The following is a 144,179-nucleotide window of genomic DNA, read 5'->3' on the forward strand; positions in this document are numbered from 1 at the left end:
AACGAATTGTCACACGCTAAGATTCAATGTAAATCGGCTACATTATGGCCTTTCTACTAAAAAAGGGTCGAAAACGAGTAATGTCCCAATTTAACGAGGAGATTTTCTTAACCTCCATTTTGGCCAAATTTTTAGAGAATGCAGAAATATCCCATGGAAGTCGTAGTTATGTTGTTTACCTTTCCAACGAATTGTCACATGCTAAGATTCAATGCAAATCGGCCACATTATGGCCTTCCTAGTAAAAAAGGGTCGAAAACGAGTAATGTCCTAAACTAACGAGGGGATTTTCTTAGCCTCCATTTTGGCCGAATTTTTAGAGAATGCAAAAATATCCCATGGATATCGTAGGTATGTTGTTTACCTATCCAACGAATTGTCACATGCTAAGATTCAATACAAATCGGCCACTTTATGGCCTTCCTAGTAAAAATGGGTCGAAAACGAGTAATGTCCTAAATTAACGAGAGATTTTCTTAACCTGCATTTTCGCCGAATTTTTAGAGAATGCAAAAATATCCCATGGAAGTCGTAGTTATGTTGTTTACCTATCCAACGAATTGTCACACGCTAAGATTCAATGCAAATCGGCCACATTATGGCCTTCCTAGTAAAAATGGGTCGAAAACGAGTAATGTCCTAAATTAACGAGGAGATTTTCTTAACCTCCATTTTGGCCGAATTTTTAGAGAATGCAAAAATATCCCATGGAAGTCGTAGTTATGTTGTTTACCTATCCAACGAATTGTCACACGCTAAAATTAAATGCTAATCGGCCACATTATGGCCTTCCTAGTAAAAAAGGGTCGAAAACGAGTAATGTCCCAAATTAACGCAAGGATTTTCTTAACCTCCATTTTGGCTGAATTTTTAAAAATGCAAAAATATCCCATGGAAGTCGTAGCTATGTTGTTTACCTATCCAACAAATTGTCCCATGCTAAGATTCAATACAAACCGGCCACTTTATGGCCTTCCTTATAAAAAAGGGTCGAAAACGAGTAATGTCCTAAATTAACGAGGGGATTTTCTTAACCTCCATTTTGGCTGAATTTTTAGAGAATGCAAAAATATCCCATGGAAGTCGTAGTTATGTTGTTTACCTATCCAACGAATTGTCACACGCTAAGATTCAATGCAAATCGGCTACATTATAGCCTTCCTACTAAAAAAGGGTCGAAAACGAGTAATGTCCCAAATTAACGAGGAGATTTTCTTAACCTCCATTTTGGCCAAATTTTTAGAGAATGCAAAAATATCCCATGGAAGTCGTAGTTATGTTGTTTACCTTTCCAACGAATTGTCACATGCTAAGATTCAATGCAAATCGGCCACATTATGGCCTTCCTGTAAAAAAGGGTCGAAAACGAGTAATGTCCTAAACTAACGAGGGGATTTTCTTAGCCTCCATTTTGGCCGAATTTTTAGAGAATGCAAAAATATCCCATGGATATCGTAGGTATGTTGTTTACCTATCCAACGAATTGTCACATGCTAAGATTCAATACAAATCGGCCACTTTATGGCCTTCCTAGTAAAAATGGGTCGAAAACGAGTAATGTCCTAAATTAACGAGGAGATTTTCTTAACCTCCATTTTGGCCGAATTTTTAGAGAATGCAAAAATATCCCATGGAAGTCGTAGTTATGTTGTTTACCTATCCAACGAATTGTCACACGCTAAGATTCAATGCAAATCGGCCACATTATGGCCTTCCTAGTAAAAATGGGTCGAAAACGAGTAATGTCCTAAATTAACGAGGAGATTTTCTTAACCTCCATTTTGGCCGAATTTTTAGAGAATGCAAAAATATCCCATGGAAGTCGTAGTTATGTTGTTTACCTATCCAACGAATTGTCACACGCTAAAATTCAATGCTAATCGGCCACATTATGGCCTTCCTAGTAAAAAAGGGTCGAAAACGAGTAATGTCCCAAATTAACGCAAGGATTTTCTTAACCTCCATTTTGGCTGAATTTTTAAAAAATGCAAAAATATCCCATGGAAGTCGTAGCTATGTTGTTTACCTATCCAACAAATTGTCCCATGCTAAGATTCAATACAAACCGGCCACTTTATGGCCTTCCTTATAAAAAAGGGTCGAAAACGAGTAATGTCCTAAATTAACGAGGGGATTTTCTTAACCTCCATTTTGGCTGAATTTTTAGAGAATGCAAAAATATCCCATGGAAGTCGTAGTTATGTTGTTTACCTATCCAACGAATTGTCACACGCTAAGATTCAATGTAAATCGGCTACATTATGGCCTTTCTACTAAAAAAGGGTCGAAAACGAGTAATGTCCCAATTTAACGAGGAGATTTTCTTAACCTCCATTTTGGCCAAATTTTTAGAGAATGCAGAAATATCCCATGGAAGTCGTAGTTATGTTGTTTACCTTTCCAACGAATTGTCACATGCTAAGATTCAATGCAAATCGGCCACATTATGGCCTTCCTAGTAAAAAAGGGTCGAAAACGAGTAATGTCCTAAACTAACGAGGGGATTTTCTTAGCCTCCATTTTGGCCGAATTTTTAGAGAATGCAAAAATATCCCATGGATATCGTAGGTATGTTGTTTACCTATCCAACGAATTGTCACATGCTAAGATTCAATACAAATCGGCCACTTTATGGCCTTCCTAGTAAAAATGGGTCGAAAACGAGTAATGTCCTAAATTAACGAGAGATTTTCTTAACCTCCATTTTCGCCGAATTTTTAGAGAATGCAAAAATATCCCATGGAAGTCGTAGTTATGTTGTTTACCTATCCAACGAATTGTCACACGCTAAGATTCAATGCAAATCGGCCACATTATGGCCTTCCTAGTAAAAATGGGTCGAAAACGAGTAATGTCCTAAATTAACGAGGAGATTTTCTTAACCTCCATTTTGGCCGAATTTTTAGAGAATGCAAAAATATCCCATGGAAGTCGTAGTTATGTTGTTTACCTATCCAACGAATTGTCACACGCTAAGATTCAATGCAAATCGGCTACATTATGGCCTTCCTACTAAAAAAGGGTCGAAAACGAGTAATGTCCCAAATTAACGAGGAGATTTTCTTAACCTCCATTTTGGCCAAATTTTTAGAGAATGCAAAAATATCCCATGGAAGTCGTAGTTATGTTGTTTACCTTTCCAACGAATTGTCACATGCTAAGATTCAATGCAAATCGGCCACATTATGGCCTTCCTAGTAAAAAAGGGTCGAAAACGAGTAATGTCCTAAACTAACGAGGGGATTTTCTTAGCCTCCATTTTGGCCGAATTTTTAGAGAATGCAAAAATATCCCATGGATATCGTAGGTATGTTGTTTACCTATCCAACGAATTGTCACATGCTAAGATTCAATACAAATCGGCCACTTTATGGCCTTCCTAGTAAAAATGGGTCGAAAACGAGTAATGTCCTAAATTAACGAGGAGATTTTCTTAACCTCCATTTTGGCCGAATTTTTAGAGAATGCAAAAATATCCCATGGAAGTCGTAGTTATGTTGTTTACCTATCCAACGAATTGTCACACGCTAAAATTCAATGCAAATCGGCCACATTATGGCCTTCCTAGTAAAAAAGGGTCGAAAACGAGTAATGTCCCAAATTAACGCAAGGATTTTCTTAACCTCCATTTTGGCTGAATTTTTAAAAAATGCAAAAATATCCCATGGAAGTCGTAGCTATGTTGTTTACCTATCCAACAAATTGTCCCATGCTAAGATTCAATACAAACCGGCCACTTTATGGCCTTCCTTATAAAAAAGGGTCGAAAACGAGTAATGTCCTAAATTAACGAGGGGATTTTCTTAACCTCCATTTTGGCTGAATTTTTAGAGAATGCAAAAATATCCCATGGAAGTCGTAGTTATGTTGTTTACCTATCCAACGAATTGTCACACGCTAAGATTCAATGTAAATCGGCTACATTATGGCCTTTCTACTAAAAAAGGGTCGAAAACGAGTAATGTCCCAATTTAACGAGGAGATTTTCTTAACCTCCATTTTGGCCAAATTTTTAGAGAATGCAGAAATATCCCATGGAAGTCGTAGTTATGTTGTTTACCTTTCCAACGAATTGTCACATGCTAAGATTCAATGCAAATCGGCCACATTATGGCCTTCCTAGTAAAAAAGGGTCGAAAACGAGTAATGTCCTAAACTAACGAGGGGATTTTCTTAGCCTCCATTTTGGCCGAATTTTTAGAGAATGCAAAAATATCCCATGGATATCGTAGGTATGTTGTTTACCTATCCAACGAATTGTCACATGCTAAGATTCAATACAAATCGGCCACTTTATGGCCTTCCTAGTAAAAATGGGTCGAAAACGAGTAATGTCCTAAATTAACGAGAGATTTTCTTAACCTCCATTTTCGCCGAATTTTTAGAGAATGCAAAAATATCCCATGGAAGTCGTAGTTATGTTGTTTACCTATCCAACGAATTGTCACACGCTAAGATTCAATGCAAATCGGCCACATTATGGCCTTCCTAGTAAAAATGGGTCGAAAACGAGTAATGTCCTAAATTAACGAGGAGATTTTCTTAACCTCCATTTTGGCCGAATTTTTAGAGAATGCAAAAATATCCCATGGAAGTCGTAGTTATGTTGTTTACCTATCCAACGAATTGTCACACGCTAAAATTCAATGCTAATCGGCCACATTATGGCCTTCCTAGTAAAAAAGGGTCGAAAACGAGTAATGTCCCAAATTAACGCAAGGATTTTCTTAACCTCCATTTTGGCTGAATTTTTAAAAAATGCAAAAATATCCCATGGAAGTCGTAGCTATGTTGTTTACCTATCCAACAAATTGTCCCATGCTAAGATTCAATACAAACCGGCCACTTTATGGCCTTCCTTATAAAAAAGGGTCGAAAACGAGTAATGTCCTAAATTAACGAGGGGATTTTCTTAACCTCCATTTTGGCTGAATTTTTAGAGAATGCAAAAATATCCCATGGAAGTCGTAGTTATGTTGTTTACCTATCCAACGAATTGTCACACGCTAAGATTCAATGCAAATCGGCTACATTATAGCCTTCCTACTAAAAAAGGGTCGAAAACGAGTAATGTCCCAAATTAACGAGGAGATTTTCTTAACCTCCATTTTGGCCAAATTTTTAGAGAATGCAAAAATATCCCATGGAAGTCGTAGTTATGTTGTTTACCTTTCCAACGAATTGTCACATGCTAAGATTCAATGCAAATCGGCCACATTATGGCCTTCCTAGTAAAAAAGGGTCGAAAACGAGTAATGTCCTAAACTAACGAGGGGATTTTCTTAGCCTCCATTTTGGCCGAATTTTTAGAGAATGCAAAAAAATCCCATGGATATCGTAGGTATGTTGTTTACCTATCCAACGAATTGTCACATGCTAAGATTCAATACAAATCGGCCACTTTATGGCCTTCCTAGTAAAAATGGGTCGAAAACGAGTAATGTCCTAAATTAACGAGGAGATTTTCTTAACCTCCATTTTGGCCGAATTTTTAGAGAATGCAAAAATATCCCATGGAAGTCGTAGTTATGTTGTTTACCTATCCAACGAATTGTCACACGCTAAGATTCAATGCAAATCGGCCACATTATGGCCTTCCTAGTAAAAATGGGTCGAAAACGAGTAATGTCCTAAATTAACGAGGAGATTTTCTTAACCTCCATTTTGGCCGAATTTTTAGAGAATGCAAAAATATCCCATGGAAGTCGTAGTTATATTGTTTACCTATCCAACGAATTGTCACACGCTAAAATTCAATGCTAATCGGCCACATTATGGCCTTCCTAGTAAAAAAGGGTCGAAAACGAGTAATGTCCCAAATTAACGCAAGGATTTTCTTAACCTCCATTTTGGCTGAATTTTTAAAAAATGCAAAAATATCCCATGGAAGTCGTAGCTATGTTGTTTACCTATCCAACAAATTGTCCCAGGCTAAGATTCAATACAAACCGGCCACTTTATGGCCTTCCTTATAAAAAAGGGTCGAAAACGAGTAATGTCCTAAATTAACGAGGGGATTTTCTTAACCTCCATTTTGGCTGAATTTTTAGAGAATGCAAAAATATCCCATGGAAGTGGTAGTTATGTTGTTTACCTATCCAACGAATTGTCACACGCTAAGATTCAATGGAAATCGGCTACATTATGGCCTTTCTACTAAAAAAGGGTCGAAAACGAGTAATGTCCCAATTTAACGAGGAGATTTTCTTAACCTCCATTTTGGCCAAATTTTTAGAGAATGCAGAAATATCCCATGGAAGTCGTAGTTATGTTGTTTACCTTTCCAACGAATTGTCACATGCTAAGATTCAATGCAAATCGGCCACATTATGGCCTTCCTAGTAAAAAAGGGTCGAAAACGAGTAATGTCCTAAACTAACGAGGGGATTTTCTTAGCCTCCATTTTGGCCGAATTTTTAGAGAATGCAAAAATATCCCATGGATATCGTAGGTATGTTGTTTACCTATCCAACGAATTGTCACATGCTAAGATTCAATACAAATCGGCCACTTTATGGCCTTCCTAGTAAAAATGGGTCGAAAACGAGTAATGTCCTAAATTAACGAGGAGATTTTCTTAACCTCCATTTTGGCCGAATTTTTAGAGAATGCAAAAATATCCCATGGAAGTCGTAGTTATGTTGTTTACCTATCCAACGAATTGTCACACGCTAAGATTCAATGCAAATCGGCCACATTATGGCCTTCCTAGTAAAAATGGGTCGAAAACGAGTAATGTCCTAAATTAACGAGGAGATTTTCTTAACCTCCATTTTGGCCGAATTTTTAGAGAATGCAAAAATATCCCATGGAAGTCGTAGTTATGTTGTTTACCTATCCAACGAATTGTCACACGCTAAAATTCAATGCTAATCGGCCACATTATGGCCTTCCTAGTAAAAAAGGGTCGAAAACGAGTAATGTCCCAAATTAACGCAAGGATTTTCTTAACCTCCATTTTGGCTGAATTTTTAAAAAATGCAAAAATATCCCATGGAAGTCGTAGCTATGTTGTTTACCTATCCAACGAATTGTCACACGCTAAGATTCAATGGAAATCGGCTACATTATGGCCTTTCTACTAAAAAAGGGTCGAAAACGAGTAATGTCCCAATTTAACGAGGAGATTTTCTTAACCTCCATTTTGGCCAAATTTTTAGAGAATGCAGAAATATCCCATGGAAGTCGTAGTTATGTTGTTTACCTATCCAACGAATTGTCACACGCTAAGATTCAATGCAAATCGGCCACATTATGGCCTTCCTAGTAAAAATGGGTCGAAAACGAGTAATGTCCTAAATTAACGAGGGGATTTTCTTAACCTCCATTTTGGCTGAATTTTTAGAGAATGCAAAAATATCCCATGGAAGTCGTAGTTATGTTGTTTACCTATCCAACGAATTGTCACACGCTAAGATTCAATGGAAATCGGCTACATTATGGCCTTTCTACTAAAAAAGGGTCGAAAACGAGTAATGTCCCAATTTAACGAGGAGATTTTCTTAACCTCCATTTTGGCCAAATTTTTAGAGAATGCAGAAATATCCCATGGAAGTCGTAGTTATGTTGTTTACCTTTCCAACGAATTGTCACATGCTAAGATTCAATGCAAATCGGCCACATTATGGCCTTCCTAGTAAAAAAGGGTCGAAAACGAGTAATGTCCTAAACTAACGAGGGGATTTTCTTAGCCTCCATTTTGGCCGAATTTTTAGAGAATGCAAAAATATCCCATGGATATCGTAGGTATGTTGTTTACCTATCCAACGAATTGTCACATGCTAAGATTCAATACAAATCGGCCACTTTATGGCCTTCCTAGTAAAAATGGGTCGAAAACGAGTAATGTCCTAAATTAACGAGGAGATTTTCTTAACCTCCATTTTGGCCGAATTTTTAGAGAATGCAAAAATATCCCATGGAAGTCGTAGTTATGTTGTTTACCTATCCAACGAATTGTCACACGCTAAAATTCAATGCTAATCGGCCACATTATGGCCTTCCTAGTAAAAAAGGGTCGAAAACGAGTAATGTCCCAAATTAACGCAAGGATTTTCTTAACCTCCATTTTGGCTGAATTTTTAAAAAATGCAAAAATATCCCATGGAAGTCGTAGCTATGTTGTTTACCTATCCAACAAATTGTCCCATGCTAAGATTCAATACAAACCGGCCACTTTATGGCCTTCCTTATAAAAAAGGGTCGAAAACGAGTAATGTCCTAAATTAACGAGGGGATTTTCTTAACCTCCATTTTGGCTGAATTTTTAGAGAATGCAAAAATATCCCATGGAAGTCGTAGTTATGTTGTTTACCTATCCAACGAATTGTCACACGCTAAGATTCAATGTAAATCGGCTACATTATGGCCTTTCTACTAAAAATGGGTCGAAAACGAGTAATGTCCCAATTTAACGAGGAGATTTTCTTAACCTCCATTTTGGCCGAATTTTTAGAGAATGCAAAAATATCCCATGGAAGTCGTAGTTATGTTGTTTACCTATCCAACGAATTGTCACACGCTAAAATTCAATGCTAATCGGCCACATTATGGCCTTCCTAGTAAAAAAGGGTCGAAAACGAGTAATGTCCCAAATTAACGCAAGGATTTTCTTAACCTCCATTTTGGCTGAATTTTTAAAAAATGCAAAAATATCCCATGGAAGTCGTAGCTATGTTGTTTACCTATCCAACAAATTGTCCCATGCTAAGATTCAATACAAACCGGCCACTTTATGGCCTTCCTTATAAAAAAGGGTCGAAAACGAGTAATGTCCTAAATTAACGAGGGGATTTTCTTAACCTCCATTTTGGCTGAATTTTTAGAGAATGCAAAAATATCCCATGGAAGTCGTAGTTATGTTGTTTACCTATCCAACGAATTGTCACACGCTAAGATTCAATGTAAATCGGCTACATTATGGCCTTTCTACTAAAAAAGGGTCGAAAACGAGTAATGTCCCAATTTAACGAGGAGATTTTCTTAACCTCCATTTTGGCCAAATTTTTAGAGAATGCAGAAATATCCCATGGAAGTCGTAGTTATGTTGTTTACCTTTCCAACGAATTGTCACATGCTAAGATTCAATGCAAATCGGCCACATTATGGCCTTCCTAGTAAAAAAGGTTCGAAAACGAGTAATGTCCTAAACTAACGAGGGGATTTTCTTAGCCTCCATTTTGGCCGAATTTTTAGAGAATGCAAAAATATCCCATGGATATCGTAGGTATGTTGTTTACCTATCCAACGAATTGTCACATGCTAAGATTCAATACAAATCGGCCACTTTATGGCCTTCCTAGTAAAAATGGGTCGAAAACGAGTAATGTCCTAAATTAACGAGAGATTTTCTTAACCTCCATTTTCGCCGAATTTTTAGAGAATGCAAAAATATCCCATGGAAGTCGTAGTTATGTTATTTACCTATCCAACGAATTGTCACACGCTAAGATTCAATGCAAATCGGCCACATTATGGCCTTCCTAGTAAAAATGGGTCGAAAACGAGTAATGTCCTAAATTAACGAGGGGATTTTCTTAACCTCCATTTTGGCTGAATTTTTAGAGAATGCAAAAATATCCCATGGAAGTCGTAGTTATGTTGTTTACCTATCCAACGAATTGTCACACGCTAAGATTCAATGGAAATCGGCTACATTATGGCCTTTCTACTAAAAAAGGGTCGAAAACGAGTAATGTCCCAATTTAACGAGGAGATTTTCTTAACCTCCATTTTGGCCAAATTTTTAGAGAATGCAGAAATATCCCATGGAAGTCGTAGTTATGTTGTTTACCTTTCCAACGAATTGTCACATGCTAAGATTCAATGCAAATCGGCCACATTATGGCCTTCCTAGTAAAAAAGGGTCGAAAACGAGTAATGTCCTAAACTAACGAGGGGATTTTCTTAGCCTCCATTTTGGCCGAATTTTTAGAGAATGCAAAAATATCCCATGGATATCGTAGGTATGTTGTTTACCTATCCAACGAATTGTCACATGCTAAGATTCAATACAAATCGGCCACTTTATGGCCTTCCTAGTAAAAATGGGTCGAAAACGAGTAATGTCCTAAATTAACGAGGAGATTTTCTTAACCTCCATTTTGGCCGAATTTTTAGAGAATGCAAAAATATCCCATGGAAGTCGTAGTTATGTTGTTTACCTATCCAACGAATTGTCACACGCTAAAATTCAATGCTAATCGGCCACATTATGGCCTTCCTAGTAAAAAAGGGTCGAAAACGAGTAATGTCCCAAATTAACGCAAGGATTTTCTTAACCTCCATTTTGGCTGAATTTTTAAAAAATGCAAAAATATCCCATGGAAGTCGTAGCTATGTTGTTTACCTATCCAACAAATTGTCCCATGCTAAGATTCAATACAAACCGGCCACTTTATGGCCTTCCTTATAAAAAAGGGTCGAAAACGAGTAATGTCCTAAATTAACGAGGGGATTTTCTTAACCTCCATTTTGGCTGAATTTTTAGAGAATGCAAAAATATCCCATGGAAGTCGTAGTTATGTTGTTTACCTATCCAACGAATTGTCACACGCTAAGATTCAATGTAAATCGGCTACATTATGGCCTTTCTACTAAAAAAGGGTCGAAAACGAGTAATGTCCCAATTTAACGAGGAGATTTTCTTAACCTCCATTTTGGCCAAATTTTTAGAGAATGCAGAAATATCCCATGGAAGTCGTAGTTATGTTGTTTACCTTTCCAACGAATTGTCACATGCTAAGATTCAATGCAAATCGGCCACATTATGGCCTTCCTAGTAAAAAAGGTTCGAAAACGAGTAATGTCCTAAACTAACGAGGGGATTTTCTTAGCCTCCATTTTGGCCGAATTTTTAGAGAATGCAAAAATATCCCATGGATATCGTAGGTATGTTGTTTACCTATCCAACGAATTGTCACATGCTAAGATTCAATACAAATCGGCCACTTTATGGCCTTCCTAGTAAAAATGGGTCGAAAACGAGTAATGTCCTAAATTAACGAGAGATTTTCTTAACCTCCATTTTCGCCGAATTTTTAGAGAATGCAAAAATATCCCATGGAAGTCGTAGTTATGTTATTTACCTATCCAACGAATTGTCACACGCTAAGATTCAATGCAAATCGGCCACATTATGGCCTTCCTAGTAAAAATGGGTCGAAAACGAGTAATGTCCTAAATTAACGAGGAGATTTTCTTAACCTCCATTTTGGCCGAATTTTTAGAGAATGCAAAAATATCCCATGGAAGTCGTAGTTATGTTGTTTACCTATCCAACGAATTGTCACACGCTAAAATTCAATGCTAATCGGCCACATTATGGCCTTCCTAGTAAAAAAGGGTCGAAAACGAGTAATGTCCCAAATTAACGCAAGGATTTTCTTAACCTCCATTTTGGCTGAATTTTTAAAAAATGCAAAAATATCCCATGGAAGTCGTAGCTATGTTGTTTACCTATCCAACAAATTGTCCCATGCTAAGATTCAATACAAACCGGCCACTTTATGGCCTTCCTTATAAAAAAGGGTCGAAAACGAGTAATGTCCTAAATTAACGAGGGGATTTTCTTAACCTCCATTTTGGCTGAATTTTTAGAGAATGCAAAAATATCCCATGGAAGTCGTAGTTATGTTGTTTACCTATCCAACGAATTGTCACACGCTAAGATTCAATGTAAATCGGCTACATTATGGCCTTTCTACTAAAAAAGGGTCGAAAACGAGTAATGTCCCAATTTAACGAGGAGATTTTCTTAACCTCCATTTTGGCCAAATTTTTAGAGAATGCAGAAATATCCCATGGAAGTCGTAGTTATGTTGTTTACCTTTCCAACGAATTGTCACATGCTAAGATTCAATGCAAATCGGCCACATTATGGCCTTCCTAGTAAAAAAGGTTCGAAAACGAGTAATGTCCTAAACTAACGAGGGGATTTTCTTAGCCTCCATTTTGGCCGAATTTTTAGAGAATGCAAAAATATCCCATGGATATCGTAGGTATGTTGTTTACCTATCCAACGAATTGTCACATGCTAAGATTCAATACAAATCGGCCACTTTATGGCCTTCCTAGTAAAAATGGGTCGAAAACGAGTAATGTCCTAAATTAACGAGAGATTTTCTTAACCTCCATTTTCGCCGAATTTTTAGAGAATGCAAAAATATCCCATGGAAGTCGTAGTTATGTTATTTACCTATCCAACGAATTGTCACACGCTAAGATTCAATGCAAATCGGCCACATTATGGCCTTCCTAGTAAAAATGGGTCGAAAACGAGTAATGTCCTAAATTAACGAGGGGATTTTCTTAACCTCCATTTTGGCTGAATTTTTAGAGAATGCAAAAATATCCCATGGAAGTCGTAGTTATGTTGTTTACCTATCCAACGAATTGTCACACGCTAAGATTCAATGGAAATCGGCTACATTATGGCCTTTCTACTAAAAAAGGGTCGAAAACGAGTAATGTCCCAATTTAACGAGGAGATTTTCTTAACCTCCATTTTGGCCAAATTTTTAGAGAATGCAGAAATATCCCATGGAAGTCGTAGTTATGTTGTTTACCTTTCCAACGAATTGTCACATGCTAAGATTCAATGCAAATCGGCCACATTATGGCCTTCCTAGTAAAAAAGGGTCGAAAACGAGTAATGTCCTAAACTAACGAGGGGATTTTCTTAGCCTCCATTTTGGCCGAATTTTTAGAGAATGCAAAAATATCCCATGGAAGTCGTAGTTATGTTGTTTACCTATCCAACGAATTGTCACACGCTAAAATTCAATGCTAATCGGCCACATTATGGCCTTCCTAGTAAAAAAGGGTCGAAAACGAGTAATGTCCCAAATTAACGCAAGGATTTTCTTAACCTCCATTTTGGCTGAATTTTTAAAAAATGCAAAAATATCCCATGGAAGTCGTAGCTATGTTGTTTACCTATCCAACAAATTGTCCCATGCTAAGATTCAATACAAACCGGCCACTTTATGGCCTTCCTTATAAAAAAGGGTCGAAAACGAGTAATGTCCTAAATTAACGAGGGGATTTTCTTAACCTCCATTTTGGCTGAATTTTTAGAGAATGCAAAAATATCCCATGGAAGTCGTAGTTATGTTGTTTACCTATCCAACGAATTGTCACACGCTAAGATTCAATGTAAATCGGCTACATTATGGCCTTTCTACTAAAAAAGGGTCGAAAACGAGTAATGTCCCAATTTAACGAGGAGATTTTCTTAACCTCCATTTTGGCCAAATTTTTAGAGAATGCAGAAATATCCCATGGAAGTCGTAGTTATGTTGTTTACCTTTCCAACGAATTGTCACATGCTAAGATTCAATGCAAATCGGCCACATTATGGCCTTCCTAGTAAAAAAGGTTCGAAAACGAGTAATGTCCTAAACTAACGAGGGGATTTTCTTAGCCTCCATTTTGGCCGAATTTTTAGAGAATGCAAAAATATCCCATGGATATCGTAGGTATGTTGTTTACCTATCCAACGAATTGTCACATGCTAAGATTCAATACAAATCGGCCACTTTATGGCCTTCCTAGTAAAAATGGGTCGAAAACGAGTAATGTCCTAAATTAACGAGAGATTTTCTTAACCTCCATTTTCGCCGAATTTTTAGAGAATGCAAAAATATCCCATGGAAGTCGTAGTTATGTTATTTACCTATCCAACGAATTGTCACACGCTAAGATTCAATGCAAATCGGCCACATTATGGCCTTCCTAGTAAAAATGGGTCGAAAACGAGTAATGTCCTAAATTAACGAGGAGATTTTCTTAACCTCCATTTTGGCCGAATTTTTAGAGAATGCAAAAATATCCCATGGAAGTCGTAGTTATGTTGTTTACCTATCCAACGAATTGTCACACGCTAAAATTCAATGCTAATCGGCCACATTATGGCCTTCCTAGTAAAAAAGGGTCGAAAACGAGTAATGTCCCAAATTAACGCAAGGATTTTCTTAACCTCCATTTTGGCTGAATTTTTAAAAAATGCAAAAATATCCCATGGAAGTCGTAGCTATGTTGTTTACCTATCCAACAAATTGTCCCATGCTAAGATTCAATACAAACCGGCCACTTTATGGCCTTCCTTATAAAAAAGGGTCGAAAACGAGTAATGTCCTAAATTAACGAGGGGATTTTCTTAACCTCCATTTTGGCTGAATTTTTAGAGAATGCAAAAATATCCCATGGAAGTCGTAGTTATGTTGTTTACCTATCCAACGAATTGTCACACGCTAAGATTCAATGTAAATCGGCTACATTATGGCCTTTCTACTAAAAAAGGGTCGAAAACGAGTAATGTCCCAATTTAACGAGGAGATTTTCTTAACCTCCATTTTGGCCAAATTTTTAGAGAATGCAGAAATATCCCATGGAAGTCGTAGTTATGTTGTTTACCTTTCCAACGAATTGTCACATGCTAAGATTCAATGCAAATCGGCCACATTATGGCCTTCCTAGTAAAAAAGGTTCGAAAACGAGTAATGTCCTAAACTAACGAGGGGATTTTCTTAGCCTCCATTTTGGCCGAATTTTTAGAGAATGCAAAAATATCCCATGGATATCGTAGGTATGTTGTTTACCTATCCAACGAATTGTCACATGCTAAGATTCAATACAAATCGGCCACTTTATGGCCTTCCTAGTAAAAATGGGTCGAAAACGAGTAATGTCCTAAATTAACGAGAGATTTTCTTAACCTCCATTTTCGCCGAATTTTTAGAGAATGCAAAAATATCCCATGGAAGTCGTAGTTATGTTATTTACCTATCCAACGAATTGTCACACGCTAAGATTCAATGCAAATCGGCCACATTATGGCCTTCCTAGTAAAAATGGGTCGAAAACGAGTAATGTCCTAAATTAACGAGGGGATTTTCTTAACCTCCATTTTGGCTGAATTTTTAGAGAATGCAAAAATATCCCATGGAAGTCGTAGTTATGTTGTTTACCTATCCAACGAATTGTCACACGCTAAGATTCAATGGAAATCGGCTACATTATGGCCTTTCTACTAAAAAAGGGTCGAAAACGAGTAATGTCCCAATTTAACGAGGAGATTTTCTTAACCTCCATTTTGGCCAAATTTTTAGAGAATGCAGAAATATCCCATGGAAGTCGTAGTTATGTTGTTTACCTTTCCAACGAATTGTCACATGCTAAGATTCAATGCAAATCGGCCACATTATGGCCTTCCTAGTAAAAAAGGGTCGAAAACGAGTAATGTCCTAAACTAACGAGGGGATTTTCTTAGCCTCCATTTTGGCCGAATTTTTAGAGAATGCAAAAATATCCCATGGAAGTCGTAGTTATGTTGTTTACCTATCCAACGAATTGTCACACGCTAAAATTCAATGCTAATCGGCCACATTATGGCCTTCCTAGTAAAAAAGGGTCGAAAACGAGTAATGTCCCAAATTAACGCAAGGATTTTCTTAACCTCCATTTTGGCTGAATTTTTAAAAAATGCAAAAATATCCCATGGAAGTCGTAGCTATGTTGTTTACCTATCCAACAAATTGTCCCATGCTAAGATTCAATACAAACCGGCCACTTTATGGCCTTCCTTATAAAAAAGGGTCGAAAACGAGTAATGTCCTAAATTAACGAGGGGATTTTCTTAACCTCCATTTTGGCTGAATTTTTAGAGAATGCAAAAATATCCCATGGAAGTCGTAGTTATGTTGTTTACCTATCCAACGAATTGTCACACGCTAAGATTCAATGTAAATCGGCTACATTATGGCCTTTCTACTAAAAAAGGGTCGAAAACGAGTAATGTCCCAATTTAACGAGGAGATTTTCTTAACCTCCATTTTGGCCAAATTTTTAGAGAATGCAGAAATATCCCATGGAAGTCGTAGTTATGTTGTTTACCTTTCCAACGAATTGTCACATGCTAAGATTCAATGCAAATCGGCCACATTATGGCCTTCCTAGTAAAAAAGGTTCGAAAACGAGTAATGTCCTAAACTAACGAGGGGATTTTCTTAGCCTCCATTTTGGCCGAATTTTTAGAGAATGCAAAAATATCCCATGGATATCGTAGGTATGTTGTTTACCTATCCAACGAATTGTCACATGCTAAGATTCAATACAAATCGGCCACTTTATGGCCTTCCTAGTAAAAATGGGTCGAAAACGAGTAATGTCCTAAATTAACGAGAGATTTTCTTAACCTCCATTTTCGCCGAATTTTTAGAGAATGCAAAAATATCCCATGGAAGTCGTAGTTATGTTATTTACCTATCCAACGAATTGTCACACGCTAAGATTCAATGCAAATCGGCCACATTATGGCCTTCCTAGTAAAAATGGGTCGAAAACGAGTAATGTCCTAAATTAACGAGGTGATTTTCTTAACCTCCATTTTGGCCGAATTTTTAGAGAATGCAAAAATATCCCATGGAAGTCGTAGTTATGTTGTTTACCTATCCAACGAATTGTCACACGCTAAAATTCAATGCTAATCGGCCACATTATGGCCTTCCTAGTAAAAAAGGGTCGAAAACGAGTAATGTCCCAAATTAACGCAAGGATTTTCTTAACCTCCATTTTGGCTGAATTTTTAAAAAATGCAAAAATATCCCATGGAAGTCGTAGCTATGTTGTTTACCTATCCAACAAATTGTCCCATGCTAAGATTCAATACAAACCGGCCACTTTATGGCCTTCCTTATAAAAAAGGGTCGAAAACGAGTAATGTCCTAAATTAACGAGGGGATTTTCTTAACCTCCATTTTGGCTGAATTTTTAGAGAATGCAAAAATATCCCATGGAAGTCGTAGTTATGTTGTTTACCTATCCAACGAATTGTCACACGCTAAGATTCAATGTAAATCGGCTACATTATGGCCTTTCTACTAAAAAAGGGTCGAAAACGAGTAATGTCCCAATTTAACGAGGAGATTTTCTTAACCTCCATTTTGGCCAAATTTTTAGAGAATGCAGAAATATCCCATGGAAGTCGTAGTTATGTTGTTTACCTTTCCAACGAATTGTCACATGCTAAGATTCAATGCAAATCGGCCACATTATGGCCTTCCTAGTAAAAAAGGTTCGAAAACGAGTAATGTCCTAAACTAACGAGGGGATTTTCTTAGCCTCCATTTTGGCCGAATTTTTAGAGAATGCAAAAATATCCCATGGATATCGTAGGTATGTTGTTTACCTATCCAACGAATTGTCACATGCTAAGATTCAATACAAATCGGCCACTTTATGGCCTTCCTAGTAAAAATGGGTCGAAAACGAGTAATGTCCTAAATTAACGAGAGATTTTCTTAACCTCCATTTTCGCCGAATTTTTAGAGAATGCAAAAATATCCCATGGAAGTCGTAGTTATGTTATTTACCTATCCAACGAATTGTCACACGCTAAGATTCAATGCAAATCGGCCACATTATGGGCTTCCTAGTAAAAATGGGTCGAAAACGAGTAATGTCCTAAATTAACGAGGGGATTTTCTTAACCTCCATTTTGGCTGAATTTTTAGAGAATGCAAAAATATCCCATGGAAGTCGTAGTTATGTTGTTTACCTATCCAACGAATTGTCACACGCTAAGATTCAATGGAAATCGGCTACATTATGGCCTTTCTACTAAAAAAGGGTCGAAAACGAGTAATGTCCCAATTTAACGAGGAGATTTTCTTAACCTCCATTTTGGCCAAATTTTTAGAGAATGCAGAAATATCCCATGGAAGTCGTAGTTATGTTGTTTACCTTTCCAACGAATTGTCACATGCTAAGATTCAATGCAAATCGGCCACATTATGGCCTTCCTAGTAAAAAAGGGTCGAAAACGAGTAATGTCCTAAACTAACGAGGGGATTTTCTTAGCCTCCATTTTGGCCGAATTTTTAGAGAATGCAAAAATATCCCATGGATATCGTAGGTATGTTGTTTACCTATCCAACGAATTGTCACATGCTAAGATTCAATACAAATCGGCCACTTTATGGCCTTCCTAGTAAAAATGGGTCGAAAACGAGTAATGTCCTAAATTAACGAGGAGATTTTCTTAACCTCCATTTTGGCCGAATTTTTAGAGAATGCAAAAATATCCCATGGAAGTCGTAGTTATGTTGTTTACCTATCCAACGAATTGTCACACGCTAAGATTCAATGCAAATCGGCCACATTATGGCCTTCCTAGTAAAAATGGGTCGAAAACGAGTAATGTCCTAAATTAACGAGGAGATTTTCTTAACCTCCATTTTGGCCGAATTTTTAGAGAATGCAAAAATATCCCATGGAAGTCGTAGTTATGTTGTTTACCTATCCAACGAATTGTCACACGCTAAAATTCAATGCTAATCGGCCACATTATGGCCTTCCTAGTAAAAAAGGGTCGAAAACGAGTAATGTCCCAAATTAACGCAAGGATTTTCTTAACCTCCATTTTGGCTGAATTTTTAAAAAATGCAAAAATATCCCATGGAAGTCGTAGCTATGTTGTTTACCTATCCAACAAATTGTCCCATGCTAAGATTCAATACAAACCGGCCACTTTATGGCCTTCCTTATAAAAAAGGGTCGAAAACGAGTAATGTCCTAAATTAACGAGGGGATTTTCTTAACCTCCATTTTGGCTGAATTTTTAGAGAATGCAAAAATATCCCATGGAAGTCGTAGTTATGTTGTTTACCTATCCAACGAATTGTCACACGCTAAGATTCAATGTAAATCGGCTACATTATGGCCTTTCTACTAAAAAAGGGTCGAAAACGAGTAATGTCCCAATTTAACGAGGAGATTTTCTTAACCTCCATTTTGGCCAAATTTTTAGAGAATGCAGAAATATCCCATGGAAGTCGTAGTTATGTTGTTTACCTTTCCAACGAATTGTCACATGCTAAGATTCAATGCAAATCGGCCACATTATGGCCTTCCTAGTAAAAAAGGTTCGAAAACGAGTAATGTCCTAAACTAACGAGGGGATTTTCTTAGCCTCCATTTTGGCCGAATTTTTAGAGAATGCAAAAATATCCCATGGATATCGTAGGTATGTTGTTTACCTATCCAACGAATTGTCACATGCTAAGATTCAATACAAATCGGCCACTTTATGGCCTTCCTAGTAAAAATGGGTCGAAAACGAGTAATGTCCTAAATTAACGAGAGATTTTCTTAACCTCCATTTTCGCCGAATTTTTAGAGAATGCAAAAATATCCCATGGAAGTCGTAGTTATGTTATTTACCTATCCAACGAATTGTCACACGCTAAGATTCAATGCAAATCGGCCACATTATGGCCTTCCTAGTAAAAATGGGTCGAAAACGAGTAATGTCCTAAATTAACGAGGAGATTTTCTTAACCTCCATTTTGGCCAAATTTTTAGAGAATGCAAAAATATCCCATGGAAGTCGTAGTTATGTTGTTTACCTATCCAACGAATTGTCACACGCTAAAATTCAATGCTAATCGGCCACATTATGGCCTTCCTAGTAAAAAAGGGTCGAAAACGAGTAATGTCCCAAATTAACGCAAGGATTTTCTTAACCTCCATTTTGGCTGAATTTTTAAAAAATGCAAAAATATCCCATGGAAGTCGTAGCTATGTTGTTTACCTATCCAACAAATTGTCCCATGCTAAGATTCAATACAAACCGGCCACTTTATGGCCTTCCTTATAAAAAAGGGTCGAAAACGAGTAATGTCCTAAATTAACGAGGGGATTTTCTTAACCTCCATTTTGGCTGAATTTTTAGAGAATGCAAAAATATCCCATGGAAGTCGTAGTTATGTTGTTTACCTATCCAACGAATTGTCACACGCTAAGATTCAATGTAAATCGGCTACATTATGGCCTTTCTACTAAAAAAGGGTCGAAAACGAGTAATGTCCCAATTTAACGAGGAGATTTTCTTAACCTCCATTTTGGCCAAATTTTTAGAGAATGCAGAAATATCCCATGGAAGTCGTAGTTATGTTGTTTACCTTTCCAACGAATTGTCACATGCTAAGATTCAATGCAAATCGGCCACATTATGGCCTTCCTAGTAAAAAAGGTTCGAAAACGAGTAATGTCCTAACTAACGAGGGGATTTTCTTAGCCTCCATTTTGGCCGAATTTTTAGAGAATGCAAAAATATCCCATGGATATCGTAGGTATGTTGTTTACCTATCCAACGAATTGTCACATGCTAAGATTCAATACAAATCGGCCACTTTATGGCCTTCCAAGTAAAAATGGGTCGAAAACGAGTAATGTCCTAAATTAACGAGAGATTTTCTTAACCTCCATTTTCGCCGAATTTTTAGAGAATGCAAAAATATCCCATGGAAGTCGTAGTTATGTTGTTTACCTATCCAACGAATTGTCACACGCTAAGATTCAATGCAAATCGGCCACATTATGGCCTTCCTAGTAAAAATGGGTCGAAAACGAGTAATGTCCTAAATTAACGAGGAGATTTTCTTAACCTCCATTTTGGCCGAATTTTTAGAGAATGCAAAAATATCCCATGGAAGTCGTAGTTATGTTGTTTACCTATCCAACGAATTGTCACACGCTAAAATTCAATGCTAATCGGCCACATTATGGCCTTCCTAGTAAAAAAGGGTCGAAAACGAGTAATGTCCCAAATTAACGCAAGGATTTTCTTAACCTCCATTTTGGCTGAATTTTTAAAAAATGCAAAAATATCCCATGGAAGTCGTAGCTATGTTGTTTACCTATCCAACAAATTGTCCCATGCTAAGATTCAATACAAACCGGCCACTTTATGGCCTTCCTTATAAAAAAGGGTCGAAAACGAGTAATGTCCTAAATTAACGAGGGGATTTTCTTAACCTCCATTTTGGCTGAATTTTTAGAGAATGCAAAAATATCCCATAGAAGTCGTAGTTATGTTGTTTACCTATCCAACGAATTGTCACACGCTAAGATTCAATGCAAATCGGCTACATTATAGCCTTCCTACTAAAAAAGGGTCGAAAACGAGTAATGTCCCAAATTAACGAGGAGATTTTCTTAACCTCCATTTTGGCCAAATTTTTAGAGAATGCAAAAATATCCCATGGAAGTCGTAGTTATGTTGTTTACCTTTCCAACGAATTGTCACATGCTAAGATTCAATGCAAATCGGCCACATTATGGCCTTCCTAGTAAAAAAGGGTCGAAAACGAGTAATGTCCTAAACTAACGAGGGGATTTTCTTAGCCTCCATTTTGGCCGAATTTTTAGAGAATGCAAAAATATCCCATGGATATCGTAGGTATGTTGTTTACCTATCCAACGAATTGTCACATGCTAAGATTCAATACAAATCGGCCACTTTATGGCCTTCCTAGTAAAAATGGGTCGAAAACGAGTAATGTCCTAAATTAACGAGGAGATTTTCTTAACCTCCATTTTGGCCGAATTTTTAGAGAATGCAAAAATATCCCATGGAAGTCGTAGTTATGTTGTTTACCTATCCAACGAATTGTCACACGCTAAAATTCAATGCAAATCGGCCACATTATGGCCTTCCTAGTAAAAAAGGGTCGAAAACGAGTAATGTCCCAAATTAACGCAAGGATTTTCTTAACCTCCATTTTGGCTGAATTTTTAAAAAATGCAAAAATATCCCATGGAAGTCGTAGCTATGTTGTTTACCTATCCAACAAATTGTCCCATGCTAAGATTCAATACAAACCGGCCACTTTATGGCCTTCCTTATAAAAAAGGGTCGAAAACGAGTAATGTCCTAAATTAACGAGGGGATTTTCTTAACCTCCATTTTGGCTGAATTTTTAGAGAATGCAAAAATATCCCATGGAAGTCGTAGTTATGTTGTTTACCTATCCAACGAATTGTCACACGCTAAGATTCAATGCAAATCGGCTACATTATGGCCTTTCTACTAAAAAAGGGTCGAAAACGAGTAATGTCCCAAATTAACGAGGAGATTTTCTTAACCTCCATTTTGGCCAAATTTTTAGAGAATGCAAAAATATCCCATGGAAGTCGTAGTTATGTTGTTTACCTTTCCAACGAATTGTCACATGCTAAGATTCAATGCAAATCGGCCACATTATGGCCTTCCTAGCAAAAAAGGGTCGAAAACGAGTAATGTCCTAAACTAACGAGGGGATTTTCTTAGCCTCCATTTTGGCCGAATTTTTAGAGAATGCAAAAATATCCCATGGATATCGTAGGTATGTTGTTTACCTATCCAACGAATTGTCACATGCTAAGATTCAATACAAATCGGCCACTTTATGGCCTTCCTAGTAAAAATGGGTCGAAAACGAGTAATGTCCTAAATTAACGAGGAGATTTTCTTAACCTCCATTTTGGCCGAATTTTTAGAGAATGCAAAAATATCCCATGGAAGTCGTAGTTATGTTGTTTACCTATCCAACGAATTGTCACACGCTAAGATTCAATGCAAATCGGCCACATTATGGCCTTCCTAGTAAAAATGGGTCGAAAACGAGTAATGTCCTAAATTAACGAGGAGATTTTCTTAACCTCCATTTTGGCCGAATTTTTAGAGAATGCAAAAATATCCCATGGAAGTCGTAGTTATGTTGTTTACCTATCCAACGAATTGTCACACGCTAAAATTCAATGCTAATCGGCCACATTATGGCCTTCCTAGTAAAAAAGGGTCGAAAACGAGTAATGTCCCAAATTAACGCAAGGATTTTCTTAACCTCCATTTTGGCTGAATTTTTAAAAAATGCAAAAATATCCCATGGAAGTCGTAGCTATGTTGTTTACCTATCCAACAAATTGTCCCATGCTAAGATTCAATACAAACCGGCCACTTTATGGCCTTCCTTATAAAAAAGGGTCGAAAACGAGTAATGTCCTAAATTAACGAGGGGATTTTCTTAACCTCCATTTTGGCTGAATTTTTAGAGAATGCAAAAATATCCCATGGAAGTCGTAGTTATGTTGTTTACCTATCCAACGAATTGTCACACGCTAAGATTCAATGCAAATCGGCTACATTATGGCCTTTCTACTAAAAAAGGGTCGAAAACGAATAATGTCCCAAATTAACGAGGAGATTTTCTTAACCTCCATTTTGGCCAAATTTTTAGAGAATGCAAAAATATCCCATGGAAGTCGTAGTTATGTTGTTTACCTTTCCAACGAATTGTCACATGCTAAGATTCAATGCAAATCGGCCACATTATGGCCTTCCTAGTAAAAAAGGGTCGAAAACGAGTAATGTCCTAAACTAACGAGGGGATTTTCTTAGCCTCCATTTTGGCCGAATTTTTAGAGAATGCAAAAATATCCAATGGATATCGTAGGTATGTTGTTTTCCTATCCAACGAATTGTCACATGCTAAGATTCAATACAAATCGGCCACTTTATGGCCTTCCTAGTAAAAATGGGTCGAAAACGAGTAATGTCCTAAATTAACGAGGAGATTTTCTTAACCTCCATTTTGGCCGAATTTTTAGAGAATGCAAAAATATCCCATGGAAGTCGTAGTTATGTTGTTTACCTATCCAACGAATTGTCACACGCTAAGATTCAATGCAAATCGGCCACATTATGGTCTTCCTAGTAAAAATGGGTCGAAAACGAGTAATGTCCTAAATTAACGAGGAGATTTTCTTAACCTCCATTTTGGCCGAATTTTTAGAGAATGCAAAAATATCCCATGGAAGTCGTAGTTATGTTGTTTACCTATCCAACGAATTGTCACACGCTAAAATTCAATGCTAATCGGCCACATTATGGCCTTCCTAGTAAAAAAGGGTCGAAAACGAGTAATGTCCCAAATTAACGCAAGGATTTTCTTAACCTCCATTTTGGCTGAATTTTTAAAAAATGCAAAAATATCCCATGGATATCGTAGGTATGTTGTTTACCTATCCAACGAATTGTCACATGCTAAGATTCAATACAAATCGGCCACTTTATGGCCTTCCTAGTAAAAATGGGTCGAAAACGAGTAATGTCCTAAATTAACGAGGAGATTTTCTTAACCTCCATTTTGGCCGAATTTTTAGAGAATGCAAAAATATCCCATGGAAGTCGTAGTTATGTTGTTTACCTATCCAACGAATTGTCACACGCTAAGATTCAATGCAAATCGGCTACATTATGGCCTTTCTACTAAAAAAGGGTCGAAAACGAGTAATGTCCCAAATTAACGAGGAGATTTTCTTAACCTCCATTTTGGCCAAATTTTTAGAGAATGCAAAAATATCCCATGGAAGTCGTAGTTATGTTGTTTACCTTTCCAACGAATTGTCACATGCTAAGATTCAATGCAAATCGGCCACATTATGGCCTTCCTAGTAAAAAAGGGTCGAAAACGAGTAATGTCCTAAACTAACGAGGGGATTTTCTTAGCCTCCATTTTGGCCGAATTTTTAGAGAATGCAAAAATATCCCATGGATATCGTAGGTATGTTGTTTACCTATCCAACGAATTGTCACATGCTAAGATTCAATACAAATCGGCCACTTTATGGCCTTCCTAGTAAAAATGGGTCGAAAACGAGTAATGTCCTAAATTAACGAGGAGATTTTCTTAACCTCCATTTTGGCCGAATTTTTAGAGAATGCAAAAATATCCCATGGAAGTCGTAGTTATGTTGTTTACCTATCCAACGAATTGTCACACGCTAAGATTCAATGCAAATCGGCTACATTATGGCCTTTCTACTAAAAAAGGGTCGAAAACGAGTAATGTCCCAAATTAACGAGGAGATTTTCTTAACCTCCATTTTGGCCAAATTTTTAGAGAATGCAAAAATATCCCATGGAAGTCGTAGTTATGTTGTTTACCTTTCCAACGAATTGTCACATGCTAAGATTCAATGCAAATCGGCCACATTATGGCCTTCCTAGTAAAAAAGGGTCGAAAACGAGTAATGTCCTAAACTAACGAGGGGATTTTCTTAGCCTCCATTTTGGCCGAATTTTTAGAGAATGCAAAAATATCCCATGGATATCGTAGGTATGTTGTTTACCTATCCAACGAATTGTCACATGCTAAGATTCAATACAAATCGGCCACTTTATGGCCTTCCTAGTAAAAATGGGTCGAAAACGAGTAATGTCCTAAATTAACGAGGAGATTTTCTTAACCTCCATTTTGGCCGAATTTTTAGAGAATGCAAAAATATCCCATGGAAGTCGTAGTTATGTTGTTTACCTATCCAACGAATTGTCACACGCTAAGATTCAATGCAAATCGGCCACATTATGGCCTTCCTAGTAAAAATGGGTCGAAAACGAGTAATGTCCTAAATTAACGAGGAGATTTTCTTAACCTCCATTTTGGCCGAATTTTTAGAGAATGCAAAAATATCCCATGGAAGTCGTAGTTATGTTGTTTACCTATCCAACGAATTGTCACACGCTAAAATTCAATGCTAATCGGCCACATTATGGCCTTCCTAGTAAAAAAGGGTCGAAAACGAGTAATGTCCCAAATTAACGCAAGGATTTTCTTAACCTCCATTTTGGCTGAATTTTTAAAAAATGCAAAAATATCCCATGGAAGTCGTAGCTATGTTGTTTACCTATCCAACAAATTGTCCCATGCTAAGATTCAATACAAACCGGCCACTTTATGGCCTTCCTTATAAAAAAGGGTCGAAAACGAGTAATGTCCTAAATTAACGAGGGGATTTTCTTAACCTCCATTTTGGCTGAATTTTTAGAGAATGCAAAAATATCCCATGGAAGTCGTAGTTATGTTGTTTACCTATCCAACGAATTGTCACACGCTAAGATTCAATGCAAATCGGCTACATTATGGCCTTCCTACTAAAAAAGGGTCGAAAACGAGTAATGTCCCAAATTAACGAGGAGATTTTCTTAACCTCCATTTTGGCCAAATTTTTAGAGAATGCAAAAATATCCCATGGAAGTCGTAGTTATGTTGTTTACCTTTCCAACGAATTGTCACATGCTAAGATTCAATGCAAATCGGCCACATTATGGCCTTCCTAGTAAAGAAGGGTCGAAAACGAGTAATGTCCTAAACTAACGAGGGGATTTTCTTAGCCTCCATTTTGGCCGAATTTTTAGAGAATGCAAAAATATCCCATGGATATCGTAGGTATGTTGTTTACCTATCCAACGAATTGTCACATGCTAAGATTCAATAAAAATCGGCCACTTTATGGCCTTCCTAGTAAAAATGGGTCGAAAACGAGTAATGTCCTAAATTAACGAGGAGATTTTCTTAACCTCCATTTTGGCCGAATTTTTAGAGAATGCAAAAATATCCCATGGAAGTCGTAGTTATGTTGTTTACCTATCCAACGAATTGTCACACGCTAAAATTCAATGCAAATCGGCCACATTATGGCCTTCCTAGTAAAAAAGGGTCGAAAACGAGTAATGTCCCAAATTAACGCAAGGATTTTCTTAACCTCCATTTTGGCTGAATTTTTAAAAAATGCAAAAATATCCCATGGAAGTCTTAGCTATGTTGTTTACCTATCCAACAAATTGTCCCATGCTAAGATTCAATACAAACCGGCCACTTTATGGCCTTCCTTATAAAAAAGGGTCGAAAACGAGTAATGTCCTAAATTAACGAGGGGATTTTCTTAACCTCCATTTTGGCTGAATTTTTAGAGAATGCAAAAATATCCCATGGAAGTCGTAGTTATGTTGTTTACCTATCCAACGAATTGTCACACGCTAAGATTCAATGCAAATCGGCTACATTATGGCCTTCCTACTAAAAAAGGGTCGAAAACGAGTAATGTCCCAAATTAACGAGGAGATTTTCTTAACCTCCATTTTGGCCAAATTTTTAGAGAATGAAAAAATATCCCATGGAAGTCGTAGTTATGTTGTTTACCTTTCCAACGAATTGTCACATGCTAAGATTCAATGCAAATCGGCCACATTATGGCCTTCCTAGTAAAGAAGGGTCGAAAACGAGTAATGTCCTAAACTAACGAGGGGATTTTCTTAGCCTCCATTTTGGCCGAATTTTTAGAGAATGCAAAAATATCCCATGGATATCGTAGGTATGTTGTTTACCTATCCAACGAATTGTCACATGCTAAGATTCAATAAAAATCGGCCACTTTATGGCCTTCCTAGTAAAAATGGGTCGAAAACGAGTAATGTCCTAAATTAACGAGGAGATTTTCTTAACCTCCATTTTGGCCGAATTTTTAGAGAATGCAAAAATATCCCATGGAAGTCGTAGTTATGTTGTTTACCTATCCAACGAATTGTCACACGCTAAAATTCAATGCAAATCGGCCACATTATGGCCTTCCTAGTAAAAAAGGGTCGAAAACGAGTAATGTCCCAAATTAACGCAAGGATTTTCTTAACCTCCATTTTGGCTGAATTTTTAAAAAATGCAAAAATATCCCATGGAAGTCTTAGCTATGTTGTTTACCTATCCAACAAATTGTCCCATGCTAAGATTCAATACAAACCGGCCACTTTATGGCCTTCCTTATAAAAAAGGGTCGAAAACGAGTAATGTCCTAAATTAACGAGGGGATTTTCTTAACCTCCATTTTGGCTGAATTTTTAGAGAATGCAAAAATATCCCATGGAAGTCGTAGTTATGTTGTTTACCTATCCAACGAATTGTCACACGCTAAGATTCAATGCAAATCGGCTACATTATGGCCTTCCTACTAAAAAAGGGTCGAAAACGAGTAATGTCCCAAATTAACGAGGATATTTTCTTAACCCCCATTTTGGCTGAATTTTTATAGAATGCAAAAATATCCCATGGAAGTCGTAGTTATGTTGTTTACCTTTCCAACGAATTGTCACATGCTAAGATTCAATGCAAATCGGCCACATTATGGCCTTCCTAGTAAAAAAGGGTCGAAAACGAGTAATGTCCTAAACTAACGAGGGGATTTTCTTAGCCTCCATTTTGGCCGAATTTTTAGAGAATGCAAAAATATCCCATGGATATCGTAGGTATGTTGTTTACCTATCCAACGAATTGTCACATGCTAAGATTCAATACAAATCGGCCACTTTATGGCCTTCCTAGTAAAAATGGGTCGAAAACGAGTAATGTCCTAAATTAACGAGGAGATTTTCTTAACCTCCATTTTGGCCGAATTTTTAGAGAATGCAAAAATATCCCATGGAAGTCGTAGTTATGTTGTTTACCTATCCAACGAATTGTCACACGCTAAGATTCAATGCAAATCGGCCACATTATGGCCTTCCTAGTAAAAATGGGTCGAAAACGAGTAATGTCCTAAATTAACGAGGAGATTTTCTTAACCTCCATTTTGGCCGAATTTTTAGAGAATGCAAAAATATCCCATGGAAGTCGTAGTTATGTTGTTTACCTATCCAACGAATTGTCACACGCTAAAATTCAATGCTAATCGGCCACATTATGGCCTTCCTAGTAAAAAAGGGTCGAAAACGAGTAATGTCCCAAATTAACGCAAGGATTTTCTTAACCTCCATTTTGGCTGAATTTTTAAAAAATGCAAAAATATCCCATGTAAGTCGTAGCTATGTTGTTTACCTATCCAACAAATTGTCCCATGCTAAGATTCAATACAAACCGGCCACTTTATGGCCTTCCTTATAAAAAAGGGTCGAAAACGAGTAATGTCCTAAATTAACGAGGGGATTTTCTTAACCTCCATTTTGGCTGAATTTTTAGAGAATGCAAAAATATCCCATGGAAGTCGTAGTTATGTTGTTTACCTATCCAACGAATTGTCACACGCTAAGATTCAATGCAAATCGGCTACATTATGGCCTTCCTACTAAAAAAGGGTCGAAAACGAGTAATGTCCCAAATTAACGAGGATATTTTCTTAACCTCCATTTTGGCCAAATTTTTAGAGAATGCAAAAATATCCCATGGAAGTCGTAGTTATGTTGTTTACCTTTCCAACGAATTGTCACATGCTAAGATTCAATGCAAATCGGCCACATTATGGCCTTCCTAGTAAAAAAGGGTCGAAAACGAGTAATGTCCTAAACTAACGAGGGGATTTTCTTAGCCTCCATTTTGGCCGAATTTTTAGAGAATGCAAAAATATCCCATGGATATCGTAGGTATGTTGTTTACCTATCCAACGAATTGTCACATGCTAAGATTCAATACAAATCGGCCACTTTATGGCCTTCCTAGTAAAAATGGGTCGAAAACGAGTAATGTCCTAAATTAACGAGGAGATTTTCTTAACCTCCATTTTGGCCGAATTTTTAGAGAATGCAAAAATATCCCATGGAAGTCGTAGTTATGTTGTTTACCTATCCAACGAATTGTCACACGCTAAAATTCAATGCAAATCGGCCACATTATGGCCTTCCTAGTAAAAAAGGGTCGAAAACGAGTAATGTCCCAAATTAACGCAAGGATTTTCTTAACCTCCATTTTGGCTGAATTTTTAAAAAATGCAAAAATATCCCATGGAAGTCTTAGCTATGTTGTTTACCTATCCAACAAATTGTCCCATGCTAAGATTCAATACAAACCGGCCACTTTATGGCCTTCCTTATAAAAAAGGGTCGAAAACGAGTAATGTCCTAAATTAACGAGGGGATTTTCTTAACCTCCATTTTGGCTGAATTTTTAGAGAATGCAAAAATATCCCATGGAAGTCGTAGTTATGTTGTTTACCTATCCAACGAATTGTCACACGCTAAGATTCAATGCAAATCGGCTACATTATGGCCTTCCTACTAAAAAAGGGTCGAAAACGAGTAATGTCCCAAATTAACGAGGATATTTTCTTAACCCCCATTTTGGCTGAATTTTTAGAGAATGCAAAAATATCCCATGGAAGTCGTAGTTATGTTGTTTACCTTTCCAACGAATTGTCACATGCTAAGATTCAATGCAAATCGGCCACATTATGGCCTTCCTAGTAAAAAAGGGTCGAAAACGAGTAATGTCCTAAACTAACGAGGGGATTTTCTTAGCCTCCATTTTGGCCGAATTTTTAGAGAATGCAAAAATATCCCATGGATATCGTAGGTATGTTGTTTACCTATCCAACGAATTGTCACATGCTAAGATTCAATACAAATCGGCCACTTTATGGCCTTCCTAGTAAAAATGGGTCGAAAACGAGTAATGTCCTAAATTAACGAGGAGATTTTCTTAACCTCCATTTTGGCCGAATTTTTAGAGAATGCAAAAATATCCCATGGAAGTCGTAGTTATGTTGTTTACCTATCCAACGAATTGTCACACGCTAAGATTCAATGCAAATCGGCCACATTATGGCCTTCCTAGTAAAAATGGGTCGAAAACGAGTAATGTCCTAAATTAACGAGGAGATTTTCTTAACCTCCATTTTGGCCGAATTTTCAGAGAATGCAAAAATATCCCATGGAAGTCGTAGTTATGTTGTTTACCTATCCAACGAATTGTCACACGCTAAAATTCAATGCAAATCGGCCACATTATGGCCTTCCTAGTAAAAAAGGGTCGAAAACGAGTAATGTCCCAAATTAACGCAAGGATTTTCTTAACCTCCATTTTGGCTGAATTTTTAAAAAATGCAAAAATATCCCATGGAAGTCGTAGCTATGTTGTTTACCTATCCAACAAATTGTCCCATGCTAAGATTCAATACAAACCGGCCACTTTATGGCCTTCCTTATAAAAAAGGGTCGAAAACGAGTAATGTCCTAAATTAACGAGGGGATTTTCTTAACCTCCATTTTGGCTGAATTTTTAGAGAATGCAAAAATATCCCATGGAAGTCGTAGTTATGTTGTTTACCTATCCAACGAATTGTCACACGCTAAGATTCAATGCAAATCGGCTACATTATGGCCTTTCTACTAAAAAAGGGTCGAAAACGAGTAATGTCCCAAATTAACGAGGAGATTTTCTTAACCTCCATTTTGGCCAAATTTTTAGAGAATGCAAAAATATCCCATGGAAGTCGTAGTTATGTTGTTTACCTTTCCAACGAATTGTCACATGCTAAGATTCAATGCAAATCGGCCACATTATGGCCTTCCTAGTAAAAATGGGTCGAAAACGAGTAATGTCCTAAACTAACGAGGGGATTTTCTTAGCCTCCATTTTGGCCGAATTTTTAGAGAATGCAAAAATATCCCATGGATATCGTAGGTATGTTGTTTACCTATCCAACGAATTGTCACATGCTAAGATTCAATACAAATCGGCCACTTTATGGCCTTCCTAGTAAAAATGGGTCGAAAACGAGTAATGTCCTAAATTAACGAGGAGATTTTCTTAACCTCCATTTTGGCCGAATTTTTAGAGAATGCAAAAATATCCCATGGAAGTCGTAGTTATGTTGTTTACCTATCCAACGAATTGTCACACGCTAAGATTCAATGCAAATCGGCCACATTATGGCCTTCCTAGTAAAAATGGGTCGAAAACGAGTAATGTCCTAAATTAACGAGGAGATTTTCTTGCCGAATTTTTAGAGAATGCAAAAATATCCCATGGAAGTCGTAGTTATGTTGTTTACCTATCCAACGAATTGTCACACGCTAAAATTCAATGCTAATCGGCCACATTATGGCCTTCCTAGTAAAAAAGGGTCGAAAACGAGTAATGTCCCAAATTAACGCAAGGATTTTCTTAACCTCCATTTTGGCTGAATTTTTAAAAAATGCAAAAATATCCCATGGAAGTCGGAGCTATGTTGTTTACCTATCCAACAAATTGTCCCATGCTAAGATTCAATACAAACCGGCCACTTTATGGCCTTCCTTATAAAAAAGGGTCGAAAACGAGTAATGTCCTAAATTAACGAGGGGATTTTCTTAACCTCCATTTTGGCTGAATTTTTAGAGAATGCAAAAATATCCCATGGAAGTCGTAGTTATGTTGTTTACCTATCCAACGAATTGTCACACGCTAAGATTCAATGCAAATCGGCTACATTATGGCCTTTCTACTAAAAAAGGGTCGAAAACGAGTAATGTCCCAAATTAACGAGGAGATTTTCTTAACCTCCATTTTGGCCAAATTTTTAGAGAATGCAAAAATATCCCATGGAAGTCGTAGTTATGTTGTTTACCTTTCCAACGAATTGTCACATGCTAAGATTCAATGCAAATCAGCCACATTATGGCCTTCCTAGTAAAAAAGGGTCGAAAACGAGTAATGTCCTAAACTAACGAGGGGATTTTCTTAGCCTCCATTTTGGCCGAATTTTTAGAGAATGCAAAAATATCCCATGGATATCGTAGGTATGTTGTTTACCTATCCAACGAATTGTCACATGCTAAGATTCAATACAAATCGGCCACTTTATGGCCTTCCTAGTAAAAATGGGTCGAAAACGAGTAATGTCCTAAATTAACGAGGAGATTTTCTTAACCTCCATTTTGGCCGAAGTTTTAGAGAATGCAAAAATATCCCATGGAAGTCGTAGTTATGTTGTTTACCTATCCAACGAATTGTCACACGCTAAGATTCAATGCAAATCGGCCACATTATGGCCTTCCTAGTAAAAATGGGTCGAAAACGAGTAATGTCCTAAATTAACGAGGAGATTTTCTTAACCTCCATTTTGGCCGAAGTTTTAGAGAATGCAAAAATATCCCATGGAAGTCGTAGTTATGTTGTTTACCTATCCAACGAATTGTCACACGCTAAAATTCAATGCAAATCGGCCACATTATGGCCTTCCTAGTAAAAAAGGGTCGAAAACGAGTAATGTCCCAAATTAACGCAAGGATTTTCTTAACCTCCATTTTGGCTGAATTTTTAAAAAATGCAAAAATATCCCATGGAAGTCGTAGCTATGTTGTTTACCTATCCAACAAATTGTCCCATGCTAAGATTCAATACAAACCGGCCACTTTATGGCCTTCCTTATAAAAAAGGGTCGAAAAAGAGTAATGTCCTAAATTAACGAGGGGATTTTCTTAACCTCCATTTTGGCTGAATTTTTAGAGAATGCAAAAATATCCCATGGAAGTCGTAGTTATGTTGTTTACCTATCCAACGAATTGTCACACGCTAAAATTCAATGCTAATCGGCCACATTATGGTCTTCCTAGTAAAAAAGGGTCGAAAACGAGTAATGTCCCAAATTAACGCAAGGATTTTCTTAACCTCCATTTTGGCTGAATTTTTAAAAAATGCAAAAATATCCCATGGAAGTCGTAGCTATGTTGTTTACCTATCCAACAAATTGTCCCATGCTAAGATTCAATACAAACCGGCCACTTTATGGCCTTCCTTATAAAAAAGGGTCGAAAACGAGTAATGTCCTAAATTAACGAGGGGATTTTCTTAACCTCCATTTTGGCTGAATTTTTAGAGAATGCAAAAATATCCCATGGAAGTCGTAGTTATGTTGTTTACCTATCCAACGAATTGTCACACGCTAAGATTCAATGCAAATCGGCTACATTATGGCCTTTCTACTAAAAAAGGGTCGAAAACGAGTAATGTCCCAAATTAACGAGGAGATTTTCTTAACCTCCATTTTGGCCAAATTTTTAGAGAATGCAAAAATATCCCATGGAAGTCGTAGTTATGTTGTTTACCTTTCCAACGAATTGTCACATGCTAAGATTCAATGCAAATCAGCCACATTATGGCCTTCCTAGTAAAAAAGGGTCGAAAACGAGTAATGTCCTAAACTAACGAGGGGATTTTCTTAGCCTCCATTTTGGCCGAATTTTTAGAGAATGCAAAAATATCCCATGGATATCGTAGGTATGTTGTTTACCTATCCAACGAATTGTCACATGCTAAGATTCAATACAAATCGGCCACTTTATGGCCTTCCTAGTAAAAATGGGTCGAAAACGAGTAATGTCCTAAATTAACGAGGAGATTTTCTTAACCTCCATTTTGGCCGAATTTTTAGAGAATGCAAAAATATCCCATGGAAGTCGTAGTTATGTTGTTTACCTATCCAACGAATTGTCACACGCTAAGATTCAATGCAAATCGGCCACATTATGGCCTTCCTAGTAAAAATGGGTCGAAAACGAGTAATGTCCTAAATTAACGAGGAGATTTTCTTAACCTCCATTTTGGCCGAAGTTTTAGAGAATGCAAAAATATCCCATGGAAGTCGTAGTTATGTTGTTTACCTATCCAACGAATTGTCACACGCTAAAATTCAATGCAAATCGGCCACATTATGGCCTTCCTAGTAAAAAAGGGTCGAAAACGAGTAATGTCCCAAATTAACGCAAGGATTTTCTTAACCTCCATTTTGGCTGAATTTTTAAAAAATGCAAAAATATCCCATGGAAGTCGTAGCTATGTTGTTTACCTATCCAACAAATTGTCCCATGCTAAGATTCAATACAAACCGGCCACTTTATGGCCTTCCTTATAAAAAAGGGTCGAAAACGAGTAATGTCCTAAATTAACGAGGGGATTTTCTTAACCTCCATTTTGGCTGAATTTTTAGAGAATGCAAAAATATCCCATGGAAGTCGTAGTTATGTTGTTTACCTATCCAACGAATTGTCACACGCTAAGATTCAATGCAAATCGGCTACATTATGGCCTTTCTACTAAAAAAGGGTCGAAAACGAGTAATGTCCCAAATTAACGAGGAGATTTTCTTAACCTCCATTTTGGCCAAATTTTTAGAGAATGCAAAAATATCCCATGGAAGTCGTAGTTATGTTGTTTACCTTTCCAACGAATTGTCACATGCTAAGATTCAATGCAAATCGGCCACATTATGGCCTTCCTAGTAAAAAAGGGTCGAAAACGAGTAATGTCCTAAACTAACGAGGGGATTTTCTTAGCCTCCATTTTGGCCGAATTTTTAGAGAATGCAAAAATATCCCATGGATATCGTAGGTATGTTGTTTACCTATCCAACGAATTGTCACATGCTAAGATTCAATACAAATCGGCCACTTTATGGCCTTCCTAGTAAAAATGGGTCGAAAACGAGTAATGTCCTAAATTAACGAGGAGATTTTCTTAACCTCCATTTTGGCCGAATTTTTAGAGAATGCAAAAATATCCCATGGAAGTCGTAGTTATGTTGTTTACCTATCCAACGAATTGTCACACGCTAAGATTCAATGCAAATCGGCCACATTATGGCCTTCCTAGTAAAAATGGGTCGAAAACGAGTAATGTCCTAAATTAACGAGGAGATTTTCTGGCCGAATTTTTAGAGAATGCAAAAATATCCTATGGAAGTCGTAGTTATGTTGTTTACCTATCCAACGAATTGTCACACGCTAAAATTCAATGCTAATCGGCCACATTATGGCCTTCCTAGTAAAAAAGGGTCGAAAACGAGTAATGTCCCAAATTAACGCAAGGATTTTCTTAACCTCCATTTTGGCTGAATTTTTAAAAAATGCAAAAATATCCCATGGAAGTCGTAGCTATGTTGTTTACCTATCCAACAAATTGTCCCATGCTAAGATTCAATACAAACCGGCCACTTTATGGCCTTCCTTATAAAAAAGGGTCGAAAACGAGTAATGTCCTAAATTAACGAGGGGATTTTCTTAACCTCCATTTTGGCTGAATTTTTAGAGAATGCAAAAATATCCCATGGAAGTCGTAGTTATGTTGTTTACCTATCCAACGAATTGTCACACGCTAAGATTCAATGCAAATCGGCTACATTATGGCCTTTCTACTAAAAAAGGGTCGAAAACGAGTAATGTCCCAAATTAACGAGGAGATTTTCTTAACCTCCATTTTGGCCAAATTTTTAGAGAATGCAAAAATATCCCATGGAAGTCGTAGTTATGTTGTTTACCTTTCCAACGAATTGTCACATGCTAAGATTCAATGCAAATCAGCCACATTATGGCCTTCCTAGTAAAAAAGGGTCGAAAACGAGTAATGTCCTAAACTAACGAGGGGATTTTCTTAGCCTCCATTTTGGCCGAATTTTTAGAGAATGCAAAAATATCCCATGGATATCGTAGGTATGTTGTTTACCTATCCAACGAATTGTCACATGCTAAGATTCAATACAAATCGGCCACTTTATGGCCTTCCTAGTAAAAATGGGTCGAAAACGAGTAATGTCCTAAATTAACGAGGAGATTTTCTTAACCTCCATTTTGGCCGAATTTTTAGAGAATGCAAAAATATCCCATGGAAGTCGTAGTTATGTTGTTTACCTATCCAACGAATTGTCACACGCTAAGATTCAATGCAAATCGGCCACATTATGGCCTTCCTAGTAAAAATGGGTCGAAAACGAGTAATGTCCTAAATTAACGAGGAGATTTTCTTAACCTCCATTTTGGCCGAAGTTTTAGAGAATGCAAAAATATCCCATGGAAGTCGTAGTTATGTTGTTTACCTATCCAACGAATTGTCACACGCTAAAATTCAATGCTAATCGGCCACATTATGGCCTTCCTAGTAAAAAAGGGTCGAAAACGAGTAATGTCCCAAATTAACGCAAGGATTTTCTTAACCTCCATTTTGGCTGAATTTTTAAAAAATGCAAAAATATCCCATGGAAGTCGTAGCTATGTTGTTTACCTATCCAACAAATTGTCCCATGCTAAGATTCAATACAAACCGGCCACTTTATGGCCTTCCTTATAAAAAAGGGTCGAAAACGAGTAATGTCCTAAATTAACGAGGGGATTTTCTTAACCTCCATTTTGGCTGAATTTTTAGAGAATGCAAAAATATCCCATGGAAGTCGTAGTTATGTTGTTTACCTATCCAACGAATTGTCACACGCTAAGATTCAATGCAAATCGGCTACATTATGGCCTTTCTACTAAAAAAGGGTCGAAAACGAGTAATGTCCCAAATTAACGAGGAGATTTTCTTAACCTCCATTTTGGCCAAATTTTTAGAGAATGCAAAAATATCCCATGGAAGTCGTAGTTATGTTGTTTACCTTTCCAACGAATTGTCACATGCTAAGATTCAATGCAAATCAGCCACATTATGGCCTTCCTAGTAAAAAAGGGTCGAAAACGAGTAATGTCCTAAACTAACGAGGGGATTTTCTTAGCCTCCATTTTGGCCGAATTTTTAGAGAATGCAAAAATATCCCATGGATATCGTAGGTATGTTGTTTACCTATCCAACGAATTGTCACATGCTAAGATTCAATACAAATCGGCCACTTTATGGCCTTCCTAGTAAAAATGGGTCGAAAACGAGTAATGTCCTAAATTAACGAGGAGATTTTCTTAACCTCCATTTTGGCCGAATTTTTAGAGAATGCAAAAATATCCCATGGAAGTCGTAGTTATGTTGTTTACCTATCCAACGAATTGTCACACGCTAAGATTCAATGCAAATCGGCCACATTATGGCCTTCCTAGTAAAAATGGGTCGAAAACGAGTAATGTCCTAAATTAACGAGGAGATTTTCTTAACCTCCATTTTGGCCGAAGTTTTAGAGAATGCAAAAATATCCCATGGAAGTCGTAGTTATGTTGTTTACCTATCCAACGAATTGTCACACGCTAAAATTCAATGCAAATCGGCCACATTATGGCCTTCCTAGTAAAAAAGGGTCGAAAACGAGTAATGTCCCAAATTAACGCAAGGATTTTCTTAACCTCCATTTTGGCTGAATTTTTAAAAAATGCAAAAATATCCCATGGAAGTCGTAGCTATGTTGTTTACCTATCCAACAAATTGTCCCATGCTAAGATTCAATACAAACCGGCCACTTTATGGCCTTCCTTATAAAAAAGGGTCGAAAACGAGTAATGTCCTAAATTAACGAGGGGATTTTCTTAACCTCCATTTTGGCTGAATTTTTAGAGAATGCAAAAATATCCCATGGAAGTCGTAGTTATGTTGTTTACCTATCCAACGAATTGTCACACGCTAAGATTCAATGCAAATCGGCTACATTATGGCCTTTCTACTAAAAAAGGGTCGAAAACGAGTAATGTCCCAAATTAACGAGGAGATTTTCTTAACCTCCATTTTGGCCAAATTTTTAGAGAATGCAAAAATATCCCATGGAAGTCGTAGTTATGTTGTTTACCTTTCCAACGAATTGTCACATGCTAAGATTCAATGCAAATCGGCCACATTATGGCCTTCCTAGTAAAAAAGGGTCGAAAACGAGTAATGTCCTAAACTAACGAGGGGATTTTCTTAGCCTCCATTTTGGCCGAATTTTTAGAGAATGCAAAAATATCCCATGGATATCGTAGGTATGTTGTTTACCTATCCAACGAATTGTCACATGCTAAGATTCAATACAAATCGGCCACTTTATGGCCTTCCTAGTAAAAATGGGTCGAAAACGAGTAATGTCCTAAATTAACGAGGAGATTTTCTTAACCTCCATTTTGGCCGAATTTTTAGAGAATGCAAAAATATCCCATGGAAGTCGTAGTTATGTTGTTTACCTATCCAACGAATTGTCACACGATAAGATTCAATGCAAATCGGCCACATTATGGCCTTCCTAGTAAAAATGGGTCGAAAACGAGTAATGTCCTAAATTAACGAGGAGATTTTCTTGCCGAATTTTTAGAGAATGCAAAAATATCCCATGGAAGTCGTAGTTATGTTGTTTACCTATCCAACGAATTGTCACACGCTAAAATTCAATGCTAATCGGCCACATTATGGCCTTCCTAGTAAAAAAGGGTCGAAAACGAGTAATGTCCCAAATTAACGCAAGGATTTTCTTAACCTCCATTTTGGCTGAATTTTTAAAAAATGCAAAAATATCCCATGGAAGTCGTAGCTATGTTGTTTACCTATCCAACAAATTGTCCCATGCTAAGATTCAATACAAACCGGCCACTTTATGGCCTTCCTTATAAAAAAGGGTCGAAAACGAGTAATGTCCTAAATTAACGAGGGGATTTTCTTAACCTCCATTTTGGCTGAATTTTTAGAGAATGCAAAAATATCCCATGGAAGTCGTAGTTATGTTGTTTACCTATCCAACGAATTGTCACACGCTAAGATTCAATGCAAATCGGCTACATTATGGCCTTTCTACTAAAAAAGGGTCGAAAACGAGTAATGTCCCAAATTAACGAGGAGATTTTCTTAACCTCCATTTTGGCCAAATTTTTAGAGAATGCAAAAATATCCCATGGAAGTCGTAGTTATGTTGTTTACCTTTCCAACGAATTGTCACATGCTAAGATTCAATGCAAATCGGCCACATTATGGCCTTCCTAGTAAAAAAGGGTCGAAAACGAGTAATGTCCTAAACTAACGAGGGGATTTTCTTAGCCTCCATTTTGGCCGAATTTTTAGAGAATGCAAAAATATCCCATGGATATCGTAGGTATGTTGTTTACCTATCCAACGAATTGTCACATGCTAAGATTCAATACAAATCGGCCACTTTATGGCCTTCCTAGTAAAAATGGGTCGAAAACGAGTAATGTCCTAAATTAACGAGGAGATTTTCTTAACCTCCATTTTGGCCGAATTTTTAGAGAATGCAAAAATATCCCATGGAAGTCGTAGTTATGTTGTTTACCTATCCAACGAATTGTCACACGCTAAGATTCAATGCAAATCGGCCACATTATGGCCTTCCTAGTAAAAATGGGTCGAAAACGAGTAATGTCCTAAATTAACGAGGAGATTTTCTTGCCGAATTTTTAGAGAATGCAAAAATATCCCATGGAAGTCGTAGTTATGTTGTTTACCTATCCAACGAATTGTCACACGCTAAAATTCAATGCTAATCGGCCACATTATGGCCTTCCTAGTAAAAAAGGGTCGAAAACGAGTAATGTCCCAAATTAACGCAAGGATTTTCTTAACCTCCATTTTGGCTGAATTTTTAAAAAATGCAAAAATATCCCATGGAAGTCGTAGCTATGTTGTTTACCTATCCAACAAATTGTCCCATGCTAAGATTCAATACAAACCGGCCACTTTATGGCCTTCCTTATAAAAAAGGGTCGAAAACGAGTAATGTCCTAAATTAACGAGGGGATTTTCTTAACCTCCATTTTGGCTGAATTTTTAGAGAATGCAAAAATATCCCATGGAAGTCGTAGTTATGTTGTTTACCTATCCAACGAATTGTCACACGCTAAGATTCAATGCAAATCGGCTACATTATGGCCTTTCTACTAAAAAAGGGTCGAAAACGAGTAATGTCCCAAATTAACGAGGAGATTTTCTTAACCTCCATTTTGGCCAAATTTTTAGAGAATGCAAAAATATCCCATGGAAGTCGTAGTTATGTTGTTTACCTTTCCAACGAATTGTCACATGCTAAGATTCAATGCAAATCAGCCACATTATGGCCTTCCTAGTAAAAAAGGGTCGAAAACGAGTAATGTCCTAAACTAACGAGGGGATTTTCTTAGCCTCCATTTTGGCCGAATTTTTAGAGAATGCAAAAATATCCCATGGATATCGTAGGTATGTTGTTTACCTATCCAACGAATTGTCACATGCTAAGATTCAATACAAATCGGCCACTTTATGGCCTTCCTAGTAAAAATGGGTCGAAAACGAGTAATGTCCTAAATTAACGAGGAGATTTTCTTAACCTCCATTTTGGCCGAATTTTTAGAGAATGCAAAAATATCCCATGGAAGTCGTAGTTATGTTGTTTACCTATCCAACGAATTGTCACACGCTAAGATTCAATGCAAATCGGCCACATTATGGCCTTCCTAGTAAAAATGGGTCGAAAACGAGTAATGTCCTAAATTAACGAGGAGATTTTCTTAACCTCCATTTTGGCCGAAGTTTTAGAGAATGCAAAAATATCCCATGGAAGTCGTAGTTATGTTGTTTACCTATCCAACGAATTGTCACACGCTAAAATTCAATGCAAATAGGCCACATTATGGCCTTCCTAGTAAAAAAGGGTCGAAAACGAGTAATGTCCCAAATTAACGCAAGGATTTTCTTAACCTCCATTTTGGCTGAATTTTTAAAAAATGCAAAAATATCCCATGGAAGTCGTAGCTATGTTGTTTACCTATCCAACAAATTGTCCCATGCTAAGATTCAATACAAACCGGCCACTTTATGGCCTTCCTTATAAAAAAGGGTCGAAAACGAGTAATGTCCTAAATTAACGAGGGGATTTTCTTAACCTCCATTTTGGCTGAATTTTTAGAGAATGCAAAAATATCCCATGGAAGTCGTAGTTATGTTGTTTACCTATCCAACGAATTGTCACACGCTAAAATTCAATGCTAATCGGCCACATTATGGTCTTCCTAGTAAAAAAGGGTCGAAAACGAGTAATGTCCCAAATTAACGCAAGGATTTTCTTAACCTCCATTTTGGCTGAATTTTTAAAAAATGCAAAAATATCCCATGGAAGTCGTAGCTATGTTGTTCACCTATCCAACAAATTGTCCCATGCTAAGATTCAATACAAACCGGCCACTTTATGGCCTTCCTTATAAAAAAGGGTCGAAAACGAGTAATGTCCTAAATTAACGAGGGGATTTTCTTAACCTCCATTTTGGCTGAATTTTTAGAGAATGCAAAAATATCCCATGGAAGTCGTAGTTATGTTGTTTACCTATCCAACGAATTGTCACACGCTAAGATTCAATGCAAATCGGCTACATTATGGCCTTTCTACTAAAAAAGGGTCGAAAACGAGTAATGTCCCAAATTAACGAGGAGATTTTCTTAACCTCCATTTTGGCCAAATTTTTAGAGAATGCAAAAATATCCCATGGAAGTCGTAGTTATGTTGTTTACCTTTCCAACGAATTGTCACATGCTAAGATTCAATGCAAATCAGCCACATTATGGCCTTCCTAGTAAAAAAGGGTCGAAAACGAGTAATGTCCTAAACTAACGAGGGGATTTTCTTAGCCTCCATTTTGGCCGAATTTTTAGAGAATGCAAAAATATCCCATGGATATCGTAGGTATGTTGTTTACCTATCCAACGAATTGTCACATGCTAAGAATCAATACAAATCGGCCACTTTATGGCCTTCCTAGTAAAAATGGGTCGAAAACGAGTAATGTCCTAAATTAACGAGGAGATTTTCTTAACCTCCATTTTGGCCGAATTTTTAGAGAATGCAAAAATATCCCATGGAAGTCGTAGTTATGTTGTTTACCTATCCAACGAATTGTCACACGCTAAGATTCAATGCAAATCGGCCACATTATGGCCTTCCTAGTAAAAATGGGTCGAAAACGAGTAATGTCCTAAATTAACGAGGAGATTTTCTTAACCTCCATTTTGGCCGAAGTTTTAGAGAATGCAAAAATATCCCATGGAAGTCGTAGTTATGTTGTTTACCTATCCAACGAATTGTCACACGCTAAAATTCAATGCAAATCGGCCACATTATGGCCTTCCTAGTAAAAAAGGGTCGAAAACGAGTAATGTCCCAAATTAACGCAAGGATTTTCTTAACCTCCATTTTGGCTGAATTTTTAAAAAATGCAAAAATATCCCATGGAAGTCGTAGCTATGTTGTTTACCTATCCAACAAATTGTCCCATGCTAAGATTCAATACAAACCGGCCACTTTATGGCCTTCCTTATAAAAAAGGGTCGAAAACGAGTAATGTCCTAAATTAACGAGGGGATTTTCTTAACCTCCATTTTGGCTGAATTTTTAGAGAATGCAAAAATATCCCATGGAAGTCGTAGTTATGTTGTTTACCTATCCAACGAATTGTCACACGCTAAAATTCAATGCTAATCGGCCACATTATGGTCTTCCTAGTAAAAAAGGGTCGAAAACGAGTAATGTCCCAAATTAACGCAAGGATTTTCTTAACCTCCATTTTGGCCAAATTTTTAGAGAATGCAAAAATATCCCATGGAAGTCGTAGTTATGTTGTTTACCTTTCCAACGAATTGTCACATGCTAAGATTCAATGCAAATCAGCCACATTATGGCCTTCTTAGTAAAAAAGGGTCGAAAACGAGTAATGTCCTAAACTAACGAGGGGATTTTCTTAGCCTCCATTTTGGCCGAATTTTTAGAGAATGCAAAAATATCCCATGGATATCGTAGGTATGTTGTTTACCTATCCAACGAATTGTCACATGCTAAGATTCAATACAAATCGGCCACTTTATGGCCTTCCTAGTAAAAATGGGTCGAAAACGAGTAATGTCCTAAATTAACGAGGAGATTTTCTTAACCTCCATTTTGGCCGAATTTTTAGAGAATGCAAAAATATCCCATGGAAGTCGTAGTTATGTTGTTTACCTATCCAACGAATTGTCACACGCTAAGATTCAATGCAAATCGGCCACATTATGGCCTTCCTAGTAAAAATGGGTCAAAAACGAGTAATGTCCTAAATTAACGAGGAGATTTTCTTAACCTCCATTTTGGCCGAAGTTTTAGAGAATGCAAAAATATCCCATGGAAGTCGTAGTTATGTTGTTTACCTATCCAACGAATTGTCACACGCTAAAATTCAATGCAAATCGGCCACATTATGGCCTTCCTAGTAAAAAAGGGTCGAAAACGAGTAATGTCCCAAATTAACGCAAGGATTTTCTTAACCTCCATTTTGGCTGAATTTTTAAAAAATGCAAAAATATCCCATGGAAGTCGTAGCTATGTTGTTTACCTATCCAACAAATTGTCCCATGCTAAGATTCAATACAAACCGGCCACTTTATGGCCTTCCTTATAAAAAAGGGTCGAAAACGAGTAATGTCCTAAATTAACGAGGGGATTTTCTTAACCTCCATTTTGGCTGAATTTTTAGAGAATGCAAAAATATCCCATGGAAGTCGTAGTTATGTTGTTTACCTATCCAACGAATTGTCACACGCTAAAATTCAATGCTAATCGGCCACATTATGGTCTTCCTAGTAAAAAAGGGTCGAAAACGAGTAATGTCCCAAATTAACGCAAGGATTTTCTTAACCTCCATTTTGGCTGAATTTTTAAAAAATGCAAAAATATCCCATGGAAGTCGTAGCTATGTTGTTTACCTATCCAACAAATTGTCCCATGCTAAGATTCAATACAAACCGGCCACTTTATGGCCTTCCTTATAAAAAAGGGTCGAAAACGAGTAATGTCCTAAATTAACGAGGGGATTTTCTTAACCTCCATTTTGGCTGAATTTTTAGAGAATGCAAAAATATCCCATGGAAGTCGTAGTTATGTTGTTTACCTATCCAACGAATTGTCACACGCTAAGATTCAATGCAAATCGGCTACATTATGGCCTTCCTACTAAAAAAGGGTCGAAAACGAGTAATGTCCCAAATTAACGAGGAGATTTTCTTAACCTCCATTTTGGCCAAATTTTTAGAGAATGCAAAAATATCCCATGGAAGTCGTAGTTATGTTGTTTACCTTTCCAACGAATTGTCACATGCTAAGATTCAATGCAAATCGGCCACATTATGGCCTTCGTAGTAAAAAAGGGTCGAAAACGAGTAATGTCCTAAACTAACGAGGGGATTTTCTTAGCCTCCATTTTGGCCGAATTTTTAGAGAATGCAAAAATATCCCATGGATATCGTAGGTATGTTGTTTACCTATCCAACGAATTGTCACATGCTAAGATTCAATACAAATCGGCCACTTTATGGCCTTCCTAGTAAAAATGGGTCGAAAACGAGTAATGTCCTAAATTAACGAGGAGATTTTCTTAACCTCCATTTTGGCCGAATTTTTAGAGAATGCAAAAATATCCCATGGAAGTCGTAGTTATGTTGTTTACCTATCCAACGAATTGTCACACGCTAAAATTCAATGCAAATCGGCCACATTATGGCCTTCCTAGTAAAAAAGGGTCGAAAACGAGTAATGTCCCAAATTAACGCAAGGATTTTCTTAACCTCCATTTTGGCTGAATTTTTAAAAAATGCAAAAATATCCCATGGAAGTCGTAGCTATGTTGTTTACCTATCCAACAAATTGTCCCATGCTAAGATTCAATACAAACCGGCCACTTTATGGCCTTCCATATAAAAAAGGGTCGAAAACGAGTAATGTCCTAAATTAACGAGGGGATTTTCTTAGCATGTGACAATTCGTTGGATAGGTAAACAACATAACTATGACTTCCATGGGATATTTTTGCATTCTCTAAAAATTCGGCCAAAATGGAGGTCAAGAAAATCTCCTCGTTAATTTAGGACATTACTCGTTTTCGACCCTTTTTTATAAGGAAGGCCATAATGTGGCCGATTTGCATTGAATCTTAGCGTGTGACAATTCGTTGGATAGGTAAACAACATAACTATGACTTCCATGGGATATTTTTGCATTCTCTAAAAATTCGGCCAAAATGGAGGTTAAGAAAATCTCCTCGTTAATTTAGGACATTACTCGTTTTCGACCCATTTTTACTAGGAAGGCCATAAAGTGGCCGATTTGTATTGAATCTTAGCATGTGACAATTCGTTGGATAGGTAAACAAAATAACTACGACTTCCATGGGATATTTTTGCATTCTCTAAAAATTCAGCCAAAATGGAGGTTAAGAAAATCTCCTCGTTAATTTGGGACATTACTCGTTTTCGACCCTTTTTTCGTAGGAAGGCCATAATGTAGCCGATTTGCATTGAATCTTAGCGTGTGACAATTCGTTGGATAGGTAAACAACATAACTACGACTTCCATGGGATATTTTTGCATTCTCTAAAAATTCAGCCAAAATGGGGGTTAAGAAAATATCCTCGTTAATTTGGGACATTACTCGTTTTCGACCCTTTTTTCGTAGGAAGGCCATAATGTAGCCGATTTGCATTGAATCTTAGCGTGTGACAATTCGTTGGATAGGTAAACAACATAACTACGACTTCCATGGGATATTTTTGCATTCTCTAAAAATTCGGCCAAAATGGAGGTCAAGAAAATCTCCTCGTTAATTTAGGACATTACTCGTTTTCGACCCTTTTTTATAAGGAAGGCCATAAAGTGGCCGGTTTGTATTGAATCTTAGCATGGGACAATTCGTTGGATAGGTAAACAACATAGCTACGACTTCCATGGGATATTTTTGCATTTTTTAAAAATTCAGCCAAAATGGAGGTTAAGAAAATCTCCTCGTTAATTTGGGACATTACTCGTTTTCGACCCTTTTTTACTAGGAAGGCCATAATGTGGCCGATTTGCATTGAATCTTAGCGTGTGACAATTCGTTGGATAGGTAAACAACATAACTACGACTTCCATGGGATATTTTTGCATTCTCTAAAAATTCGGCCAAAATGGAGGTCAAGAAAATCTCCTCGTTAATTTAGGACATTACTCGATTTCGACCCTTTTTTATAAGGAAGGCCATAATGTGGCCGATTTGCATTGAATCTTAGCGTGTGACAATTCGTTGGATAGGTAAACAACATAACTACGACTTCCATGGGATATTTTTGCATTCTCTAAAAATTCAGCCAAAATGGGGGTTAAGAAAATATCCTCGTTAATTTGGGACATTACTCGTTTTAGACCCTTTTTTAGTAGGAAGGCCGTAATGTGGCCGATTTGCATTGAATCTTAGCGTGTGACAATTCATTGGATAGGTAAACAACATAACTAGGACTTCCATGGGATATTTTTGCATTCTCTAAAAATTCGGCCAAAATGGAGGTCAAGAAAATCTCCTCGTTAATTTAGGACATTACTCGTTTTCGACCCTTTTTTATAAGGAAGGCCATAATGTGGCCGATTTGCATTGAATCTTAGCGTGTGACAATTCGTTGGATAGGTAAACAACATAACTATGACTTCCATGGGATATTTTTGCATTCTCTAAAAATTCGGCCAAAATGGAGGTTAAGAAAATCTCCTCGTTAATTTAGGGCATTACTCGTTTTCGACCCATTTTTACTAGGAAGGCCATAAAGTGGCCGATTTGTATTGAATCTTAGCATGTGACAATTCGTTGGATAGGTAAACAAAATAACTACGACTTCCATGGGATATTTTTGCATTCTCTAAAAATTCAGCCAAAATGGAGGTTAAGAAAATCTCCTCGTTAATTTGGGACATTACTCGTTTTCGACCCTTTTAGGAAGGCCATAATGTGGCCGATTTGCATTGAGTCTTAGCGTGTGACAATTCGTTGGATAGGTAAACAACATAACTACGACTTCCATGGGATATTTTTGCATTCTCTAAAAATTCGGCCAAAATGGAGGTCAAGAAAATCTCCTCGTTAATTTAGGACATTACTCGTTTTCGACCCTTTTTTTATAAGGAAGGCCATAAAGTGACCGGTTTGTATTGAATCTTAGCATGGGACAATTCGTTGGATAGGTGAACAACATAGCTACGACTTCCATGGGATATTTTTGCATTTTTTAAAAATTCAGCCAAAATGGAGGTTAAGAAAATCTCCTCGTTAATTTGGGACATTACTCGTTTTCGACCCTTTTTTACTAGGAAGGCCATAATGTGGCCGATTTGCATTGAATCTTAGCGTGTGACAATTCGTTGGATAGGTAAACAACATAACTATGACTTCCATGGGATATTTTTGCATTCTCTAAAAATTCGGCCAAAATGGAGGTTAAGAAAATCTCCTCGTTAATTTAGGGCATTACTCGTTTTCGACCCATTTTTACTAGGAAGGCCATAAAGTGGCCGATTTGTATTGAATCTTAGCATGTGACAATTCGTTGGATAGGTAAACAAAATAACTACGACTTCCATGGGATATTTTTGCATTCTCTAAAAATTCAGCCAAAATGGAGGTTAAGAAAATCTCCTCGTTAATTTGGGACATTACTCGTTTTCGACCCTTTTAGGAAGGCCATAATGTGGCCGATTTGCATTGAGTCTTAGCGTGTGACAATTCGTTGGATAGGTAAACAACATAACTACGACTTCCATGGGATATTTTTGCATTCTCTAAAAATTCGGCCAAAATGGAGGTCAAGAAAATCTCCTCGTTAATTTAGGACATTACTCGTTTTCGACCCTTTTTTTATAAGGAAGGCCATAAAGTGACCGGTTTGTATTGAATCTTAGCATGGGACAATTCGTTGGATAGGTGAACAACATAGCTACGACTTCCATGGGATATTTTTGCATTTTTTAAAAATTCAGCCAAAATGGAGGTTAAGAAAATCTCCTCGTTAATTTGGGACATTACTCGTTTTCGACCCTTTTTTACTAGGAAGGCCATAATGTGGCCGATTTGCATTGAATCTTAGCGTGTGACAATTCGTTGGATAGGTAAACAACATAACTATGACTTCCATGGGATATTTTTGCATTATCTAAAAATTCAGCCAAAATGGGGGTTAAGAAAATATCCTCGTTAATTTGGGACATTACTCGTTTTCGACCCTTTTTTAGTAGGAAGGCCATAATGTGGCCGATTTGCATTGAATCTTAGCGTGTGACAATTCGTTGGATAGGTAAACAACATAACTACGACTTCCATGGGATATTTTTGCATTCCCTAAAAATTCAGCCAAAATGGGGGTTAAGAAAATATCCTCGTTAATTTGGGACATTACTCGTTTTCGACCCTTTTTTCGTAGGAAGGCCATAATGTAGCCGATTTGCATTGAATCTTAGCGTGTGACAATTCGTTGGATAGGTAAACAACATAACTACGACTTCCATGGGATATTTTTGCATTCTCTAAAAATTCGGCCAAAATGGAGGTCAAGAAAATCTCCTCGTTAATTTAGGACATTACTCGTTTTCGACCCTTTTTTATAAGGAAGGCCATAAAGTGGCCGGTTTGTATTGAATCTTAGCATGGGACAATTCGTTGGATAGGTAAACAACATAGCTACGACTTCCATGGGATATTTTTGCATTTTTTAAAAATTCAGCCAAAATGGAGGTTAAGAAAATCTCCTCGTTAATTTGGGACATTACTCGTTTTCGACCCTTTTTTACTAGGAAGGCCATAATGTGGCCGATTTGCATTGAATCTTAGCGTGTGACAATTTGTTGGATAGGTAAACAACATAACTACTACTTCCATGGGATATTTTTGCATTCTCTAAAAATTCGGCCAAAATGGAGGTCAAGAAAATCTCCTCGTTAATTTAGGACATTACTCGTTTTCGACCCTTTTTTATAAGGAAGGCCATAATGTGGCCGATTTGCATTGAATCTTAGCGTGTGACAATTCGTTGGATAGGTAAACAACATAACTATGACTTGCATGGGATATTTTTGCATTCTCTAAAAATTCAGCCAAAATGGGGGTTAAGAAAATATCCTCGTTAATTTGGGACATTACTCGTTTTAGACCCTTTTTTAGTAGGAAGGCCATAATGTGGCCGATTTGCATTGAATCCTAGCGTGTGACAATTCGTTGGATAGGTAAACAACATAACTACGACTTCCATGGGATATTTTTGCATTCTCTAAAAATTCGGTCAAAATGGAGGTTAAGAAAATCTCCTCGTTAATTTAGGACATTACTCGTTTTCGACCCATTTTTACTAGGAAGGCCATAAAGTGGCCGATTTGTATTGAATCTTAGCATGTGACAATTCGTTGGATAGGTAAACAACATAACTACGACTTCCATGGGATATTTTTGCATTCTCCAAAAATTCAGCCAAAATGGAGGTTAAGAAAATCTCCTCGTTAATTTGGGACATTACTCGTTTTCGACCCTTTTTTACTAGGAAGGCCATAATGTGGCCGATTTGCATTGAATCTTCGCGTGTGACAATTCGTTGGATAGGTAAACAACATAACCACGACTTCCATGGGATATTTTTCCATTCTCTAAAAATTCAGCCAAAATGGAGGTTAAGAAAATATCCTCGTTAATTTGGGACATTACTCGTTTTCGACCCTTTTTTAGTAGGAAGGGCATAATGTGGCCGATTTGCATTGAATCTTAGCGTGTGACAATTCGTTGGATAGGTAAACAACATAACTACGACTTCCATGGGATATTTTTGCATTCTCTAAAAATTCGGCCAAAATGGAGGTTAAGAAAATCTCCTCGTTAATTTAGGACATTACTCGTTTTCGACCCATTTTTACTAGGAAGGCCATAAAGTGGCCGATTTGTATTGAATCTTAGCATGTGACAATTCGTTGGATAGGTAAACAACATAACTACGACTTCCATGGGATATTTTTGCATTCTCTAAAAATTCAGCCAAAATGGGGGTTAAGAAAATATCCTCGTTAATTTGGGACATTACTCGTTTTCGACCCTTTTAGGAAGGCCATAATGTGGCCGATTTGCATTGAGTCTTAGCGTGTGACAATTCGTTGGATAGGTAAACAACATAACTACGACTTCCATGGGATATTTTTGCATTCTCTAAAAATTCAGCAAAAATGGGGGTTAAGAAAATCTCCTCGTTAATTTGGGACATTACTCGTTTTCGACCCTTTTTTAGTAGGAAGGCCATAATGTGGCCGATTTGCATTGAATCTTAGCGTGTGACAATTCGTTGGATAGGTAAACAACATAACTATGACTTCCATGGGATATTTTTGCATTCTCTAAAAATTCAGCCAAAATGGGGGTTAAAAAAATATCCTCGTTAATATGGGACATTACTCGTTTTCGACCCTTTTTTAGTAGGAAGGCCATAATGTGGCCGATTTGCATTGAATCTTAGCGTGTGACAATTCGTTGGATAGGTAAACAACATAACTACGACTTCCATGGGATATTTTTGCATTCTCTAAAAATTCAGCCAAAATGGGGGTTAAGAAAATATCCTCGTTAATTTGGGACATTACTCGTTTTAGACCCTTTTTTAGTAGGAAGGCCGTAATGTGGCCGATTTGCATTGAATCTTAGCGTGTGACAATTCGTTGGATAGGTAAACAACATAACTAGGACTTCCATGGGATATTTTTGCATTCTCTAAAAATTCGGCCAAAATGGAGGTCAAGAAAATCTCCTCGTTAATTTAGGACATTACTCGTTTTCGACCCTTTTTTATAAGGAAGGCCATAATGTGGCCGATTTGCATTGAATCTTAGCGTGTGACAATTCGTTGGATAGGTAAACAACATAACTATGACTTCCATGGGATATTTTTGCATTCTCTAAAAATTCGGCCAAAATGGAGGTTAAGAAAATCTCCTCGTTAATTTAGGGCGTTACTCGTTTTCGACCCATTTTTACTAGGAAGGCCATAAAGTGGCCGATTTGTATTGAATCTTAGCATGTGACAATTCGTTGGATAGGTAAACAAAATAACTACGACTTCCATGGGATATTTTTGCATTCTCTAAAAATTCAGCCAAAATGGAGGTTAAGAAAATCTCCTCGTTAATTTGGGACATTACTCGTTTTCGACCCTTTTAGGAAGGCCATAATGTGGCCGATTTGCATTGAGTCTTAGCGTGTGACAATTCGTTGGATAGGTAAACAACATAACTACGACTTCCATGGGATATTTTTGCATTCTCTAAAAATTCGGCCAAAATGGAGGTCAAGAAAATCTCCTCGTTAATTTAGGACATTACTCGTTTTCGACCCTTTTTTTATAAGGAAGGCCATAAAGTGACCGGTTTGTATTGAATCTTAGCATGGGACAATTCGTTGGATAGGTGAACAACATAGCTACGACTTCCATGGGATATTTTTGCATTTTTTAAAAATTCAGCCAAAATGGAGGTTAAGAAAATCTCCTCGTTAATTTGGGACATTACTCGTTTTCGACCCTTTTTTACTAGGAAGGCCATAATGTGGCCGATTTGCATTGAATCTTAGCGTGTGACAATTCGTTGGATAGGTAAACAACATAACTATGACTTCCATGGGATATTTTTGCATTATCTAAAAATTCAGCCAAAATGGGGGTTAAGAAAATATCCTCGTTAATTTGGGACATTACTCGTTTTCGACCCTTTTTTAGTAGGAAGGCCATAATGTGGCCGATTTGCATTGAATCTTAGCGTGTGACAATTCGTTGGATAGGTAAACAACATAACTACGACTTCCATGGGATATTTTTGCATTCCCTAAAAATTCAGCCAAAATGGGGGTTAAGAAAATATCCTCGTTAATTTGGGACATTACTCGTTTTCGACCCTTTTTTCGTAGGAAGGCCATAATGTAGCCGATTTGCATTGAATCTTAGCGTGTGACAATTCGTTGGATAGGTAAACAACATAACTACGACTTCCATGGGATATTTTTGCATTCTCTAAAAATTCGGCCAAAATGGAGGTCAAGAAAATCTCCTCGTTAATTTAGGACATTACTCGTTTTCGACCCTTTTTTATAAGGAAGGCCATAAAGTGGCCGGTTTGTATTGAATCTTAGCATGGGACAATTCGTTGGATAGGTAAACAACATAGCTACGACTTCCATGGGATATTTTTGCATTTTTTAAAAATTCAGCCTAAATGGAGGTTAAGAAAATCTCCTCGTTAATTTGGGACATTACTCGTTTTCGACCCTTTTTTACTAGGAAGGCCATAATGTGGCCGATTTGCATTGAATCTTAGCGTGTGACAATTTGTTGGATAGGTAAACAACATAACTACTACTTCCATGGGATATTTTTGCATTCTCTAAAAATTCGGCCAAAATGGAGGTCAAGAAAATCTCCTCGTTAATTTAGGACATTACTCGTTTTCGACCCTTTTTTATAAGGAAGGCCATAATGTGGCCGATTTGCATTGAATCTTAGCGTGTGACAATTCGTTGGATAGGTAAACAACATAACTATGACTTGCATGGGATATTTTTGCATTCTCTAAAAATTCAGCCAAAATGGGGGTTAAGAAAATATCCTCGTTAATTTGGGACATTACTCGTTTTAGACCCTTTTTTAGTAGGAAGGCCATAATGTGGCCGATTTGCATTGAATCCTAGCGTGTGACAATTCGTTGGATAGGTAAACAACATAACTACGACTTCCATGGGATATTTTTGCATTCTCTAAAAATTCGGTCAAAATGGAGGTTAAGAAAATCTCCTCGTTAATTTAGGACATTACTCGTTTTCGACCCATTTTTACTAGGAAGGCCATAAAGTGGCCGATTTGTATTGAATCTTAGCATGTGACAATTCGTTGGATAGGTAAACAACATAACTACGACTTCCATGGGATATTTTTGCATTCTCCAAAAATTCAGCCAAAATGGAGGTTAAGAAAATCTCCTCGTTAATTTGGGACATTACTCGTTTTCGACCCTTTTTTACTAGGAAGGCCATAATGTGGCCGATTTGCATTGAATCTTCGCGTGTGACAATTCGTTGGATAGGTAAACAACATAACCACGACTTCCATGGGATATTTTTCCATTCTCTAAAAATTCAGCCAAAATGGAGGTTAAGAAAATATCCTCGTTAATTTGGGACATTACTCGTTTTCGACCCTTTTTTAGTAGGAAGGGCATAATGTGGCCGATTTGCATTGAATCTTAGCGTGTGACAATTCGTTGGATAGGTAAACAACATAACTACGACTTCCATGGGATATTTTTGCATTCTCTAAAAATTCGGCCAAAATGGAGGTTAAGAAAATCTCCTCGTTAATTTAGGACATTACTCGTTTTCGACCCATTTTTACTAGGAAGGCCATAAAGTGGCCGATTTGTATTGAATCTTAGCATGTGACAATTCGTTGGATAGGTAAACAACATAACTACGACTTCCATGGGATATTTTTGCATTCTCCAAAAATTCAGCCAAAATGGAGGTTAAGAAAATCTCCTCGTTAATTTGGGACATTACTCGTTTTCGACCCTTTTTTACTAGGAAGGCCATAATGTGGCCGATTTGCATTGAATCTTCGCGTGTGACAATTCGTTGGATAGGTAAACAACATAACCACGACTTCCATGGGATATTTTTCCATTCTCTAAAAATTCAGCCAAAATGGAGGTTAAGAAAATATCCTCGTTAATTTGGGACATTACTCGTTTTCGACCCTTTTTTAGTAGGAAGGGCATAATGTGGCCGATTTGCATTGAATCTTAGCGTGTGACAATTCGTTGGATAGGTAAACAACATAACTACGACTTCCATGGGATATTTTTGCATTCTCTAAAAATTCGGCCAAAATGGAGGTTAAGAAAATCTCCTCGTTAATTTAGGACATTACTCGTTTTCGACCCATTTTTACTAGGAAGGCCATAAAGTGGCCGATTTGTATTGAATCTTAGCATGTGACAATTCGTTGGATAGGTAAACAAAATAACTACGACTTCCATGGGATATTTTTGCATTCTCTAAAAATTCAGCCAAAATGGAGGTTAAGAAAATCTCCTCGTTAATTTGGGACATTACTCGTTTTCGACCCTTTTAGGAAGGCCATAATGTGGCCGATTTGCATTGAGTCTTAGCGTGTGACAATTCGTTGGATAGGTAAACAACATAACTACGACTTCCATGGGATATTTTTGCATTCTCTAAAAATTCAGCAAAAATGGGGGTTAAGAAAATCTCCTCGTTAATTTGGGACATTACTCGTTTTCGACCCTTTTTTAGTAGGAAGGCCATAATGTGGCCGATTTGCATTGAATCTTAGCGTGTGACAATTCGTTGGATAGGTAAACAACATAACTATGACTTCCATGGGATATTTTTGCATTCTCTAAAAATTCAGCCAAAATGGGGGTTAAAAAAATATCCTCGTTAATATGGGACATTACTCGTTTTCGACCCTTTTTTAGTAGGAAGGCCATAATGTGGCCGATTTGCATTGAATCTTAGCGTGTGACAATTCGTTGGATAGGTAAACAACATAACTACGACTTCCATGGGATATTTTTGCATTCTCTAAAAATTCAGCCAAAATGGGGGTTAAGAAAATATCCTCGTTAATTTTTGACATTACTCGTTTTCGACCCTTTTTTAGTAGGAAGGCCATAATGTGGCCGATTTGCATTGAATCTTAGCGTGTGACAATTCGTTGGATAGGTAAACAACATAACTATGACTTCCATGGGATATTTTTGCATTCTCTAAAAATTCAGCAAAAATGGGGGTTAAGAAAATCTCCTCGTTAATTTGGGACATTACTCGTTTTCGACCCTTTTTTAGTAGGAAGGCCATAATGTGGCCGATTTGCATTGAATCTTAGCGAAATCGGCCACATTATGGCCTTCCTAGTAAAAATGGGTCGAAAACGAGTAATGTCCTAAATTAACGAGGAGATTTTCTTAACCTCCATTTTGGCCGAATTTTTAGAGAATGCAAAAATATCCCATGGAAGTCGTAGTTATGTTGTTTACCTATCCAACGAATTGTCACACGCTAAAATTCAATGCTAATCGGCCACATTATGGCCTTCCTAGTAAAAAAGGGTCGAAAACGAGTAATGTCCCAAATTAACGCAAGGATTTTCTTAACCTCCATTTTGGCTGAATTTTTAAAAAATGCAAAAATATCCCATGGAAGTCGTAGCTATGTTGTTTACCTATCCAACAAATTGTCCCATGCTAAGATTCAATACAAACCGGCCACTTTATGGCCTTCCTTATAAAAAAGGGTCGAAAACGAGTAATGTCCTAAATTAACGAGGGGATTTTCTTAACCTCCATTTTGGCTGAATTTTTAGAGAATGCAAAAATATCCCATGGAAGTCGTAGTTATGTTGTTTACCTATCCAACGAATTGTCACACGCTAAGATTCAATGCAAATCGGCTACATTATGGCCTTCCTACTTAAAAAGGGTCGAAAACGAGTAATGTCCCAAATTAACGAGGAGATTTTCTTAACCTCCATTTTGGCCAAATTTTTAGAGAATGCAAAAATATCCCATGGAAGTCGTAGTTATGTTGTTTACCTTTCCAACGAATTGTCACATGCTAAGATTCAATGCAAATCGGCCACATTATGGCCTTCCTAGTAAAAAAGGGTCGAAAACGAGTAATGTCCTAAACTAACGAGGGGATTTTCTTAGCCTCCATTTTGGCCGAATTTTTAGAGAATGCAAAAATATCCCATGGATATCGTAGGTATGTTGTTTACCTATCCAACGAATTGTCACATGCTAAGATTCAATACAAATCGGCCACTTTATGGCCTTCCTAGTAAAAATGGGTCGAAAACGAGTAATGTCCTAAATTAACGAGGAGATTTTCTTAACCTCCATTTTGGCCGAATTTTTAGAGAATGCAAAAATATCCCATGGAAGTCGTAGTTATGTTGTTTACCTATCCAACGAATTGTCACACGCTAAGATTCAATGCAAATCGGCCACATTATGGCCTCCTAGTAAAAATGGGTCGAAAACGAGTAATGTCCTAAATTAACGAGGAGATTTTCTTAACCTCCATTTTAGCCGAATTTTTAGAGAATGCAAAAATATCCCATGGAAGTCGTAGTTATGTTGTTTACCTATCCAACGAATTGTCACACGCTAAAATTCAATGCAAATCGGCCACATTATGGCCTTCCTAGTAAAAAAGGGTCGAAAACGAGTAATGTCCCAAATTAACGCAAGGATTTTCTTAACCTCCATTTTGGCTGAATTTTTAAAAAATGCAAAAATATCCCATGGAAGTCGTAGCTATGTTGTTTACCTATCCAACAAATTGTCCCATGCTAAGAATCAATACAAACCGGCCACTTTATGGCCTTCCATATAAAAAAGGGTCGAAAACGAGTAATGTCCTAAATTAACGAGGGGATTTTCTTAGCATGTGACAATTCGTTGGATAGGTAAACAACATAACTATGACTTCCATGGGATATTTTTGCATTCTCTAAAAATTCGGCCAAAATGGAGGTCAAGAAAATCTCCTCGTTAATTTAGGACATTACTCGTTTTCGACCCTTTTTTATAAGGAAGGCCATAATGTGGCCGATTTGCATTGAATCTTAGCGTGTGACAATTCGTTGGATAGGTAAACAACATAACTATGACTTCCATGGGATATTTTTGCATTCTCTAAAAATTCGGCCAAAATGGAGGTTAAGAAAATCTCCTCGTTAATTTAGGACATTACTCGTTTTCGACCCATTTTTACTAGGAAGGCCATAAAGTGGCCGATTTGTATTGAATCTTAGCATGTGACAATTCGTTGGATAGGTAAACAAAATAACTACGACTTCCATGGGATATTTTTGCATTCTCTAAAAATTCAGCCAAAATGGAGGTTAAGAAAATCTCCTCGTTAATTTGGGACATTACTCGTTTTCGACCCTTTTAGGAAGGCCATAATGTGGCCGATTTGCATTGAGTCTTAGCGTGTGACAATTCGTTGGATAGGTAAACAACATAACTACGACTTCCATGGGATATTTTTGCATTCTCTAAAAATTCGGCCAAAATGGAGGTCAAGAAAATCTCCTCGTTAATTTAGGACATTACTCGTTTTCGACCCTTTTTTTATAAGGAAGGCCATAAAGTGACCGGTTTGTATTGAATCTTAGCATGGGACAATTCGTTGGATAGGTAAACAACATAGCTACGACTTCCATGGGATATTTTTGCATTTTTTAAAAATTCAGCCAAAATGGAGGTTAAGAAAATCTCCTCGTTAATTTGGGACATTACTCGTTTTCGACCCTTTTTTACTAGGAAGGCCATAATGTGGCCGATTTGCATTGAATCTTAGCGTGTGACAATTCGTTGGATAGGTAAACAACATAACTATGACTTCCATGGGATATTTTTGCATTCTCTAAAAATTCAGCCAAAATGGGGGTTAAGAAAATATCCTCGTTAATTTAGGACATTACTCGTTTTCGACCCTTTTTTAGTAGGAAGGCCATAATGTGGCCGATTTGCATTGAATCTTAGCGTGTGACAATTCGTTGGATAGGTAAACAACATAACTACGACTTCCATGGGATATTTTTGCATTCTCTAAAAATTCAGCCAAAATGGGGGTTAAGAAAATATCCTCGTTAATTTGGGACATTACTCGTTTTCGACCCTTTTTTAGTAGGAAGGCCATAATGTGGCCGATTTGCATTGAATCTTAGCGAAATCGGCCACATTATGGCCTTCCTAGTAAAAATGGGTCGAAAACGAGTAATGTCCTAAATTAACGAGGAGATTTTCTTAACCTCCATTTTGGCCGAATTTTTAGAGAATGCAAAAATATCCCATGGAAGTCGTAGTTATGTTGTTTACCTATCCAACGAATTGTCACACGCTAAAATTCAATGCTAATCGGCCACATTATGGCCTTCCTAGTAAAAAAGGGTCGAAAACGAGTAATGTCCCAAATTAACGCAAGGATTTTCTTAACCTCCATTTTGGCTGAATTTTTAAAAAATGCAAAAATATCCCATGGAAGTCGTAGCTATGTTGTTTACCTATCCAACAAATTGTCCCATGCTAAGATTCAATACAAACCGGCCACTTTATGGCCTTCCTTATAAAAAAGGGTCGAAAACGAGTAATGTCCTAAATTAACGAGGGGATTTTCTTAACCTCCATTTTGGCTGAATTTTTAGAGAATGCAAAAATATCCCATGGAAGTCGTAGTTATGTTGTTTACCTATCCAACGAATTGTCACACGCTAAGATTCAATGCAAATCGGCTACATTATGGCCTTCCTACTTAAAAAGGGTCGAAAACGAGTAATGTCCCAAATTAACGAGGAGATTTTCTTAACCTCCATTTTGGCCAAATTTTTAGAGAATGCAAAAATATCCCATGGAAGTCGTAGTTATGTTGTTTACCTTTCCAACGAATTGTCACATGCTAAGATTCAATGCAAATCGGCCACATTATGGCCTTCCTAGTAAAAAAGGGTCGAAAACGAGTAATGTCCTAAACTAACGAGGGGATTTTCTTAGCCTCCATTTTGGCCGAATTTTTAGAGAATGCAAAAATATCCCATGGATATCGTAGGTATGTTGTTTACCTATCCAACGAATTGTCACATGCTAAGATTCAATACAAATCGGCCACTTTATGGCCTTCCTAGTAAAAATGGGTCGAAAACGAGTAATGTCCTAAATTAACGAGGAGATTTTCTTAACCTCCATTTTGGCCGAATTTTTAGAGAATGCAAAAATATCCCATGGAAGTCGTAGTTATGTTGTTTACCTATCCAACGAATTGTCACACGCTAAGATTCAATGCAAATCGGCCACATTATGGCCTCCTAGTAAAAATGGGTCGAAAACGAGTAATGTCCTAAATTAACGAGGAGATTTTCTTAACCTCCATTTTAGCCGAATTTTTAGAGAATGCAAAAATATCCCATGGAAGTCGTAGTTATGTTGTTTACCTATCCAACGAATTGTCACACGCTAAAATTCAATGCAAATCGGCCACATTATGGCCTTCCTAGTAAAAAAGGGTCGAAAACGAGTAATGTCCCAAATTAACGCAAGGATTTTCTTAACCTCCATTTTGGCTGAATTTTTAAAAAATGCAAAAATATCCCATGGAAGTCGTAGCTATGTTGTTTACCTATCCAACAAATTGTCCCATGCTAAGAATCAATACAAACCGGCCACTTTATGGCCTTCCATATAAAAAAGGGTCGAAAACGAGTAATGTCCTAAATTAACGAGGGGATTTTCTTAGCATGTGACAATTCGTTGGATAGGTAAACAACATAACTATGACTTCCATGGGATATTTTTGCATTCTCTAAAAATTCGGCCAAAATGGAGGTCAAGAAAATCTCCTCGTTAATTTAGGACATTACTCGTTTTCGACCCTTTTTTATAAGGAAGGCCATAATGTGGCCGATTTGCATTGAATCTTAGCGTGTGACAATTCGTTGGATAGGTAAACAACATAACTATGACTTCCATGGGATATTTTTGCATTCTCTAAAAATTCGGCCAAAATGGAGGTTAAGAAAATCTCCTCGTTAATTTAGGACATTACTCGTTTTCGACCCATTTTTACTAGGAAGGCCATAAAGTGGCCGATTTGTATTGAATCTTAGCATGTGACAATTCGTTGGATAGGTAAACAAAATAACTACGACTTCCATGGGATATTTTTGCATTCTCTAAAAATTCAGCCAAAATGGAGGTTAAGAAAATCTCCTCGTTAATTTGGGACATTACTCGTTTTCGACCCTTTTAGGAAGGCCATAATGTGGCCGATTTGCATTGAGTCTTAGCGTGTGACAATTCGTTGGATAGGTAAACAACATAACTACGACTTCCATGGGATATTTTTGCATTCTCTAAAAATTCGGCCAAAATGGAGGTCAAGAAAATCTCCTCGTTAATTTAGGACATTACTCGTTTTCGACCCTTTTTTTATAAGGAAGGCCATAAAGTGACCGGTTTGTATTGAATCTTAGCATGGGACAATTCGTTGGATAGGTAAACAACATAGCTACGACTTCCATGGGATATTTTTGCATTTTTTAAAAATTCAGCCAAAATGGAGGTTAAGAAAATCTCCTCGTTAATTTGGGACATTACTCGTTTTCGACCCTTTTTTACTAGGAAGGCCATAATGTGGCCGATTTGCATTGAATCTTAGCGTGTGACAATTCGTTGGATAGGTAAACAACATAACTATGACTTCCATGGGATATTTTTGCATTCTCTAAAAATTCAGCCAAAATGGGGGTTAAGAAAATATCCTCGTTAATTTAGGACATTACTCGTTTTCGACCCTTTTTTAGTAGGAAGGCCATAATGTGGCCGATTTGCATTGAATCTTAGCGTGTGACAATTCGTTGGATAGGTAAACAACATAACTACGACTTCCATGGGATATTTTTGCATTCTCTAAAAATTCAGCCAAAATGGGGGTTAAGAAAATATCCTCGTTAATTTGGGACATTACTCGTTTTCGACCCTTTTTTCGTAGGAAGGCCATAATGTAGCCGATTTGCATTGAATCTTAGCGTGTGACAATTCGTTGGATAGGTAAACAACATAACTACGACTTCCATGGGATATTTTTGCATTCTCTAAAAATTCGGCCAAAATGGAGGTCAAGAAAATCTCCTCGTTAATTTAGGACATTACTCGTTTTCGACCCTTTTTTATAAGGAAGGCCATAAAGTGGCCGGTTTGTATTGAATCTTAGCATGGGACAATTCGTTGGATAGGTAAACAACATAGCTACGACTTCCATGGGATATTTTTGCATTTTTTAAAAATTCAGCCAAAATGGAGGTTAAGAAAATCTCCTCGTTAATTTGGGACATTACTCGTTTTCGACCCTTTTTTACTAGGAAGGCCATAATGTGGCCGATTTGCATTGAATCTTAGCGTGTGACAATTCGTTGGATAGGTAAACAACATAACTACGACTTCCATGGGATATTTTTGCATTCTCTAAAAATTCGGCCAAAATGGAGGTCAAGAAAATCTCCTCGTTAATTTAGGACATTACTCGTTTTCGACCCTTTTTTATAAGGAAGGCCATAATGTGGCCGATTTGCATTGAATCTTAGCGTGTGACAATTCGTTGGATAGGTAAACAACATAACTATGACTTCCATGGGATATTTTTGCATTCCCTAAAAATTCAGCCAAAATGGGGGTTAAGAAAATATCCTCGTTAATTTGGGACATTACTCGTTTTAGACCCTTTTTTAGTAGGAAGGCCATAATGTGGCCGATTTGCATTGAATCTTAGCGTGTGACAATTCGTTGGATAGGTAAACAACATAATTATGACTTCCATGGGATATTTTTGCATTCTCTAGAAATTCGGCCAAAATGGAGGTCAAGAAAATCTCCTCGTTAATTTAGGACATTACTCGTTTTCGACCCTTTTTTTATAAGGAAGGCCATAAAGTGACCGGTTTGTATTGAATCTTAGCATGGGACAATTCGTTGGATAGGTAAACAACATAGCTACGACTTCCATGGGATATTTTTGCATTTTTTAAAAATTCAGCCAAAATGGAGGTTAAGAAAATCTCCTCGTTAATTTGGGACATTACTCGTTTTCGACCCTTTTTTACTAGGAAGGCCATAATGTGGCCGATTTGCATTGAATCTTAGCGTGTGACAATTCGTTGGATAGGTAAACAACATAACTATGACTTCCATGGGATATTTTTGCATTCTCTAAAAATTCAGCCAAAATGGGGGTTAAGAAAATATCCTCGTTAATTTAGGACATTACTCGTTTTCGACCCTTTTTTAGTAGGAAGGCCATAATGTGGCCGATTTGCATTGAATCTTAGCGTGTGACAATTCGTTGGATAGGTAAACAACATAACTACGACCTCCATGGGATATTTTTGCATTCTCTAAAAATTCAGCCAAAATGGGGGTTAAGAAAATATCCTCGTTAATTTGGGACATTACTCGTTTTCGACCCTTTTTTCGTAGGAAGGCCATAATGTAGCCGATTTGCATTGAATCTTAGCGTGTGACAATTCGTTGGATAGGTAAACAACATAACTACGACTTCCATGGGATATTTTTGCATTCTCTAAAAATTCGGCCAAAATGGAGGTCAAGAAAATCTCCTCGTTAATTTAGGACATTACTCGTTTTCGACCCTTTTTTATAAGGAAGGCCATAAAGTGGCCGGTTTGTATTGAATCTTAGCATGGGACAATTCGTTGGATAGGTAAACAACATAGCTACGACTTCCATGGGATATTTTTGCATTTTTTAAAAATTCAGCCAAAATGGAGGTTAAGAAAATCTCCTCGTTAATTTGGGACATTACTCGTTTTCGACCCTTTTTTACTAGGAAGGCCATAATGTGGCCGATTTGCATTGAATCTTAGCGTGTGACAATTCGTTGGATAGGTAAACAACATAACTACGACTTCCATGGGATATTTTTGCATTCTCTAAAAATTCGGCCAAAATGGAGGTCAAGAAAATCTCCTCGTTAATTTAGGACATTACTCGTTTTCGACCCTTTTTTATAAGGAAGGCCATAATGTGGCCGATTTGCATTGAATCTTAGCGTGTGACAATTCGTTGGATAGGTAAACAACATAACTATGACTTCCATGGGATATTTTTGCATTCCCTAAAAATTCAGCCAAAATGGGGGTTAAGAAAATATCCTCGTTAATTTGGGACATTACTCGTTTTAGACCCTTTTTTAGTAGGAAGGCCATAATGTGGCCGATTTGCATTGAATCTTAGCGTGTGACAATTCGTTGGATAGGTAAACAACATAATTATGACTTCCATGGGATATTTTTGCATTCTCTAGAAATTCGGCCAAAATGGAGGTCAAGAAAATCTCCTCGTTAATTTAGGACATTACTCGTTTTCGACCCTTTTTTTATAAGGAAGGCCATAAAGTGACCGGTTTGTATTGAATCTTAGCATGGGACAATTCGTTGGATAGGTAAACAACATAGCTACGACTTCCATGGGATATTTTTGCATTTTTTAAAAATTCAGCCAAAATGGAGGTTAAGAAAATCTCCTCGTTAATTTGGGACATTACTCGTTTTCGACCCTTTTTTACTAGGAAGGCCATAATGTGGCCGATTTGCATTGAATCTTAGCGTGTGACAATTCGTTGGATAGGTAAACAACATAACTATGACTTCCATGGGATATTTTTGCATTCTCTAAAAATTCAGCCAAAATGGGGGTTAAGAAAATATCCTCGTTAATTTAGGACATTACTCGTTTTCGACCCTTTTTTAGTAGGAAGGCCATAATGTGGCCGATTTGCATTGAATCTTAGCGTGTGACAATTCGTTGGATAGGTAAACAACATAACTACGACTTCCATGGGATATTTTTGCATTCTCTAAAAATTCAGCCAAAATGGGGGTTAAGAAAATATCCTCGTTAATTTGGGACATTACTCGTTTTCGACCCTTTTTTCGTAGGAAGGCCATAATGTAGCCGATTTGCATTGAATCTTAGCGTGTGACAATTCGTTGGATAGGTAAACAACATAACTACGACTTCCATGGGATATTTTTGCATTCTCTAAAAATTCGGCCAAAATGGAGGTCAAGAAAATCTCCTCGTTAATTTAGGACATTACTCGTTTTCGACCCTTTTTTATAAGGAAGGCCATAAAGTGGCCGGTTTGTATTGAATCTTAGCATGGGACAATTCGTTGGATAGGTAAACAACATAGCTACGACTTCCATGGGATATTTTTGCATTTTTTAAAAATTCAGCCAAAATGGAGGTTAAGAAAATCTCCTCGTTAATTTGGGACATTACTCGTTTTCGACCCTTTTTTACTAGGAAGGCCATAATGTGGCCGATTTGCATTGAATCTTAGCGTGTGACAATTCGTTGGATAGGTAAACAACATAACTACGACTTCCATGGGATATTTTTGCATTCTCTAAAAATTCGGCCAAAATGGAGGTCAAGAAAATCTCCTCGTTAATTTAGGACATTACTCGTTTTCGACCCTTTTTTATAAGGAAGGCCATAATGTGGCCGATTTGCATTGAATCTTAGCGTGTGACAATTCGTTGGATAGGTAAACAACATAACTATGACTTCCATGGGATATTTTTGCATTCCCTAAAAATTCAGCCAAAATGGGGGTTAAGAAAATATCCTCGTTAATTTGGGACATTACTCGTTTTAGACCCTTTTTTAGTAGGAAGGCCATAATGTGGCCGATTTGCATTGAATCTTAGCGTGTGACAATTCGTTGGATAGGTAAACAACATAATTATGACTTCCATGGGATATTTTTGCATTCTCTAGAAATTCGGCCAAAATGGAGGTCAAGAAAATCTCCTCGTTAATTTAGGACATTACTCGTTTTCGACCCTTTTTTATAAGGAAGGCCATAATGTGGCCGATTTGCATTGAATCTTAGCGTGTGACAATTCGTTGGATAGGTAAACAACATAACTATGACTTCCATGGGATATTTTTGCATTCTCTAAAAATTCGGCCAAAATGGAGGTTAAGAAAATCTCCTCGTTAATTTAGGGCATTACTCGTTTTCGACCCATTTTTACTAGGAAGGCCATAAAGTGGCCGATTTGTATTGAATCTTAGCATGTGACAATTCGTTGGATAGGTAAACAACATAACTATGACTTCCATGGGATATTTTTGCATTCTCTAAAAATTCGGCCAAAATGGAGGTCAAGAAAATCTCCTCGTTAATTTAGGACATTACTCGTTTTCGACCCTTTTTTATAAGGAAGGCCATAATGTGGCCGATTTGCATTGAATCTTAGCGTGTGACAATTCGTTGGATAGGTAAACAACATAACTATGACTTCCATGGGATATTTTTGCATTCTCTAAAAATTCGGCCAAAATGGAGGTTAAGAAAATCTCCTCGTTAACTTAGGACATTACTCGTTTTCGACCCATTTTTACTAGGAAGGCCATAAAGTGGCCGATTTGTATTGAATCTTAGCATGTGACAATTCGTTGGATAGGTAAACAAAATAACTACGACTTCCATGGGATATTTTTGCATTCTCTAAAAATTCAGCCAAAATGGAGGTTAAGAAAATCTCCTCGTTAATTTGGGACATTACTCGTTTTCGACCCTTTTAGGAAGGCCATAATGTGGCCGATTTGCATTGAGTCTTAGCGTGTGACAATTCGTTGGATAGGTAAACAACATAACTACGACTTCCATGGGATATTTTTGCATTCTCTAAAAATTCGGCCAAAATGGAGGTCAAGAAAATCTCCTCGTTAATTTAGGACATTACTCGTTTTCGACCCTTTTTTTATAAGGAAGGCCATAAAGTGACCGGTTTGTATTGAATCTTAGCATGGGACAATTCGTTGGATAGGTAAACAACATAGCTACGACTTCCATGGGATATTTTTGCATTTTTTAAAAATTCAGCCAAAATGGAGGTTAAGAAAATCTCCTCGTTAATTTGGGACATTACTCGTTTTCGACCCTTTTTTACTAGGAAGGCCATAATGTGGCCGATTTGCATTGAATCTTAGCGTGTGACAATTCGTTGGATAGGTAAACAACATAACTATGACTTCCATGGGATATTTTTGCATTCTCTAAAAATTCAGCCAAAATGGGGGTTAAGAAAATATCCTCGTTAATTTAGGACATTACTCGTTTTCGACCCTTTTTTAGTAGGAAGGCCATAATGTGGCCGATTTGCATTGAATCTTAGCGTGTGACAATTCGTTGGATAGGTAAACAACATAACTACGACTTCCATGGGATATTTTTGCATTCTCTAAAAATTCAGCCAAAATGGGGGTTAAGAAAATATCCTCGTTAATTTGGGACATTACTCGTTTTCGACCCTTTTTTCGTAGGAAGGCCATAATGTAGCCGATTTGCATTGAATCTTAGCGTGTGACAATTCGTTGGATAGGTAAACAACATAACTACGACTTCCATGGGATATTTTTGCATTCTCTAAAAATTCGGCCAAAATGGAGGTCAAGAAAATCTCCTCGTTAATTTAGGACATTACTCGTTTTCGACCCTTTTTTATAAGGAAGGCCATAAAGTGGCCGGTTTGTATTGAATCTTAGCATGGGACAATTCGTTGGATAGGTAAACAACATAGCTACGACTTCCATGGGATATTTTTGCATTTTTTAAAAATTCAGCCAAAATGGAGGTTAAGAAAATCTCCTCGTTAATTTGGGACATTACTCGTTTTCGACCCTTTTTTACTAGGAAGGCCATAATGTGGCCGATTTGCATTGAATCTTAGCGTGTGACAATTCGTTGGATAGGTAAACAACATAACTATGACTTCCATGGGATATTTTTGCATTCTCTAAAAATTCAGCCAAAATGGGGGTTAAGAAAATATCCTCGTTAATTTAGGACATTACTCGTTTTCGACCCTTTTTTAGTAGGAAGGCCATAATGTGGCCGATTTGCATTGAATCTTAGCGTGTGACAATTCGTTGGATAGGTAAACAACATAACTACGACTTCCATGGGATATTTTTGCATTCTCTAAAAATTCAGCCAAAATGGGGGTTAAGAAAATATCCTCGTTAATTTGGGACATTACTCGTTTTCGACCCTTTTTTCGTAGGAAGGCCATAATGTAGCCGATTTGCATTGAATCTTAGCGTGTGACAATTCGTTGGATAGGTAAACAACATAACTACGACTTCCATGGGATATTTTTGCATTCTCTAAAAATTCGGCCAAAATGGAGGTCAAGAAAATCTCCTCGTTAATTTAGGACATTACTCGTTTTCGACCCTTTTTTATAAGGAAGGCCATAAAGTGGCCGGTTTGTATTGAATCTTAGCATGGGACAATTCGTTGGATAGGTAAACAACATAGCTACGACTTCCATGGGATATTTTTGCATTTTTTAAAAATTCAGCCAAAATGGAGGTTAAGAAAATCTCCTCGTTAATTTGGGACATTACTCGTTTTCGACCCTTTTTTACTAGGAAGGCCATAATGTGGCCGATTTGCATTGAATCTTAGCGTGTGACAATTCGTTGGATAGGTAAACAACATAACTACGACTTCCATGGGATATTTTTGCATTCTCTAAAAATTCGGCCAAAATGGAGGTCAAGAAAATCTCCTCGTTAATTTAGGACATTACTCGTTTTCGACCCTTTTTTATAAGGAAGGCCATAATGTGGCCGATTTGCATTGAATCTTAGCGTGTGACAATTCGTTGGATAGGTAAACAACATAACTATGACTTCCATGGGATATTTTTGCATTCCCTAAAAATTCAGCCAAAATGGGGGTTAAGAAAATATCCTCGTTAATTTGGGACATTACTCGTTTTAGACCCTTTTTTAGTAGGAAGGCCATAATGTGGCCGATTTGCATTGAATCTTAGCGTGTGACAATTCGTTGGATAGGTAAACAACATAATTATGACTTCCATGGGATATTTTTGCATTCTCTAGAAATTCGGCCAAAATGGAGGTCAAGAAAATCTCCTCGTTAATTTAGGACATTACTCGTTTTCGACCCTTTTTTTATAAGGAAGGCCATAAAGTGACCGGTTTGTATTGAATCTTAGCATGGGACAATTCGTTGGATAGGTAAACAACATAGCTACGACTTCCATGGGATATTTTTGCATTTTTTAAAAATTCAGCCAAAATGGAGGTTAAGAAAATCTCCTCGTTAATTTGGGACATTACTCGTTTTCGACCCTTTTTTACTAGGAAGGCCATAATGTGGCCGATTTGCATTGAATCTTAGCGTGTGACAATTCGTTGGATAGGTAAACAACATAACTATGACTTCCATGGGATATTTTTGCATTCTCTAAAAATTCAGCCAAAATGGGGGTTAAGAAAATATCCTCGTTAATTTAGGACATTACTCGTTTTCGACCCTTTTTTAGTAGGAAGGCCATAATGTGGCCGATTTGCATTGAATCTTAGCGTGTGACAATTCGTTGGATAGGTAAACAACATAACTACGACTTCCATGGGATATTTTTGCATTCTCTAAAAATTCAGCCAAAATGGGGGTTAAGAAAATATCCTCGTTAATTTGGGACATTACTCGTTTTCGACCCTTTTTTCGTAGGAAGGCCATAATGTAGCCGATTTGCATTGAATCTTAGCGTGTGACAATTCGTTGGATAGGTAAACAACATAACTACGACTTCCATGGGATATTTTTGCATTCTCTAAAAATTCGGCCAAAATGGAGGTCAAGAAAATCTCCTCGTTAATTTAGGACATTACTCGTTTTCGACCCTTTTTTATAAGGAAGGCCATAAAGTGGCCGGTTTGTATTGAATCTTAGCATGGGACAATTCGTTGGATAGGTAAACAACATAGCTACGACTTCCATGGGATATTTTTGCATTTTTTAAAAATTCAGCCAAAATGGAGGTTAAGAAAATCTCCTCGTTAATTTGGGACATTACTCGTTTTCGACCCTTTTTTACTAGGAAGGCCATAATGTGGCCGATTTGCATTGAATCTTAGCGTGTGACAATTCGTTGGATAGGTAAACAACATAACTACGACTTCCATGGGATATTTTTGCATTCTCTAAAAATTCGGCCAAAATGGAGGTCAAGAAAATCTCCTCGTTAATTTAGGACATTACTCGTTTTCGACCCTTTTTTATAAGGAAGGCCATAATGTGGCCGATTTGCATTGAATCTTAGCGTGTGACAATTCGTTGGATAGGTAAACAACATAACTATGACTTCCATGGGATATTTTTGCATTCCCTAAAAATTCAGCCAAAATGGGGGTTAAGAAAATATCCTCGTTAATTTGGGACATTACTCGTTTTAGACCCTTTTTTAGTAGGAAGGCCATAATGTGGCCGATTTGCATTGAATCTTAGCGTGTGACAATTCGTTGGATAGGTAAACAACATAATTATGACTTCCATGGGATATTTTTGCATTCTCTAGAAATTCGGCCAAAATGGAGGTCAAGAAAATCTCCTCGTTAATTTAGGACATTACTCGTTTTCGACCCTTTTTTATAAGGAAGGCCATAATGTGGCCGATTTGCATTGAATCTTAGCGTGTGACAATTCGTTGGATAGGTAAACAACATAACTATGACTTCCATGGGATATTTTTGCATTCTCTAAAAATTCGGCCAAAATGGAGGTTAAGAAAATCTCCTCGTTAATTTAGGGCATTACTCGTTTTCGACCCATTTTTACTAGGAAGGCCATAAAGTGGCCGATTTGTATTGAATCTTAGCATGTGACAATTCGTTGGATAGGTAAACAAAATAACTACGACTTCCATGGGATATTTTTGCATTCTCTAAAAATTCAGCCAAAATGGAGGTTAAGAAAATCTCCTCGTTAATTTGGGACATTACTCGTTTTCGACCCTTTTAGGAAGGCCATAATGTGGCCGATTTGCATTGAGTCTTAGCGTGTGACAATTCGTTGGATAGGTAAACAACATAACTACGACTTCCATGGGATATTTTTGCATTCTCTAAAAATTCAGCCAAAATGGGGGTTAAGAAAATATCCTCGTTAATTTGGGACATTACTCGTTTTCGACCCTTTTTTCGTAGGAAGGCCATAATGTAGCCGATTTGCATTGAATCTTAGCGTGTGACAATTCGTTGGATAGGTAAACAACATAACTACGACTTCCATGGGATATTTTTGCATTCTCTAAAAATTCGGCCAAAATGGAAGTCAAGAAAATCTCCTCGTTAATTTGGGACATTACTCGTTTTCGACCCTTTTTTATAAGGAAGGCCATAAAGTGGCCGGTTTGTATTGAATCTTAGCATGGGACAATTCGTTGGATAGGTAAACAACATAGCTACGACTTCCATGGGATATTTTTGCATTTTTTAAAAATTCAGCCAAAATGGAGGTTAAGAAAATCTCCTCGTTAATTTGGGACATTACTCGTTTTCGACCCTTTTTTACTAGGAAGGCCATAAAGTGGCCGATTTGTATTGAATCTTAGCATGTGACAATTTGTTGGATAGGTAAACAACATAACTACGTCTTCCATGGCATATTTTTGCATTCTCTAAAAATTCGGCCAAAATGGAGGTCAAGAAAATCTCCTCGTTAATTTAGGACATTACTCGTTTTCGACCCTTTTTTATAAGGAAGGCCATAATGTGGCCGATTTGCATTGAATCTTAGCGTGTGACAATTCGTTGGATAGGTAAACAACATAACTATGACTTCCATGGGATATTTTTGCATTCCCTAAAAATTCAGCCAAAATGGGGGTTAAGAAAATATCCTCGTTAATTTGGGACATTACTCGTTTTAGACCCTTTTTTAGTAGGAAGGCCATAATGTGGCCGATTTGCATTGAATCTTAGCGTGTGACAATTCGTTGGATAGGTAAACAACATAATTATGACTTCCATGGGATATTTTTGCATTCTCTAGAAATTCGGCCAAAATGGAGGTCAAGAAAATCTCCTCGTTAATTTAGGACATTACTCGTTTTCGACCCTTTTTTATAAGGAAGGCCATAATGTGGCCGATTTGCATTGAATCTTAGCGTGTGACAATTCGTTGGATAGGTAAACAACATAACTATGACTTCCATGGGATATTTTTGCATTCTCTAAAAATTCGGCCAAAATGGAGGTTAAGAAAATCTCCTCGTTAATTTAGGGCATTACTCGTTTTCGACCCATTTTTACTAGGAAGGCCATAAAGTGGCCGATTTGTATTGAATCTTAGCATGTGACAATTCGTTGGATAGGTAAACAAAATAACTACGACTTCCATGGGATATTTTTGCATTCTCTAAAAATTCAGCCAAAATGGAGGTTAAGAAAATCTCCTCGTTAATTTGGGACATTACTCGTTTTCGACCCTTTTAGGAAGGCCATAATGTGGCCGATTTGCATTGAGTCTTAGCGTGTGACAATTCGTTGGATAGGTAAACAACATAACTACGACTTCCATGGGATATTTTTGCATTCTCTAAAAATTTGGCCAAAATGGAGGTCAAGAAAATCTCCTCGTTAATTTAGGACATTACTCGTTTTCGACCCTTTTTTTATAAGGAAGGCCATAAAGTGACCGGTTTGTATTGAATCTTAGCATGGGACAATTCGTTGGATAGGTGAACAACATAGCTACGACTTCCATGGGATATTTTTGCATTTTTTAAAAATTCAGCCAAAATGGAGGTTAAGAAAATCTCCTCGTTAATTTGGGACATTACTCGTTTTCGACCCTTTTTTACTAGGAAGGCCATAATGTGGCCGATTTGCATTGAATCTTAGCGTGTGACAATTCGTTGGATAGGTAAACAACATAACTATGACTTCCATGGGATATTTTTGCATTCTCTAAAAATTCAGCCAAAATGGGGGTTAAGAAAATATCCTCGTTAATTTGGGACATTACTCGTTTTCGACCCTTTTTTAGTAGGAAGGCCATAATGTGGCCGATTTGCATTGAATCTTAGCGTGTGACAATTCGTTGGATAGGTAAACAACATAACTACGACTTCCATGGGATATTTTTGCATTCTCTAAAAATTCAGCCAAAATGGGGGTTAAGAAAATATCCTCGTTAATTTGGGACATTACTCGTTTTCGACCCTTTTTTCGTAGGAAGGCCATAATGTAGCCGATTTGCATTGAATCTTAGCGTGTGACAATTCGTTGGATAGGTAAACAACATAACTACGACTTCCATGGGATATTTTTGCATTCTCTAAAAATTCGGCCAAAATGGAGGTCAAGAAAATCTCCTCGTTAATTTAGGACATTACTCGTTTTCGACCCTTTTTTATAAGGAAGGCCATAAAGTGGCCGGTTTGTATTGAATCTTAGCATGGGACAATTCGTTGGATAGGTAAACAACATAGCTACGACTTCCATGGGATATTTTTGCATTTTTTAAAAATTCAGCCAAAATGGAGGTTAAGAAAATCTCCTCGTTAATTTGGGACATTACTCGTTTTCGACCCTTTTTTACTAGGAAGGCCATAATGTGGCCGATTTGCATTGAATCTTAGCGTGTGACAATTCGTTGGATAGGTAAACAACATAACTATGACTTCCATGGGATATTTTTGCATTCTCTAAAAATTCAGCCAAAATGGGGGTTAAGAAAATATCCTCGTTAATTTGGGACATTACTCGTTTTTGACCCTTTTTTAGTAGGAAGGCCATAATGTGGCCGATTTGCATTGAATCTTAGCGTGTGACAATTCGTTGGATAGGTAAACAACATAACTACGACTTCCATGGGATATTTTTGCATTCTCTAAAAATTCAGCCAAAATGGGGGTTAAGAAAATATCCTCGTTAATTTGGGACATTACTCGTTTTCGACCCTTTTTTCGTAGGAAGGCCATAATGTAGCCGATTTGCATTGAATCTTAGCGTGTGACAATTCGTTGGATAGGTAAACAACATAACTACGACTTCCATGGGATATTTTTGCATTCTCTAAAAATTCGGCCAAAATGGAGGTCAAGAAAATCTCCTCGTTAATTTAGGACATTACTCGTTTTCGACCCTTTTTTATAAGGAAGGCCATAAAGTGGCCGGTTTGTATTGAATCTTAGCATGGGACAATTCGTTGGATAGGTAAACAACATAGCTACGACTTCCATGGGATATTTTTGCATTTTTTAAAAATTCAGCCAAAATGGAGGTTAAGAAAATCTCCTCGTTAATTTGGGACATTACTCGTTTTCGACCCTTTTTTACTAGGAAGGCCATAATGTGGCCGATTTGCATTGAATCTTAGCGTGTGACAATTCGTTGGATAGGTAAACAACATAACTATGACTTCCATGGGATATTTTTGCATTCTCTAAAAATTCAGCCAAAATGGGGGTTAAGAAAATATCCTCGTTAATTTGGGACATTACTCATTTTCGACCCTTTTTTAGTAGGAAGGCCATAATGTGGCCGATTTGCATTGAATCTTAGCGTGTGACAATTCGTTGGATAGGTAAACAACATAACTACGACTTCCATGGGATATTTTTGCATTCTCTAAAAATTCGGCCAAAATGGAGGTCAAGAAAATCTCCTCGTTAATTTAGGACATTACTCGTTTTCGACCCTTTTTTATAAGGAAGGCCATAATGTGGCCGATTTGCATTGAATCTTAGCGTGTGACAATTCGTTGGATAGGTAAACAACATAACTATGACTTCCATGGGATATTTTTGCATTCTCTAAAAATTCAGCCAAAATGGGGGTTAAGAAAATATCCTCGTTAATTTGGGACATTACTCGTTTTAGACCCTTTTTTAGTAGGAAGGCCATAATGTGGCCGATTTGCATTGAATCTTAGCGTGTTACAATTCGTTGGATAGGTAAACAACATAACTACGACTTCCATGGGATATTTTTGCATTCTCTAAAAATTCGGCCAAAATGGAGGTTAAGAAAATCTCCTCGTTAATTTAGGACATTACTCGTTTTCGACCCATTTTTACTAGGAAGGCCATAAAGCGGCCGATTTGTATTGAATCTTAGCATGTGACAATTCGTTGGATAGGTAAACAACATAACTACGACTTCCATGGGATATTTTTGCATTCTCCAAAAATTCAGCCAAAATGGAGGTTAAGAAAATCTCCTCGTTAATTTGGGACATTACTCGTTTTCGACCCTTTTTTACTAGGAAGGCCATAATGTGGCCGATTTGCATTGAATCTTAGCGTGTGACAATTCGTTGGATAGGTAAACAACATAACTATGACTTCCATGGGATATTTTTGCATTCTCTAAAAATTCAGCCAAAATGGGGGTTAAGAAAATATCCTCGTTAATTTGGGACATTACTCGTTTTCGACCCTTTTTTAGTAGGAAGGCCATAATGTGGCCGATTTGCATTGAATCTTAGCGTGTGACAATTCATTGGATAGGTAAACAACATAACTACGACTTCCATGGGATATTTTTGCATTCTCTAAAAATTCAGCCAAAATGGGGGTTAAGAAAATATCCTCGTTAATTTGGGACATTACTCGTTTTCGACCCTTTTTTCGTAGGAAGGCCATAATGTAGCCGATTTGCATTGAATCTTAGCGTGTGACAATTCGTTGGATAGGTAAACAACATAACTACGACTTCCATGGGATATTTTTGCATTCTCTAAAAATTCGGCCAAAATGGAGGTCAAGAAAATCTCCTCGTTAATTTAGGACATTACTCGTTTTCGACCCTTTTTTATAAGGAAGGCCATAAAGTGGCCGGTTTGTATTGAATCTTAGCATGGGACAATTCGTTGGATAGGTAAACAACATAGCTACGACTTCCATGGGATATTTTTGCATTTTTTAAAAATTCAGCCAAAATGGAGGTTAAGAAAATCTCCTCGTTAATTTGGGACATTACTCGTTTTCGACCCTTTTTTACTAGGAAGGCCATAATGTGGCCGATTTGCATTGAATCTTAGCGTGTGACAATTCGTTGGATAGGTAAACAACATAACTATGACTTCCATGGGATATTTTTGCATTCTCTAAAAATTCAGCCAAAATGGGGGTTAAGAAAATATCCTCGTTAATTTGGGACATTACTCATTTTCGACCCTTTTTTAGTAGGAAGGCCATAATGTGGCCGATTTGCATTGAATCTTAGCGTGTGACAATTCGTTGGATAGGTAAACAACATAACTACGACTTCCATGGGATATTTTTGCATTCTCTAAAAATTCGGCCAAAATGGAGGTCAAGAAAATCTCCTCGTTAATTTAGGACATTACTCGTTTTCGACCCTTTTTTATAAGGAAGGCCATAATGTGGCCGATTTGCATTGAATCTTAGCGTGTGACAATTCGTTGGATAGGTAAACAACATAACTATGACTTCCATGGGATATTTTTGCATTCTCTAAAAATTCAGCCAAAATGGGGGTTAAGAAAATATCCTCGTTAATTTGGGACATTACTCGTTTTAGACCCTTTTTTAGTAGGAAGGCCATAATGTGGCCGATTTGCATTGAATCTTAGCGTGTTACAATTCGTTGGATAGGTAAACAACATAACTACGACTTCCATGGGATATTTTTGCATTCTCTAAAAATTCGGCCAAAATGGAGGTTAAGAAAATCTCCTCGTTAATTTAGGACATTACTCGTTTTCGACCCATTTTTACTAGGAAGGCCATAAAGCGGCCGATTTGTATTGAATCTTAGCATGTGACAATTCGTTGGATAGGTAAACAACATAACTACGACTTCCATGGGATATTTTTGCATTCTCCAAAAATTCAGCCAAAATGGAGGTTAAGAAAATCTCCTCGTTAATTTGGGACATTACTCGTTTTCGACCCTTTTTTACTAGGAAGGCCATAATGTGGCCGATTTGCATTGAATCTTAGCGTGTGACAATTCGTTGGATAGGTAAACAACATAACTATGACTTCCATGGGATATTTTTGCATTCTCTAAAAATTCAGCCAAAATGGGGGTTAAGAAAATATCCTCGTTAATTTGGGACATTACTCGTTTTCGACCCTTTTTTAGTAGGAAGGCCATAATGTGGCCGATTTGCATTGAATCTTAGCGTGTGACAATTCATTGGATAGGTAAACAACATAACTACGACTTCCATGGGATATTTTTGCATTCTCTAAAAATTCAGCCAAAATGGGGGTTAAGAAAATATCCTCGTTAATTTGGGACATTACTCGTTTTCGACCCTTTTTTCGTAGGAAGGCCATAATGTAGCCGATTTGCATTGAATCTTAGCGTGTGACAATTCGTTGGATAGGTAAACAACATAACTACGACTTCCATGGGATATTTTTGCATTCTCTAAAAATTCGGCCAAAATGGAGGTCAAGAAAATCTCCTCGTTAATTTAGGACATTACTCGTTTTCGACCCTTTTTTATAAGGAAGGCCATAAAGTGGCCGGTTTGTATTGAATCTTAGCATGGGACAATTCGTTGGATAGGTAAACAACATAGCTACGACTTCCATGGGATATTTTTGCATTTTTTAAAAATTCAGCCAAAATGGAGGTTAAGAAAATCTCCTCGTTAATTTGGGACATTACTCGTTTTCGACCCTTTTTTACTAGGAAGGCCATAATGTGGCCGATTTGCATTGAATCTTAGCGTGTGACAATTCGTTGGATAGGTAAACAACATAACTATGACTTCCATGGGATATTTTTGCATTCTCTAAAAATTCAGCCAAAATGGGGGTTAAGAAAATATCCTCGTTTATTTGGGACATTACTCGTTTTCGACCCTTTTTTAGTAGGAAGGCCATAATGTGGCCGATTTGCATTGAATCTTAGCGTGTGACAATTCGTTGGATAGGTAAACAACATAACTACGACTTCCATGGGATATTTTTGCATTCTCTAAAAATTCAGCCAAAATGGGGGTTAAGAAAATATCCTCGTTAATTTGGGACATTACTCGTTTTCGACCCTTTTTTCGTAGGAAGGCCATAATGTAGCCGATTTGCATTGAATCTTAGCGTGTGACAATTCGTTGGATAGGTAAACAACATAACTACGACTTCCATGGGATATTTTTGCATTCTCTAAAAATTCGGCCAAAATGGAGGTCAAGAAAATCTCCTCGTTAATTTAGGACATTACTCGTTTTCGACCCTTTTTTATAAGGAAGGCCATAAAGTGGCCGGTTTGTATTGAATCTTAGCATGGGACAATTCGTTGGATAGGTAAACAACATAGCTACGACTTCCATGGGATATTTTTGCATTTTTTAAAAATTCAGCCAAAATGGAGGTTAAGAAAATCTCCTCGTTAATTTGGGACATTACTCGTTTTCGACCCTTTTTTACTAGGAAGGCCATAATGTGGCCGATTTGCATTGAATCTTAGCGTGTGACAATTCGTTGGATAGGTAAACAACATAACTACGACTTCCATGGGATATTTTTGCATTCTCTAAAAATTCGGCCAAAATGGAGGTTAAGAAAATCTCCTCGTTAATTTAGGACATTACTCGTTTTCGACCCATTTTTACTAGGAAGGCCATAAAGCGGCCGATTTGTATTGAATCTTAGCATGTGACAATTCGTTGGATAGGTAAACAACATAACTACGACTTCCATGGGATATTTTTGCATTCTCCAAAAATTCAGCCAAAATGGAGGTTAAGAAAATCTCCTCGTTAATTTGGGACATTACTCGTTTTCGACCCTTTTTTACTAGGAAGGCCATAATGTGGCCGATTTGCATTGAATCTTAGCGTGTGACAATTCGTTGGATAGGTAAACAACATAACTATGACTTCCATGGGATATTTTTGCATTCTCTAAAAATTCAGCCAAAATGGGGGTTAAGAAAATATCCTCGTTAATTTGGGACATTACTCGTTTTCGACCCTTTTTTAGTAGGAAGGCCATAATGTGGCCGATTTGCATTGAATCTTAGCGTGTGACAATTCGTTGGATAGGTAAACAACATAACTACGACTTCCATGGGATATTTTTGCATTCTCTAAAAATTCAGCCAAAATGGGGGTTAAGAAAATATCCTCGTTAATTTGGGACATTACTCGTTTTCGACCCTTTTTTCGTAGGAAGGCCATAATGTAGCCGATTTGCATTGAATCTTAGCGTGTGACAATTCGTTGGATAGGTAAACAACATAACTACGACTTCCATGGGATATTTTTGCATTCTCTAAAAATTCGGCCAAAATGGAGGTCAAGAAAATCTCCTCGTTAATTTAGGACATTACTCGTTTTCGACCCTTTTTTATAAGGAAGGCCATAAAGTGGCCGGTTTGTATTGAATCTTAGCATGGGACAATTCGTTGGATAGGTAAACAACATAGCTACGACTTCCATGGGATATTTTTGCATTTTTTAAAAATTCAGCCAAAATGGAGGTTAAGAAAATCTCCTCGTTAATTTGGGACATTACTCGTTTTCGACCCTTTTTTACTAGGAAGGCCATAATGTGGCCGATTTGCATTGAATCTTAGCGTGTGACAATTCGTTGGATAGGTAAACAACATAACTATGACTTCCATGGGATATTTTTGCATTCTCTAAAAATTCAGCCAAAATGGGGGTTAAGAAAATATCCTCGTTTATTTGGGACATTACTCGTTTTCGACCCTTTTTTAGTAGGAAGGCCATAATGTGGCCGATTTGCATTGAATCTTAGCGTGTGACAATTCGTTGGATAGGTAAACAACATAACTACGACTTCCATGGGATATTTTTGCATTCTCTAAAAATTCAGCCAAAATGGGGGTTAAGAAAATATCCTCGTTAATTTGGGACATTACTCGTTTTCGACCCTTTTTTCGTAGGAAGGCCATAATGTAGCCGATTTGCATTGAATCTTAGCGTGTGACAATTCGTTGGATAGGTAAACAACATAACTACGACTTCCATGGGATATTTTTGCATTCTCTAAAAATTCGGCCAAAATGGAGGTCAAGAAAATCTCCTCGTTAATTTAGGACATTACTCGTTTTCGACCCTTTTTTATAAGGAAGGCCATAAAGTGGCCGGTTTGTATTGAATCTTAGCATGGGACAATTCGTTGGATAGGTAAACAACATAGCTACGACTTCCATGGGATATTTTTGCATTTTTTAAAAATTCAGCCAAAATGGAGGTTAAGAAAATCTCCTCGTTAATTTGGGACATTACTCGTTTTCGACCCTTTTTTACTAGGAAGGCAATAATGTGGCCGATTTGCATTGAATCTTAGCGTGTGACAATTCGTTGGATAGGTAAACAACATAACTATGACTTCCATGGGATATTTTTGCATTCTCTAAAAATTCAGCCAAAATGGGGGTTAAGAAAATATCCTCGTTAATTTGGGACATTACTCGTTTTCGACCCTTTTTTAGTAGGAAGGCCATAATGTGGCCGATTTGCATTGAATCTTAGCGTGTGACAATTTGTTGGATAGGTAAACAACATAACTACGACTTCCATGGGATATTTTTGCATTCTCTAAAAATTCAGCCAAAATGGGGGTTAAGAAAATATCCTCGTTAATTTGGGACATTACTCGTTTTCGACCCTTTTTTCGTAGGAAGGCCATAATGTAGCCGATTTGCATTGAATCTTAGCGTGTGACAATTCGTTGGATAGGTAAACAACATAACTACGACTTCCATGGGATATTTTTGCATTCTCTAAAAATTCGGCCAAAATGGAGGTCAAGAAAATCTCCTCGTTAATTTAGGACATTACTCGTTTTCGACCCTTTTTTATAAGGAAGGCCATAAAGTGGCCGGTTTGTATTGAATCTTAGCATGGGACAATTCGTTGGATAGGTAAACAACATAGCTACGACTTCCATGGGATATTTTTGCATTTTTTAAAAATTCAGCCAAAATGGAGGTTAAGAAAATCTCCTCGTTAATTTGGGACATTACTCGTTTTCGACCCTTTTTTACTAGGAAGGCCATAATGTGGCCGATTTGCATTGAATCTTAGCGTGTGACAATTCGTTGGATAGGTAAACAACATAACTATGACTTCCATGGGATATTTTTGCATTCTCTAAAAATTCAGCCAAAATGGGGGTTAAGAAAATATCCTCGTTTATTTGGGACATTACTCGTTTTCGACCCTTTTTTAGTAGGAAGGCCATAATGTGGCCGATTTGCATTGAATCTTAGCGTGTGACAATTCGTTGGATAGGTAAACAACATAACTACGACTTCCATGGGATATTTTTGCATTCTCTAAAAATTCAGCCAAAATGGGGGTTAAGAAAATATCCTCGTTAATTTGGGACATTACTCGTTTTCGACCCTTTTTTCGTAGGAAGGCCATAATGTAGCCGATTTGCATTGAATCTTAGCGTGTGACAATTCGTTGGATAGGTAAACAACATAACTACGACTTCCATGGGATATTTTTGCATTCTCTAAAAATTCGGCCAAAATGGAGGTCAAGAAAATCTCCTCGTTAATTTAGGACATTACTCGTTTTCGACCCTTTTTTATAAGGAAGGCCATAAAGTGGCCGGTTTGTATTGAATCTTAGCATGGGACAATTCGTTGGATAGGTAAACAACATAGCTACGACTTCCATGGGATATTTTTGCATTTTTTAAAAATTCAGCCAAAATGGAGGTTAAGAAAATCTCCTCGTTAATTTGGGACATTACTCGTTTTCGACCCTTTTTTACTAGGAAGGCCATAATGTGGCCGATTTGCATTGAATCTTAGCGTGTGACAATTCGTTGGATAGGTAAACAACATAACTATGACTTCCATGGGATATTTTTGCATTCTCTAAAAATTCAGCCAAAATGGGGGTTAAGAAAATATCCTCGTTTATTTGGGACATTACTCGTTTTCGACCCTTTTTTAGTAGGAAGGCCATAATGTGGCCGATTTGCATTGAATCTTAGCGTGTGACAATTCGTTGGATAGGTAAACAACATAACTACGACTTCCATGGGATATTTTTGCATTCTCTAAAAATTCAGCCAAAATGGAGGTCAAGAAAATCTCCTCGTTAATTTAGGACATTACTCGTTTTCGACCCTTTTTTATAAGGAAGGCCATAATGTGGCCGATTTGCATTGAATCTTAGCGTGTGACAATTCGTTGGATAGGTAAACAACATAACTATGACTTCCATGGGATATTTTTGCATTCTCTAAAAATTCAGCCAAAATGGGGGTTAAGAAAATATCCTCGTTAATTTGGGACATTACTCGTTTTAGACCCTTTTTTAGTAGGAAGGCCATAATGTGGCCGATTTGCATTGAATCTTAGCGTGTTACAATTCGTTGGATAGGTAAACAACATAACTACGACTTCCATGGGATATTTTTGCATTCTCTAAAAATTCGGCCAAAATGGAGGTTAAGAAAATCTCCTCGTTAATTTAGGACATTACTCGTTTTCGACCCATTTTTACTAGGAAGGCCATAAAGCGGCCGATTTGTATTGAATCTTAGCTTGTGACAATTCGTTGGATAGGTAAACAACATAACTACGACTTCCATGGGATATTTTTGCATTCTCCAAAAATTCAGCCAAAATGGAGGTTAAGAAAATCTCCTCGTTAAATTGGGACATTACTCGTTTTCGACCCTTTTTTACTAGGAAGGCCATAATGTGGCCGATTTGCATTGAATCTTCGCGTGTGACAATTCGTTGGATAGGTAAACAACATAACCACGACGTCCATGGGATATTTTTCCATTCTCTAAAAATTCAGCCAAAATGGAGGTTAAGAAAATATCCTCGTTAATTTGGGACATTTCTCGTTTTCGACCCTTTTTTAGTAGGAAGGGCATAATGTGGCCGATTTGCATTGAATCTTAGCGTGACAATTCGTTGGATAGGTAAACAACATAACTACGACTTCCATGGGATATTTTTGCATTCTCTAAAAATTCAGCCAAAATGGGGGTTAAGAAAATATCCTCGTTAATTTGGGACATTACTCGTTTTCGACCCTTTTTTAGTAGGAAGGCCATAATGTGGCCGATTTGCATTGAATCTTAGCGTGTGACAATTCGTTGGATAGGTAAACAACATAACTACGACTTCCATGGGATATTTTTGCATTCTCTAAAAATTCAGCCAAAATGGGGGTTAAGAAAATATCCTCGTTAATTTGGGACATTACTCGTTTTCGACCCTTTTTTCGTAGGAAGGCCATAATGTAGCCGATTTGCATTGAATCTTAGCGTGTGACAATTCGTTGGATAGGTAAACAACATAACTACGACTTCCATGGGATATTTTTGCATTCTCTAAAAATTCGGCCAAAATGGAGGTCAAGAAAATCTCCTCGTTAATTTAGGACATTACTCGTTTTCGACCCTTTTTTATAAGGAAGGCCATAAAGTGGCCGGTTTGTATTGAATCTTAGCATGGGACAATTCGTTGGATAGGTAAACAACATAGCTACGACTTCCATGGGATATTTTTGCATTTTTTAAAAATTCAGCCAAAATGGAGGTTAAGAAAATCTCCTCGTTAATTTGGGACATTACTCGTTTTCGACCCTTTTTTACTAGGAAGGCCATAATGTGGCCGATTTGCATTGAATCTTAGCGTGTGACAATTCGTTGGATAGGTAAACAACATAACTATGACTTCCATGGGATATTTTTGCATTCTCTAAAAATTCAGCCAAAATGGGGGTTAAGAAAATATCCTCGTTAATTTGGGACATTACTCGTTTTCGACCCTTTTTTACTAGGAAGGCCATAATGTGGCCGATTTGCATTGAATCTTAGCGTGTGACAATTCGTTGGATAGGTAAACAACATAACTATGACTTCCATGGGATATTTTTGCATTCTCTAAAAATTCAGCCAAAATGGGGGTTAAGAAAATATCCTCGTTTATTTGGGACATTACTCGTTTTCGACCCTTTTTTAGTAGGAAGGCCATAATGTGGCCGATTTGCATTGAATCTTAGCGTGTGACAATTCGTTGGATAGGTAAACAACATAACTACGACTTCCATGGGATATTTTTGCATTCTCTAAAAATTCAGCCAAAATGGAGGTCAAGAAAATCTCCTCGTTAATTTAGGACATTACTCGTTTTCGACCCTTTTTTATAAGGAAGGCCATAATGTGGCCGATTTGCATTGAATCTTAGCGTGTGACAATTCGTTGGATAGGTAAACAACATAACTATGACTTCCATGGGATATTTTTGCATTCTCTAAAAATTCAGCCAAAATGGGGGTTAAGAAAATATCCTCGTTAATTTGGGACATTACTCGTTTTAGACCCTTTTTTAGTAGGAAGGCCATAATGTGGCCGATTTGCATTGAATCTTAGCGTGTTACAATTCGTTGGATAGGTAAACAACATAACTACGACTTCCATGGGATATTTTTGCATTCTCTAAAAATTCGGCCAAAATGGAGGTTAAGAAAATCTCCTCGTTAATTTAGGACATTACTCGTTTTCGACCCATTTTTACTAGGAAGGCCATAAAGCGGCCGATTTGTATTGAATCTTAGCTTGTGACAATTCGTTGGATAGGTAAACAACATAACTACGACTTCCATGGGATATTTTTGCATTCTCCAAAAATTCAGCCAAAATGGAGGTTAAGAAAATCTCCTCGTTAAATTGGGACATTACTCGTTTTCGACCCTTTTTTACTAGGAAGGCCATAATGTGGCCGATTTGCATTGAATCTTCGCGTGTGACAATTCGTTGGATAGGTAAACAACATAACCACGACGTCCATGGGATATTTTTCCATTCTCTAAAAATTCAGCCAAAATGGAGGTTAAGAAAATATCCTCGTTAATTTGGGACATTTCTCGTTTTCGACCCTTTTTTAGTAGGAAGGGCATAATGTGGCCGATTTGCATTGAATCTTAGCGTGACAATTCGTTGGATAGGTAAACAACATAACTACGACTTCCATGGGATATTTTTGCATTCTCTAAAAATTCAGCCAAAATGGGGGTTAAGAAAATATCCTCGTTAATTTGGGACATTACTCGTTTTCGACCCTTTTTTAGTAGGAAGGCCATAATGTGGCCGATTTGCATTGAATCTTAGCGTGTGACAATTCGTTGGATAGGTAAACAACATAACTACGACTTCCATGGGATATTTTTGCATTCTCTAAAAATTCAGCCAAAATGGGGGTTAAGAAAATATCCTCGTTAATTTGGGACATTACTCGTTTTCGACCCTTTTTTCGTAGGAAGGCCATAATGTAGCCGATTTGCATTGAATCTTAGCGTGTGACAATTCGTTGGATAGGTAAACAACATAACTACGACTTCCATGGGATATTTTTGCATTCTCTAAAAATTCGGCCAAAATGGAGGTCAAGAAAATCTCCTCGTTAATTTAGGACATTACTCGTTTTCGACCCTTTTTTATAAGGAAGGCCATAAAGTGGCCGGTTTGTATTGAATCTTAGCATGGGACAATTCGTTGGATAGGTAAACAACATAGCTACGACTTCCATGGGATATTTTTGCATTTTTTAAAAATTCAGCCAAAATGGAGGTTAAGAAAATCTCCTCGTTAATTTGGGACATTACTCGTTTTCGACCCTTTTTTACTAGGAAGGCCATAATGTGGCCGATTTGCATTGAATCTTAGCGTGTGACAATTCGTTGGATAGGTAAACAACATAACTATGACTTCCATGGGATATTTTTGCATTCTCTAAAAATTCAGCCAAAATGGGGGTTAAGAAAATATCCTCGTTTATTTGGGACATTACTCGTTTTCGACCCTTTTTTAGTAGGAAGGCCATAATGTGGCCGATTTGCATTGAATCTTAGCGTGTGACAATTCGTTGGATAGGTAAACAACATAACTACGACTTCCATGGGATATTTTTGCATTCTCTAAAAATTCAGCCAAAATGGGGGTTAAGAAAATATCCTCGTTAATTTGGGACATTACTCGTTTTCGACCCTTTTTTCGTAGGAAGGCCATAATGTAGCCGATTTGCATTGAATCTTAGCGTGTGACAATTCGTTGGATAGGTAAACAACATAACTACGACTTCCATGGGATATTTTTGCATTCTCTAAAAATTCGGCCAAAATGGAGGTCATGAAAATCTCCTCGTTAATTTAGGACATTACTCGTTTTCGACCCTTTTTTATAAGGAAGGCCATAAAGTGGCCGGTTTGTATTGAATCTTAGCATGGGACAATTCGTTGGATAGGTAAACAACATAGCTACGACTTCCATGGGATATTTTTGCATTTTTTAAAAATTCAGCCAAAATGGAGGTTAAGAAAATCTCCTCGTTAATTTGGGACATTACTCGTTTTCGACCCTTTTTTACTAGGAAGGCCATAATGTGGCCGATTTGCATTGAATCTTAGCGTGTGACAATTCGTTGGATAGGTAAACAACATAACTATGACTTCCATGGGATATTTTTGCATTCTCTAAAAATTCAGCCAAAATGGGGGTTAAGAAAATATCCTCGTTTATTTGGGACATTACTCGTTTTCGACCCTTTTTTAGTAGGAAGGCCATAATGTGGCCGATTTGCATTGAATCTTAGCGTGTGACAATTCGTTGGATAGGTAAACAACATAACTACGACTTCCATGGGATATTTTTGCATTCTCTAAAAATTCAGCCAAAATGGAGGTCAAGAAAATCTCCTCGTTAATTTAGGACATTACTCGTTTTCGACCCTTTTTTATAAGGAAGGCCATAATGTGGCCGATTTGCATTGAATCTTAGCGTGTGACAATTCGTTGGATAGGTAAACAACATAACTATGACTTCCATGGGATATTTTTGCATTCTCTAAAAATTCAGCCAAAATGGGGGTTAAGAAAATATCCTCGTTAATTTGGGACATTACTCGTTTTAGACCCTTTTTTAGTAGGAAGGCCATAATGTGGCCGATTTGCATTGAATCTTAGCGTGTTACAATTCGTTGGATAGGTAAACAACATAACTACGACTTCCATGGGATATTTTTGCATTCTCTAAAAATTCGGCCAAAATGGAGGTTAAGAAAATCTCCTCGTTAATTTAGGACATTACTCGTTTTCGACCCATTTTTACTAGGAAGGCCATAAAGCGGCCGATTTGTATTGAATCTTAGCTTGTGACAATTCGTTGGATAGGTAAACAACATAACTACGACTTCCATGGGATATTTTTGCATTCTCCAAAAATTCAGCCAAAATGGAGGTTAAGAAAATCTCCTCGTTAATTTGGGACATTACTCGTTTTCGACCCTTTTTTACTAGGAAGGCCATAATGTGGCCGATTTGCATTGAATCTTCGCGTGTGACAATTCGTTGGATAGGTAAACAACATAACCACGACGTCCATGGGATATTTTTCCATTCTCTAAAAATTCAGCCAAAATGGAGGTTAAGAAAATATCCTCGTTAATTTGGGACATTTCTCGTTTTCGACCCTTTTTTAGTAGGAAGGGCATAATGTGGCCGATTTGCATTGAATCTTAGCGTGACAATTCGTTGGATAGGTAAACAACATAACTACGACTTCCATGGGATATTTTTGCATTCTCTAAAAATTCGGCCAAAATGGAGGTTAAGAAAATCTCCTCGTTAATTTAGGACATTACTCGTTTTCGACCCATTTTTACTAGGAAGGCCATAAAGTGGCCGATTTGTATTGAATCTTAGCATGTGACAATTCGTTGGATAGGTAAACAAAATAACTACGACTTCCATGGGATATTTTTGCATTCTCTAAAAATTCAGCCAAAATGGAGGTTAAGAAAATCTCCTCGTTAATTTGGGACATTACTCGTTTTCGACCCTTTTAGGAAGGCCATAATGTGGCCGATTTGCATTGAGTCTTAGCGTGTGACAATTCGTTGGATAGGTAAACAACATAACTACGACTTCCATGGGATATTTTTGCATTCTCTAAAAATTCAGCAAAAATGGGGGTTAAGAAAATCTCCTCGTTAATTTGGGACATTACTCGTTTTCGACCCTTTTTTAGTAGGAAGGCCATAATGTGGCCGATTTGCATTGAATCTTAGCGTGTGACAATTCGTTGGATAGGTAAACAACATAACTATGACTTCCATGGGATATTTTTGCATTCTCTAAAAATTCAGCCAAAATGGGGGTTAAAAAAATATCCTCGTTAATATGGGACATTACTCGTTTTCGACCCTTTTTTAGTAGGAAGGCCATAATGTGGCCGATTTGCATTGAATCTTAGCGTGTGACAATTCGTTGGATAGGTAAACAACATAACTACGACTTCCATGGGATATTTTTGCATTCTCTAAAAATTCAGCCAAAATGGGGGTTAAGAAAATATCCTCGTTAATTTTTGACATTACTCGTTTTCGACCCTTTTTTAGTAGGAAGGCCATAATGTGGCCGATTTGCATTGAATCTTAGCGTGTGACAATTCGTTGGATAGGTAAACAACATAACTATGACTTCCATGGGATATTTTTGCATTCTCTAAAAATTCAGCAAAAATGGGGGTTAAGAAAATCTCCTCGTTAATTTGGGACATTACTCGTTTTCGACCCTTTTTTAGTAGGAAGGCCATAATGTGGCCGATTTGCATTGAATCTTAGCGTGTGACAATTCGTTGGATAGGTAAACAACATAACAATGACTTCCATGGGATATTTTTGCATTCTCTAAAACTTCAGCCAAAATGGGGGTTAAGAAAATATCCTCGTTAATTTGGGACATTACTCGTTTTCGACACTTTTTTAGTTGGAAGGCCATAATGTGGCCGATTTGCATTGAATCTTAGCGTGTGACAATTCGTTGGATAGGTAAACAACATAACTATGACTTCCGTGGGATATTTTTGCATTCTCTAAAAATTCAGCCAAAATGGGGGTTAAAAAAATATCCTCGTTAATATGGGACATTACTCGTTTTCGACCCTTTTTTAGTAGGAAGGCCATAATGTGGCCGATTTGCATTGAATCTTAGCGTGTGACAATTCGTTGGATAGGTAAACAACATAACTACGACTTCCATGGGATATTTTTGCATTCTCTAAAAATTCAGCCAAAATGGGGGTTAAGAAAATATCCTCGTTAATTTTTGACATTACTCGTTTTCGACCTTTTTTTAGTAGGAAGGCCATAATGTGGCCGATTGGCATTGAATCTTAGCGTGTGACAATTCGTTGGATAGGTAAACAACATAACTATGACTTCCATGGGATATTTTTGCATTCTCTAAAAATTCAGCCAAAATGGGGGTTAAGAAAATATCCTCGTTAATTTGGGACATTACTCGTTTTCGACCCTTTTTTAGTAGGAAGGCCATAATGTGGCCGAGGTAAACAACATAACTATGACTTCCATGGGATATTTTTGCATTCTCTAAAAATTCAGCCAAAATTGGGGTTAAGAAAATATCCTCGTTAATTTGGGACATTACTCGTTTTAGACCCTTTTTTAGTAGGAAGGCCATAATGTGGCCGATTTGCATTGAATCTTAGCGTGTTACAATTCGTTGGATAGGTAAACAACATAACTACGACTTCCATGGGATATTTTTGCATTCTCTAAAAATTCGGCCAAAATGGAGGTTAAGAAAATCTCCTCGTTAATTTAGGACATTACTCGTTTTCGACCCATTTTTACTAGGAAGGCCATAAAGTGGCCGATTTGTATTGAATCTTAGCATGTGACAATTCGTTGGATAGGTAAACAACATAACTACGACTTCCATGGGATATTTTTGCATTCTCCAAAAATTCAGCCAAAATGGAGGTTAAGAAAATCTCCTCGTTAATTTGGGACATTACTCGTTTTCGACCCTTTTTTACTAGGAAGGCCATAATGTGGCCGATTTGCATTGAATCTTCGCGTGTGACAATTCGTTGGATAGGTAAACAACATAACCACGACGTCCATGGGATATTTTTCCATTCTCTAAAAATTCAGCCAAAATGGAGGTTAAGAAAATATCCTCGTTAATTTGGGACATTACTCGTTTTCGACCCTTTTTTAGTAGGAAGGGCATAATGTGGCCGATTTGCATTGAATCTTAGCGTGTGACAATTCGTTGGATAGGTAAACAACATAACTACGACTTCCATGGGATATTTTTGCATTCTCTAAAAATTCGGCCAAAATGGAGGTTAAGAAAATCTCCTCGTTAATTTAGGACATTACTCGTTTTCGACCCATTTTTACTAGGAAGGCCATAAAGTGGCCGATTTGTATTGAATCTTAGCATGTGACAATTCGTTGGATAGGTAAACAAAATAACTACGACTTCCATGGGATATTTTTGCATTCTCTAAAAATTCAGCCAAAATGGAGGTTAAGAAAATCTCCTCGTTAATTTGGGACATTACTCGTTTTCGACCCTTTTAGGAAGGCCATAATGTGGCCGATTTGCATTGAGTCTTAGCGTGTGACAATTCGTTGGATAGGTAAACAACATAACTACGACTTCCATGGGATATTTTTGCATTCTCTAAAAATTCAGCAAAAATGGGGGTTAAGAAAATCTCCTCGTTAATTTGGGACATTACTCGTTTTCGACCCTTTTTTAGTAGGAAGGCCATAATGTGGCCGATTTGCATTGAATCTTAGCATGTGACAATTCGTTGGATAGGTAAACAACATAACTATGACTTCCATGGGATATTTTTGCATTCTCTAAAAATTCAGCCAAAATGGGGGTTAAAAAAATATCCTCGTTAATATGGGACATTACTCGTTTTCGACCCTTTTTTAGTAGGAAGGCCATAATGTGGCCGATTTGCATTGAATCTTAGCGTGTGACAATTCGTTGGATAGGTAAACAACATAACTACGACTTCCATGGGATATTTTTGCATTCTCTAAAAATTCAGCCAAAATGGGGGTTAAGAAAATATCCTCGTTAATTTTTGACATTACTCGTTTTCGACCCTTTTTTAGTAGGAAGGCCATAATGTGGCCGATTTGCATTGAATCTTAGCGTGTGACAATTCGTTGGATAGGTAAACAACATAACTATGACTTCCATGGGATATTTTTGCATTCTCTAAAAATTCAGCAAAAATGGGGGTTAAGAAAATCTCCTCGTTAATTTGGGACATTACTCGTTTTCGACCCTTTTTTAGTAGGAAGGGCCTAATGTGGCCGATTTGCATTGAATCTTAGCGTGTGACAATTCGTTGGATAGGTAAACAACATAACTACGACTTCCATGGGATATTTTTGCATTCTCTAAAAATTCGGCCAAAATGGAGGTTAAGAAAATCTCCTCGTTAATTTAGGACATTACTCGTTTTCGACCCATTTTTACTAGGAAGGCCATAAAGTGGCCGATTTGTATTGAATCTTAGCATGTGACAATTCGTTGGATAGGTAAACAAAATAACTACGACTTCCATGGGATATTTTTGCATTCTCTAAAAATTCAGCCAAAATGGAGGTTAAGAAAATCTCCTCGTTAATTTGGGACATTACTCGTTTTCGACCCTTTTAGGAAGGCCATAATGTGGCCGATTTGCATTGAGTCTTAGCGTGTGACAATTCGTTGGATAGGTAAACAACATAACTACGACTTCCATGGGATATTTTTGCATTCTCTAAAAATTCAGCAAAAATGGGGGTTAAGAAAATCTCCTCGTTAATTTGGGACATTACTCGTTTTCGACCCTTTTTTAGTAGGAAGGCCATAATGTGGCCGATTTGCATTGAATCTTAGCATGTGACAATTCGTTGGATAGGTAAACAACATAACTATGACTTCCATGGGATATTTTTGCATTCTCTAAAAATTCAGCCAAAATGGGGGTTAAAAAAATATCCTCGTTAATATGGGACATTACTCGTTTTCGACCCTTTTTTAGTAGGAAGGCCATAATGTGGCCGATTTGCATTGAATCTTAGCGTGTGACAATTCGTTGGATAGGTAAACAACATAACTACGACTTCCATGGGATATTTTTGCATTCTCTAAAAATTCAGCCAAAATGGGGGTTAAGAAAATATCCTCGTTAATTTTTGACATTACTCGTTTTCGACCCTTTTTTAGTAGGAAGGCCATAATGTGGCCGATTTGCATTGAATCTTAGCGTGTGACAATTCGTTGGATAGGTAAACAACATAACTATGACTTCCATGGGATATTTTTGCATTCTCTAAAAATTCAGCAAAAATGGGGGTTAAGAAAATCTCCTCGTTAATTTGGGACATTACTCGTTTTCGACCCTTTTTTAGTAGGAAGGCCATAATGTGGCCGATTTGCATTGAATCTTAGCGTGTGACAATTCGTTGGATAGGTAAACAACATAACTATGACTTCCATGGGATATTTTTGCATTCTCTAAAAATTCAGCAAAAATGGGGGTTAAGAAAATCTCCTCGTTAATTTGGGACATTACTCGTTTTCGACCCTTTTTTAGTAGGAAGGGCCTAATGTGGCCGATTTGCATTGAATCTTAGCGTGTGACAATTCGTTGGATAGGTAAACAACATAACTACGACTTCCATGGGATATTTTTGCATTCTCTAAAAATTCGGCCAAAATGGAGGTTAAGAAAATCTCCTCGTTAATTTAGGACATTACTCGTTTTCGACCCATTTTTACTAGGAAGGCCATAAAGTGGCCGATTTGTATTGAATCTTAGCATGTGACAATTCGTTGGATAGGTAAACAAAATAACTACGACTTCCATGGGATATTTTTGCATTCTCTAAAAATTCAGCCAAAATGGAGGTTAAGAAAATCTCCTCGTTAATTTGGGACATTACTCGTTTTCGACCCTTTTAGGAAGGCCATAATGTGGCCGATTTGCATTGAGTCTTAGCGTGTGACAATTCGTTGGATAGGTAAACAACATAACTACGACTTCCATGGGATATTTTTGCATTCTCTAAAAATTCAGCAAAAATGGGGGTTAAGAAAATCTCCTCGTTAATTTGGGACATTACTCGTTTTCGACCCTTTTTTAGTAGGAAGGCCATAATGTGGCCGATTTGCATTGAATCTTAGCATGTGACAATTCGTTGGATAGGTAAACAACATAACTATGACTTCCATGGGATATTTTTGCATTCTCTAAAAATTCAGCCAAAATGGGGGTTAAAAAAATATCCTCGTTAATATGGGACATTACTCGTTTTCGACCCTTTTTTAGTAGGAAGGCCATAATGTGGCCGATTTGCATTGAATCTTAGCGTGTGACAATTCGTTGGATAGGTAAACAACATAACTACGACTTCCATGGGATATTTTTGCATTCTCTAAAAATTCAGCCAAAATGGGGGTTAAGAAAATATCCTCGTTAATTTTTGACATTACTCGTTTTCGACCCTTTTTTAGTAGGAAGGCCATAATGTGGCCGATTTGCATTGAATCTTAGCGTGTGACAATTCGTTGGATAGGTAAACAACATAACTATGACTTCCATGGGATATTTTTGCATTCTCTAAAAATTCAGCAAAAATGGGGGTTAAGAAAATCTCCTCGTTAATTTGGGACATTACTCGTTTTCGACCCTTTTTTAGTAGGAAGGCCATAATGTGGCCGATTTGCATTGAATCTTAGCGTGTGACAATTCGTTGGATAGGTAAACAACATAACAATGACTTCCATGGGATATTTTTGCATTCTCTAAAACTTCAGCCAAAATGGGGGTTAAGAAAATATCCTCGTTAATTTGGGACATTACTCGTTTTCGACACTTTTTTAGTTGGAAGGCCATAATGTGGCCGATTTGCATTGAACCTTAGCGTGTGACAATTCGTTGGATAGGTAAACAACATAACTATGACTTCCGTGGGATATTTTTGCATCTCTAAAAATTCAGCCAAAATGGGGGTTAAAAAAATATCCTCGTTAATATGGGACATTACTCGTTTTCGACCCTTTTTTAGTAGGAAGGCCATAATGTGGCCGATTTGCATTGAATCTTAGCGTGTGACAATTCGTTGGATAGGTAAACAACATAACTACGACTTCCATGGGATATTTTTGCATTCTCTAAAAATTCAGCCAAAATGGGGGTTAAGAAAATATCCTCGTTAATTTGGGACATTACTCGTTTTCGACCGTTTTTTAGTAGGAAGGCCATAATGTGGCCGATTTGCATTGAATCTTAGCGTGTGACAATTCGTTGGATAGGTAAACAACATAACTATGACTTCCATGGGATATTTTTGCATTCTCTAAAAATTCAGCAAAAATGGGGGTTAAGAAAATCTCCTCGTTAATTTGGGACATTACTCGTTTTCGACCCTTTTTTAGTAGGAAGGGCCTAATGTGGCCGATTTGCATTGAATCTTAGCGTGTGACAATTCGTTGGATAGGTAAACAACATAACTACGACTTCCATGGGATATTTTTGCATTCTCTAAAAATTCGGCCAAAATGGAGGTTAAGAAAATCTCCTCGTTAATTTAGGACATTACTCGTTTTCGACCCATTTTTACTAGGAAGGCCATAAAGTGGCCGATTTGTATTGAATCTTAGCATGTGACAATTCGTTGGATAGGTAAACAAAATAACTACGACTTCCATGGGATATTTTTGCATTCTCTAAAAATTCAGCCAAAATGGAGGTTAAGAAAATCTCCTCGTTAATTTGGGACATTACTCGTTTTCGACCCTTTTAGGAAGGCCATAATGTGGCCGATTTGCATTGAGTCTTAGCGTGTGACAATTCGTTGGATAGGTAAACAACATAACTACGACTTCCATGGGATATTTTTGCATTCTCTAAAAATTCAGCAAAAATGGGGGTTAAGAAAATCTCCTCGTTAATTTGGGACATTACTCGTTTTCGACCCTTTTTTAGTAGGAAGGCCATAATGTGGCCGATTTGCATTGAATCTTAGCATGTGACAATTCGTTGGATAGGTAAACAACATAACTATGACTTCCATGGGATATTTTTGCATTCTCTAAAAATTCAGCCAAAATGGGGGTTAAAAAAATATCCTCGTTAATATGGGACATTACTCGTTTTCGACCCTTTTTTAGTAGGAAGGCCATAATGTGGCCGATTTGCATTGAATCTTAGCGTGTGACAATTCGTTGGATAGGTAAACAACATAACTACGACTTCCATGGGATATTTTTGCATTCTCTAAAAATTCAGCCAAAATGGGGGTTAAGAAAATATCCTCGTTAATTTTTGACATTACTCGTTTTCGACCCTTTTTTAGTAGGAAGGCCATAATGTGGCCGATTTGCATTGAATCTTAGCGTGTGACAATTCGTTGGATAGGTAAACAACATAACTATGACTTCCATGGGATATTTTTGCATTCTCTAAAAATTCAGCAAAAATGGGGGTTAAGAAAATCTCCTCGTTAATTTGGGACATTACTCGTTTTCGACCCTTTTTTAGTAGGAAGGCCATAATGTGGCCGATTTGCATTGAATCTTAGCGTGTGACAATTCGTTGGATAGGTAAACAACATAACAATGACTTCCATGGGATATTTTTGCATTCTCTAAAACTTCAGCCAAAATGGGGGTTAAGAAAATATCCTCGTTAATTTGGGACATTACTCGTTTTCGACACTTTTTTAGTTGGAAGGCCATAATGTGGCCGATTTGCATTGAACCTTAGCGTGTGACAATTCGTTGGATAGGTAAACAACATAACTATGACTTCCGTGGGATATTTTTGCATCTCTAAAAATTCAGCCAAAATGGGGGTTAAAAAAATATCCTCGTTAATATGGGACATTACTCGTTTTCGACCCTTTTTTAGTAGGAAGGCCATAATGTGGCCGATTTGCATTGAATCTTAGCGTGTGACAATTCGTTGGATAGGTAAACAACATAACTACGACTTCCATGGGATATTTTTGCATTCTCTAAAAATTCAGCCAAAATGGGGGTTAAGAAAATATCCTCGTTAATTTTTGACATTACTCGTTTTCGACCTTTTTTTAGTAGGAAGGCCATAATGTGGCCGATTGGCATTGAATCTTAGCGTGTGACAATTCGTTGGATAGGTAAACAACATAACTATGACTTCCATGGGATATTTTTGCATTCTCTAAAAATTCAGCCAAAATGGGGGTTAAGAAAATATCCTCGTTAATTTGGGACATTACTCGTTTTCGACCCTTTTTTAGTAGGAAGGCCATAATGTGGCCGAGGTAAACAACATAACTATGACTTCCATGGGATATTTTTGCATTCTCTAAAAATTCAGCCAAAATGGGGGTTAAGAAAATATCCTCGTTAATTTGGGACATTACTCGTTTTCGACCCTTTTTTAGTAGGAAGGCCATAATGTGGCCGATTTGCATTGAATCTTAGCGTGTGACAATTCGTTGGATAGGTAAACAACATAACTACGACTTCCATGGGATATTTTTGCATTCTCTAAAAATTCAGCCAAAATGGGGGTTAAGAAAATATCCTCGTTAATTTTTGACATTACTCGTTTTCGACCTTTTTTTAGTAGGAAGGCCATAATGTGGCCGATTTGCATTGAATCTTAGCGTGTGACAATTCGTTGGATAGGTAAACAACATAACTATGACTTCCATGGGATATTTTTGCATTCTCTAAAAATTCAGCCAAAATGGGGGTTAAGAAAATATCCTCGTTAATTTGGGACATTACTCGTTTTCGACCCTTTTTTAGTAGGAAGGCCATAATGTGGCCGATTTGCATTGAATCTTAGCGTGTGACAATTCGTTGGATAGGTAAACAACATAACTACGACTTCCATGGGATATTTTTGCATTCTCTAAAAATTCAGCCAAAATGGGGGTTAAGAAAATATCCTCGTTAATTTGGGACATTACTCGTTTTCGACCCTTTTTTAGTAGGAAGGCCACAATGTGGCCGAGTTGCATTGAATCGTAGCGTGTGACAATTTGTTGGATAGGTAAACAACATAACTATGACTTCCATGGGATATTTTTGCATTCTCTAAAAATTCAGCCAAAATGGGGGTTAAGAAAATATCCTCGTTAATTTGGGACATTACTCGTTTTCGACCGTTTTTTAGTAGGAAGGCCATAATGTGGCCGATTTGCATTGAATCTTAGCGTGTGACAATTCGTTGGATAGGTAAACAACATAACTACGACTTCCATGGGATATTTTTGCATTCTCTAAAAATTCAGCCAAAATGGGGGTTAAGAAAATATCCTCGTTAATTTTTGACATTACTCGTTTTCGACCCTTTTTTAGTAGGAAGGCCATAATGTGGCCGATTTGCATTGAATCTTAGCGTGTGACAATTCGTTGGATAGGTAAACAACATAACTATGACTTCCATGGGATATTTTTGCATTCTCTAAAAATTCAGCAAAAATGGGGGTTAAGAAAATCTCCTCGTTAATTTGGGACATTACTCGTTTTCGACCCTTTTTTAGTAGGAAGGCCATAATGTGGCCGATTTGCATTGAATCTTAGCGTGTGACAATTCGTTGGATAGGTAAACAACATAACAATGACTTCCATGGGATATTTTTGCATTCTCTAAAACTTCAGCCAAAATGGGGGTTAAGAAAATATCCTCGTTAATTTGGGACATTACTCGTTTTCGACACTTTTTTAGTTGGAAGGCCATAATGTGGCCGATTTGCATTGAATCTTAGCGTGTGACAATTCGTTGGATAGGTAAACAACATAACTATGACTTCCGTGGGATATTTTTGCATCTCTAAAAATTCAGCCAAAATGGGGGTTAAAAAAATATCCTCGTTAATATGGGACATTACTGTTTTTCGACCCTTTTTTAGTAGGAAGGCCATAATGTGGCCGATTTGCATTGAATCTTAGCGTGTGACAATTCGTTGGATAGGTAAACAACATAACTACGACTTCCATGGGATATTTTTGCATTCTCTAAAAATTCAGCCAAAATGGGGGTTAAGAAAATATCCTCGTTAATTTTTGACATTACTCGTTTTCGACCTTTTTTTAGTAGGAAGGCCATAATGTGGCCGATTGGCATTGAATCTTAGCGTGTGACAATTCGTTGGATAGGTAAACAACATAACTATGACTTCCATGGGATATTTTTGCATTCTCTAAAAATTCAGCCAAAATGGGGGTTAAGAAAATATCCTCGTTAATTTGGGACATTACTCGTTTTCGACCCTTTTTTAGTAGGAAGGCCATAATGTGGCCGAGGTAAACAACATAACTATGACTTCCATGGGATATTTTTGCATTCCCTAAAAATTCAGCCAAAATGGGGGTTAAGAAAATATCCTCGTTAATTTGGGACATTACTCGTTTTCGACCCTTTTTTAGTAGGAAGGCCATAATGTGGCCGATTTGCATTGAATCTTAGCGTGTGACAATTCGTTGGATAGGTAAACAACATAACTACGACTTCCATGGGATATTTTTGCATTCTCTAAAAATTCAGCCAAAATGGGGGTTAAGAAAATATCCTCGTTAATTTTTGACATTACTCGTTTTCGACCTTTTTTTAGTAGGAAGGCCATAATGTGGCCGATTTGCATTGAATCTTAGCGTGTGACAATTCGTTGGATAGGTAAACAACATAACTATGACTTCCATGGGATATTTTTGCATTCTCTAAAAATTCAGCCAAAATGGGGGTTAAGAAAATATCCTCGTTAATTTGGGACATTACTCGTTTTCGACACTTTTTTAGTTGGAAGGCCATAATGTGGCCGATTTGCATTGAATCTTAGCGTGTGACAATTCGTTGGATAGGTAAACAACATAACTATGACTTCCGTGGGATATTTTTGCATCTCTAAAAATTCAGCCAAAATGGGGGTTAAAAAAATATCCTCGTTAATATGGGACATTACTGTTTTTCGACCCTTTTTTAGTAGGAAGGCCATAATGTGGCCGATTTGCATTGAATCTTAGCGTGTGACAATTCGTTGGATAGGTAAACAACATAACTACGACTTCCATGGGATATTTTTGCATTCTCTAAAAATTCAGCCAAAATGGGGGTTAAGAAAATATCCTCGTTAATTTTTGACATTACTCGTTTTCGACCTTTTTTTAGTAGGAAGGCCATAATGTGGCCGATTGGCATTGAATCTTAGCGTGTGACAATTCGTTGGATAGGTAAACAACATAACTATGACTTCCATGGGATATTTTTGCATTCTCTAAAAATTCAGCCAAAATGGGGGTTAAGAAAATATCCTCGTTAATTTGGGACATTACTCGTTTTCGACCCTTTTTTAGTAGGAAGGCCATAATGTGGCCGAGGTAAACAACATAACTATGACTTCCATGGGATATTTTTGCATTCCCTAAAAATTCAGCCAAAATGGGGGTTAAGAAAATATCCTCGTTAATTTGGGACATTACTCGTTTTCGACCCTTTTTTAGTAGGAAGGCCATAATGTGGCCGATTTGCATTGAATCTTAGCGTGTGACAATTCGTTGGATAGGTAAACAACATAACTACGACTTCCATGGGATATTTTTGCATTCTCTAAAAATTCAGCCAAAATGGGGGTTAAGAAAATATCCTCGTTAATTTTTGACATTACTCGTTTTCGACCTTTTTTTAGTAGGAAGGCCATAATGTGGCCGATTTGCATTGAATCTTAGCGTGTGACAATTCGTTGGATAGGTAAACAACATAACTATGACTTCCATGGGATATTTTTGCATTCTCTAAAAATTCAGCCAAAATGGGGGTTAAGAAAATATCCTCGTTAATTTGGGACATTACTCGTTTTCGACCCTTTTTTAGTAGGAAGGCCATAATGTGGCCGATTTGCATTGAATCTTAGCGTGTGACAATTCGTTGGATAGGTAAACAACATAACTACGACTTCCATGGGATATTTTTGCATTCTCTAAAAATTCAGCCAAAATGGGGGTTAAGAAAATATCCTCGTTAATTTGGGACATTACTCGTTTTCGACCCTTTTTTAGTAGGAAGGCCACAATGTGGCCGAGTTGCATTGAATCGTAGCGTGTGACAATTTGTTGGATAGGTAAACAACATAACTATGACTTCCATGGGATATTTTTGCATTCTCTAAAAATTCAGCCAAAATGGGGGTTAAGAAAATATCCTCGTTAATTTGGGACATTACTCGTTTTCGACCGTTTTTTAGTAGGAAGGCCATAATGTGGCCGATTTGCATTGAATCTTAGCGTGTGACAATTCGTTGGATAGGTAAACAACATAACTACGACTTCCATGGGATATTTTTGCATTCTCTAAAAATTCAGCCAAAATGGGGGTTAAGAAAATATCCTCGTTAATTTTTGACATTACTCGTTTTCGACCCTTTTTTAGTAGGAAGGCCATAATGTGGCCGATTTGCATTGAATCTTAGCGTGTGACAATTCGTTGGATAGGTAAACAACATAACTATGACTTCCATGGGATATTTTTGCATTCTCTAAAAATTCAGCAAAAATGGGGGTTAAGAAAATCTCCTCGTTAATTTGGGACATTACTCGTTTTCGACCCTTTTTTAGTAGGAAGGCCATAATGTGGCCGATTTGCATTGAATCTTAGCGTGTGACAATTCGTTGGATAGGTAAACAACATAACAATGACTTCCATGGGATATTTTTGCATTCTCTAAAACTTCAGCCAAAATGGGGGTTAAGAAAATATCCTCGTTAATTTGGGACATTACTCGTTTTCGACACTTTTTTAGTTGGAAGGCCATAATGTGGCCGATTTGCATTGAATCTTAGCGTGTGACAATTCGTTGGATAGGTAAACAACATAACTATGACTTCCGTGGGATATTTTTGCATCTCTAAAAATTCAGCCAAAATGGGGGTTAAAAAAATATCCTCGTTAATATGGGACATTACTCGTTTTCGACCCTTTTTTAGTAGGAAGGCCATAATGTGGCCGATTTGCATTGAATCTTAGCGTGTGACAATTCGTTGGATAGGTAAACAACATAACTACGACTTCCATGGGATATTTTTGCATTCTCTAAAAATTCAGCCAAAATGGGGGTTAAGAAAATATCCTCGTTAATTTTTGACATTACTCGTTTTCGACCTTTTTTTAGTAGGAAGGCCATAATGTGGCCGATTGGCATTGAATCTTAGCGTGTGACAATTCGTTGGATAGGTAAACAACATAACAATGACTTCCATGGGATATTTTTGCATTCTCTAAAACTTCAGCCAAAATGGGGGTTAAGAAAATATCCTCGTTAATTTGGGACATTACTCGTTTTCGACACTTTTTTAGTTGGAAGGCCATAATGTGGCCGATTTGCATTGAATCTTAGCGTGTGACAATTCGTTGGATAGGTAAACAACATAACTATGACTTCCGTGGGATATTTTTGCATCTCTAAAAATTCAGCCAAAATGGGGGTTAAAAAAATATCCTCGTTAATATGGGACATTACTGTTTTTCGACCCTTTTTTAGTAGGAAGGCCATAATGTGGCCGATTGGCATTGAATCTTAGCGTGTGACAATTCGTTGGATAGGTAAACAACATAACTATGACTTCCATGGGATATTTTTGCATTCTCTAAAAATTCAGCCAAAATGGGGGTTAAGAAAATATCCTCGTTAATTTGGGACATTACTCGTTTTCGACCCTTTTTTAGTAGGAAGGCCATAATGTGGCCGAGGTAAACAACATAACTATGACTTCCATGGGATATTTTTGCATTCTCTAAAAATTCAGCCAAAATGGGGGTTAAGAAAATATCCTCGTTAATTTGGGACATTACTCGTTTTCGACCCTTTTTTAGTAGGAAGGCCATAATGTGGCCGATTTGCATTGAATCTTAGCGTGTGACAATTCGTTGGATAGGTAAACAACATAACTACGACTTCCATGGGATATTTTTGCATTCTCTAAAAATTCAGCCAAAATGGGGGTTAAGAAAATATCCTCGTTAATTTTTGACATTACTCGTTTTCGACCTTTTTTTAGTAGGAAGGCCATAATGTGGCCGATTTGCATTGAATCTTAGCGTGTGACAATTCGTTGGATAGGTAAACAACATAACTATGACTTCCATGGGATATTTTTGCATTCTCTAAAAATTCAGCCAAAATGGGGGTTAAGAAAATATCCTCGTTAATTTGGGACATTACTCGTTTTCGACCCTTTTTTAGTAGGAAGGCCATAATGTGGCCGATTTGCATTGAATCTTAGCGTGTGACAATTCGTTGGATAGGTAAACAACATAACTACGACTTCCATGGGATATTTTTGCATTCTCTAAAAATTCAGCCAAAATGGGGGTTAAGAAAATATCCTCGTTAATTTGGGACATTACTCGTTTTCGACCCTTTTTTAGTAGGAAGGCCACAATGTGGCCGAGTTGCATTGAATCGTAGCGTGTGACAATTTGTTGGATAGGTAAACAACATAACTATGACTTCCATGGGATATTTTTGCATTCTCTAAAAATTCAGCCAAAATGGGGGTTAAGAAAATATCCTCGTTAATTTGGGACATTACTCGTTTTCGACCGTTTTTTAGTAGGAAGGCCATAATGTGGCCGATTTGCATTGAATCTTAGCGTGTGACAATTCGTTGGATAGGTAAACAACATAACTACGACTTCCATGGGATATTTTTGCATTCTCTAAAAATTCAGCCAAAATGGGGGTTAAGAAAATATCCTCGTTAATTTTTGACATTACTCGTTTTCGACCCTTTTTTAGTAGGAAGGCCATAATGTGGCCGATTTGCATTGAATCTTAGCGTGTGACAATTCGTTGGATAGGTAAACAACATAACTATGACTTCCATGGGATATTTTTGCATTCTCTAAAAATTCAGCAAAAATGGGGGTTAAGAAAATCTCCTCGTTAATTTGGGACATTACTCGTTTTCGACCCTTTTTTAGTAGGAAGGCCATAATGTGGCCGATTTGCATTGAATCTTAGCGTGTGACAATTCGTTGGATAGGTAAACAACATAACAATGACTTCCATGGGATATTTTTGCATTCTCTAAAACTTCAGCCAAAATGGGGGTTAAGAAAATATCCTCGTTAATTTGGGACATTACTCGTTTTCGACACTTTTTTAGTTGGAAGGCCATAATGTGGCCGATTTGCATTGAATCTTAGCGTGTGACAATTCGTTGGATAGGTAAACAACATAACTATGACTTCCGTGGGATATTTTTGCATCTCTAAAAATTCAGCCAAAATGGGGGTTAAAAAAATATCCTCGTTAATATGGGACATTACTCGTTTTCGACCCTTTTTTAGTAGGAAGGCCATAATGTGGCCGATTTGCATTGAATCTTAGCGTGTGACAATTCGTTGGATAGGTAAACAACATAACTACGACTTCCATGGGATATTTTTGCATTCTCTAAAAATTCAGCCAAAATGGGGGTTAAGAAAATATCCTCGTTAATTTTTGACATTACTCGTTTTCGACCTTTTTTTAGTAGGAAGGCCATAATGTGGCCGATTTGCATTGAATCTTAGCGTGTGACAATTCGTTGGATAGGTAAACAACATAACTATGACTTCCATGGGATATTTTTGCATTCTCTAAAAATTCAGCCAAAATGGGGGTTAAGAAAATATCCTCGTTAATTTGGGACATTACTCGTTTTCGACCCTTTTTTAGTAGGAAGGCCATAATGTGGCCGATTTGCATTGAATCTTAGCGTGTGACAATTCGTTGGATAGGTAAACAACATAACTACGACTTCCATGGGATATTTTTGCATTCTCTAAAAATTCAGCCAAAATGGGGGTTAAGAAAATATCCTCGTTAATTTGGGACATTACTCGTTTTCGACCCTTTTTTAGTAGGAAGGCCACAATGTGGCCGAGTTGCATTGAATCGTAGCGTGTGACAATTTGTTGGATAGGTAAACAACATAACTATGACTTCCATGGGATATTTTTGCATTCTCTAAAAATTCAGCCAAAATGGGGGTTAAGAAAATATCCTCGTTAATTTGGGACATTACTCGTTTTCGACCGTTTTTTAGTAGGAAGGCCATAATGTGGCCGATTTGCATTGAATCTTAGCGTGTGACAATTCGTTGGATAGGTAAACAACATAACTACGACTTCCATGGGATATTTTTGCATTCTCTAAAAATTCAGCCAAAATGGGGGTTAAGAAAATATCCTCGTTAATTTTTGACATTACTCGTTTTCGACCCTTTTTTAGTAGGAAGGCCATAATGTGGCCGATTTGCATTGAATCTTAGCGTGTGACAATTCGTTGGATAGGTAAACAACATAACTATGACTTCCATGGGATATTTTTGCATTCTCTAAAAATTCAGCAAAAATGGGGGTTAAGAAAATCTCCTCGTTAATTTGGGACATTACTCGTTTTCGACCCTTTTTTAGTAGGAAGGCCATAATGTGGCCGATTTGCATTGAATCTTAGCGTGTGACAATTCGTTGGATAGGTAAACAACATAACAATGACTTCCATGGGATATTTTTGCATTCTCTAAAACTTCAGCCAAAATGGGGGTTAAGAAAATATCCTCGTTAATTTGGGACATTACTCGTTTTCGACACTTTTTTAGTTGGAAGGCCATAATGTGGCCGATTTGCATTGAATCTTAGCGTGTGACAATTCGTTGGATAGGTAAACAACATAACTATGACTTCCGTGGGATATTTTTGCATCTCTAAAAATTCAGCCAAAATGGGGGTTAAAAAAATATCCTCGTTAATATGGGACATTACTCGTTTTCGACCCTTTTTTAGTAGGAAGGCCATAATGTGGCCGATTTGCATTGAATCTTAGCGTGTGACAATTCGTTGGATAGGTAAACAACATAACTACGACTTCCATGGGATATTTTTGCATTCTCTAAAAATTCAGCCAAAATGGGGGTTAAGAAAATATCCTCGTTAATTTTTGACATTACTCGTTTTCGACCTTTTTTTAGTAGGAAGGCCATAATGTGGCCGATTGGCATTGAATCTTAGCGTGTGACAATTCGTTGGATAGGTAAACAACATAACTATGACTTCCATGGGATATTTTTGCATTCTCTAAAAATTCAGCCAAAATGGGGGTTAAGAAAATATCCTCGTTAATTTGGGACATTACTCGTTTTCGACCCTTTTTTAGTAGGAAGGCCATAATGTGGCCGAGGTAAACAACATAACTATGACTTCCATGGGATATTTTTGCATTCTCTAAAAATTCAGCCAAAATGGGGGTTAAGAAAATATCCTCGTTAATTTGGGACATTACTCGTTTTCGACCCTTTTTTAGTAGGAAGGCCATAATGTGGCCGATTTGCATTGAATCTTAGCGTGTGACAATTCGTTGGATAGGTAAACAACATAACTACGACTTCCATGGGATATTTTTGCATTCTCTAAAAATTCAGCCAAAATGGGGGTTAAGAAAATAACCTCGTTAATTTTTGACATTACTCGTTTTCGACCTTTTTTTAGTAGGAAGGCCATAATGTGGCCGATTTGCATTGAATCTTAGCGTGTGACAATTCGTTGGATAGGTAAACAACATAACTATGACTTCCATGGGATATTTTTGCATTCTCTAAAAATTCAGCCAAAATGGGGGTTAAGAAAATATCCTCGTTAATTTGGGACATTACTCGTTTTCGACCCTTTTTTAGTAGGAAGGCCATAATGTGGCCGATTTGCATTGAATCTTAGCGTGTGACAATTCGTTGGATAGGTAAACAACATAACTACGACTTCCATGGGATATTTTTGCATTCTCTAAAAATTCAGCCAAAATGGGGGTTAAGAAAATATCCTCGTTAATTTGGGACATTACTCGTTTTCGACCCTTTTTTAGTAGGAAGGCCACAATGTGGCCGAGTTGCATTGAATCGTAGCGTGTGACAATTTGTTGGATAGGTAAACAACATAACTATGACTTCCATGGGATATTTTTGCATTCTCTAAAAATTCAGCCAAAATGGGGGTTAAGAAAATATCCTCGTTAATTTGGGACATTACTCGTTTTCGACCGTTTTTTAGTAGGAAGGCCATAATGTGGCCGATTTGCATTGAATCTTAGCGTGTGACAATTCGTTGGATAGGTAAACAACATAACTACGACTTCCATGGGATATTTTTGCATTCTCTAAAAATTCAGCCAAAATGGGGGTTAAGAAAATATCCTCGATAATTTTTGACATTACTCGTTTTCGACCCTTTTTTAGTAGGAAGGCCATAATGTGGCCGATTTGCATTGAATCTTAGCGTGTGACAATTCGTTGGATAGGTAAACAACATAACAATGACTTCCATGGGATATTTTTGCATTCTCTAAAAATTCAGCCAAAATGGGGGTTAAGAAAATATCCTCGTTAATTTGGGACATTACTCGTTTTCGACCCTTTTTTAGTAGGAAGGCCATAATGTGGCCGATTTGCATTGAATCTTAGCGTGTGATAATTCGTTGGATAGGTAAACAACATAACTATGACTTCCATGGGATATTTTTGCATTCTCTAAAAATTCAGCCAAAATGGGGGTTAAGAAAATCTCCTCGTTAATTTGGGACATTACTCGTTTTCGACCCTTTTTTAGTAGGAAGGCCATAATGTGGCTGATTTGCATTGAATCTTAGTGTGTGACAATTCGTTGGATAGGTAAACAACATAACTACGACTTCCATGGGATATTTTTGCATTCTCTAAAAATTCAGCCAAAATGGGGGTTAAGAAAATATCCTCGTTAATTTTTGACATTACTCGTTTTCGACCCTTTTTTAGTAGGAAGGCCATAATGTGGCCGATTTGCATTGAATCTTAGCGTGTGACAATTCGTTGGATAGGTAAACAACATAACTATGACTTCCATGGGATATTTTTGCATTCTCTAAAAATTCAGCCAAAATGGGGGTTAAGAAAATATCCTCGTTAATTTGGGACATTACTCGTTTTCGACCGTTTTTTAGTAGGAAGGCCATAATGTGGCCGATTTGCATTGAATCTTAGCGTGTGACAATTCGTTGGATAGGTAAACAACATAACTACGACTTCCATGGGATATTTTTGCGTTCTCTAAAAAATCAGCCGAAATGGGGGTTAAGAAAATATCCTCGTTAATTTGGGACATTACTGGTTTTCGACCCTTTTTTAGTAGGAAGGCCATAATGTGGCCGAGTTGCATTGAATCTTAGCGTGTGACAATTCGTTGGATAGGTAAACAACATAACTACGACTTCCATGGGATATTTTTGCATTCTCTAAAAATTCAGCCAAAATGGAGGTTAAGAAAATCCCCTCGTTAATTTAGGACATTACTCGTTTTCGACCCTTTTTTATAAGGAAGGTCATAAAGTGGCCGGTTTGTATTGAATCTTAGTATGGGACAATTCGTTGGATAGGTAAACAACATAGCTACGACTTCCATCGGATATTTTTGCATTTTTTAAAAATTCAGCCAAAATGGAGGTTAAGAAAATCTCCTCGTTAATTTGGGACATTACTCGTTTTCGACCCTTTTTTACTAGGAAGGCCATAAAGTGGCCGATTTGCATTGAATCTTAGCGTGTGACAATTCGTTGGATAGGTAAACAACATAACAATGACTTCCATGGGATATTTTTGCATTCTCTAAAAATTCAGCCAAAATGGGGGTTAAGAAAATATCCTCGTTAATTTGGGACATTACTCGTTTTCGACCCTTTTTTAGTAGGAAGGCCATAATGTGGCCGATTTGCATTGAATCTTAGCGTGTGACAATTCGTTGGATAGGTAAACAACATAACTATGACTTCCATGGGATATTTTTGCATTCTCTAAAAATTCAGCCAAAATGGGGGTTAAGAAAATCTCCTCGTTAATTTGGGACATTACTCGTTTTCGACCCTTTTTTAGTAGGAAGGCCATAATGTGGCCGATTTGCATTGAATCTTAGCGTGTGACAATTCGTTGGATAGGTAAACAACATAACTACGACTTCCATGGGATATTTTTGCATTCTCTAAAAATTCAGCCAAAATGGGGGTTAAGAAAATATCCTCGTTAATTTTTGACATTACTCGTTTTCGCCCCTTTTTTAGTAGGAAGGCCATAATGTGGCCGATTTGCATTGAATCTTAGCGTGTGACAATTCGTTGGATAGGTAAACAACATAACTATGACTTCCATGGGATATTTTTGCATTCTCTAAAAATTCAGCCAAAATGGGGGTTAAGAAAATATCCTCGTTAATTTGGGACATTACTCGTTTTCGACCCTTTTTTAGTAGGAAGGCCATAATGTGGCCGATTTGCATTGAATCTTAGCGTGTGACAATTCGTTGGATAGGTAAACAACATAACTACGACTTCCATGGGATATTTTTGCATTCTCTAAAAATTCAGCAAAAATGGGGGTTAAGAAAATTTCCTCGTTAATTTGGTACATTACTCGTTTTCGACCCTTTTTTAGTAGGAAGGCCATAATGTGGCCGATTTGCATTGAATCTTAGCGTGTGACAATTCGTTGGATAGGTAAACAACATAACAATGACTTCCATGGGATATTTTTGCATTCTCTAAAACTTCAGCTAAAATGGGGGTTAAGAAAATATCCTCGTTAATTTGGGACATTACTCGTTTTCGACCCTTTTTTAGTAGGAAGGCCATAATGTGGCCGATTTGCATTGAATCTTAGCGTGTGACAATTCGTTGGATAGGTAAACAACATAACTATGACTTCCATGGGATATTTTTGCATTCTCTAAAAATTCAGCCAAAATGGGGGTTAAAAAAATATCCTCGTTAATATGGGACATTACTCGTTTTCGACCCTTTTTTAGTAGGAAGGCCATAATGTGGCCGATTTGCATTGAATCTTAGCGTGTGACAATTCGTTGGATAGGTAAACAACATAACTACGACTTCCATGAGATATTTTTGCGTTCTCTAAAAAATCAGCCGAAATGGGGGTTAAGAAAATATCCTCGTTAATTTGGGACATTACTGGTTTTCGACCCTTTTTTAGTAGGAAGGCCATAATGTGGCCGAGTTGCATTGAATCTTAGCGTGTGACAATTCGTTGGATAGGTAAACAACATAACTACGACTTCCATGGGATATTTTTGCATTCTCTAAAAATTCAGCCAAAATGGAGGTTAAGAAAATCCCCTCGTTAATTTAGGACATTACTCGTTTTCGACCCTTTTTTATAAGGAAGGTCATAAAGTGGCCGGTTTGTATTGAATCTTAGTATGGGACAATTCGTTGGATAGGTAAACAACATAGCTACGACTTCCATCGGATATTTTTGCATTTTTTAAAAATTCAGCCAAAATGGAGGTTAAGAAAATCTCCTCGTTAATTTGGGACATTACTCGTTTTCGACCCTTTTTTACTAGGAAGGCCATAAGGTGGCCGATTTGCATTGAATCTTAGCGTGTGACAATTCGTTGGATAGGTAAACAACATAACAATGACTTCCATGGGATATTTTTGCATTCTCTAAAAATTCAGCCAAAATGGGGGTTAAGAAAATATCCTCGTTAATTTGGGACATTACTCGTTTTCGACCCTTTTTTAGTAGGAAGGCCATAATGTGGCCGATTTGCATTGAATCTTAGCGTGTGACAATTCGTTGGATAGGTAAACAACATAACTATGACTTCCATGGGATATTTTTGCATTCTCTAAAAATTCAGCCAAAATGGGGGTTAAGAAAATCTCCTCGTTAATTTGGGACATTACTCGTTTTCGACCCTTTTTTAGTAGGAAGGCCATAATGTGGCCGATTTGCATTGAATCTTAGCGTGTGACAATTCGTTGGATAGGTAAACAACATAACTACGACTTCCATGGGATATTTTTGCATTCTCTAAAAATTCAGCCAAAATGGGGGTTAAGAAAATATCCTCGTTAATTTTTGACATTACTCGTTTTCGCCCCTTTTTTAGTAGGAAGGCCATAATGTGGCCGATTTGCATTGAATCTTAGCGTGTGACAATTCGTTGGATAGGTAAACAACATAACTATGACTTCCATGGGATATTTTTGCATTCTCTAAAAATTCAGCCAAAATGGGGGTTAAGAAAATATCCTCGTTAATTTGGGACATTACTCGTTTTCGACCCTTTTTTAGTAGGAAGGCCATAATGTGGCCGATTTGCATTGAATCTTAGCGTGTGACAATTCGTTGGATAGGTAAACAACATAACTACGACTTCCATGGGATATTTTTGCATTCTCTAAAAATTCAGCAAAAATGGGGGTTAAGAAAATTTCCTCGTTAATTTGGTACATTACTCGTTTTCGACCCTTTTTTAGTAGGAAGGCCATAATGTGGCCGATTTGCATTGAATCTTAGCGTGTGACAATTCGTTGGATAGGTAAACAACATAACAATGACTTCCATGGGATATTTTTGCATTCTCTAAAACTTCAGCTAAAATGGGGGTTAAGAAAATATCCTCGTTAATTTGGGACATTACTCGTTTTCGACCCTTTTTTAGTAGGAAGGCCATAATGTGGCCGATTTGCATTGAATCTTAGCGTGTGACAATTCGTTGGATAGGTAAACAACATAACTATGACTTCCATGGGATATTTTTGCATTCTCTAAAAATTCAGCCAAAATGGGGGTTAAAAAAATATCCTCGTTAATATGGGACATTACTCGTTTTCGACCCTTTTTTAGTAGGAAGGCCATAATGTGGCCGATTTGCATTGAATCTTAGCGTGTGACAATTCGTTGGATAGGTAAACAACATAACTATGACTTCCATGGGATATTTTTGCATTCTCTAAAAATTCAGCCAAAATGGGGGTTAAGAAAATATCCTCGTTAATTTGGGACATTACTCGTTTTCGACCCTTTTTTAGTAGGAAAGCCATAATGTGGCCGATTTGCATTGAATCTTAGCGTGTGACAATTCGTTGGATAGGTAAACAACATAACTACGACTTCCATGGGATATTTTTGCATTCTCTAAAAATTCAGCCAAAATGGGGGTTAAGAAAATATCCTCGTTAATTTGGGACATTACTCGTTTTCGACCCTTTTTTAGTAGGAAGGCCATAATGTGGCCGAGTTGCATTGAATCGTAGCGTGTGACAATTCGTTGGATAGGTAAACAACATAACTATGACTTCCATGGGATATTTTTGCATTCTCTAAAAATTCAGCCAAAATGGGGGTTAAGAAAATATCCTCGTTAATTTGGGACATTACTCGTTTTCGACCCTTTTTTAGTAGGAAGGCCATAATGTGGCCGATTTGCATTGAATCTTAGCGTGTGACAATTCGTTGGATAGGTAAACAACATAACTACGACTTCCATGGGATATTTTTGCATTCTCTAAAAATTCAGCAAAAATGGGGGTTAAGAAAATTTCCTCGTTAATTTGGTACATTACTCGTTTTCGACCCTTTTTTAGTAGGAAGGCCATAATGTGGCCGATTTGCATTGAATCTTAGCGTGTGACAATTCGTTGGATAGGTAAACAACATAACTACGACTTCCATGGGATATTTTTGCATTCTCTAAAAATTCAGCCAAAATGGGGGTTAAGAAAATATCCTCGTTAATTTTTGACATTACTCGTTTTCGCCCCTTTTTTAGTAGGAAGGCCATAATGTGGCCGATTTGCATTGAATCTTAGCGTGTGACAATTCGTTGGATAGGTAAACAACATAACTATGACTTCCATGGGATATTTTTGCATTCTCTAAAAATTCAGCCAAAATGGGGGTTAAGAAAATATCCTCGTTAATTTGGGACATTACTCGTTTTCGACCCTTTTTTAGTAGGAAGGCCATAATGTGGCCGATTTGCATTGAATCTTAGCGTGTGACAATTCGTTGGATAGGTAAACAACATAACTACGACTTCCATGGGATATTTTTGCATTCTCTAAAAATTCAGCAAAAATGGGGGTTAAGAAAATTTCCTCGTTAATTTGGTACATTACTCGTTTTCGACCCTTTTTTAGTAGGAAGGCCATAATGTGGCCGATTTGCATTGAATCTTAGCGTGTGACAATTCGTTGGATAGGTAAACAACATAACAATGACTTCCATGGGATATTTTTGCATTCTCTAAAACTTCAGCTAAAATGGGGGTTAAGAAAATATCCTCGTTAATTTGGGACATTACTCGTTTTCGACCCTTTTTTAGTAGGAAGGCCATAATGTGGCCGATTTGCATTGAATCTTAGCGTGTGACAATTCGTTGGATAGGTAAACAACATAACTATGACTTCCATGGGATATTTTTGCATTCTCTAAAAATTCAGCCAAAATGGGGGTTAAAAAAATATCCTCGTTAATATGGGACATTACTCGTTTTCGACCCTTTTTTAGTAGGAAGGCCATAATGTGGCCGATTTGCATTGAATCTTAGCGTGTGACAATTCGTTGGATAGGTAAACAACATAACTATGACTTCCATGGGATATTTTTGCATTCTCTAAAAATTCAGCCAAAATGGGGGTTAAGAAAATATCCTCGTTAATTTGGGACATTACTCGTTTTCGACCCTTTTTTAGTAGGAAAGCCATAATGTGGCCGATTTGCATTGAATCTTAGCGTGTGACAATTCGTTGGATAGGTAAACAACATAACTACGACTTCCATGGGATATTTTTGCATTCTCTAAAAATTCAGCCAAAATGGGGGTTAAGAAAATATCCTCGTTAATTTGGGACATTACTCGTTTTCGACCCTTTTTTAGTAGGAAGGCCATAATGTGGCCGAGTTGCATTGAATCGTAGCGTGTGACAATTCGTTGGATAGGTAAACAACATAACTATGACTTCCATGGGATATTTTTGCATTCTCTAAAAATTCAGCCAAAATGGGGGTTAAGAAAATATCCTCGTTAATTTGGGACATTACTCGTTTTCGACCCTTTTTTAGTAGGAAGGCCATAATGTGGCCGATTTGCATTGAATCTTAGCGTGTGACAATTCGTTGGATAGGTAAACAACATAACTACGACTTCCATGGGATATTTTTGCATTCTCTAAAAATTCAGCAAAAATGGGGGTTAAGAAAATTTCCTCGTTAATTTGGTACATTACTCGTTTTCGACCCTTTTTTAGTAGGAAGGCCATAATGTGGCCGATTTGCATTGAATCTTAGCGTGTGACAATTCGTTGGATAGGTAAACAACATAACAATGACTTCCATGGGATATTTTTGCATTCTCTAAAACTTCAGCTAAAATGGGGGTTAAGAAAATATCCTCGTTAATTTGGGACATTACTCGTTTTCGACCCTTTTTTAGTAGGAAGGCCATAATGTGGCCGATTTGCATTGAATCTTAGCGTGTGACAATTCGTTGGATAGGTAAACAACATAACTATGACTTCCATGGGATATTTTTGCATTCTCTAAAAATTCAGCCAAAATGGGGGTTAAAAAAATATCCTCGTTAATATGGGACATTACTCGTTTTCGACCCTTTTTTAGTAGGAAGGCCATAATGTGGCCGATTTGCATTGAATCTTAGCGTGTGACAATTCGTTGGATAGGTAAACAACATAACTACGACTTCCATGAGATATTTTTGCGTTCTCTAAAAAATCAGCCGAAATGGGGGTTAAGAAAATATCCTCGTTAATTTGGGACATTACTGGTTTTCGACCCTTTTTTAGTAGGAAGGCCATAATGTGGCCGAGTTGCATTGAATCTTAGCGTGTGACAATTCGTTGGATAGGTAAACAACATAACTACGACTTCCATGGGATATTTTTGCATTCTCTAAAAATTCAGCCAAAATGGAGGTTAAGAAAATCCCCTCGTTAATTTAGGACATTACTCGTTTTCGACCCTTTTTTATAAGGAAGGTCATAAAGTGGCCGGTTTGTATTGAATCTTAGTATGGGACAATTCGTTGGATAGGTAAACAACATAGCTACGACTTCCATCGGATATTTTTGCATTTTTTAAAAATTCAGCCAAAATGGAGGTTAAGAAAATCTCCTCGTTAATTTGGGACATTACTCGTTTTCGACCCTTTTTTACTAGGAAGGCCATAAGGTGGCCGATTTGCATTGAATCTTAGCGTGTGACAATTCGTTGGATAGGTAAACAACATAACAATGACTTCCATGGGATATTTTTGCATTCTCTAAAAATTCAGCCAAAATGGGGGTTAAGAAAATATCCTCGTTAATTTGGGACATTACTCGTTTTCGACCCTTTTTTAGTAGGAAGGCCATAATGTGGCCGATTTGCATTGAATCTTAGCGTGTGACAATTCGTTGGATAGGTAAACAACATAACTATGACTTCCATGGGATATTTTTGCATTCTCTAAAAATTCAGCCAAAATGGGGGTTAAGAAAATCTCCTCGTTAATTTGGGACATTACTCGTTTTCGACCCTTTTTTAGTAGGAAGGCCATAATGTGGCCGATTTGCATTGAATCTTAGCGTGTGACAATTCGTTGGATAGGTAAACAACATAACTACGACTTCCATGGGATATTTTTGCATTCTCTAAAAATTCAGCCAAAATGGGGGTTAAGAAAATATCCTCGTTAATTTTTGACATTACTCGTTTTCGCCCCTTTTTTAGTAGGAAGGCCATAATGTGGCCGATTTGCATTGAATCTTAGCGTGTGACAATTCGTTGGATAGGTAAACAACATAACTATGACTTCCATGGGATATTTTTGCATTCTCTAAAAATTCAGCCAAAATGGGGGTTAAGAAAATATCCTCGTTAATTTGGGACATTACTCGTTTTCGACCCTTTTTTAGTAGGAAGGCCATAATGTGGCCGATTTGCATTGAATCTTAGCGTGTGACAATTCGTTGGATAGGTAAACAACATAACTACGACTTCCATGGGATATTTTTGCATTCTCTAAAAATTCAGCAAAAATGGGGGTTAAGAAAATTTCCTCGTTAATTTGGTACATTACTCGTTTTCGACCCTTTTTTAGTAGGAAGGCCATAATGTGGCCGATTTGCATTGAATCTTAGCGTGTGACAATTTGTTGGATAGGTAAACAACATAACAATGACTTCCATGGGATATTTTTGCATTCTCTAAAACTTCAGCTAAAATGGGGGTTAAGAAAATATCCTCGTTAATTTGGGACATTACTCGTTTTCGACCCTTTTTTAGTAGGAAGGCCATAATGTGGCCGATTTGCATTGAATCTTAGCGTGTGACAATTCGTTGGATAGGTAAACAACATAACTATGACTTCCATGGGATATTTTTGCATTCTCTAAAAATTCAGCCAAAATGGGGGTTAAAAAAATATCCTCGTTAATATGGGACATTACTCGTTTTCGACCCTTTTTTAGTAGGAAGGCCATAATGTGGCCGATTTGCATTGAATCTTAGCGTGTGACAATTCGTTGGATAGGTAAACAACATAACTATGACTTCCATGGGATATTTTTGCATTCTCTAAAAATTCAGCCAAAATGGGGGTTAAGAAAATATCCTCGTTAATTTGGGACATTACTCGTTTTCGACCCTTTTTTAGTAGGAAGGCCATAATGTGGCCGATTTGCATTGAATCTTAGCGTGTGACAATTCGTTGGATAGGTAAACAACATAACTACGACTTCCATGGGATATTTTTGCATTCTCTAAAAATTCAGCCAAAATGGGGGTTAAGAAAATATCCTCGTTAATTTGGGACATTACTCGTTTTCGACCCTTTTTTAGTAGGAAGGCCATAATGTGGCCGAGTTGCATTGAATCGTAGCGTGTGACAATTCGTTGGATAGGTAAACAACATAACTATGACTTCCATGGGATATTTTTGCATTCTCTAAAAATTCAGCCAAAATGGGGGTTAAGAAAATATCCTCGTTAATTTGGGACATTACTCGTTTTCGACCCTTTTTTAGTAGGAAGGCCATAATGTGGCCGATTTGCATTGAATCTTAGCGTGTGACAATTCGTTGGATAGGTAAACAACATAGCTACGACTTCCATCGGATATTTTTGCATTTTTTAAAAATTCAGCCAAAATGGAGGTTAAGAAAATCTCCTCGTTAATTTGGGACATTACTCGTTTTCGACCCTTTTTTACTAGGAAGGCCATAAAGTGGCCGATTTGCATTGAATCTTAGCGTGTGACAATTCGTTGGATAGGTAAACAACATAACAATGACTTCCATGGGATATTTTTGCATTCTCTAAAAATTCAGCCAAAATGGGGGTTAAGAAAATATCCTCGTTAATTTGGGACATTACTCGTTTTCGACCCTTTTTTAGTAGGAAGGCCATAATGTGGCCGATTTGCATTGAATCTTAGCGTGTGACAATTCGTTGGATAGGTAAACAACATAACTACGACTTCCATGGGATATTTTTGCATTCTCTAAAAAATCAGCCAAAATGGGGGTTAAGAAAATATCCTCGTTAATTTGGGACATTACTCGTTTTCGACACTTTTTTAGTTGGAAGGCCATAATGTGGCCGATTTGCATTGAATCTTAGCGTGTGACAATTCGTTGGATAGGTAAACAACATAACTATGACTTCCGTGGGATATTTTTGCATCTCTAAAAATTCAGCCAAAATGGGGGTTAAAAAAATATCCTCGTTAATATGGGACATTACTCGTTTTCGACCCTTTTTTAGTAGGAAGGCCATAATGTGGCCGATTTGCATTGAATCTTAGCGTGTGACAATTCGTTGGATAGGTAAACAACATAACTACGACTTCCATGGGATATTTTTGCATTCTCTAAAAATTCAGCCAAAATGGGGGTTAAGAAAATATCCTCGTTAGTTTTTGACATTACTCGTTTTCGACCTTTTTTTAGTAGGAAGGCCATAATGTGGCCGATTGGCATTGAATCTTAGCGTGTGACAATTCGTTGGATAGGTAAACAACATAACTATGACTTCCATGGGATATTTTTGCATTCTCTAAAAATTCAGCCAAAATGGGGGTTAAGAAAATATCCTCGTTAATTTGGGACATTACTCGTTTTCGACCCTTTTTTAGTAGGAAGGCCATAATGTGGCCGAGGTAAACAACATAACTATGACTTCCATGGGATATTTTTGCATTCTCTAAAAATTCAGCCAAAATGGGGGTTAAGAAAATATCCTCGTTAATTTGGGACATTACTCGTTTTCGACCCTTTTTTAGTAGGAAGGCCATAATGTGGCCGATTTGCATTGAATCTTAGCGTGTGACAATTCGTTGGATAGGTAAACAACATAACTACGACTTCCATGGGATATTTTTGCATTCTCTAAAAATTCAGCCAAAATGGGGGTTAAGAAAATAACCTCGTTAATTTTTGACATTACTCGTTTTCGACCTTTTTTTAGTAGGAAGGCCATAATGTGGCCGATTTGCATTGAATCTTAGCGTGTGACAATTCGTTGGATAGGTAAACAACATAACTATGACTTCCATGGGATATTTTTGCATTCTCTAAAAATTCAGCCAAAATGGGGGTTAAGAAAATATCCTCGTTAATTTGGGACATTACTCGTTTTCGACCCTTTTTTAGTAGGAAGGCCATAATGTGGCCGATTTGCATTGAATCTTAGCGTGTGACAATTCGTTGGATAGGTAAACAACATAACTACGACTTCCATGGGATATTTTTGCATTCTCTAAAAATTCAGCCAAAATGGGGGTTAAGAAAATATCCTCGTTAATTTGGGACATTACTCGTTTTCGACCCTTTTTTAGTAGGAAGGCCACAATGTGGCCGAGTTGCATTGAATCGTAGCGTGTGACAATTTGTTGGATAGGTAAACAACATAACTATGACTTCCATGGGATATTTTTGCATTCTCTAAAAATTCAGCCAAAATGGGGGTTAAGAAAATATCCTCGTTAATTTGGGACATTACTCGTTTTCGACCGTTTTTTAGTAGGAAGGCCATAATGTGGCCGATTTGCATTGAATCTTAGCGTGTGACAATTCGTTGGATAGGTAAACAACATAACTACGACTTCCATGGGATATTTTTGCATTCTCTAAAAATTCAGCCAAAATGGGGGTTAAGAAAATATCCTCGATAATTTTTGACATTACTCGTTTTCGACCCTTTTTTAGTAGGAAGGCCATAATGTGGCCGATTTGCATTGAATCTTAGCGTGTGACAATTCGTTGGATAGGTAAACAACATAACAATGACTTCCATGGGATATTTTTGCATTCTCTAAAAATTCAGCCAAAATGGGGGTTAAGAAAATATCCTCGTTAATTTGGGACATTACTCGTTTTCGACCCTTTTTTAGTAGGAAGGCCATAATGTGGCCGATTTGCATTGAATCTTAGCGTGTGATAATTCGTTGGATAGGTAAACAACATAACTATGACTTCCATGGGATATTTTTGCATTCTCTAAAAATTCAGCCAAAATGGGGGTTAAGAAAATCTCCTCGTTAATTTGGGACATTACTCGTTTTCGACCCTTTTTTAGTAGGAAGGCCATAATGTGGCTGATTTGCATTGAATCTTAGTGTGTGACAATTCGTTGGATAGGTAAACAACATAACTACGACTTCCATGGGATATTTTTGCATTCTCTAAAAATTCAGCCAAAATGGGGGTTAAGAAAATATCCTCGTTAATTTTTGACATTACTCGTTTTCGACCCTTTTTTAGTAGGAAGGCCATAATGTGGCCTATTTGCATTGAATCTTAGCGTGTGACAATTCGTTGGATAGGTAAACAACATAACTATGACTTCCATGAGATATTTTTGCATTCTCTAAAAATTCAGCCAAAATGGGGGTTAAGAAAATATCCTCGTTAATTTGGGACATTACTCGTTTTCGACCGTTTTTTAGTAGGAAGGCCATAATGTGGCCGATTTGCATTGAATCTTAGCGTGTGACAATTCGTTGGATAGGTAAACAACATAACTACGACTTCCATGGGATATTTTTGCGTTCTCTAAAAAATCAGCCGAAATGGGGGTTAAGAAAATATCCTCGTTAATTTGGGACATTACTGGTTTTCGACCCTTTTTTAGTAGGAAGGCCATAATGTGGCCGAGTTGCATTGAATCTTAGCGTGTGACAATTCGTTGGATAGGTAAACAACATAACTACGACTTCCATGGGATATTTTTGCATTCTCTAAAAATTCAGCCAAAATGGAGGTTAAGAAAATCCCCTCGTTAATTTAGGACATTACTCGTTTTCGACCCTTTTTTATAAGGAAGGTCATAAAGTGGCCGGTTTGTATTGAATCTTAGTATGGGACAATTCGTTGGATAGGTAAACAACATAGCTACGACTTCCATCGGATATTTTTGCATTTTTTAAAAATTCAGCCAAAATGGAGGTTAAGAAAATCTCCTCGTTAATTTGGGACATTACTCGTTTTCGACCCTTTTTTACTAGGAAGGCCATAAAGTGGCCGATTTGCATTGAATCTTAGCGTGTGACAATTCGTTGGATAGGTAAACAACATAACAATGACTTCCATGGGATATTTTTGCATTCTCTAAAAATTCAGCCAAAATGGGGGTTAAGAAAATATCCTCGTTAATTTGGGACATTACTCGTTTTCGACCCTTTTTTAGTAGGAAGGCCATAATGTGGCCGATTTGCATTGAATCTTAGCGTGTGACAATTCGTTGGATAGGTAAACAACATAACTATGACTTCCATGGGATATTTTTGCATTCTCTAAAAATTCAGCCAAAATGGGGGTTAAGAAAATCTCCTCGTTAATTTGGGACATTACTCGTTTTCGACCCTTTTTTAGTAGGAAGGCCATAATGTGGCCGATTTGCATTGAATCTTAGCGTGTGACAATTCGTTGGATAGGTAAACAACATAACTACGACTTCCATGGGATATTTTTGCATTCTCTAAAAATTCAGCCAAAATGGGGGTTAAGAAAATATCCTCGTTAATTTTTGACATTACTCGTTTTCGCCCCTTTTTTAGTAGGAAGGCCATAATGTGGCCGATTTGCATTGAATCTTAGCGTGTGACAATTCGTTGGATAGGTAAACAACATAACTATGACTTCCATGGGATATTTTTGCATTCTCTAAAAATTCAGCCAAAATGGGGGTTAAGAAAATATCCTCGTTAATTTGGGACATTACTCGTTTTCGACCCTTTTTTAGTAGGAAGGCCATAATGTGGCCGATTTGCATTGAATCTTAGCGTGTGACAATTCGTTGGATAGGTAAACAACATAACTACGACTTCCATGGGATATTTTTGCATTCTCTAAAAATTCAGCAAAAATGGGGGTTAAGAAAATTTCCTCGTTAATTTGGTACATTACTCGTTTTCGACCCTTTTTTAGTAGGAAGGCCATAATGTGGCCGATTTGCATTGAATCTTAGCGTGTGACAATTCGTTGGATAGGTAAACAACATAACAATGACTTCCATGGGATATTTTTGCATTCTCTAAAACTTCAGCTAAAATGGGGGTTAAGAAAATATCCTCGTTAATTTGGGACATTACTCGTTTTCGACCCTTTTTTAGTAGGAAGGCCATAATGTGGCCGATTTGCATTGAATCTTAGCGTGTGACAATTCGTTGGATAGGTAAACAACATAACTATGACTTCCATGGGATATTTTTGCATTCTCTAAAAATTCAGCCAAAATGGGGGTTAAAAAAATATCCTCGTTAATATGGGACATTACTCGTTTTCGACCCTTTTTTAGTAGGAAGGCCATAATGTGGCCGATTTGCATTGAATCTTAGCGTGTGACAATTCGTTGGATAGGTAAACAACATAACTACGACTTCCATGAGATATTTTTGCGTTCTCTAAAAAATCAGCCGAAATGGGGGTTAAGAAAATATCCTCGTTAATTTGGGACATTACTGGTTTTCGACCCTTTTTTAGTAGGAAGGCCATAATGTGGCCGAGTTGCATTGAATCTTAGCGTGTGACAATTCGTTGGATAGGTAAACAACATAACTACGACTTCCATGGGATATTTTTGCATTCTCTAAAAATTCAGCCAAAATGGAGGTTAAGAAAATCCCCTCGTTAATTTAGGACATTACTCGTTTTCGACCCTTTTTTATAAGGAAGGTCATAAAGTGGCCGGTTTGTATTGAATCTTAGTATGGGACAATTCGTTGGATAGGTAAACAACATAGCTACGACTTCCATCGGATATTTTTGCATTTTTTAAAAATTCAGCCAAAATGGAGGTTAAGAAAATCTCCTCGTTAATTTGGGACATTACTCGTTTTCGACCCTTTTTTACTAGGAAGGCCATAAGGTGGCCGATTTGCATTGAATCTTAGCGTGTGACAATTCGTTGGATAGGTAAACAACATAACAATGACTTCCATGGGATATTTTTGCATTCTCTAAAAATTCAGCCAAAATGGGGGTTAAGAAAATATCCTCGTTAATTTGGGACATTACTCGTTTTCGACCCTTTTTTAGTAGGAAGGCCATAATGTGGCCGATTTGCATTGAATCTTAGCGTGTGACAATTCGTTGGATAGGTAAACAACATAACTATGACTTCCATGGGATATTTTTGCATTCTCTAAAAATTCAGCCAAAATGGGGGTTAAGAAAATCTCCTCGTTAATTTGGGACATTACTCGTTTTCGACCCTTTTTTAGTAGGAAGGCCATAATGTGGCCGATTTGCATTGAATCTTAGCGTGTGACAATTCGTTGGATAGGTAAACAACATAACTACGACTTCCATGGGATATTTTTGCATTCTCTAAAAATTCAGCCAAAATGGGGGTTAAGAAAATATCCTCGTTAATTTTTGACATTACTCGTTTTCGCCCCTTTTTTAGTAGGAAGGCCATAATGTGGCCGATTTGCATTGAATCTTAGCGTGTGACAATTCGTTGGATAGGTAAACAACATAACTATGACTTCCATGGGATATTTTTGCATTCTCTAAAAATTCAGCCAAAATGGGGGTTAAGAAAATATCCTCGTTAATTTGGGACATTACTCGTTTTCGACCCTTTTTTAGTAGGAAGGCCATAATGTGGCCGATTTGCATTGAATCTTAGCGTGTGACAATTCGTTGGATAGGTAAACAACATAACTACGACTTCCATGGGATATTTTTGCATTCTCTAAAAATTCAGCAAAAATGGGGGTTAAGAAAATTTCCTCGTTAATTTGGTACATTACTCGTTTTCGACCCTTTTTTAGTAGGAAGGCCATAATGTGGCCGATTTGCATTGAATCTTAGCGTGTGACAATTCGTTGGATAGGTAAACAACATAACAATGACTTCCATGGGATATTTTTGCATTCTCTAAAACTTCAGCTAAAATGGGGGTTAAGAAAATATCCTCGTTAATTTGGGACATTACTCGTTTTCGACCCTTTTTTAGTAGGAAGGCCATAATGTGGCCGATTTGCATTGAATCTTAGCGTGTGGCAATTCGTTGGATAGGTAAACAACATAACTATGACTTCCATGGGATATTTTTGCATTCTCTAAAAATTCAGCCAAAATGGGGGTTAAAAAAATATCCTCGTTAATATGGGACATTACTCGTTTTCGACCCTTTTTTAGTAGGAAGGCCATAATGTGGCCGATTTGCATTGAATCTTAGCGTGTGACAATTCGTTGGATAGGTAAACAACATAACTATGACTTCCATGGGATATTTTTGCATTCTCTAAAAATTCAGCCAAAATGGGGGTTAAGAAAATATCCTCGTTAATTTGGGACATTACTCGTTTTCGACCCTTTTTTAGTAGGAAGGCCATAATGTGGCCGATTTGCATTGAATCTTAGCGTGTGACAATTCGTTGGATAGGTAAACAACATAACTACGACTTCCATGGGATATTTTTGCATTCTCTAAAAATTCAGCCAAAATGGGGGTTAAGAAAATATCCTCGTTAATTTGGGACATTACTCGTTTTCGACCCTTTTTTAGTAGGAAGGCCATAATGTGGCCGAGTTGCATTGAATCGTAGCGTGTGACAATTCGTTGGATAGGTAAACAACATAACTATGACTTCCATGGGATATTTTTGCATTCTCTAAAAATTCAGCCAAAATGGGGGTTAAGAAAATATCCTCGTTAATTTGGGACATTACTCGTTTTCGACCCTTTTTTAGTAGGAAGGCCATAATGTGGCCGATTTGCATTGAATCTTAGCGTGTGACAATTCGTTGGATAGGTAAACAACATAGCTACGACTTCCATCGGATATTTTTGCATTTTTTAAAAATTCAGCCAAAATGGAGGTTAAGAAAATCTCCTCGTTAATTTGGGACATTACTCGTTTTCGACCCTTTTTTACTAGGAAGGCCATAAAGTGGCCGATTTGCATTGAATCTTAGCGTGTGACAATTCGTTGGATAGGTAAACAACATAACAATGACTTCCATGGGATATTTTTGCATTCTCTAAAAATTCAGCCAAAATGGGGGTTAAGAAAATATCCTCGTTAATTTGGGACATTACTCGTTTTCGACCCTTTTTTAGTAGGAAGGCCATAATGTGGCCGATTTGCATTGAATCTTAGCGTGTGACAATTCGTTGGATAGGTAAACAACATAACTATGACTTCCATGGGATATTTTTGCATTCTCTAAAAATTCAGCCAAAATGGGGGTTAAGAAAATCTCCTCGTTAATTTGGGACATTACTCGTTTTCGACCCTTTTTTAGTAGGAAGGCCATAATGTGGCCGATTTGCATTGAATCTTAGCGTGTGACAATTCGTTGGATAGGTAAACAACATAACTACGACTTCCATGGGATATTTTTGCATTCTCTAAAAATTCAGCCAAAATGGGGGTTAAGAAAATATCCTCGTTAATTTTTGACATTACTCGTTTTCGCCCCTTTTTTAGTAGGAAGGCCATAATGTGGCCGATTTGCATTGAATCTTAGCGTGTGACAATTCGTTGGATAGGTAAACAACATAACTATGACTTCCATGGGATATTTTTGCATTCTCTAAAAATTCAGCCAAAATGGGGGTTAAGAAAATATCCTCGTTAATTTGGGACATTACTCGTTTTCGACCCTTTTTTAGTAGGAAGGCCATAATGTGGCCGATTTGCATTGAATCTTAGCGTGTGACAATTCGTTGGATAGGTAAACAACATAGCTACGACTTCCATCGGATATTTTTGCATTTTTTAAAAATTCAGCCAAAATGGAGGTTAAGAAAATCTCCTCGTTAATTTGGGACATTACTCGTTTTCGACCCTTTTTTACTAGGAAGGCCATAAAGTGGCCGATTTGCATTGAATCTTAGCGTGTGACAATTCGTTGGATAGGTAAACAACATAACAATGACTTCCATGGGATATTTTTGCATTCTCTAAAAATTCAGCCAAAATGGGGGTTAAGAAAATATCCTCGTTAATTTGGGACATTACTCGTTTTCGACCCTTTTTTAGTAGGAAGGCCATAATGTGGCCGATTTGCATTGAATCTTAGCGTGTGACAATTCGTTGGATAGGTAAACAACATAACTATGACTTCCATGGGATATTTTTGCATTCTCTAAAAATTCAGCCAAAATGGGGGTTAAGAAAATCTCCTCGTTAATTTGGGACATTACTCGTTTTCGACCCTTTTTTAGTAGGAAGGCCATAATGTGGCCGATTTGCATTGAATCTTAGCGTGTGACAATTCGTTGGATAGGTAAACAACATAACTACGACTTCCATGGGATATTTTTGCATTCTCTAAAAATTCAGCCAAAATGGGGGTTAAGAAAATATCCTCGTTAATTTTTGACATTACTCGTTTTCGCCCCTTTTTTAGTAGGAAGGCCATAATGTGGCCGATTTGCATTGAATCTTAGCGTGTGACAATTCGTTGGATAGGTAAACAACATAACTATGACTTCCATGGGATATTTTTGCATTCTCTAAAAATTCAGCCAAAATGGGGGTTAAGAAAATATCCTCGTTAATTTGGGACATTACTCGTTTTCGACCCTTTTTTAGTAGGAAGGCCATAATGTGGCCGATTTGCATTGAATCTTAGCGTGTGACAATTCGTTGGATAGGTAAACAACATAACTACGACTTCCATGGGATATTTTTGCATTCTCTAAAAATTCAGCAAAAATGGGGGTTAAGAAAATTTCCTCGTTAATTTGGTACATTACTCGTTTTCGACCCTTTTTTAGTAGGAAGGCCATAATGTGGCCGATTTGCATTGAATCTTAGCGTGTGACAATTCGTTGGATAGGTAAACAACATAACAATGACTTCCATGGGATATTTTTGCATTCTCTAAAACTTCAGCTAAAATGGGGGTTAAGAAAATATCCTCGTTAATTTGGGACATTACTCGTTTTCGACCCTTTTTTAGTAGGAAGGCCATAATGTGGCCGATTTGCATTGAATCTTAGCGTGTGACAATTCGTTGGATAGGTAAACAACATAACTATGACTTCCATGGGATATTTTTGCATTCTCTAAAAATTCAGCCAAAATGGGGGTTAAAAAAATATCCTCGTTAATATGGGACATTACTCGTTTTCGACCCTTTTTTAGTAGGAAGGCCATAATGTGGCCGATTTGCATTGAATCTTAGCGTGTGACAATTCGTTGGATAGGTAAACAACATAACTATGACTTCCATGGGATATTTTTGCATTCTCTAAAAATTCAGCCAAAATGGGGGTTAAGAAAATATCCTCGTTAATTTGGGACATTACTCGTTTTCGACCCTTTTTTAGTAGGAAGGCCATAATGTGGCCGATTTGCATTGAATCTTAGCGTGTGACAATTCGTTGGATAGGTAAACAACATAACTACGACTTCCATGGGATATTTTTGCATTCTCTAAAAATTCAGCCAAAATGGGGGTTAAGAAAATATCCTCGTTAATTTGGGACATTACTCGTTTTCGACCCTTTTTTAGTAGGAAGGCCATAATGTGGCCGAGTTGCATTGAATCGTAGCGTGTGACAATTCGTTGGATAGGTAAACAACATAACTATGACTTCCATGGGATATTTTTGCATTCTCTAAAAATTCAGCCAAAATGGGGGTTAAGAAAATATCCTCGTTAATTTGGGACATTACTCGTTTTCGACCCTTTTTTAGTAGGAAGGCCATAATGTGGCCGATTTGCATTGAATCTTAGCGTGTGACAATTCGTTGGATAGGTAAACAACATAACTACGACTTCCATGGGATATTTTTGCATTCTCTAAAAATTCAGCCAAAATGGGGGTTAAGAAAATATCCTCGATAATTTTTGACATTACTCGTTTTCGACCCTTTTTTAGTAGGAAGGCCATAATGTGGCCGATTTGCATTGAATCTTAGCGTGTGACAATTCGTTGGATAGGTAAACAACATAACAATGACTTCCATGGGATATTTTTGCATTCTCTAAAAATTCAGCCAAAATGGGGGTTAAGAAAATATCCTCGTTAATTTGGGACATTACTCGTTTTCGACCCTTTTTTAGTAGGAAGGCCATAATGTGGCCGATTTGCATTGAATCTTAGCGTGTGACAATTCGTTGGATAGGTAAACAACATAGCTACGACTTCCATCGGATATTTTTGCATTTTTTAAAAATTCAGCCAAAATGGAGGTTAAGAAAATCTCCTCGTTAATTTGGGACATTACTCGTTTTCGACCCTTTTTTACTAGGAAGGCCATAAAGTGGCCGATTTGCATTGAATCTTAGCGTGTGACAATTCGTTGGATAGGTAAACAACATAACAATGACTTCCATGGGATATTTTTGCATTCTCTAAAAATTCAGCCAAAATGGGGGTTAAGAAAATATCCTCGTTAATTTGGGACATTACTCGTTTTCGACCCTTTTTTAGTAGGAAGGCCATAATGTGGCCGATTTGCATTGAATCTTAGCGTGTGACAATTCGTTGGATAGGTAAACAACATAACTATGACTTCCATGGGATATTTTTGCATTCTCTAAAAATTCAGCCAAAATGGGGGTTAAGAAAATCTCCTCGTTAATTTGGGACATTACTCGTTTTCGACCCTTTTTTAGTAGGAAGGCCATAATGTGGCCGATTTGCATTGAATCTTAGCGTGTGACAATTCGTTGGATAGGTAAACAACATAACTATGACTTCCATGGGATATTTTTGCATTCTCTAAAAATTCAGCCAAAATGGGGGTTAAAAAAATATCCTCGTTAATATGGGACATTACTCGTTTTCGACCCTTTTTTAGTAGGAAGGCCATAATGTGGCCGATTTGCATTGAATATTAGCGTGTGACAATTCGTTGGATAGGTAAACAACATAACTATGACTTCCATGGGATATTTTTGCATTCTCTAAAAATTCAGCCAAAATGGGGGTTAAGAAAATATCCTCGTTAATTTGGGACATTACTCGTTTTCGACCCTTTTTTAGTAGGAAGGCCATAATGTGGCCGATTTGCATTGAATCTTAGCGTGTGACAATTCGTTGGATAGGTAAACAACATAACTACGACTTCCATGGGATATTTTTGCATTCTCTAAAAATTCAGCCAAAATGGGGGTTAAGAAAATATCCTCGTTAATTTGGGACATTACTCGTTTTCGACCCTTTTTTAGTAGGAAGGCCATAATGTGGCCGAGTTGCATTGAATCGTAGCGTGTGACAATTCGTTGGATAGGTAAACAACATAACTATGACTTCCATGGGATATTTTTGCATTCTCTAAAAATTCAGCCAAAATGGGGGTTAAGAAAATATCCTCGTTAATTTGGGACATTACTCGTTTTCGACCCTTTTTTAGTAGGAAGGCCATAATGTGGCCGATTTGCATTGAATCTTAGCGTGTGACAATTCGTTGGATAGGTAAACAACATAACTACGACTTCCATGGGATATTTTTGCATTCTCTAAAAATTCAGCCAAAATGGGGGTTAAGAAAATATCCTCGATAATTTTTGACATTACTCGTTTTCGACCCTTTTTTAGTAGAAAGGCCATAATGTGGCCGATTTGCATTGAATCTTAGCGTGTGACAATTCGTTGGATAGGTAAAGAACATAACAATGACTTCCATGGGATATTTTTGCATTCTCTAAAAATTCAGCCAAAATGGGGGTTAAGAAAATATCCTCGTTAATTTGGGACATTACTCGTTTTCGACCCTTTTTTAGTAGGAAGGCCATAATGTGGCCGATTTGCATTGAATCTTAGCGTGTGACAATTCGTTGGATAGGTAAACAACATAGCTACGACTTCCATCGGATATTTTTGCATTTTTTAAAAATTCAGCCAAAATGGAGGTTAAGAAAATCTCCTCGTTAATTTGGGACATTACTCGTTTTCGACCCTTTTTTACTAGGAAGGCCATAAAGTGGCCGATTTGCATTGAATCTTAGCGTGTGACAATTCGTTGGATAGGTAAACAACATAACAATGACTTCCATGGGATATTTTTGCATTCTCTAAAAATTCAGCCAAAATGGGGGTTAAGAAAATATCCTCGTTAATTTGGGACATTACTCGTTTTCGACCCTTTTTTAGTAGGAAGGCCATAATTTGGCCGATTTGCATTGAATCTTAGCGTGTGACAATTCGTTGGATAGGTAAACAACATAACTATGACTTCCATGGGATATTTTTGCATTCTCTAAAAATTCAGCCAAAATGGGGGTTAAGAAAATCTCCTCGTTAATTTGGGACATTACTCGTTTTCGACCCTTTTTTAGTAGGAAGGCCATAATGTGGCCGATTTGCATTGAATCTTAGCGTGTGACAATTCGTTGGATAGGTAAACAACATAACTATGACTTCCATGGGATATTTTTGCATTCTCTAAAAATTCAGCCAAAATGGGGGTTAAAAAAATATCCTCGTTAATATGGGACATTACTCGTTTTCGACCCTTTTTTAGTAGGAAGGCCATAATGTGGCCGATTTGCATTGAATCTTAGCGTGTGACAATTCGTTGGATAGGTAAACAACATAACTATGACTTCCATGGGATATTTTTGCATTCTCTAAAAATTCAGCCAAAATGGGGGTTAAGAAAATATCCTCGTTAATTTGGGACATTACTCGTTTTCGACCCTTTTTTAGTAGGAAGGCCATAATGTGGCCGATTTGCATTGAATCTTAGCGTGTGACAATTCGTTGGATAGGTAAACAACATAACTACGACTTCCATGGGATATTTTTGCATTCTCTAAAAATTCAGCCAAAATGGGGGTTAAGAAAATATCCTCGTTAATTTGGGACATTACTCGTTTTCGACCCTTTTTTAGTAGGAAGGCCATAATGTGGCCGAGTTGCATTGAATCGTAGCGTGTGACAATTCGTTGGATAGGTAAACAACATAACTATGACTTCCATGGGATATTTTTGCATTCTCTAAAAATTCAGCCAAAATGGGGGTTAAGAAAATATCCTCGTTAATTTGGGACATTACTCGTTTTCGACCCTTTTTTAGTAGGAAGGCCATAATGTGGCCGATTTGCATTGAATCTTAGCGTGTGACAATTCGTTGGATAGGTAAACAACATAACTACGACTTCCATGGGATATTTTTGCATTCTCTAAAAATTCAGCCAAAATGGGGGTTAAGAAAATATCCTCGATAATTTTTGACATTACTCGTTTTCGACCCTTTTTTAGTAGGAAGGCCATAATGTGGCCGATTTGCATTGAATCTTAGCGTGTGACAATTCGTTGGATAGGTAAACAACATAACAATGACTTCCATGGGATATTTTTGCATTCTCTAAAAATTCAGCCAAAATGGGGGTTAAGAAAATATCCTCGTTAATTTGGGACATTACTCGTTTTCGACCCTTTTTTAGTAGGAAGGCCATAATGTGGCCGATTTGCATTGAATCTTAGCGTGTGACAATTCGTTGGATAGGTAAACAACATAGCTACGACTTCCATCGGATATTTTTGCATTTTTTAAAAATTCAGCCAAAATGGAGGTTAAGAAAATCTCCTCGTTAATTTGGGACATTACTCGTTTTCGACCCTTTTTTACTAGGAAGGCCATAAAGTGGCCGATTTGCATTGAATCTTAGCGTGTGACAATTCGTTGGATAGGTAAACAACATAACAATGACTTCCATGGGATATTTTTGCATTCTCTAAAAATTCAGCCAAAATGGGGGTTAAGAAAATATCCTCGTTAATTTGGGACATTACTCGTTTACGACCCTTTTTTAGTAGGAAGGCCATAATGTGGCCGATTTGCATTGAATCTTAGCGTGTGACAATTCGTTGGATAGGTAAACAACATAACTATGACTTCCATGGGATATTTTTGCATTCTCTAAAAATTCAGCCAAAATGGGGGTTAAGAAAATCTCCTCGTTAATTTGGGACATTACTCGTTTTCGACCCTTTTTTAGTAGGAAGGCCATAATGTGGCCGATTTGCATTGAATCTTAGCGTGTGACAATTCGTTGGATAGGTAAACAACATAACTACGACTTCCATGGGATATTTTTGCATTCTCTAAAAATTCAGCCAAAATGGGGGTTAAGAAAATATCCTCGTTAATTTTTGACATTACTCGTTTTCGCCCCTTTTTTAGTAGGAAGGCCATAATGTGGCCGATTTGCATTGAATCTTAGCGTGTGACAATTCGTTGGATAGGTAAACAACATAACAATGACTTCCATGGGATATTTTTGCATTCTCTAAAAATTCAGCAAAAATGGGGGTTAAGAAAATTTCCTCGTTAATTTGGTACATTACTCGTTTTCGACCCTTTTTTAATAGGAAGGCCATAATGTGGCCGATTTGCATTGAATCTTAGCGTGTGACAATTCGTTGGATAGGTAAACAACATAACAATGACTTCCATGGGATATTTTTGCATTCTCTAAAACTTCAGCTAAAATGGGGGTTAAGAAAATATCCTCGTTAATTTGGGACATTACTCGTTTTCGACCCTTTTTTAGTAGGAAGGCCATAATGTGGCCGATTTGCATTGAATCTTAGCGTGTGACAATTCGTTGGATAGGAAAACAACATAACTATGACTTCCATGGGATATTTTTGCATTCTCTAAAAATTCAGCAAAAATGGGGGTTAAGAAAATTTCCTCGTTAATTTGGTACATTACTCGTTTTCGACCCTTTTTTAGTAGGAAGGCCATAATGTGGCCGATTTGCATTGAATCTTAGCGTGTGACAATTCGTTGGATAGGTAAACAACATAACTATGACTTCCATGGGATATTTTTGCATTCTCTAAAAATTCAGCCAAAATGGGGGTTAAGAAAATATCCTCGTTAATTTGGGACATTACTCGTTTTCGACCCTTTTTTAGTAGGAAGGCCATAATGTGGCCGATTTGCATTGAATCTTAGCGTGTGACAATTCGTTGGATAGGTAAACAACATAACTACGACTTCCATGGGATATTTTTGCATTCTCTAAAAATTCAGCCAAAATGGGGGTTAAGAAAATATCCTCGTTAATTTGGGACATTACTCGTTTTCGACCCTTTTTTAGTAGGAAGGCCATAATGTGGCCGAGTTGCATTGAATCGTAGCGTGTGACAATTCGTTGGATAGGTAAACAACATAACTATGACTTCCATGGGATATTTTTGCATTCTCTAAAAATTCAGCCAAAATGGGGGTTAAGAAAATATCCTCGTTAATTTGGGACATTACTCGTTTTCGACCCTTTTTTAGTAGGAAGGCCATAATGTGGCCGATTTGCATTGAATCTTAGCGTGTGACAATTCGTTGGATAGGTAAACAACATAACTACGACTTCCATGGGATATTTTTGCATTCTCTAAAAATTCAGCCAAAATGGGGGTTAAGAAAATATCCTCGATAATTTTTGACATTACTCGTTTTCGACCCTTTTTTAGTAGGAAGGCCATAATGTGGCCGATTTGCATTGAATCTTAGCGTGTGACAATTCGTTGGATAGGTAAACAACATAACAATGACTTCCATGGGATATTTTTGCATTCTCTAAAAATTCAGCCAAAATGGGGGTTAAGAAAATATCCTCGTTAATTTGGGACATTACTCGTTTTCGACCCTTTTTTAGTAGGAAGGCCATAATGTGGCCGATTTGCATTGAATCTTAGCGTGTGACAATTCGTTGGATAGGTAAACAACATAACTATGACTTCCATGGGATATTTTTGCATTCTCTAAAAATTCAGCCAAAATGGGGGTTAAGAAAATATCCTCGTTAATTTGGGACATTACTCGTTTTCGACCCTTTTTTAGTAGGAAGGCCATAATGTGGCCGATTTGCATTGAATCTTAGCGTGTGACAATTCGTTGGATAGGTAAACAACATAACTACGACTTCCATGGGATATTTTTGCATTCTCTAAAAATTCAGCCAAAATGGGGGTTAAGAAAATATCCTCGTTAATTTGGGACATTACTCGTTTTCGACCCTTTTTTAGTAGGAAGGCCATAATGTGGCCGATTTGCATTGAATCTTAGCGTGTGACAATTCGTTGGATAGGTAAACAACATAACTATGACTTCCATGGGATATTTTTGCATTCTCTAAAAATTCAGCAAAAATGGGGGTTAAGAAAATTTCCTCGTTAATTTGGTACATTACTCGTTTTCGACCCTTTTTTAGTAGGAAGGCCATAATGTGGCCGATTTGCATTGAATCTTAGCGTGTGACAATTCGTTGGATAGGTAAACAACATAACAATGACTTCCATGGGATATTTTTGCATTCTCTAAAACTTCAGCTAAAATGGGGGTTAAGAAAATATCCTCGTTAATTTGGGACATTACTCGTTTTCGACCCTTTTTTAGTAGGAAGGCCATAATGTGGCCGATTTGCATTGAATCTTAGCGTGTGACAATTCGTTGGATAGGTAAACAACATAACTATGACTTCCATGGGATATTTTTGCATTCTCTAAAAATTCAGCCAAAATGGGGGTTAAAAAAATATCCTCGTTAATATGGGACATTACTCGTTTTCGACCCTTTTTTAGTAGGAAGGCCATAATGTGGCCGATTTGCATTGAATCTTAGCGTGTGACAATTCGTTGGATAGGTAAACAACATAACTATGACTTCCATGGGATATTTTTGCATTCTCTAAAAATTCAGCCAAAATGGGGGTTAAGAAAATATCCTCGTTAATTTGGGACATTACTCGTTTTCGACCCTTTTTTAGTAGGAAGGCCATAATGTGGCCGATTTGCATTGAATCTTAGCGTGTGACAATTCGTTGGATAGGTAAACAACATAACTACGACTTCCATGGGATATTTTTGCATTCTCTAAAAATTCAGCCAAAATGGGGGTTAAGAAAATATCCTCGTTAATTTGGGACATTACTCGTTTTCGACCCTTTTTTAGTAGGAAGGCCATAATGTGGCCGAGTTGCATTGAATCGTAGCGTGTGACAATTCGTTGGATAGGTAAACAACATAACTATGACTTCCATGGGATATTTTTGCATTCTCTAAAAATTCAGCCAAAATGGGGGTTAAGAAAATATCCTCGTTAATTTGGGACATTACTCGTTTTCGACCCTTTTTTAGTAGGAAGGCCATAATGTGGCCGATTTGCATTGAATCTTAGCGTGTGACAATTCGTTGGATAGGTAAACAACATAACTACGACTTCCATGGGATATTTTTGCATTCTCTAAAAATTCAGCCAAAATGGGGGTTAAGAAAATATCCTCGATAATTTTTGACATTACTCGTTTTCGACCCTTTTTTAGTAGGAAGGCCATAATGTGGCCGATTTGCATTGAATCTTAGCGTGTGACAATTCGTTGGATAGGTAAACAACATAACAATGACTTCCATGGGATATTTTTGCATTCTCTAAAAATTCAGCCAAAATGGGGGTTAAGAAAATATCCTCGTTAATTTGGGACATTACTCGTTTTCGACCCTTTTTTAGTAGGAAGGCCATAATGTGGCCGATTTGCATTGAATCTTAGCGTGTGACAATTCGTTGGATAGGTAAACAACATAACTATGACTTCCATGGGATATTTTTGCATTCTCTAAAAATTCAGCCAAAATGGGGGTTAAGAAAATATCCTCGTTAATTTGGGACATTACTCGTTTTCGACCCTTTTTTAGTAGGAAGGCCATAATGTGGCCGATTTGCATTGAATCTTAGCGTGTGACAATTCGTTGGATAGGTAAACAACATAACTACGACTTCCATGGGATATTTTTGCATTCTCTAAAAATTCAGCCAAAATGGGGGTTAAGAAAATATCCTCGTTAATTTGGGACATTACTCGTTTTCGACCCTTTTTTAGTAGGAAGGCCATAATGTGGCCGATTTGCATTGAATCTTAGCGTGTGACAATTCGTTGGATAGGTAAACAACATAACTACGACTTCCATGGGATATTTTTGCATTCTCTAAAAATTCAGCCAAAATGGGGGTTAAGAAAATATCCTCGATAATTTTTGACATTACTCGTTTTCGACCCTTTTTTAGTAGGAAGGCCATAATGTGGCCGATTTGCATTGAATCTTAGCGTGTGACAATTCGTTGGATAGGTAAACAACATAACAATGACTTCCATGGGATATTTTTGCATTCTCTAAAAATTCAGCCAAAATGGGGGTTAAGAAAATATCCTCGTTAATTTGGGACATTACTCGTTTTCGACCCTTTTTTAGTAGGAAGGCCATAATGTGGCCGATTTGCATTGAATCTTAGCGTGTGACAATTCGTTGGATAGGTAAACAACATAACTATGACTTCCATGGGATATTTTTGCATTCTCTAAAAATTCAGCCAAAATGGGGGTTAAGAAAATATCCTCGTTAATTTGGGACATTACTCGTTTTCGACCCTTTTTTAGTAGGAAGGCCATAATGTGGCCGATTTGCATTGAATCTTAGCGTGTGACAATTCGTTGGATAGGTAAACAACATAACTATGACTTCCATGGGATATTTTTGCATTCTCTAAAAATTCAGCCAAAATGGGGGTTAAGAAAATATCCTCGTTAATTTGGGACATTACTCGTTTTCGACCCTTTTTTAGTAGGAAGGCCATAATGTGGCCGATTTGCATTGAATCTTAGCGTGTGACAATTCGTTGGATAGGTAAACAACATAACTACGACTTCCATGGGATATTTTTGCATTCTCTAAAAATTCAGCCAAAATGGGGGTTAAGAAAATATCCTCGTTAATTTGGGACATTACTCGTTTTCGACCCTTTTTTAGTAGGAAGGCCATAATGTGGCCGATTTGCATTGAATCTTAGCGTGTGACAATTCGTTGGATAGGTAAACAACATAACTATGACTTCCACGGGATATTTTTGCATTCTCTAAAAATTCAGCAAAAATGGGGGTTAAGAAAATTTCCTCGTTAATTTGGTACATTACTCGTTTTCGACCCTTTTTTAGTAGGAAGGCCATAATGTGGCCGATTTGCATTGAATCTTAGCGTGTGACAATTCGTTGGATAGGTAAACAACATAACAATGACTTCCATGGGATATTTTTGCATTCTCTAAAACTTCAGCTAAAATGGGGGTTAAGAAAATATCCTCGTTAATTTGGGACATTACTCGTTTTCGACCCTTTTTTAGTAGGAAGGCCATAATGTGGCCGATTTGCATTGAATCTTAGCGTGTGACAATTCGTTGGATAGGTAAACAACATAACTATGACTTCCATGGGATATTTTTGCATTCTCTAAAAATTCAGCCAAAATGGGGGTTAAAAAAATATCCTCGTTAATATGGGACATTACTCGTTTTCGACCCTTTTTTAGTAGGAAGGCCATAATGTGGCCGATTTGCATTGAATCTTAGCGTGTGACAATTCGTTGGATAGGTAAACAACATAACTATGACTTCCATGGGATATTTTTGCATTCTCTAAAAATTCAGCCAAAATGGGGGTTAAGAAAATATCCTCGTTAATTTGGGACATTACTCGTTTTCGACCCTTTTTTAGTAGGAAGGCCATAATGTGGCCGATTTGCATTGAATCTTAGCGTGTGACAATTCGTTGGATAGGTAAACAACATAACTACGACTTCCATGGGATATTTTTGCATTCTCTAAAAATTCAGCCAAAATGGGGGTTAAGAAAATATCCTCGTTAATTTGGGACATTACTCGTTTTCGACCCTTTTTTAGTAGGAAGGCCATAATGTGGCCGAGTTGCATTGAATCGTAGCGTGTGACAATTCGTTGGATAGGTAAACAACATAACTATGACTTCCATGGGATATTTTTGCATTCTCTAAAAATTCAGCCAAAATGGGGGTTAAGAAAATATCCTCGTTAATTTGGGACATTACTCGTTTTCGACCCTTTTTTAGTAGGAAGGCCATAATGTGGCCGATTTGCATTGAATCTTAGCGTGTGACAATTCGTTGGATAGGTAAACAACATAACTACGACTTCCATGGGATATTTTTGCATTCTCTAAAAATTCAGCCAAAATGGGGGTTAAGAAAATATCCTCGATAATTTTTGACATTACTCGTTTTCGACCCTTTTTTAGTAGGAAGGCCATAATGTGGCCGATTTGCATTGAATCTTAGCGTGTGACAATTCGTTGGATAGGTAAACAACATAACAATGACTTCCATGGGATATTTTTGCATTCTCTAAAAATTCAGCCAAAATGGGGGTTAAGAAAATATCCTCGTTAATTTGGGACATTACTCGTTTTCGACCCTTTTTTAGTAGGAAGGCCATAATGTGGCCGATTTGCATTGAATCTTAGCGTGTGACAATTCGTTGGATAGGTAAACAACATAACTATGACTTCCATGGGATATTTTTGCATTCTCTAAAAATTCAGCCAAAATGGGGGTTAAGAAAATATCCTCGTTAATTTGGGACATTACTCGTTTTCGACCCTTTTTTAGTAGGAAGGCCATAATGTGGCCGATTTGCATTGAATCTTAGCGTGTGACAATTCGTTGGATAGGTAAACAACATAACTACGACTTCCATGGGATATTTTTGCATTCTCTAAAAATTCAGCCAAAATGGGGGTTAAGAAAATATCCTCGTTAATTTGGGACATTACTCGTTTTCGACCCTTTTTTAGTAGGAAGGCCATAATGTGGCCGATTTGCATTGAATCTTAGCGTGTGACAATTCGTTGGATAGGTAAACAACATAACTACGACTTCCATGGGATATTTTTGCATTCTCTAAAAATTCAGCCAAAATGGGGGTTAAGAAAATATCCTCGTTAATTTGGGACATTACTCGTTTTCGACCCTTTTTTAGTAGGAAGGCCATAATGTGGCCGATTTGCATTGAATCTTAGCGTGTGACAATTCGTTGGATAGGTAAACAACATAACTACGACTTCCATGGGATATTTTTGCATTCTCTAAAAATTCAGCCAAAATGGGGGTTAAGAAAATATCCTCGATAATTTTTGACATTACTCGTTTTCGACCCTTTTTTAGTAGGAAGGCCATAATGTGGCCGATTTGCATTGAATCTTAGCGTGTGACAATTCGTTGGATAGGTAAACAACATAACAATGACTTCCATGGGATATTTTTGCATTCTCTAAAAATTCAGCCAAAATGGGGGTTAAGAAAATATCCTCGTTAATTTGGGACATTACTCGTTTTCGACCCTTTTTTAGTAGGAAGGCCATAATGTGGCCGATTTGCATTGAATCTTAGCGTGTGACAATTCGTTGGATAGGTAAACAACATAACTATGACTTCCATGGGATATTTTTGCATTCTCTAAAAATTCAGCCAAAATGGGGGTTAAGAAAATATCCTCGTTAATTTGGGACATTACTCGTTTTCGACCCTTTTTTAGTAGGAAGGCCATAATGTGGCCGATTTGCATTGAATCTTAGCGTGTGACAATTCGTTGGATAGGTAAACAACATAACTACGACTTCCATGGGATATTTTTGCATTCTCTAAAAATTCAGCCAAAATGGGGGTTAAGAAAATATCCTCGTTAATTTTTGACATTACTCGTTTTCGACCCTTTTTTAGTAGGAAGGCCATAATGTGGCCGATTTGCATTGAATCTTAGCGTGTGACAATTCGTTGGATAGGAAAACAACATAACAATGACTTCCATGGGATATTTTTGCATTCTCTAAAAATTCAGCCAAAATGGGGGTTAAGAAAATATCCTCGTTAATTTGGGACATTACTCGTTTTCGACCCTTTTTTAGTAGGAAGGCCATAATGTGGCCGATTTGCATTGAATCTTAGCGTGTGACAATTCGTTGGATAGGTAAACAACATAACTACGACTTCCATGGGATATTTTTGCATTCTCTAAAAAATCAGCCAAAATGGGGGTTAAGAAAATATCCTCGTTAATTTGGGACATTACTCGTTTTCGACCCTTTTTTAGTAGGAAGGCCATAATGTGGCCGATTTGCATTGAATCTTAGCGTGTGACAATTCGTTGGATAGGTAAACAACATAACTACGACTTCCATGGGATATTTTTGCATTCTCTAAAAATTCAGCCAAAATGGGGGTTAAGAAAATATCCTCGATAATTTTTGACATTACTCGTTTTCGACCCTTTTTTAGTAGGAAGGCCATAATGTGGCCGATTTGCATTGAATCTTAGCGTGTGACAATTCGTTGGATAGGTAAACAACATAACAATGACTTCCATGGGATATTTTTGCATTCTCTAAAAATTCAGCCAAAATGGGGGTTAAGAAAATATCCCGTTAATTTGGGACATTACTCGTTTTCGACCCTTTTTTAGTAGGAAGGCCATAATGTGGCCGATTTGCATTGAATCTTAGCGTGTGACAATTCGTTGGATAGGTAAACAACATAACTATGACTTCCATGGGATATTTTTGCATTCTCTAAAAATTCAGCCAAAATGGGGGTTAAGAAAATCTCCTCGTTAATTTGGGACATAACTCGTTTTCGACCCTTTTTTAGTAGGAAGGCCATAATGTGGCCGATTTGCATTGAATCTTAGCGTGTGACAATTCGTTGGATAGGTAAACAACATAACTACGACTTCCATGGGATATTTTTGCATTCTCTAAAAATTCAGCCAAAATGGGGGTTAAGAAAATATCCTCGTTAATTTGGGACATTACTCGTTTTCGACCCTTTTTTAGTAGGAAGGCCATAATGTGGCCGATTTGCATTGAATCTTAGCGTGTGACAATTCGTTGGATAGGTAAACAACATAACTATGACTTCCATGGGATATTTTTGCATTCTCTAAAAATTCAGCCAAAATGGGGGTTAAGAAAATATCCTCGTTAATTTGGGACATTACTCGTTTTCGACCCTTTTTTAGTAGGAAGGCCATAATGTGGCCGATTTGCATTGAATCTTAGCGTGTGACAATTCGTTGGATAGGTAAACAACATAACTACGACTTCCATGGGATATTTTTGCATTCTCTAAAAATTCAGCCAAAATGGGGGTTAAGAAAATATCCTCGTTAATTTTTGACATTACTCGTTTTCGACCCTTTTTTAGTAGGAAGGCCATAATGTGGCCGATTTGCATTGAATCTTAGCGTGTGACAATTCGTTGGATAGGAAAACAACATAACAATGACTTCCATGGGATATTTTTGCATTCTCTAAAAATTCAGCCAAAATGGGGGTTAAGAAAATATCCTCGTTAATTTGGGACATTACTCGTTTTCGACCCTTTTTTAGTAGGAAGGCCATAATGTGGCCGATTTGCATTGAATCTTAGCGTGTGACAATTCGTTGGATAGGTAAACAACATAACTACGACTTCCATGGGATATTTTTGCATTCTCTAAAAAATCAGCCAAAATGGGGGTTAAGAAAATATCCTCGTTAATTTGGGACATTACTCGTTTTCGACCCTTTTTTAGTAGGAAGGCCATAATGTGGCCGATTTGCATTGAATCTTAGCGTGTGACAATTCGTTGGATAGGTAAACAACATAACTACGACTTCCATGGGATATTTTTGCATTCTCTAAAAATTCAGCCAAAATGGGGGTTAAGAAAATATCCTCGATAATTTTTGACATTACTCGTTTTCGACCCTTTTTTAGTAGGAAGGCCATAATGTGGCCGATTTGCATTGAATCTTAGCGTGTGACAATTCGTTGGATAGGTAAACAACATAACAATGACTTCCATGGGATATTTTTGCATTCTCTAAAAATTCAGCCAAAATGGGGGTTAAGAAAATATCCCGTTAATTTGGGACATTACTCGTTTTCGACCCTTTTTTAGTAGGAAGGCCATAATGTGGCCGATTTGCATTGAATCTTAGCGTGTGACAATTCGTTGGATAGGTAAACAACATAACTATGACTTCCATGGGATATTTTTGCATTCTCTAAAAATTCAGCCAAAATGGGGGTTAAGAAAATCTCCTCGTTAATTTGGGACATAACTCGTTTTCGACCCTTTTTTAGTAGGAAGGCCATAATGTGGCCGATTTGCATTGAATCTTAGCGTGTGACAATTCGTTGGATAGGTAAACAACATAACTACGACTTCCATGGGATATTTTTGCATTCTCTAAAAATTCAGCCAAAATGGGGGTTAAGAAAATATCCTCGTTAATTTTTGACATTACTCGTTTTCGACCCTTTTTTAGTAGGAAGGTCATAATGTGGCCGATTTGCATTGAATCTTAGCGTGTGACAATTCGTTGGATAGGTAAACAACATAACTATGACTTCCATGGGATATTTTTGCATTCTCTAAAAATTCAGCCAAAATGGGGGTTAAGAAAATATCCTCGTTAATTTGGGACATTACTCGTTTTCGACCCTTTTTTAGTAGGAAGGCCATAATGTGGCCGATTTGCATTGAATCTTAGCGTGTGACAATTCGTTGGATAGGTAAACAACATAACTACGACTTCCATGGGATATTTTTGCATTCTCTAAAAAATCAGCCAAAATGGGGGTTAAGAAAATATCCTCGTTAATTTGGGACATTACTGGTTTTCGACCCTTTTTTAGTAGGAAGGCCATAATGTGGCCGAGTTGCATTGAATCTTAGCGTGTGACAATTCGTTGGATAGGTAAACAACATAACTACGACTTCCATGGGATATTTTTGCATTCTCTAAAAATTCAGCCAAAATGGAGGTTAAGAAAATCCCCTCGTTAATTTAGGACATTACTCGTTTTCGACCCTTTTTTATAAGGAAGGTCATAAAGTGGCCGGTTTGTATTGAATCTTAGTATGGGACAATTTGTTGGATAGGTAAACAACATAGCTACGACTTCCATCGGATATTTTTGCATTTTTTAAAAATTCAGCCAAAATGGAGGTTAAGAAAATCTCCTCGTTAATTTGGGACATTACTCGTTTTCGACCCTTTTTTAGTAGGAAGGCCATAATGTGGCCGATTTGCATTGAATCTTAGCGTGTGACAATTCGTTGGATAGGTAAACAACATAACAATGACTTCCATGGGATATTTTTGCATTCTTTAAAAATTCAGCCAAAATGGGGGTTAAGAAAATATCCTCGTTAATTTGGGACATTACTCGTTTTCGACCCTTTTTTAGTAGGAAGGCCATAATGTGGCCGATTTGCATTGAATCTTAGCGTGTGACAATTCGTTGGATAGGTAAACAACATAACAATGACTTCCATGGGATATTTTTGCATTCTTTAAAAATTCAGCCAAAATGGGGGTTAAGAAAATATCCTCGTTAATTTGGGACATTACTCGTTTTCGACCCTTTTTTAGTAGGAAGGCCATAATGTGGCCGATTTGCATTGAATCTTAGCGTGTGACAATTCGTTGGATAGGTAAACAACATAACTACGACTTCCATGGGATATTTTTGCATTCTCTAAAAAATCAGCCAAAATGGGGGTTAAGAAAATATCCTCGTTAATTTGGGACATTACTCGTTTTCGACCCTTTTTTAGTAGGAAGGCCATAATGTGGCCGATTTGCATTGAATCTTAGCGTGTGACAATTCGTTGGATAGGTAAACAACATAACTACGACTTCCATGGGATATTTTTGCATTCTCTAAAAATTCAGCCAAAATGGGGGTTAAGAAAATATCCTTGTTAATTTTTGACATTACTCGTTTTCGACCCTTTTTTAGTAGGAAGGCCATAATGTGGCCGATTTGCATTGAATCTTAGCGTGTGACAATTCGTTGGATAGGAAAACAACATAACAATGACTTCCATGGGATATTTTTGCATTCTCTAAAAATTCAGCCAAAATGGGGGTTAAGAAAATATCCTCGTTAATTTGGGACATTACTCGTTTTCGACCCTTTTTTAGTAGGAAGGCCATAATGTGGCCGATTTGCATTGAATCTTAGCGTGTGACAATTCGTTGGATAGGTAAACAACATAACTACGACTTCCATGGGATATTTTTGCATTCTCTAAAAAATCAGCCAAAATGGGGGTTAAGAAAATATCCTCGTTAATTTGGGACATTACTCGTTTTCGACCCTTTTTTAGTAGGAAGGCCATAATGTGGCCGATTTGCATTGAATCTTAGCGTGTGACAATTCGTTGGATAGGTAAACAACATAACTACGACTTCCATGGGATATTTTTGCATTCTCTAAAAATTCAGCCAAAATGGGGGTTAAGAAAATATCCTCGATAATTTTTGACATTACTCGTTTTCGACCCTTTTTTAGTAGGAAGGCCATAATGTGGCCGATTTGCATTGAATCTTAGCGTGTGACAATTCGTTGGATAGGTAAACAACATAACAATGACTTCCATGGGATATTTTTGCATTCTCTAAAAATTCAGCCAAAATGGGGGTTAAGAAAATATCCCGTTAATTTGGGACATTACTCGTTTTCGACCCTTTTTTAGTAGGAAGGCCATAATGTGGCCGATTTGCATTGAATCTTAGCGTGTGACAATTCGTTGGATAGGTAAACAACATAACTATGACTTCCATGGGATATTTTTGCATTCTCTAAAAATTCAGCCAAAATGGGGGTTAAGAAAATCTCCTCGTTAATTTGGGACATAACTCGTTTTCGACCCTTTTTTAGTAGGAAGGCCATAATGTGGCCGATTTGCATTGAATCTTAGCGTGTGACAATTCGTTGGATAGGTAAACAACATAACTACGACTTCCATGGGATATTTTTGCATTCTCTAAAAATTCAGCCAAAATGGGGGTTAAGAAAATATCCTCGTTAATTTTTGACATTACTCGTTTTCGACCCTTTTTTAGTAGGAAGGTCATAATGTGGCCGATTTGCATTGAATCTTAGCGTGTGACAATTCGTTGGATAGGTAAACAACATAACTATGACTTCCATGGGATATTTTTGCATTCTCTAAAAATTCAGCCAAAATGGGGGTTAAGAAAATATCCTCGTTAATTTGGGACATTACTCGTTTTCGACCCTTTTTTAGTAGGAAGGCCATAATGTGGCCGATTTGCATTGAATCTTAGCGTGTGACAATTCGTTGGATAGGTAAACAACATAACTATGACTTCCATGGGATATTTTTGCATTCTCTAAAAATTCAGCCAAAATGGGGGTTAAGAAAATATCCTCGTTAATTTGGGACATTACTCGTTTTCGACCCTTTTTTAGTAGGAAGGCCATAATGTGGCCGATTTGCATTGAATCTTAGCGTGTGACAATTCGTTGGATAGGTAAACAACATAACTACGACTTCCATGGGATATTTTTGCATTCTCTAAAAATTCAGCCAAAATGGGGGTTAAGAAAATATCCTCGTTAATTTTTGACATTACTCGTTTTCGACCCTTTTTTAGTAGGAAGGCCATAATGTGGCCGATTTGCATTGAATCTTAGCGTGTGACAATTCGTTGGATAGGAAAACAACATAACAATGACTTCCATGGGATATTTTTGCATTCTCTAAAAATTCAGCCAAAATGGGGGTTAAGAAAATATCCTCGTTAATTTGGGACATTACTCGTTTTCGACCCTTTTTTAGTAGGAAGGCCATAATGTGGCCGATTTGCATTGAATCTTAGCGTGTGACAATTTGTTGGATAGGTAAACAACATAACTACGACTTCCATGGGATATTTTTGCATTCTCTAAAAAATCAGCCAAAATGGGGGTTAAGAAAATATCCTCGTTAATTTGGGACATTACTCGTTTTCGACCCTTTTTTAGTAGGAAGGCCATAATGTGGCCGATTTGCATTGAATCTTAGCGTGTGACAATTCGTTGGATAGGTAAACAACATAACTACGACTTCCATGGGATATTTTTGCATTCTCTAAAAATTCAGCCAAAATGGGGGTTAAGAAAATATCCTCGATAATTTTTGACATTACTCGTTTTCGACCCTTTTTTAGTAGGAAGGCCATAATGTGGCCGATTTGCATTGAATCTTAGCGTGTGACAATTCGTTGGATAGGTAAACAACATAACAATGACTTCCATGGGATATTTTTGCATTCTCTAAAAATTCAGCCAAAATGGGGGTTAAGAAAATATCCCGTTAATTTGGGACATTACTCGTTTTCGACCCTTTTTTAGTAGGAAGGCCATAATGTGGCCGATTTGCATTGAATCTTAGCGTGTGACAATTCGTTGGATAGGTAAACAACATAACTATGACTTCCATGGGATATTTTTGCATTCTCTAAAAATTCAGCCAAAATGGGGGTTAAGAAAATCTCCTCGTTAATTTGGGACATAACTCGTTTTCGACCCTTTTTTAGTAGGAAGGCCATAATGTGGCCGATTTGCATTGAATCTTAGCGTGTGACAATTCGTTGGATAGGTAAACAACATAACTACGACTTCCATGGGATATTTTTGCATTCTCTAAAAATTCAGCCAAAATGGGGGTTAAGAAAATATCCTCGTTAATTTTTGACATTACTCGTTTTCGACCCTTTTTTAGTAGGAAGGTCATAATGTGGCCGATTTGCATTGAATCTTAGCGTGTGACAATTCGTTGGATAGGTAAACAACATAACTATGACTTCCATGGGATATTTTTGCATTCTCTAAAAATTCAGCCAAAATGGGGGTTAAGAAAATATCCTCGTTAATTTGGGACATTACTCGTTTTCGACCCTTTTTTAGTAGGAAGGCCATAATGTGGCCGATTTGCATTGAATCTTAGCGTGTGACAATTCGTTGGATAGGTAAACAACATAACTACGACTTCCATGGGATATTTTTGCATTCTCTAAAAAATCAGCCAAAATGGGGGTTAAGAAAATATCCTCGTTAATTTGGGACATTACTGGTTTTCGACCCTTTTTTAGTAGGAAGGCCATAATGTGGCCGAGTTGCATTGAATCTTAGCGTGTGACAATTCGTTGGATAGGTAAACAACATAACTACGACTTCCATGGGATATTTTTGCATTCTCTAAAAATTCAGCCAAAATGGAGGTTAAGAAAATCCCCTCGTTAATTTAGGACATTACTCGTTTTCGACCCTTTTTTATAAGGAAGGTCATAAAGTGGCCGGTTTGTATTGAATCTTAGTATGGGACAATTTGTTGGATAGGTAAACAACATAGCTACGACTTCCATCGGATATTTTTGCATTTTTTAAAAATTCAGCCAAAATGGAGGTTAAGAAAATCTCCTCGTTAATTTGGGACATTACTCGTTTTCGACCCTTTTTTAGTAGGAAGGCCATAATGTGGCCGATTTGCATTGAATCTTAGCGTGTGACAATTCGTTGGATAGGTAAACAACATAACAATGACTTCCATGGGATATTTTTGCATTCTTTAAAAATTCAGCCAAAATGGGGGTTAAGAAAATATCCTCGTTAATTTGGGACATTACTCGTTTTCGACCCTTTTTTAGTAGGAAGGCCATAATGTGGCCGATTTGCATTGAATCTTAGCGTGTGACAATTCGTTGGATAGGTAAACAACATAACAATGACTTCCATGGGATATTTTTGCATTCTTTAAAAATTCAGCCAAAATGGGGGTTAAGAAAATATCCTCGTTAATTTGGGACATTACTCGTTTTCGACCCTTTTTTAGTAGGAAGGCCATAATGTGGCCGATTTGCATTGAATCTTAGCGTGTGACAATTCGTTGGATAGGTAAACAACATAACTACGACTTCCATGGGATATTTTTGCATTCTCTAAAAAATCAGCCAAAATGGGGGTTAAGAAAATATCCTCGTTAATTTGGGACATTACTCGTTTTCGACCCTTTTTTAGTAGGAAGGCCATAATGTGGCCGATTTGCATTGAATCTTAGCGTGTGACAATTCGTTGGATA

This window comes from Medicago sativa, chromosome 2 (genome assembly GCF_051527215.1).
Source record: "Medicago sativa cultivar Bolivia chromosome 2, Bolivia_mono, whole genome shotgun sequence".
Lineage (NCBI taxonomy): Eukaryota > Viridiplantae > Streptophyta > Magnoliopsida > Fabales > Fabaceae > Medicago > Medicago sativa.